This window comes from Alexandromys fortis, unplaced genomic scaffold (genome assembly GCF_014885135.2).
Source record: "Alexandromys fortis isolate MF-2015 unplaced genomic scaffold, M_Fortis_MF-2015_v1.1 scaffold_0, whole genome shotgun sequence".
Classification (NCBI taxonomy): domain Eukaryota; kingdom Metazoa; phylum Chordata; class Mammalia; order Rodentia; family Cricetidae; genus Alexandromys; species Alexandromys fortis.
Window position 1 is genome coordinate 31595610 of NW_026067949.1, and position 144179 is coordinate 31739788.

Here is a 144179-nt window from a genome sequence, read left to right on the forward strand (position 1 = left end):
ACCGTGTGACTCTCCCTATAGTGTGCAGCCAAGGCGAAACTCTGTGGTGTTATATGACAAAGGAAGCATCAGCTTAGCTCTCCTATGTTTGCTCACCATGGTGACCAAATACCTGGCAAGTGAGGGAGGATTCTTGGCTCACAAGTTGAAAGGAGATAGTCTGTCGTGATGAGGAAGACAATGTTTTGTGTGGTCCTGTGATGGCAGAAACACTCTGTGGCAAATACTTGCTCACCACTTAGCAGGCCAGGGAACATAGGGAAGACAGGAATTGAGCCTGACAACCTCAAAGCCTGCCCCAATTATCTACTTCTTCCTGTAAGGCTCCATCACTTAAAGGTTCTACAGTCTCCCAAGACAGCAGCCGCTGAGGATCAAGTGTTTAAATACACGAGCCTCCAGGGGACAATGCACATGGAAACCATAACGCACCCCAAGTCACCTTCTTACAGGAAAGAAATGGACTCGGTACACTGTCCAGGGAGGAGCCTTACGAGTTGTGTGAGTTCCCAGCTCCCTCCCTGAGGGACATTAATAGGACCAGTCTTGTCAACTGCTCTGATGTAGGACAGCAATGATAATGTCCAGCCTGGAGGAAACAGCTACATAACAACATAGGCCTGCAAGCAATGCAGCCAGCTAACCGTGGACCGAACGTTTGGACAGTGTGAGCAGAGCTGCGTATCCTTTCTTCTTTACATTAGTCTGCTCAGGTGTCTGGTCACAGTGACAAAACTGACTCTCATCTACCAAGAAAGCTGGATGGATGCGCATTTAATAGAGACCGTAAATATTTGCCTGATACCAGGTACCTTGAGACACTCCAGAGCAATGTATGTCAAAATGGATTGCTCTTTTAATGAAGTCCTTAACACCATGTCCTTAAATGTAAATTTAATTTAAAAAGATTAAATGTGGTTTAATACCGATATGTACAAAGTAGTCATTCTTTGGGTATGTAGACGGCTAACGATACTGGAATCATTCTGAGAAGGGAGTACACAACCCAGGCCGAAGAAGTGGTTAGGAGCCAATAATCCTATCATCCTGCTCACATGTTTTACCAGGTTACTCTCAATTCATGAGAGATTGAGAGAAATGTCTCCAAAATGTTATCATTTGAATCTGTTTGGCGAAGTGAATAGCCACTGGTCTTCAACTTGAAGACTGTTAATGCTAGTATCTGTTCCCGTATAAACTGAACCAAAACAGGTCAGTGCTTTGAGGGTTCCTGTCTCCTGACCTCGAGACCTGATGCCCAGTGACCTGCTCAAATGACTCTAATCATGACTCTTTGGCTTAGTAGACTGTATAAGATATTTGAGGCTTGAAAGCAACCCACACTGAAGAAATCATGGAACCCAGTAGGTGGGTAGGAACGCAGCTTGTAGCTGGGGTGACGAGGACATAGTTGTGAGTGCAACTCTAGCCCACAATCCCAGGTAAAGGACGGTAAAGATTGGGTTCTGTTTCATCAGGATTAGCGGCTCTTCCAGCTCTCCTTCCTACCTACTTGTTGCGGACAAATTTTACCTCCAGTTCATCTTTCTCCTTTTCACCTTAAATTGTGTACAGCAGGGGTTCTCAACCTTCCCAGGGCTATGACCCTTTAACACTGTTCCTCACGTTGTGGTGACCCCCAACCACAAAATTATTTTTGTTGTTGTAGTTTTGCTACTGTTGTGAATTATAATGTAAATATCTGTGTTTTCGTCGACTCCTCTGAAAGGGTCGGTCACTTGACTCCCAGAGGGGTTGCGACCCACAGGTTGAGAACTGCTAGTCTGTAGGGTTTCCTTATGTGGTTTTGCTTTCAAGATTAGGAAGCGTGGCCAAAAGATGGCTCAGAGGGTAAAGGTTCTTGCTACCAAGCCTGATGACCTGAGACCCACATGGTCCTCTGGCCTCCATGTAATGTGTGTCCAACATGTGCTCGAATGTTATCAATAAATTAATAAATTATCTTAAAAAGAAGACATGCAGGGAACTTAGAGCACAAAGGAATTGTGAGGAAGAGGCAGCAGGATGGGAATGGATTGTCTTTTCCCTCGCTCTAAGAGATGCAATTCTGGGGTAAAATCAGAGAACAACTTCTTAGTTAGGGCTTCTGTTGCTGTAAAGGGGCACCATGACCATGGCAGCTCTTATAAAGGAAAACGTTTATTTGGGGGTGACTTATAGTTCAGAAGTTTAGTCCATCATTATCATGGCAGGACGCACGGTGGAGTGCAGGCAGACATGGTGCTGGAGAGGTAACTGAGAGTTCTACATCAAGACTGGCAGGCAGCAGGAAAAGACAGTGACCCTGGACCTGGCTTGAGCATTTGAAGCCTCAAAGTGACACACTTCCTCCAACAAGGCCATACCTACCTCAACAAAGTCATACCTCCAATAATGCCACTGCCTGTGAACCTATGGGACCTATTTTCACTCCAACTACCACACATTCTGCTGGACATGTCCTGGGAGATCATGCTAAAAAAAACTGTGCAGCTGGAGGAAATCTAAGATGTTTTCCTAAATAATTCATTTATCTGCTGTACCGTTTCCAAAGTCCCTGTGAGCACTGTGTGTGTGATGTTGGCAGCATCTCTGGTGAGCCTGTTCTCTCAAGTTCATCGCTCAGCGTTGCCCTTCAGAGTTTCCCCTTTTATCCTCCGGGCGGGCGCGTTCTCTTAGTGTCCTAGAATTACAAAGCACATTGAACAAGACAGCGCTCCCTGGGCCCGCAGTTAGGGTTTACCGTGGCTTAGTGTTTTTCCCTACTCAGAACAACATCAGATTGTCAAGTTGTGTTTCTGTTTTGTTCAAGGAGAACATAAGATTTAAATCAATTTTATTCTATTCCTTGGATTGTGTTCCCTGTAACGTCTCTCCTAGGATGTGACCGTTTAAAAGCAGAAGTGTCTGAGGGTGTGTCAGAGGGAATATGTAACATTCTGCTGCTGTGCATACTCTTCCTCATTCAGAAAATACACAGAATTCTCACATTACGATCAGAATGACATTCAAAGGGCAGGGGAGATGGGTCAGTAGGCAAAGCACTTATAAGCTTGAGAATTTGAATCTGGAACCCCCAGAACCCACATCCAGCAGCATGGGGCAGGGTGTCTCTAGTCCCGGCACTCCTAATGACAAGAGGGAAGGGGGAGCTATGAGAATCCCAGAAGCACACTGGCCACCTCGCCTGGCACACCCACTGGCAGGCAAAGCACATCAAACAAGACAGAGTTTCTTCTATCCACGGTTAGGGTTTAATGTGGTTCAATATTTTCCCTACTCAGAATAGCTTCGGATTGTCAAGTGGGTAAGTTTTGTTTCTGTTCTGTTCAAGGAGATTTGAAAAAAAAAATAATTTCATTCCTCTTCATGAATTGCATCTCCTGCAATGTAACAAGGGACCGTATCAAAAGCAACGGTGAGGGCAACTGATACTCAAGGTTAGCCTGAGCTCCACGGGACATGTGGGCACCCTCTTTCTGTCTAACGCACACACACACACACACACACACACACACACACACACACACGCATGCATGCATACACACACATGCACACAAAAGGTGGAGAATTTTTTTAAGTATTTGGAGATATGGAGATCTTACTAGGTAACTCGGGCTCATGAGAACCTGTCTGTCTACAGAGGAAACACTCATGTAACCTGTCTTACAGTATCCAGGTCTATCTTCATGACTCCACAGTGTGTATTTTCTTAACCATACAATTCAAACAAGTAAAACAATTACAATCCTCAAAGCTACTTACTGCTGCTACTCGGCCAAGTGGGAACTCTCCAACCTGTCTACTCCAAAGCTAATCTTCGTGTTAGAAGCCTCACTCTGCCCTCAGCCCCTTCCCTTTGCACAGCAAATATTCGAATTGAATTTCCTAGTATTTCACAGGGTGCTCTAAAACAGCATTACGAAATCACTCGAGAAATTCTTGGTAAGGACCTAGAAAAACGGTTTATCAGTTAGGAGTGCTAACTGTTCTTCAGAGGACCTGGGCTCCAACCCTAGTCTCACCAGCATCCATAACTCCAGCTCCACAGGATCTGACACCTTCTTCTGGCTCTGTGGCATCAGAACACACATGGTGCACAAACATATATGAATGCATATGTACACACACAAATCAAAATTTAAAAAATGACTCTCAACGCACTCAAAATCTAAACAACATGACTTGATTTTTGAAAATGAGATAGCAGAGAAAAAGAACTTCAAGCAGATGAACAAATTTGCTTCCTATAGAGCTAGCACAGACGTATTGAATTATACCTGGTTTATTTATTTATTTATTGTCTGATGGTTGTTGTATAAACCGATTTATGACAGGAATTTATACTTACCCAAAGCTATTGGACAAGGCAACTGAACATATTTTATCTTCTCAGTTTTCAGTAAAATTACAGATTCCTAAGTGATGTAGTTTTTGTGTTGGTGCCTCTCCTGGGCCCGTTTTAGTCTTTCATTACTTCAACAACTCAGCCTGACTCAGACAACATGCAAGTGTGTGCAGTATTACAACAGAAGATTTCATACACGAGTCTCTAAAATTAGGGGAGACAATGACAACACATACAAGAAAGAGAAACCGTATTTGATGTCGATAAAGCCTGCTTGCAGATCCGTGACAAAACACCTCTGGCCTTGCCTACACTTCTCAGAGTGCTTCAAGGTCAACTCTGAAAGACGACTGAGAACTCTGTGGAAGTCACATTCCTCTGTGCAGTGAGACAGTGTGCACGCATGGCTGGTGATTACAGCTTGAAAAGGCCATGGGCTTTTTGAGGACCCCAGTTAATTATCTCCTCCTTCCTTCCACCAACTCTCTAAATCATTAGATAGCAGCAGAAGTTTGGCTTTTACAAAGGAAAGAATGTAGGAGGTGACGGAGAAAAGTGTTTTGTTTTTAAGATAGTTTTCCATTGGCAGAGTGGTTAGACATCAAAATTTAAACTAACAAAACCCAGATGGAACCAGGGCTCTCTCTTTGACTGCAGGCACAGAAAGCGTGTGGGACTTTGTGCCTTTGCTACAGAGCTTCTCATGGTGGTTGAGACCCCAGTTTTATGCAGGGTCTCAAGTTACAGGGTTTTCACTGTGAGCCTATCAGGGCCCAACCTGTTTGCTCAACTATGTAGGAAAAGATTGCCAACAGGCAGGATGCAAGTCAAATGCAACCAACAGACAGACCCTTCTTTGCAACAGTGTTTTTTAAATTTTGAGTTGGGGCTGTAGAGATCCACGGTTAAGGGTACTTACTGGCCTTGCAAAGGACCTGAATTTGGTTCCCAGCACATATTAGGCAGCTCACAACTACCTATATTGCTCCCTTTCTAGGGGAGTTGATGCCATCTTCTGGCTTCTGTGGGCACTGCATGCACATGGTGCACAGACACTCAGGCATACAGATACATACTTAAAACAATTAAAGAAATCTCTTTAAAAATCAACCAATAAAAAAATTTGGGCTATTGTGCTCTTGAATTTATGTATCAACATTTTTTTTAAAGCACTAATCTAGATTGCTCTTAAAATACCTTATAGATGTATGTACAGTCTTCAATGGATGGGTTCAAATGGATGGTTTCATCAAATAGGTTGAATGTCTTGAAAGCAAAACCTGAGGCCTTTTGGAAGAATGAATTCTGCTTTTATATAGAAAAGTCCTCTTTTAGTTTCCAGCCTTAAAGGTTCAGATTTGTTCTAGGTCTACTGTTGTGGAGAACCCGAACTGACACTTTTATTTTGACATAAACTATTAATTTCTGACCCCAGTGGGCTGACTCCCCTTAGTTTCTGTACTAAAAGCTCCTGATAGAAAGACTACATTTCCCAGCTTCCCTTGCAGCTATCGGTAGCCATATTTTAAAATCTGACCAATAAGACAGGAGCAGATGAAGATTATGGAAACTTCATCAAATGTACCTGATGGCTCCCTTGTGTCCCCGTTGTAACAGCCAGACACGCATCCTGCAGTCTGAGTTGTAGGAGCTAGAGTCTAGAGGACATACTGGGTCATGACCCTGAGAGCCACACCCCATGAATGACAGCACAAAGCTAGAAGGAACCTTGATCCTTGATCTCCATGGGTCTGCTGGACTGGATCTAAACCACTGCTACTGAAGGAAACCCTTCTAATCGATGCTAATGTAGACTATGTAGATATCGTTCTAGTTTGATACAATTGCCAGCTTTAAAAGAATGGAAATTTTACATAAGAATTTGAATCTCTGAATTCACCCCTGAACATGTAGCGTGTTTGATCAACTTGAGTTCATATCAACTGATATGATATATGATATCAATTGATATGACATATATTAATTGATATGAACTCAAGTTGAGGTCATATCAATTAATCAGCGCAGAATAATGAAGTCAGATGCATCAGATGGAGCTAAAGGGCCTCCCAAGTCTATTTCCTTCCTTTCAGTTCCTAGAGGTAAGACAAAAGTGTGTTCTAAAAATAGACACAGCAAGGTCAAAGGTCCTGAGGCAGAAGCAAGTTTGACTGGGCATGGTCCGCGTGGTGGAGAAAAGTGAAGATGAGCTCACACCAGGAGGCAGGAGTTACGCAATCCATCCTCCGGAGGCAGGCTCTTTGGTCTTTATCCTGAGTGTATTTAGATGTCATTAGAGAGCTTCTATTTCTTCATCTGTGGCTATGTCTATGTGTGAAGGTGTGAACTTGCCACGGTGTACACGCAGAGATCACAGGACATCCTCGGCTGTCAGCTCTCACCTTCCACCTTGGTAGAGACAGATTGTTTGTTGTTGCTTGCTACTGTGACTCCAGGCTGGATGGCCTGTGCGCTTCTGAGAGCCTCTCCTGCCTTTGCCTCCCATCTCGCTCAGGAGAGCTGAGAGTACACATACATGCCATGTCGATTCTGGGGATCCAAACTCAGGCTGTGGAACCATCACATTTACTAGCTGACCCACCTCCCTAGTTCTCGTTAGAGAATTCTAAGCAAGTGAATGAAATGACCTATTTCATTTTAAAAACTTCTTCTGGTTCCTGGTTAGACTGTAGACTTGTAAGAGTTGAGTGTAATCTCCCCCGCCTGGGAATTAAAGCAGAAGGATCAGGAGTTTGAAGCCAGCCTATCTCAAAATGAACATAAATAACCACACACACACACACACACACACACACACACACACGCACGCACACACACACACACCAGAAGCAAGGAGGTCAACCAACAAGATATTTAACAGTCCCCTGAGAAATGACACCTGCTTTGGAAAATGAAGAGACTTACTATCTGTTTTAGAGACAGCCAAAATTGCTAGCAGATCGGATGTGGGGTGTGAGGACATGACAGGTACTCAATGGCATGGAAGCTGGTCCCTGTCACTCATACGGAAGCCCTCTCGACTCCCACTCTGAAATTTCCGTGAACTATCCCAAGAAAGAGGAAGAGCAAACAGGTATGTAAGTGAGGGTGGGCATTATTTAGCATTCTTTCTGAACATTCAACCAGGTTTTTCAGGTAGAAAGCCAGGAAATTCTATAAATTACTTCTGAAATTGCATTTAATGCATGAAACCCTCCAAGTTATACCCAGCCTTGTGTGAGGTTTCCTTGGGCCAGCTAGACATACCTACCAGACTCGTGATCGCCATGTTTCCAGGGTCTTAGCGCTTAGCCTGCGTGCCAGCCTTTACTTCTCAGACTAGGTATGCATGGAAGAGCCGAGGCCAAGAATGTTGCAAGCTGCTCTTTGTCATCCACTTACGCTTCCATTTGTCATGTTCTCTTTTTAATTTCGGATGATCTTTAGCTGACTCAGTGCCATTTCCAGTTTCTCCCCCCCCCCCCCCCCGCCTTTATCACTTTTGTCTGTTGGAGTCTTCTCTAACTAGTCTTTATCCCATGAAGCCTTTCAAGAATAAAGCGAACAAAATGGCTTTTAAATTATTTGGGGGCTGCTTCTGGGTTGCTGGGGAAGTGCTCCTTTTCCTTCCAGAAACTTCAGAATGAAAGCAGAGAGCTAGACAGATAGGAGGCCTGTTTGGAGGGAATGCCTACTGTGTGTGTGTGTGTGTGTTGGCTTTCTCCTTTTACCATGTGAATTCTGGGGATTGAATTTAACTGGTCCATCTTGTTGCCACAGACCTGTACTATGATGGAGCCAGCTACACTTTTTCCCCCTTTATTCTTTTAGATGTGGTGGCCGGATGGGCTGGGCTAATACGAGCATCCAGATCCAAGAGCTTTATCATTCAATAGAAGATGGCCTTGGGCCTGACCCAGGTCCAGTAGAGCAGCAGAGACCATCTTTCTCTCCGCAGGCTGAGGGGAAAACTCCCATGAGGAGCAGCACAGTGGGAGGAGTCCAGTATGCCCAATTCTCTGGTCCCAATTTATTCTCCATCACCAGATATGCAGATTAGGAGGTGAGGAAATAGTTCTTCCTGTAAAACCCCGGGTGGAGAGAGGTCGTTCTCTTGGCAGGAAATGAAACATGTACTCTTGACCCGGTGACTGGTATGATGACTGAATAAACTCATAAACTCTGTCACTGGTTGGCAGTTGTAGGATAATTCCTTGTCATTTGTGAAGACATTAAAAGGGGGTTAGTACCCACCTTGTGAGATGATCCAGGACTGTCCTGCCTGGTTTAAAATAAACATTTGATAAAGATGTGCTACCAGCAGAGTGACAATAAGTGCCTATTTCCCTTCTTAGGTAAGATGTGTGTGTGTGTGGGGGGGGCTATGCAGATAGGGTTAATCTCAGCAGATGGAAGCCTCAAGGGCCTGTTAACAGCTATGCTATACCTTCAATCTTGAGTGTTGCCCAAAGGTCCATATGCCAAAGGCTTGGTCCCCAGCTGAGTGCTGTTGAGAAGCGCTAAGAACTTTAAGACCTGGGGCCTGCAGAAAAGTCTCTGGTGACCTGGAGCATGCGCTCAAAAGGGGTGGTACGAGAAGGGTCTTTCTGTCATCTAGAGAACTCCTTCATTGATCTCTTCAGCGCCTTAACACTTTCAATGAAGAAGTCTTTCATTTCCTTGGTTAGGCTTGCTCCGGGTGTGTAGGTGCGTGTGCTGTCAGTGGCATTGTTACCCTGATTTCCATTTCTGCATGTAATCGGTATATAAAAAGGCTAGTGATTTTTGTGCAGTTTGTATCCTGCCACTTTGTAGAATGTATTCATCGGCTCCTACAGGTTTTGATGGTGAAGGCTGTAAGATCTCTTATATATATAGAATCACCTCTCCAACCACCTCTCCAACACCCCGCCCCCGCCCCATGTGCCCTGTCATTTGTGTTCCTTTGGTTTCTTTCTCTTGCCTTATTGCCCTAAGACTTCAAGCACTATATTGACTAGGGGGTGGAGAGAGTGGACAATCTCGTCTTGTTCTGATTTTCATGGGAATGCCTTTTTTCTAATAGTGTGATGTTGGCTAGAGGTTTGTCATCTATATGTGGCTCCTGGGATGATCCCCAGGCCTCAGTGGATGGCTTCATATGTGCATCTAGGCGACACTAACTGGACCCAGTGGATTATTTTTAAGAAGCAAAAAAGAAAGAAAATGAAGTTCAGAGGTATATGTGTTAAAGGAACCTAGAGGGAGTGGAAGAGCAGAGGGAGAGATTGTTAAGATACATTGCACATGTTTCCAAAAATAAACAAAAATACTTTTAAAAAGAGGTAGAAGAGATTGAAGAGACCTGGCCTTCTGTTCCCCAGCCACGAGGTAAGCCACCTTCCTATACCACATGCCCCACCATCTTGTGTCGCTTCACCACAGGTCCCCAGACAACAGGATCAACTAACTGGTCATGGTCTGACATTTCCACAACCGTGAGCAGACATAGACCGTTCCTCTTTATAAACTGTCTCTAGTGTTTGTTACACTAATGAGAAATAAACACAAGACAGGAATAAAAACTATCTTACAGGCTGAGAGGAGCGGCCCAGTGCTAGTCTCTGCTTAGCTCCCATTTGGTCCTGGGTTTCATGCCCAGCTCACACACTGCACACGCTGCTGCCCATGCATCAATATTCCTCGCTGTAAATGCCTAGGATAATAGTTCTGAGTCTTCCAGGGGTTAAAGCTATGTCTTGGAGCAATGCATAGGCCCAGGAGGTACAGCTGTGTATGAAACACAAAGAACTATTCCCTTTGGAATCTAACACCTGGAGCTTACCTGGCAGAGCCCCAGTGAGGCCGGGGAGCTGGGCAACACCGAGGGACTGGGAAAACCCCACACTCCTCAGACCCTCCACTGTAACCATGTGATGCCAGCTCCCATCTGGGAGCAAAGCCCTGTGCCCCTTCCCTGACAGCCTTTGTTGAACATTCCCGTCTTACTCCAGAGCCACTGGAGCTTTGGAGCCAGCAGCTCAACACCCTGCAGTTTTAGCCCAGGGTCTTATTTGCTTTCTCTATGTGAGATAACTAGTATTTAGCCAGAAGCTCTTCCTCTGAGACAGTCATAGATTGGGGGCGGCTAACTCCAGAAAAATAAACCCAGCCCCTAGCAGGAAGAAAGAGCTTGCAGCACTTAGCCCTCTATGTACCGGGATGCTCCTTCCCTCCCACTTGACCCTTTTGAGCAAGGCAAATCTTTGCAGAAAAAGGAGGTGGCTGAAGGAGTCTGCATTTCTGATCTGTTACATTACCTTGTGAGGGCTCAGAACATTTGCACTCCCGGAATGAACCTGGAGGTACAACAGCTGCACCCCAAACTACGTGTAGGAGGGCATCCTGGTTACCTTAGCATACCAGGCGCATGCATAAGCTAGGGCTTTAAGGGCCGAGTGCTGTATTCTGTAAGGAGCAGTAGAAGGCTAAGGACAGGTTACAGGAATGGCTTGTGGAACTAGGAGTCGGACTTAAAATAAGACCTGGCAGGAGGTGTGTGTTCAGCTTTTCTTTTTAAAATTGAAGTTGTATTCTAGAGCCTAACTAGCCATTCCTTCCCGTCTTGTAGTCTTGCTTACCCCAGAGCCTCCATCCTACAAAAGTCCTTAAACAACACCCAACTTTTCAAAAGCCGAGCCTTTTCAGGACATCTCAAAGAGTAAGGCATTCTGGGCCAGGGTAGTTAAAGACCGTTTTGCCTGCTGCTATTCAACAAGGTCTTAAAACAAAGCTTGGACGTTTTCATCTTTTACTTCTGAAGCCCACTTCAGAGCGTTCAAAAACCAGCATGTGGACCCCCGAAAAATATTCTATGCAGGTGACACTGGGACTTAGTGAGGGTAGATGGAAGGGCCACTTTAAGGTGTGGCAGTTCCTGCCAGGGAAGTGCCACGTAAGTAGCGGTGCTGGGTGTCACTTGACATTCAACAGAAGTGGAAGTAGCTAGCGGTGGCTTTGGCTCTAATTGCTTAATGCTCTTGAGGAAGTGCTGGCAGGAGCCTTGCAGCCTGGTCACTGCCTGGCCAAGATCCCAAGGGGTCGCTGGTGGGACCCCGGAAAGATGCCGGGAGCGTCAATCATCCAAGGCCAGCTACCTGCCCGGCGCGCCGGGTCCAATGGGAGGAGCGCGCGAGCCGCACCTCAACCTGCCGGAAACGTCACGACGCCGAGGCTGACGTCGGGCCAATGGGAGGTTTTCCTGGCCAAGGGGCGGGGCCGGAGGAGTTGGGCCGCGGAGGCAGTTGGAGGAGTGTGTGGGTTCTCCTGCCCGGCAGCTGCGGAGCGCCCGCCGCTAGTCCGTCCCGGTCGCCGCGTCCCGCGTGGTGCAGGCTGCCCCGCTGAGCGGCGGCGGGAGCTGACGGACGCGCCTCCCGGCACGCCAGGCTCGACGCTTCCTTTCGCCCGCACTTCCTCCTGCCGCAGCGCCGTGCCGGCTGGGCGGGCGGGATGGCGGCCCGGGGGAGCTGCCGGGCGCCGACGCGACGGCTGCTCGTGCTCCTGCTGCTTCCGCTGCTCTGGGCCCCGGTCGGGGTCCGCGCCGGCCCCGACGAAGACCTGAGCCACCGAAATCAGGAGCCGCCGGCGCCCGCCCAGCAGCTGCAGCCGCAGCCCGCGGCAATGCAGGGCCTCGAGCCGGCCCGGGCCGAGGTGAGGGCCGCGGCTGGAGGGTACGGGGCGGGCGAGCCAGGAGCCGGCCGCCGGGTACCAGGCTCCGCCGCTGGCGGCGCCGCCCTCTTTCCGAGGCGACTGGGGGAGGGGAGCCGGCCCCTGCTGGCTTCACTGGGGGGGGAGGGTGTTCGACTGTTTTTCCCAGGCGCGGCCTGGCCTCGCTTGACTGCTTGGGGGAAGGGAAAGGGAGAGCCCAGCCAGGGGTCCCCAGTGGTCCCCAAGATCCCCGGGATCGACGTGCTTGCTCCGGAGTCAGCGTTCTGCTGATCAGATGTGCCGTACTGGAAAGACTGGAAATACTCATCCGGAGTAGGAAGTTTTTAGCACCGAGCAGCTGGGAGACTTTAGCTTGTCAAAGGGTCATCATCACACATGATCTTCCACATCATTGTGGAAGCAGTCCAGTCGGAGATGCTCACCCAAGCTCAGTTTGGTTCTTTGCCAAATATGGGTCTAGAGATCATGCATTGCTGGCCTCCCTTTTTAAAAACCGTGCTTTGGCTTGAGGGAAGTGGCCCTTAAAGAACGCAGAGACCTGTGTCTGATGGTAGAGTGGGGGATTCCCAAAACTACATTTACGTTCACCACATAGATATAGATTAACCTTTTAATCTATGTTCGTAGAATTTCTCCTTTCTAAGACACTCTTCTCTGTCTTGGGCTCTCTTATTTCTAGTTTTGACTCCTACATTCTGGAGTTTTTAGTCTGTCAGTAGGGTCCATTTTGGCATTCAGTTTCCCGCCCCAGTCTATGCCCCCTAATTCACTGAACTCAACTCTGTGAATGGCTCTGTTCTGACCTCAGTCATATGACAGGTTGGATATTCACGTTTCTTCATCACCTAGTTCCAGCCAACTTCTAGGTCTTTTACGGACCCACCACACCCTCCCTCTTTTCTGAAACCGCCGCTTCTAGATCTCTGAGACCTGGCATGTGCTCTCTTGCCAGTCCCTCTTAAACAAAGGCCTTACAACAGAATTCGAGCTTGAAGCCTGCGGGCCAGAACCCTTCCCATCTTCAAGAGCCAACAGAAACCTCTGGAGCCTTTCCCAAGCTGCTCTTCGGAAGAGATCATTCTCTGAGTAATGGGTGTTTTCATTTCCTCACGGTTCATATTACACTGGCCTTTCCCGGATTTTCTATGCAGTTACCGGGAGGTGGGAATGTCTGCGATTCTGAGTTTGCCTTTACACAGCAAGTACTTTCTAAGAATCACCTGCCCAGAGTGTAGTATTCGGTTTTGAGAAATAAGGAAAGATTCTTCTTACTGGAAGTGCTCAGGAAGAAGTTAAATCAATAGCCACCTGTTAGGCGATTTCATTGGTGTGACGTTAAGATTTGGGGAGCTGATTTCAGCCATATGTGGCTGTTAAGCAGGTAGAGCAGGTGACATTTCCTGGTTGTGGATGGGGCGGCCTAGGTTTGGGTGGTTTAATGTCCATTATCCCAGCCAGAGTTAGAAGCCAGATCCTGCTTCTCATCTCCCGGGTACTCTTAGCAGAGTTTGAAGCCAGATCCTGCTTCTCATCTTCCAGGTGCTCTTAGCAGTTCTTAGCCTTTTGTTTAATTCTAATGCATTTTAGTGGTTGCTGGATTGTATATTGCTGTAAGCCTTTGATCTTGATGACTTATACCCCCTTGCCTCCCTCCCTTTGAGGGACTTTACTATTTTATCTATTCTTAATACTTGTGGTTCTGACTTGGTTTTTTAAAACTTGTATACATGTTGTCTGCCCTTGCAGCATGTTAATGTCTAGAGAGTGTTGTTATCTTATTCCTCTTGGTCTCTTTCCTTGTATTTTTTATTTTTGTATTTTATTACTTGTTGGCTAAGTAATTTTCTAAGAGGAAGATCTAAGATTTTACATTTTAGTTCCTTTCGGGTTTTAAATACCTTTATGGAAGATGTGTAAAATGAACTCGAGCAGGAAAAACTAACCTAACAGTATACATTCCGGGGGAGTGAAATAACCAAATGCAAGAGTGCAATTTATGAATGTATAACTTTCTAGGCATTTCATGGTCGCTGTGGTCATTAACAATTTTTAAGGCAGAAATGGTGGCAGGCACAGTTATAGTTAGTTACTCAGTCCTTTGAGGATGCTGGAGATAATCTTACTGTGTTGTGGTCACAGTCTGTTGGCCTCACTTAAGTGGTCTTATGGATGTCTAACTTTACAGCTAATGGTTGGAGGGAAAGTGCAGACACTCTGGGTTTTGTCTTAATATTTTCATAAGTATTGGTGTTCTTTTCCATTAGGAATTGATGATTCACACTAGTAGCAGAACTGTCTCATTTTTATTATATTTTTGTATAACTTTTTGCTGTAGCTCAAATATTTCTTACAGTACTAGAATACTGTACTCTTTCATGTTTCTTAAACTGTTTAATAAAAGTATCACCTGCTTCTGTGTGACATAAATGACCAAAGTACAGTTTAACAACCATATAAGCCAGGATTCATATCTGTTGAGTATCTGGGTTTCAGCTGACTTTGCAACTATATGCAGTAGTAGTTTTAAAAGGATGAGATATATAAATTTAACCTTTGAGGCCACTGCCTCAAGTTGAGAGTGGACTGGGAAAATCTTGTCTTCATTGGCAGGTGTTTGGGTGGAAGAGACCGCACAAACAAGTGGCTGTATCTTACTGGGAGAGGTGAGCTGGCAGAACTTTCAGACTGGGCTCTTGTGTTGAGTGTTCTTTGTCTTTAGAACCTGGTTAGGAAGAAGCCAGGTGTGATGTACAGTTGTCCCAGCCCTCAGGAGGTCGAGGAGGAGCAGAGGGGTTCTCTTTGATCATACAGTCATGAACAAATCACAGTTTTTGTGCTCCAGATAGTGACCTAAGTTTGCTCTTATTTTTTTCTATTTCTTTCCTGGGCAGAGTATAGATGATAAATATTCTGAAGTTGAAGAAACTGTTCTGGCTGTGTAGCACTGTTGGTAGACCTACAAAAATCTTGTTACCCGTCCTGCCCAGGTTCGTGTTTTCACACCACTTCTTGCTGTCTGTTACATATTTGCTGTGAGAAAACCTCCACAGAATCGTTTGTTTCCCCATTTTCATTAAATGGCATTCTTCCTCCATAATGTCAGACGCCCAGATCAGCCTCTGCATGGCTGTGACTGACACTTTAGGCTGTGACGACTGTTTCCCATAGTGCCCTCTGCCTGAAATAGTGCTTTGGTACTCCATTTATTTGGTGTTATGTCAGCAAAAGAACTCTATTAAGAAAAATCAGTAATACTAAGTGTGTAATATGCTTCAAATTTATAAATACATAGTAGAATGGCAATGTCCATAAACAAGTTGCTAAATGTTAATAAAAAATAAATTTAAAATATATACTCTTAATAGGAGTCAAATGTAACATTAGTAAAAATAAAAGAATATTTAGATCATCTAATGAAATCATCCAGAAAGACTTAGACATTGCAATGAAAACTTGTAATAAAATGCCTTCATCTGGTCATGGTGGTACACACCTCTATAACCCCTGGATGGAGTTTGGCTCTGTTGGTACATATTGCTCTGTTACAGATCCAGCTGCATAGCAAGATGCTACTCCTACCCAAGCTCTAATTGGGATCTTTTAGTGCTGGCTTTGTCTGCAGGGCCATTGTTTTAGGTTACGTGCCTTTTGGCTTTTTGTCATTTGCATACAGTGATATTTCCTAGAAAAACCTGTTCTGACTCTGTCAGTAGTGTTGAGGCTGAGCTAGTCCTAAGTGTTGTCCCAGATTCCATTATCTCACGTGGTGTCACCTCTTATTTAATAACCTTTTATATATCTTTATTATACGCACACACAAAATCTGAAGGGGCGGAGTCAGTTTTTAGTAGCAAGTGATAGGTCTTGTTTCCATGCAAGCATCTTCCTGGCTTCATCATGAATAAAAGGAGAATCTAGTAAGTCATGTTTGTGCTCATTAAATTCTACAGTTAGAATTGGTTAGAATACAGTGCTCTCTCTCTCTGTTGTCATTTCCTCGTGAGGATAATGTTATGGTGATGCATACCCATAATCTCAGCACTGGGGAAGCTACAATAAGAGGTTTCAAGTTGAGTGCAGCCTAGCCTATATATAGAGAGACTGGTTCTCCAGTAACCAGTTTCTTTTCTTTCTTTCTTTCCTTCCTTCCTTCCTTCCTTCCTTCCTTCCTTCATTCCTTCCTTCCTTCTATTTTTATTTTTTGATTCTTCATCTAAGACAGCTAGAAAGATGGTTTATTGTACACGAGTTACACTTGGCCACAAGTGAGAACAGAACTAGTCCAGAATGCCACAGGTCCAGGGCAAAGGGCCAGTAGGAATGTTTTGGTTGTCATGAAGGCAGTCAGGTCTCTAGGTGGTCTCTGCGAGCAGATGGTGAGGTTCCAGGGCCACTGAGACTCATACTGACCATAGCACACAGTCCAACAACTAGTACCAGCGTCCCAGCCTTCAGCGTCCCTTCCTTGGGCTCCTTTAGCCTTCGTGGGTGAACAAGCTATAGTTTACTTGTGCCTCTGCCTCATCTGCCGTCTCTGGCTCTTCAGCCTGCACATTTGCTTCTTCCTCCACTTTGCTCTCATGGTGCAGGAGTTTCAAGGGAGATGGCCCCAAATGATCAGTTTCTTAAATGAGGTATTACATGCAGAGTTCTGTGCGTGTGTGTCATGTGAGGGTGTGAGCACAAGTGTGCCGTGGTATGTTTATGGAGGTAACAGGACCACTGGTGTTCATCCTGGAGTTCCACCCTGTTTGAGACAGCCAGGGGCTCTTGTTTTATGCTGTGTTTGGCATGCTAGATGTTCTGCAAACTTGTGGGATTCTCCTCTTTCTGCTTCCCATCTTGGAGGAACACTGAGGTTCTAGGCCTGTGCTGCAGCCCCTGGCTTTGAGTGGGTTCTGAGATCTAAACTCAAGTCCCCATAGTTTTTTGTGACGAGTATGAACTGATCCCTCTCCCCAGCTCTCAGCAAAGATTTTTGTTATGTTTAAGTGCAGGATGCTGGTCCTGTGCTTCAAGATGCAGTTTGTGTTTCACATATTAAAATACTGGTATAGAGCCCTGTGGCGGTGGCACACACCTTTAATCCCAGCATTTGGGAGGCAGAGTCTGGCGGATCTGTGAATTTGAGGCCAGCTTGGTCTACAGAACGAGTTCCCAGGACATGCTCCAAAGCTATACAGAGAAACCTGTATTAGAAAAAAAAAAAAAAAAAAAAACCAAAAACCCAAACCAAACCTGGCCTAATGGTGTATCAGGAATACTATGAGGAAACCCTCAGTATTTGGTGTCCTGTGGTGGGATGTGTGGCAGAGGAGTGGAGTGCCAGAATTGGAACTGCGCTGCCTTCCAGCTGTGCCTCCCAGCTGTGCCCCGTCATCCCCGTGTTGGTTTCTGCGCTCTTTCTGCCCTTTTCATGTTGCATCAAACTCATCCTTTCCGCAGTGTTGTGAATTGACCTCAGGGTCTTGTGTCTGTTGGGAACTGCTCCACCAGTCAGCCACATCCCAGCCCTGCCCACCTCTGCGCTCCTCTGACCTCTAGTGCCTTCTTCCTTGATTCTCTTATTCTCCTCCTTCCCATTGTTGTTCAGCCCCACTTCCATAGCCAGCTCCTCCTATTCTGAGGAAGGAAGAAGAAATAATGAGGGACCTTTACCAGCACTGCCTGGCCCCATTGGTTTCTGTTCTGCTGTTTAGAGACCACCTCTGCTGGACAGTTGGCTGTCAGCTAATCTTTGATCGTGGTGTCCGCCATGCCTTTATATCCTTTTGAGACTTACTTACATATAAAGAATATAATATGTAAGTAATATATAAAAAGTACTCAGAGCAGCTAGTGTACTTACCTGCCGAGCCTTCTTTCCAGCCTCCACCCCATCATTCTGAAGCCCACTTGTAACCTAGCGAATTAAGTCCAAAGATCTTTTCCTGCTCTCATTTGACATGGCGAGCTACTCTCTTTAAATTTTAAGTCTAACACCATCATGGCAATATGATTGTAGAAAAATGGGTTAAGTCTTTTGTGCCCATGTTAAATTGTGATTACCGCTTTTATGATTTTTTTGCTTATCAAATGAAATGATGTGAAAATAATCTGAGCTCTTCTTAGTTTTTGAGCACTCTGCAGCACCCCCTTTCTTCTTTTTTTTCCCCAGCATCTAAGTGTTAAAATGTAGCCAGTCTCATTGGATAGAACAGCACTCAGGAATAAAATGAAAAGGCAGCTGTGTCCATGGTACCAGTGTCACCGAAGGAGGCAGAGGGAAGGACAGTGCCATAGCTCTCACCTTGGTGTGTGTGGAGTGGAGTCAAGTTCAGGAGCATGAGGTTTGAAAGTCACAGGTAACCTGGGCATGCGGTGGTGGTTTAACTCCCCCCTGTGCTCTCTCCATATCTGGTGGACAAGACCCATGTATTTCCTAAGGTTCATTTTTGTGGTCTTTAGCCATTTGCCTTCTCCCCTGGGAATTTCATCCCCTTGCAAACAGCCCTGGCTAATTTAGGCTGCTGGCACCAGGTCTGTACCTTGTCTGGCCTAGCCTCATCTCACAGTCTGCTTCTGACAGTCTCTTGGAAACCTTCATGTGAAACTGCTTGTCACTCACATTGAACATGTCTGAATTACACCCCTTGTTTTGATTTTTCTTTTCCCCATAGCTTTTAGGAACATGAATATATCAGGCAGCCAGGCAAAAAAATAACTTACCACCATCCTTAATTGAATCTTACACTTCCTAAAACCTATTGTGTTTTTTTCTTTCATGTGCATCTTTTTTCCTTCTCTGAGTGATTTCACCATCCTTAGGCGGTTTACCTTTGATGTCCCAGTAGCAGGTGTTCCCTCACTGCCCTGATTATTAGCCACAGTGCCTCATTCATGTTTGTCTTACATTCAGAATCTTTTAGGAACTTTCCTCTTGGCTCTGAGTTGGATTATCATTATCATGGACACTTTTCTTTTGGGGTGCAGTTTTTTTCAGACTGCAGGCCTCATCCAGTGGGGTCCTAGAACTCGGGTCCTAGAACAAGCGTTATTCTTTCTCACCGTTGGGCAGGATCAGGCAGAATGCATACACTGCTGTACTTTCCAGTCAGCCATTCCAGGGGTCTAGTCCTAGATCCTGTGGGACTCGAGAAAGAACTCCGAACCCAGCTGCGAGCTCCCTGCCCTTTGGGTGAATAAGTGCAGAGTATGTCCTTTCTGGTGGGATCTGCACGAGGCCTGCCACAGCTCACAAGGAACTGATGCCCTGCTGGAGTAGCAGGTCAGGGGACAGTTCTTGGGAGGGGCTGGAGGCGGGACTCAGCTGTTGAGAGAAGGTACTGCCCTTGTGAGGACTCAGGTTTGGTTCCCAGCACCCGTGAAGGGTGCTTCAAAGCCGCTTGTGACTTCAGTTCCAAGGGATCCAGCTGCCTTGTCTAGATTCTGTGGGTGCCTGTCCTCACACGTGTGCATATGTGCGCACACACACGGATACACACACAGTTAAAAATACATTTTTCAAAGAGGTCTTTGAAGTGATGCAAACCTGGGTCATGATGGCAGAAACAGAGGTACGGAAGGCTGTGTGGGGCGAGGTGTCGCTTTGCCTTCTCATACTCTGTGGCTCCACAGACTGGATTCCCACTGACCGGCTGGTTTCTCTGAGTGAAGTTCTGTTGGAACAGCCCTGCTGTTTCATTTCTTAAAGTATTTTACAGCTGCTCTGGAGTTACAGCAGCAGAGTTGAGTAATTCCCACAAAACTATCCAGCCCACAAAGCTGTGAAATACTTGGCTCTTTAAGGAAAAGTGGCTCAGCCGTTCTGGTTCTGATTTCCGGCTCTGAAAATGCCCACTGTTTCTTGCGATCTGGGGTGCATTTACCATCATGTACATAACTCCCTTTCTCCCTGTATGTGTTACCTTCATATGTAATACAGATTTCATCTGAAGTATCTTAATAGTTTTTTCAATATTAGTTATTTATAGAACATTCTTGTTCATAATCTTGAATTTCTTAAATTACAGCTATCTGTGTTTGTTTATGTGAATGTATGTGGACCACATCACACTTGTGGCGGTCAAAGGACAACTTGTTGAAGTAGTTCTCCTTCCCATGAGGGTCGCAGGGATGGAACTCAGGTTGGTAGGTTTGGAAGTCAGTGCCCTTACTGCTGATCCATCTTGCCAGCGAGTATATTTTATGTAGCGCTCATAGGTTCCTGTTGATTGGACACTTAGTTACTTTGTCTCTTAGATTTCATTAGTAATATGTTTCCACTACAAAAATGTCAGCTTCACCTTTGTGGCTCTCACCCCTTCTGTGGTATATTGTCACTGTATGAATATGGCTAGATTTCAGGGGCCTGGGGTGCAAAGGGCTAGAGGCCTGATAAAGCTTGCTCAAGACATTTTCTTAGCTGGGTTTGAGGCGCCCGGACGAATGGGGCAAAATGAAGAGCACTGGGGAAGGAAGTCTGAGCGACTGAGGCTGTGGTCAGCAGAAGCCCGGAAAGTGCTCAGGCTACACTGCCCATGACCGATCCGTGAGGGAGAATCAGCATATGGATACCACTTTAAAAGTAGTATGAAAAAATGTTTGAATACTTCATGGCAATTTAAAAATATTGCTTTATAAGTTAATGGTGATTGGGTGCATTGAGTTAAATTGATCTCTCAAATAATTTTACCTGTTTTTACTTTGTATAATATATAATGGGTAATTTAAACCAGAAAATATAAAAGTACATTATGAAGCTAATTTTTTAGCTTGTGGTGCTTTGCACTTAGCACTGCTCTTCTGAGTTCTTGGGAGAAAGGTCTATATTGGGAACTGGTGTGGTTAGCTTAGGAGTATGAAATAGATACAGGTAGGGTTTACATTCTAGGCCTGAGACACTTTTGACAGTGATACTGATTTCTTTTAAGTTTATTTTAAAACTAAGAACAGAGCATAAGATAAAAAATGGAGGTGGGTCACAGCTACTGCAGAGAAACCCCTGCCACTGCCTCGTCCCTTCCCCTTCACTCTTTCTCTTCTCAGTTGCCCAAGACTCGGCCCATTCTGGCCAGCTGAATAGAAACACTACCTCTACCTCTTTTTAACTGAACAATGGACCAGCAACACAAACAGAAGCATAGCAACAGTGGCTGAGTAGTGAAGGGACGTGGAGTAGTTGGTCCTGAGAAGGTTGGTGAGCTGATCCTGTGGTGTGGTGTAAGACCTGAGGGCTTGTTGTGTGCCAGGCGCCATCCCTCCTGAGGACCTCCCTGAAACTACAGTTCTGAGCCATGGCTGCCTTAGTGGGCGGATGACTGAGTCAGGTAATGTTGGTAATGCTTTGGGTGTGAAGTCTGCTCTAGAGCTGTGGACCTAGACACTACTAACTCAGTGAAGGCCGGCCACACCAGGGAGCCAGTAGATGCTAATGCATCATTTTCTGATTCAATTAATAGTTCATGTTTTAAGAAATGGAGATTTTCACACAGGAGTCTATTGCATTTGCATAATTCTACCTCTCCCTCTTCCCTCTCTGACTGCTGAACCTACCGAGTCCACTTAGTGCTGTTGTCTGCAGTTCTAAATACTAACCTGCCATCCACAGGTCAGTGCAGCTTGACCCTCAGCAAAGAGCCCTTTCCGTAAGACAGAGACCATTGCAGTACTGAACTGGACAGAGAATACGTGACTGGGTGGCCCCGCGCCAAATGGGACATCTGCAATACTTGATTTTTAAAAATCTCGTTGTCTTCACAACATCCTGATCCTTCAGTTTTGGCCATCCAGGACTGACTTAATAAACTTTTGGTCTTCTTTAGTCTTCTGTGTAGAAAAGTTGTTTTTTTTGTAATATAATTTTTTATTGAAAAAAAAAATTTCCGCCTCCTCCCCGAAGAAAAGTTTTGAGAATATGGAGGATTGTGTTTGTTTTATTTTGTTTCATTTTAATTTTTTATTATTTTTATGCATCTATGTATGTGTGTACCTACGTATATCTGTGTGTGTGTGGACATTTACATATGCATAGAGGTCAGAAGGTAGCTTGGAGGAGTTGGTTCTCTCCTTCCACCCTGAGTCTTGGGTGTTAAACTTAGGTAGGCCACTAGGACCTTTACTCACTAAGCCATATGCCAGACTCGCCCTTAAAAGTATTTTGAGAGAGTGAATGTATGCCCCATTCATGCCTGTGGAAGCTGGAAGAGGGTGTCTGATCCCTTGATTTGATTTGAGATGCCTTGTGTAGATGTTGAGGACCAAACTTGAGTCGTCTCGCAGAGTATTGAGCCATCTCTCAAGCCAGCTCCCCCTTTAGTGTATTCTCTAGGCAAACTTGATTCTTTATTTCATAGGAGAACAGACTAAATAACCTGGCGAAGGACTTAAGTCTTAGAAAGCCATGAAAATATGAAGTGTTTATCTCTACTATGATTTGATTTAAAATGCAAAATTTTCTCTTTTTTGAGCTTTAGAGCCAATGATCTTAAGTGCTGTATATTACTCCTGAAATTTTTTTTGGACTTAAGATCCTGAAATTTTGTGAAGTCTTTTCTTATAAAAAAAATCTAGCTATGTGGTGGTTGGTGCTTGTAATTAACCCCAGGACTTAGGAGGATGATGACGCAACAAGATGGTGACTTCCAGACTCTGTCTCCTAAGGAGGGTAGTGTGGGGAAGAAGGGTGGGGTTCCAGCAGGAAGGTACGTGTTTGGGACGTCCTAGTTGAAGTGCCTATGTCTCCTGGAAAGCTTCATGCTCACAGACTATTTATTGGGCCAGGTATAAGCTTATTTTAAAGGAGTGTAACTAGAACTAAGGTGCTGAAGGAGAGAACCTGTACTGCAGTGCTTGCTGGCTGTGGGGACCACAGAGGGTTTCCTTGTTTTGGCTCAGAGGTCTCCCCTAGTCTGCGCCACTCTTACCGTCTAATGTTCCCTGTAGCAGCTAAAGTCAAGTTTATGTCATTCATTGAGGAATAGTGTACACAATAACAGTGGAAAATGTTACATATAGCATAGCTAGAGCCACGTGAAAACTTTCCCAGTTACTGAAACCGAGACACACTGTCCTTCCTGGTATTCATCTGATTACCTTAGCGTCTCAGTAGCGAGCCAGGAACTAACTGTATTAGATTTCACATCTCTGCTGGCTGTATAAAACCCCTGCTCTGTAACCATCCTTTACAGGTTCTCTCTTCACCCTCCCTTCCTTTTTTCCTTTTTTATGATCTCTTAAAACTGAGAACAGGGGCTGGAGAGATGGCTCAGAGGTTAAGAGCATTGCCTGCTCTTCCAAAGATCCTGAGTTCAATTCCCAACAACCACATGGTGGCTCACAACCATCTGTAATGAGGTGTGGTGCCCTCTTCTGGCCTGCAGGCATACACACAGACAGAATATTGTATACATAATAAATAAATAAATAAATAAATAAATAAATAAATAAATAAATAATAAAAGCAAGCAAACAAACAAACTGAACAGGCAGAGTTTGCCTCTACTTGCTTGCTAGGCCCTGGGTTTCGAATCTCTCCATTTCTGATGACCTTCAGACAGAGGTCAGTGCCTTCTTAAAGGGCAGGGCTTTGGAACTTTCTAGCCAACTTTGGGGAAGGCCAATGAAGTTTGTCATACTGTTATGTTGTTATCCACCAAGACTGCTTTGATTTTTTTTTTATCAGATAACCTCCCAGGATATTTTTAGAGTTCATCACAGGACCATCTACACATCCAGCTATATTAAACCTCGTCTTAGCTGCAGCCAGCTCTGACTGTAGCCTTTGAGAGCTTCCTGTATCCCGTGTAGGCCTTTACAGTGTTAGTGATAGGTCTTGTCAGCCTCATGTCAGAGAATGTTTGATAAACACCTGAGTCTTCACCTGAATTACTAGTGAGAACTTGAGTGAGACAGCAGTGAATTGACTCTAACTCATACTTAGAAAATAAGGTAATTATGGTGTCAAGACATAATGTACTCTTCTGTATTGATCTGTATAGAGAGCTGAATTATGGGCTACTGCTATTACTAATGATATTCAGAATTTTAAAGCAATAAATTAGTGGAATGGCTATGACAAAAAATAATTCTTCTCATTTAAGAGAATGACAGTTAAATGACTTAAACATTTTCTTGTTTGTTTTTTTTTTCTTTAATTTTCAGAAAGGACTTACACCAGCCGCCCCAGTTCATACCAACAGAGAAGATGCAGCTACCCAGACGAATCTGGGATTTATCCATGCATTTGTCGCTGCCATATCAGTCATCATAGTGTCTGAACTCGGCGACAAGACATTTTTCATAGCAGCCATCATGGCGATGCGTTATAACCGGCTGACTGTGCTGGCTGGTGCCATGCTTGCCTTGGCCTTGATGACATGCTTGTCGGGTAAGGGTGCTTTCCTAGGGAACATGATATGTGTCTTGAATCACCCGGTTACATTGAAATCTGTTTATCCCCAGACTTTAGTAAACAACAAATGAGCAAATGGTTTCAGGATATACATTATTAAAACCCAGATTTTACTTCTTAAATGGAAGTTTTAGCTATTCAGAGCCAAGATACATACTCCTGTCATTTATTCACTGGTGGCTTTTGCCCTTAATTTTTATGTATTCATTCATTTATTTTCGAAACAGGTTTTCTCTGTAACAGCTCTAACTGTCCTGGAGCTTGCTCTGTAGATCAGGTTGGCCTTGAGTTCAGAGAGATCCACCTGCCTCTGCCTCTCACGGGCTGGGATTAAAGGTGTGCCACCGCAGCCTGGCAATCTTTATTTATTTTTTAAATTGACTTATTCTGTGTGTATGAGTGTCTTGTCTGCATGTGTTTTGCAGCATGAGTGTGTCTGGTCCCTGCAGACTTTGAAAGAGGGTATCAGATGGTAGTGAGCCATTGTGTGGGTGTGAGGAGCCGAACCTGGGTCTGCAAGAGCAGCAAGCACTGTTAACCACTGAGCCATCTCTAGCCTTAATTCTTAATTTTTTAATTGTATTCAAGTTCAGTTTTTTTTCTTTTTTTTCTGTCCAGATAAGTTCATTTATACTTGTAGTTTTAGAAGTGGGGTTCAAGAGGCCACAGAAAACTGTGTGCTTACTTCCTGAGGCACACTGGGTGGTAGCACTGAGAAGCAGCCTTCATTTGTTTTTATTAATCTTTTTCTTACCCCGCTTATGGGAAATGAAGCATTCTTTAACCTTGCTTATGTTACGGTTCGGTTTATTGCTTTATAGGCTCTAAGATGTTAGACCACAAGAAAGTCAATTTATCACTCAACCGAGCTGTATTTATTTGCTATGTGAGAGCTACCTCAGGCCACCACAGTGTGTTAGACAACGGTATTTCCCTTTGAGCCACAGCTTGGTTTGAGACTGACTTCCATGGCATACCCTAGTGAATTAAGTTAACTGACCCCTGGATTTTAGCTTCTTCTCTGAGAAGTACAGATAATAGTTTCTACCCACCTGTGGTTTCTGTTCTATAGTGATAAGAGTTTATTTGGAGGACTTTGCCATTTGCCTCTTACTATTATGAAACTAATTTCTTAAAATGTAGAGCAAGGGCCGTCCTTGTGGATTCCTGGGAATTTCTCTAGAGCCAGGTTTCTTGCTAGCCCCATAATGGCTCCCTCAATCAAAATATCTCTTTCCTTGCCTCATCTCTGTCCTTCCTCCATCTCGACTATTCCATTCCCTCAAATTCTCCTTCCACTTCACCCCTTCTCCCTTTCTCTTCCCCTTCTGCCCTCCCTTCTCCCACCCCTGTGCTTCCAATTTTGTCAGGTGATCTTGTCTATTTCCTCTTTCCAGGTGGATCGACGCATGTTTTTCTTAGGGTTCACCTTGTACTTAGCTTCTCTAGGGTCATGGACTATAGGCTCAGTATTCTTTGCTTTACAGCTAGTATCCACTTACGAGTGAGTACATACCATGTTCCTCTTTCTGGGTCTGGGTTACTTCATTCAGGAAGATTTTTTCTAGTTCCATATATTTTTCTGCAAGTTTCAGTATTTCATTGTTTTTTACTGCTGAGTAGTAGTATTCCATTGTGTAAATGTACCATATTTTCTTTATCCATTCTTCAGTTGAGGGGCATCTAGGTTGTTTCCAGGTTCTGCTATTACAAGTAATACTGCTATGAATATAGTTGAACAAATGTCCTTACATTATGATTGAGCATCCTTTGGGTATATGCCCAAGAGTGGTGTTGCTGGGTCCTGAGGTAGGTTGATTTCTCAATTTTCTGAGAAACCGCCATACTTATTTCCATAGTGGTTGTACAAGTTTGCATTCCCACCAGCAATGGAGGCGTGTTCCTCTTACTCCACATCCTCTCCAGCATAAGCTATTATTGGTGTTTTTGATCTTAGCCATTCTGACAGATGTAAGATAGTATCTCAGAGTCATTTTATTTGCATTTCCATTATGGCAAAGAATGTTGAATATTTTTAAGTGTCTTCCAGCCATTTGAGATTCTTCTGTTAAGAATTCTCTGTTTAGTTCTATATCCCGTTTTTTAAATTGGATTATTTGGAATTTGATGTCTAATTTCTTAAGTTCTTTATATATTTTGGAGATCAGTCCTTTATCTGATGTGGGGTTGGTGAAGATCTTTTCCCATTCAGTATGCTGCCTTTTTATCTTACTGACTGTGTCCTTTGCTTTACAGAAACTTCTCAGTTTCCTGAGGTCCTATTTATTTATTGTTGCTCCCAGTGTCTGTGCTACTGGTGTTATATTTAGGGCGTGGTCTCCTGTGCCCATGCATTGAGCTAAGACCCTGAGCAGTAGAGAAGAGGGTGCCTGAACTGGCCTTGCACTGTAATCATATTGATGAATATCTTTTTTTTTAATATTTATTTATTATGTATACAATATTCTGTCTGTGTGTATGCCCGCAGGCCAGAAGAGGGCACTAGACCCCATTACAGATGGTTGTGAGCCACCATGTGGTTGCTGGGAATTGAACTCAGGACCTTTGGAAGAGGAGGCAATGCTCTTAACCTCTGAGCCATCTCTCCAGCCCATTGATGAATATCTTAAATGTCACCATAGAACCTTCATCCAGCAACAGATGGAAATAGAGACAGAGACCCGCAGCGGAGTCCAGTTGAAGAGTGAGAGAAGTGAGAATATGAGTAAAGAGGTTAAGACCATAATGGTGACACCCACTGAAACAGTCTACCTAAGCTAATGGGAGCTCACCAACTCCAGCTGGACAGGGAAGGAACCAGCATAGGATCAAAGTAGACCCTCTTAATGTGGTTGACAGTTGTATGGCTGGGGCAGACTGTGTGGCCACTGACAGTGGCACCGGGATTTATCCTTACTGCTTGTACTGGCTTTTTGGGAACCCATTCTCTTTGGAAGAACAAATTGTTCAGCCTAGATATAATGGGGAGGGTCTTGGACCTGCCCCAAAGCAATGTGCCTTAGTCTCTCTGAGGAGTGGATGGGAACTGGGGTGGGACATAAGGTGGAGGGAATGGGTGGAGGGGAGGAAAAGGGAACTGGGATTGGTACATAAAATGAAAAAGAATAGTTTGTTTTCTTTTTTAAAAAAAATAATACTTAGGCCGGGCGGTGGTGGCGCACCGTCTTTAATCCCAGCACTCAGGAGGCAGAGGCAGGTGGATCTCGAAAAACTAAAAAAAAAATAATAATAATAATAATAATAATACTTAAGAAAAAATGTAGAGCAAGGTTAATTTCTGATTCTCTGATGCCTTGATTTTTAATTAAAACTTGTGTTTTTATAAACACGAGTATTTTAGATATTTAGAATAATTTGAATACTATTTACAATTTGAAAATTAGTATAGGTATTAGTATTTTATAGCAGCAATAGGTTTTTTTCTTCAGAAGTAATGTTTCACAGAAGAGGGGTTGGGGGTTAAAGGATGTAAGAGCCTGAGGTCAGGGAAGACTAGAGTGGACATGATGGATCACTGCACTCTGGACATGACGGAGCACTGCACACATGAACATGATGGAGCACTGCACACATGGACATGACGGAGCACTGCACACATGGACATGACGGAGCACTGCACACATAGACATGATGGAGCACTGCACACATGGACAGGACGGAGCACTGCACGCATGAACAGGACGGAGCACTGCACACATGGACAGGATGCAGCACTGCACACACTGACATGACGGAGCACTGCACACATGGACATGATGGAGCACTGCACACACGGACAGGACGGAGCACTGCACACTGGACATGATGGAGCACTGCACACAGGACATGATGGAGCACTGCACACAGGACATGACGGAGCACTGCACACACAGACATGATGGAGCACTGCACACACGGACAGGACGGAGCACTGCACGCACGGACATGATGGAGCACTGCACACTGGACATGATGGAGCACTGCACACTGGACATGATGGAGCACTGCACACTGGACATGATGGAGCACTGCACACTGGACATGACGGAGCACTGCACACTGGACATGACGGAGCACTGCACACTGGACATGACAGAGCACTGCACACTGGACATGACGGAGCACTGCACACTGGACATGACGGAGCATTGCACACTGGACATGACGGAGCACTGTACGCATGGACATGACAGGGCACTGCACACTGGACATGACGGAGCACTGTACACATGGACTCATAGCAGCTGTCACTCTTGGCACAAGAGCAGGCCTGTCTGCACTGTAGCATGAGTAAACCGGGAAGGAGTTCAGGAGCCCCACCCTAGACTCTGGAACTATGGACAGCTGATGGCTTCTTAGGGAGGCAGAGACAGTTTTCTTTTTGATTGTGGTCATGGTAGGTCAACCATTCTCCAGTGGAGGGCTTCATACCCAGGAGTATATGATCTTGATTAGTTCTTTAACTTAAAAAAACAAAAAAGAAAAAGAAAGAGGACACGAAGTCGGGGGTATAGAGAGGGTGGGAGTGGACCTGGGAGTAGTTAGTGGTGAATATGATCTCATATATTCTATATGAAGTAATATTAATTGTAGGAAGTAGAGTTGAACTTGGTGGCCACACTTGGGATGTTCTGTCTGAGTGCCGTCAGTTGTATATTGACAATGCTAGCAGCGTCATTTCTGTGTCTTTATGCACCGTTCTATGCTGCAGAATGCAGTTCCATCCGTTCTCCAGCGCTTATGTGTGCGTAATCCTTTCCCTCTGCTGGGTATCTTCCCTAAGCCTCTCCTACCTCCTGCTGCCTATGGGGGCTGCCTGATGGCTCTGATCTCTCTATAAGGTTCTTCTCTCTATGGGGCTGCCCGATGGCTCTGCTGTCTCTATCGGGTCCTCCTGTCTGTGGGGCTGCCTGGTGGCTCTGCTCCCTATGAGGACCTAAGCATTTTTTTTTTTGTACTTCATCTGATGTTACCTAAAATACATTAATTTTTCCAAACTTAAATTTCAGGAGTTGCAAAGCTGTTATTTCTGGTATATTGTATACAGCAAAGCAATTACGGTATTGTAAAATATGCGCAGTGCAGTCCTGGAGAGATGGCTCAGTGGATGAGAGCACTTGCTGTGTAAGCATGAGGACCTAAGTTTAATTCCTAACATAAAAAGCCAGGTACGTCTGCCTGCCTATGCCTGTAACCCAAGCTTTGTTGAGTAGAGACAGTGCAACTCACTGGACAGCTAAAACTGTTGAGCCTCAGGGTCAGTGAGAGAGCCCCCATGTCTTCCTGTGGCCTCTCTGTGCACATACCTTCATACTCATATATATACACACACACACACACACACACACACCAAAAATAATAACCATATAAAAAATTAAAGTAATAAAACCTGAGGCTGGAGAAAAAGTTGAGCAGCTGAGAGCTCTGGCCGCCCTTGCAGAGACCCAGGCCTGGCTCCCAGCACCTAGAGCCTCCTCACTGCCACCCTGACTACAGTTCCAGGGTGTCGTCAGTACCCTCTGCTGACCACCTCGGGTGCCAGCCGTGCATGCAGCTAAACACTCATCAAACAGATACATACACAAATAACCAAAGAGATCTACCCAGTGGCATCTTAAATGCTATTTGTTTCCTGTGTGCTGTGGAGGAGACATGTAAAGAGTTGGAAGTCTGTGGGAAGTGTCTTCCTGTGGCACTTCCTCATCGGACTCTCCTCTCATAACTGAAAGCCTTCATCTTCAGACCTCTGGTGTGGTAACACAGTTGTTCTGGAACTGCTGTTAACTTGACTACAGGGCGGGAGCTAAAGCACCCCATAGTGCTGTGTATGTGCTTCTCAGTTCCGGGCCTCCAGAAGACAGTTATAGGCCTTGGATGGATGTGGGTCTCTAGGCCCACACTGGAGTTGAGAATGTTGTATCTGGGGAGAAAAGAAGAATTAAGTTTGGAAGATTTCAAAGGGTCTTCTACATTTTATTTCAGCACTTAATATTTTTTATGGATGTAGTTTTATTTTCCTATTCTGTCTTGTATGCTTGTGCTTGTTGAGTGTGGATATCTGCACAGTACATGTATGGAGGTAAGGGAGCAGTCTAGAGTGATTTTGGTCCTCGCCTTCTGCCTGGAGACAGGTCTCATGTTCACAGCTGTGTATACGAGTTTAGCTGGCCCATGAGCTCCTGGAGCCTCTCCTGCTTCTGACTCCCATTTCCCATTGCCCCATGTGAGCACTGAGATGACAGATGTATGCTGCTGTGTCTGGTTCTATGTGGGTTCTGGGGATTTGAACTCAGGTCGTCATGCTTGCACAGTAAATGCTTTACCCATTATATGTAAAGCTGCACAGATGAGAGGGTGCAGTGAACACTGGTGTACTGCTCTTGCTCAGGTGCACTGACTATTAGCATCTTACCCTGTTGCTTTAGCATTTGTGGCCAATCTGTGTAAATAACCTGGGCATGTTTATATACTTTCTGTATCTTTAGGCAAATAGAATGTACTTAGACACACTATACATAGTACTTTTTATTGATTTTTTTTTTTTGTGGACTTAACATCATGCATTCCTATCCCACTTATCTTCCTGTCCTGTTGCATCCACTCTCTGCCCTTGCAATCTCCCCCCAAAATAAAACCAAATTTGAAAGGAAAAAAAAAAAAAAAGAAGGCCGGCTGAGTCCCGCAGTTTACCCTTTAGTTCACTCATCTTTATTCGCAAGTGTTCATTGCCGCAGTCATTGGTCTGGCTCCTCTATACTGCCGGGCTCTCACTGGGGCTCCTCTTGGACATTCTGTTGTCCTGTGTCATGGAGATCCTGCTGTTTCGGGTCTGTAGGTTCGCCCCCTCCATATGTTCCAATGGTTCACAGATGAGGTGGATGTTGGGGTGAGCCAACACATAGCCCTGGTTCTGGATCTGTGTTGAGAGCTGGGTTGGTCAGCCTGGCCAGTCTGCCAGCTTTCCCTCATGGTCACTGTCCGTACGATCTGGACTGTCGTGGCTAGCTCACCAGTGCAGCCTGCAGCAAGGAGCAGGGCCAGTGCTGTCCTCAGATTCAGGTCCTCTTCACACATATCGCCAGGGCCAACTCTACTGTTTTGCATAGGCAAGGTGCAGGCCCCTCTCTCCCAATTGCTGTTGGGGACACAGGGTGTGTGGTGGGGGAAGCCCACACCCTGTGGTTTTTCCTCTTTCATGGGGGATGTTTGCACATGGTTAAACTCAAGTTCATCTTCTTAGCCAGAAGCCCGTGAGTGTCCCTGTGTCCTCAGAAGAGTATCTCATGGAAGCACATGGCATCCATTTTTTTCCTCAGTGACATTGTAGTTTGACTTGTCCAGTTCAGGATTTTTTTTCATAGTGTTCTCTTGGAGCTAATATCCAGCCTGTGGGGACACACTGTAACACAATTTATAACTTGTTCTTTACCGACATTTCCCCAGAGATGTAGTATAATTCTCACATCTTTTCCCTTAATGCTTTCAAGAATGGTAGCTTAACTCTGGCTTCTTTCTCCACGAGTGAGCTCTGGCCTTGCACTCCTTCCTCCCGCTCTTATGCTCATGCACCTTCTCCAGGTGTTCATTGACCACATTGTCCCAGGCTGGCCTGTGGGAGCCTATCTAGCTGCTGTGTTTGTCCTGGGGCAGCTTCTTGCCCTTCCTTACCTTGTAGGAATACCAGGTGCATCCTGTGCTTGGTCAGCCTCTTCTTGGACATTCCCCAAGAATGCTTTGTTACCAAAACATCTGTTCTTTGCCCTTTCAGTAGGCAAAGGATAGAAAATATATGTCATATTGGTATGTCTACACATACCTATAAGGAATTTTTAGTATTTCATAAGATACGCTAAATTTACATAGTTAAAAAGGAACAGTGTGAATTGTGTTATAAGAGAATTGTCATGATTCTTGATCTTTTAAAGATCTGTGACAAAGAGGCACCTATTTATAGAGTGGTATGTGGCTTCCAGTTTATAAAATCTTGAACTTGTTAGAGGACATCAGTCCATCTGGCTCAAGTCCTGTGCCCAGCACAAATGTAAGTGGAAGCCAGCCTCTAGCTGAGCATGGCTGGAGAGGAGGTCAGCATCTTAAAGGTCCCTGTGGCAGATGTGGGCGTCATGGAAAGCCAGTGAGCTTTGACATTCTTAAAACTCAGTTCTGGAAAGAAAGAAGCAGAAGTATTACATAGCGGATGTGTCTAATGTGAACCAGCTCTCCTTCAACAAAGTACGTTACAGTATCTTTGAGTTTACCTGCTGTGGAAGACACCTAACACTGTTGGCATTTCCTTACAGTTTTGTTCGGCTATGCCACGACAGTCATCCCCAGGGTGTATACCTACTATGTTTCAACTGCACTCTTTGCCATTTTTGGCATTAGAATGCTTCGGGAAGGTTTGAAGATGAGCCCAGATGAGGGTCAGGAGGAGCTGGAAGAAGTTCAGGCAGAGTTAAAGAAGAAGGATGAAGAAGTAAGTTGTCACTGGTACATGCCAAAGGCACTCGGGACACAGCCCTGCTTTATGTGTGGGTGAACTTGATTAGTTTCCACTCCTAGAACTTGGCTTTGATGTGCTTTTGGGTTACTGTGAATGTGGCAGGGAGGAAAATGTTTTAGGCTGATGGCCAGTGTCTGGGTTCTGGGAACTGTTAGTTCTAAGTATTTCTTATGCATCTGCATACTGTTTGGTTTTGTTGGAGTGGGAAAGCTGATACTATGTGAGGCTGGTGGCTAAGGGGCAGTCAGGATGCAGAGTATATATATTCTTTAGTGAATGTCTGTGCAATTAAATGCATTGAAGGGTTGAGTGACTTTGTTATTTGGATATACTTACTAGGGTTAATGGTAATTTTTATTTGTTTCAGTTTCAACGAACCAAACTCTTAAATGGACCAGATGTTGAAACTGGTACAAGCACAACAATACCTCAGAAGAAGTGGTTGCATTTTATTTCACCCATTTTTGTTCAAGCTCTCACTTTAACATTCTTGGCAGAATGGGGAGATCGCTCTCAACTCACTACCATTGTTCTGGCAGCTAGAGAGGTGAGTAGTGTTTGATTGCTTTTGTATCAAGACCACGGTTCACATTGTTCCACACCAGTGGGCAAGCAGGCCACAGGCTGACTATCCATGCTGAAAGTTGGACACATCTGTTCATTTTATGACCTGGAATTAGCCTTCCAAACTTTCTCCATGTCTGTACTTCTTGAACCCAAATATAATTGTTCTTTTCTTTTTATCTTGCTGGGTCCGTTCCCTGTGTTTTGCCAAAGTAAAGCTGTGGCAGTCGTCTTTGTTGCCTGGCTCTCCCTCCCTTCGTGTCTTCTCTAGATGCTCATTGGGAAAGAAGTTAGTAGATCACTTGCTTGTAATCCCAGCACTGGGGGAGTCTGGCAAAGATGATCTTGAATTCAGGTCAGCCTGGGCTACATACTGAGACTGTCTTAAAACAACAAAATTTTTAATAGCAAAAATTGATGTAACAGAGGGGAACTCGCTTACTTCTTCATACATTTTTGAGCAGCTCTTTGATTAATCATTTTTCAACATCACTTTAATGACTCAGAAGTTTTCTGAAGCACATTTGCCTGTGAGTTTACACTGACCCAAGGAGGGTTACTTCTGAAATAGAGAGGAACACATAGGTTCTAGGACATCAGAATGCTCGCAGTGCTCATCTTGGGACGCTGCAGACTGTCTGCAGAGCATTTCTGTCCCCTCAGCACTAGAAGCCGATGACTGCAATGCAGTTAGAAGACATCTTCCGACCCTTTCACTCGCGAGGTGGGGTGACTCGAGTCAGGACCAGAAGTCAGCCTGTCTTCTGCGGGTGCCCTTGGGCACACATATTTTAAAGACCTATCAGTTTGCTACTGGGAGGAGGGAGGGTGTTTGATGTCATCTTCTATGAGATGCCAGTTTCTGTTCACAGATGCTGATGTCCTGGGGAGCTGCATGCTCTTGATCTTAAGTTTGATCAGTTATATTATTTTACACTGAAACATTTAAATCCTGGGAATGTCTCTCTGAAAGATCACATTCCTAGGGGGCATACACCTTTAATCCTAGCACTCAGGAGGCAAAGGCAGGAATCTTGGTGGTTCAAGGCCAGCCGGTTCTACAAGAAAATTCCAGGACAGCCAGAGCTGTAACACAAACCTGTCTCAAAAAAAACAAAAATGTTCCTTACCATAGTCCTCCAGCTTAACATAGAAAGCATTTCCAGGCCAGGACTGAGATTACACGGAAAGAAGCCTAAGAATGCTTTATTCAGAGACGGAAAAAAGGATCTCTTATTATTTGATTCTCATAAACAACCTTTTAAAATGCTCCTTAATGGCCATGTCCTGTCTCCGCTTGGATGTCAGAATTGGGCCTTGAAAATAAGCTTGTGGTGGAAGCTCTGCAGGGTCAGCTGGTACCTGCAGTTACCACTGTGTGGGATACATAGGGTGGCTAGCAGCTCCCAACACAGCACTCCATGTCAGCGCTACTCTCCGTCTCTGTGTAAATCATGCCGTTTGGCTTTTAAAGGAGCATTTTTTTCAGTCTTTGTTAAAATGACTTTATTTAACCCACTGATCTTTTTTTTTTTTAAGTACCATTTTATTTTCACATGGAATGAGGCAGTTGTCTGGGGTAGCAGTTCGGTGGTAGTGCGTTCTCTGGTCCATGTCAGGCTGGCTGAGTCCTGACTATACATGCTGCCTTCTCACTCCCAGCAGCTGGCTGCTGACCTGTTGCTCAGCTTTCTTCACCCCCAGCAACCACAGTGCGGTCTTGGACGCCCACCTTCTCCCCTTTCTCCTAGCTGAGTTTTTGGAGCATTTTTGCATTACTCCCCCCACAGTCTTCAGGGTCCTTCTGTCGCATATCTCCTCTTTCTTTCCAGAGTTCGAGGAGCATGGTTCTGGTTGGTTAGGAGGACAACTCTACTACCACCCAACTGCTCACCTCACAGGGTGGGATGGTTAATCTGTTATCAACTTGAGATCTTAGAGTCACCTGAGAATTATGTTGACTAGATTAGGGTGAAAGATCCTACTTGGGGGTGGAGGCACCATTCCCTGGTTTAGGAATGAGAAAGTGAGTTGGACACAAGCATTCATCACTGCTTCTTAATTGTGGATGCTAGTGACCACTGCCTCAAGTTCTTGCTTTCTTACCCTCTACCATGATGAACTGTTCTCTTGAGCTGTGAACCCAAATAAATTCACCATCCTTACGTTGCCTTTCCCAGTTTATCGGACATCACAGATGTTCACCTGCTGAGGCCAACCACTGGGTAGCTTTCGTCCTGTTGACCAACTTGTCCTATGAGTTTTTCTGTGCTCTCTCAGGTGATGTTATTATCAAATTTGGCCTTTTTTATAAAGGACAATTGCTTTAGCTAACCAATGCTGACCTTGAACCTCAGGCAGTCCACTTACCGGAGCCTCCTGAGAGTTGAGATTACAAGTGTGCTGTGCCTAGCTTTCAGCTGAATACATCCTACTTTTCACTTGCCAGCTCCCATAATTCATTCCTCTGCTCCTTTAAAAACATATTTAATGTATTGTGAGCCTGTGTATGACAACGTGTATGTGGGTGCTTGTAGAAGCCACAAGAGGGCACTGAATTCCCTGAAAACGGAGTTACAGGCAGTAGTGTGCCTGCCACCCGACATGATGAAAAAGAATTCTCATCCTCAAGAAGAGCAACGAATATTACTAACTGCTGAACTGTCCTCCAGTCTTACCACACCAGTGTTACCATGTCTATTCAGTTACTAGTTTGTCACACCTGATGCCTTCATGGCATCCATGTGCGTTTCCACTCATCTGCTTTTCTCGTCTTCGTCTCCTGCCCCAGTCCAGGCATCACTGCTTTTCCTTTGAAAGCAGAAACCCACTTGTGTTAAAATCAGTCAGTATCTCAAGACAGGGAAGTGTTCATAGGGATCCCTTGTAGCTAGGGACTGAACCTTGGCCTCTGAAACAGAAGTCAAGTGCCAACCTACACTCCATCCCTGGCTTTCAGCCTTCCTGACATAACTCCTCAAGGCCTCCTCACTGTTTGCAGAAACTTTACTCCAGTGCTCTATTGTTCCTCTTCTCCGAGAGATACATGGGGTTCTTACCTATTCTCCTGGGCTGTCTTTCCTGGGGGCTTTCACTGCTCCCCCAATTTGATACCTTCTAGCTCATTCTGGTATTTATTCCTTACTTTGAGCTAAATCAGGTAGGATTTCTGCTCTCAGGAACACAGCAATATTGTACGATACAGGATTTCAGTATTCAGATCTAGCCTTGTATTGTCCACATTCATTGAAGCAGCTATTTTCTGTTTCATAAAGTTAGAGTATATCTGGACTTTTCTGTTTATGATGCTATGTGGTTCATGATCCATTTTCAGTTCTACTTAATACTGATGTTTCTCAAACAGCATCTCTAACTTAAATTAACACTAGCTCCATCTGCTTCCAGGATCCCTACGGTGTAGCAGTGGGTGGAACAGTGGGACACTGTTTATGCACTGGATTGGCAGTAATTGGAGGAAGGATGATAGCACAAAAAATATCTGTTAGAACAGGTAAGGTCTCTAATTAAAATGCAAACGTGTTCTAATGCTTGAAAATCAGACATAACAGAAATGGCATGCTAGCTTTGCTCATCTCTCTAGAGACCACCTGGTCTTCATGCTCATCACTTAGACCTGTGTGTACATTACCTGCTTCTGCAAACTGACTTTTCCCAAGTATACAAATTAAATTACAAATTGACCAAAACATAGCCAAACTCAGCTTCTAAGCCAGTGAAAAACCCACTGGCCTGAAGTATGTTTATGATAGGCAGGTCCTGTGTGAGACTTGACCATTTTCAATCTTTTGTTGTTGTTTTTCAAGATAGGGTTCCCCTCTAACAGCCCTAGCTGTCCTGGAACCAGCTCTTGTAGACCAGGCTGGCCTTGAACTCACAGAGGTCGGCCTACCTCTGCTCCCGAGTGCTAGGATTAAAAGCATGTGTCACCACCGCCCAGCTCCACCATTTTCAGCCTTTGAAGGCGGTTTGGGGTCTGAGGCTTGTGGGCATCATCTGTCAGGCTTGGCAACAGCACCTTTATATGCTAAGCCATCCTACTGCCCTGATTTATACAACTGCTGCTTGCCAAGACTTTCACTTAATTCTTGCTCTAAGTAGTGTGCAAAGAAAGTTCTGCTTGTCAGGTAAGAATGAGAATCAGGAATGCTGGGCCATTGACAGTTTGAGTCGTGTGAGAGTGGAAAACACAACGGTTTGTTAGCAGTGTTGCGGTGGAAGACATGCAGCCTCACTCATCGTCTCTCTCCTTTTTTCCAGTGACAATCATAGGAGGCATCGTTTTTCTGGCGTTTGCATTTTCTGCACTATTTATAAGTCCAGACTCTGGTTTTTAAAAAGCTCTTCATGTGTACTCAGCTTAAGATATGCAACTTTCTGTACATAGTGTATATTACAACTAAAAGTAATGGAAAACACTGTATTTTGTAGTATTAATTTGTAAGTTTGACCCATTTAATGAAGTATTATGTCCAAAAGAGATAATCATTGATTCTAGTTGTAAAAATTTAGAAGTCTGACTTCTAAGTGTGGGTTTTTCTCTAGCCTAATTATGTTGACACCTCAGCCCTTAGGTGGTCTGTTCTGCTACGTGTGTCCACTTGAGTTTTTTTGCAGCATGACGCTTTTATAAATACAATTTCTCCTTAGACACTGGGATGTTTATATATATATATATGTATATCTTAAAAATTTCCTTGGGGGAAAAATGAAATATTTCTACTTTTAAAACCATATTCCTGAGCCAGTATAGTAATCAGTAGTTTTGTCTTTTGGGAATTAGGATTAAAGAGAGAAATAAGGTTTACTGTTGTATTAATAACATGCCATAAGAGTTGTTGGCTAGGTCCATTCTCCTTCTTATTTTTTTTTAATTGGGTAAGATACCCAATATAAAAATAGTCAATATTTGACAACATGGACTTACCAAGTTAAAAGAGAATACTATGAATGTATTCCTATTTTTTCTATACTGAATAAACAATGTAACAGATACAATGTAAATAAAAGTGGTATGACTAGTACTTGGTTTTCCTTGTGTGTTATACAAAATACTTTATAACTTACCAAAGTAGTAGTATTTCCTATTTATTATATTTACATTCTGTTATTTCCAAGAACTACTATTCAGTTTATTTCAGAGTCTGAAGTCATCCCTTGATCACAGCAACCTCAGTAGTCACTCAAGAGTGTGTTCTGACGATACTGTGCTTCCAGTGTGTATTCTAGTGTAACGTGGGAGCACTGCCATTAATAGTATCTTTAAGTGTGAAGGCTGCTTCCTTTATGGAAATGTTCAGGTATCCCTGTGTGGAACATGATAGAACAATGTAGTTTAACTGAGCGATGACAGATGTCCACAATGTAATTTGAGGCTATTGTGAAGAACCAGCTAAGTCACCTAACACTCTAATGAAAATTGTTGAAAGTTACTTTGTAGTTGTTAGCTATTCTTCCAAATATTGTTAAACAGCAAATACTGATGAGTTCTTTTCTGCAAGCTTTTAAGGAGTTTTCTGATTCCATAAAAACTGTAGTACTAAAGGACAGAAAAACAGCTTCCATGAATCATAACAAAACACTTGAAAGAAATCCTCGTCCCTGTCCCCACACTGCACCTTCTGTATGAGTAGACCCGTGCAACTGTAGAAAGCAGCCAGCAGCGTAGCCCAGGACTGGGTGAGGGTGAACACTGAGCATAACTGCTGAGAAAGCAGTCTTGTACCAGCAGGACATTGTTTCTCTAAGTGGTAATTAAAATGTAAGCTATCAGGCAAACACTGCTAGCACAATTAGGCCCCACTGTTGAATAAAGAAAGGAAAATGTCACTGACAGATTTAAAAACATTTAATAGTCTTTCTGTAAATCAAATGTGACTCTTACATGTTATGTCCACAGAAAGCAGGTAATTCATACTGAGAAGCAGCACTGAGGTATTCTTTATTTTTAAAACTGAAGGAAACAAAGTTTGGATCTAATTATTTTGACATTAAAACAAAAACAGAAAATCCATTGCTACTGCTTGGCTCTTTTGCTGTAATTTTTGATTCTGAATACATTACAGGCGTCTATGGAAAAGAACGTTCTGATAGTACATGGAGATGTAGGTAGAGCCTGTGCTCATATAGCAAGAGGCCTGAGTGAAGGCATGCTGGCAACACAGTTTTACCTCTTAAGAAGTAACTTTGATAACCAAGGATAACCAATTGTATCAAACTCAACTAAAATGGCAATATTCACCTGGTAACAGCAGTCCATATTTTAGTCAATACTGTTTTCCAAATGTAGCTTATGAAAACCAGGGAACCTATTTAATAGCACCATTGAAACCATTCATTATCCATCGTTTGTGGAGTTTAGGGTTTTGGCAAAAGGGTAATACCTGAAAGAATGCCAGTCTTTTCTAATAACTGAACTTATCTCAATGAACTATTTACTTGGGGGGGGGTATTCTTATCTGGAGGTCAGCAGCCATGTGTATCTCTCCCTCGGGAGCCGGAAATGATGAGCTATGTCTACTGTTTTCATTTAAACCCAGAACCAAGCAGTAAGGACAGCAATGTCAAGAACAGCACAGCAAGAACCACAGAGAACAGCAAAGAATCTGGTGCATGTTTATACAACCACTAACTGATTTAACAAAGTTTACAAAGATAAAACATATATATATATATATTTATATTTTTTTGCACTAACTGGTTTTAATACAGCACTAATTGAGCTTGTCTTTGGGCTTCACTCCTTACACAGGGTGAATGTGAAAGTGCTATACTAGAGCTTTCCCCAACTGAAGCCACAATAAAATAGATTTCAAAATAACTTTAGAATGGTTTCAAAATTCCAGTTGTTTTGGCTGATACATCCAGTGTTTAATCAGGAACTTTTTGAGGGTAATGTTTTTGCTTGAAGGTGTCAACTTCAAGATAACAGCTTTTCCTATATTTTAGGTTTGTTGTATTCTTAAAACTGTTGTCAGCAATAAACTTGAACCAGTACTCAAACACAAACAATTTGAATGTCATTTCGTAAAGCAATGTTACAGTTTTCTCTGATTTAAAAGCATGTATCTAAAGATGGCATATTTTCAACTTACTCTCCTCAGAGTTAAACATCTTTTACAGAATTAAACTCAGTTTGTCTGATTGTATTTTAACTACTGTTCTCCAAGGGGTCCCTGTGAGTTCGACCCTACCTGTGGGACTCCAAAGCCGCAATGAGAGTACTATGGGAGGACTATATCCACAGGTCAGGTGAACAGGAAGGATCCTCACGGAGCGAGGCCTCCCATGTTCAAGTACCGCTTTACTAGTCAGTGCTGGCTATGGAAATTTAAAGATAATCAACTTTTTAAAGAGTTTTCAGTATGCATACATTGTGTAACTATTTGTATGGACTCAATATATGGAAATAATGATGCCAGCCATTAAAAGGTACTATTTTGCTAGCATTTACCCAGATGGGCAAAAGCAAAGGCAGCGTGTAACATGTGCCCTTGCTTCTGTCGTACTGGCCTTTGACTGTGTGGGAAGTACCCATATACAAAGCGCCCATGAAACACTGAAGGCAACAAGTGACACTAGAGAAAGGTTGGAGTAATGTAATAAAGCAGAGCAGGAGGAAGTGCAGGGATGTCCAGGTTGACCCACCACTGCCGTCCTGATGTACAAAGGGTTTCAATTATCTGTCAGTGGAGAGTCACTGGGGGCAGGGTAACAACTGCTGCCCCAAATAAGACCCAAGAACAAGATAATGATGCAAAACAAAACTGACCATAAATTAAATACAGGAGACCAAATGTAGATAAACAAATATAAATAAATACATAGCCATTTTATTTAAGAAACCCAGAGAACTGTGTTCGGAACAAGTTCCTTCCAACCACTTCTAAGACCTCCTATAACTACTTCCTATGGTGATTGTCGCTTAGTTCAGCACCTCAGTGTTTGCTGGTGGTGTTGATGGGGTCTCAATAGTCTCCACAAACTATATACAAATACAACCTATTTCTCTAGAACATTTTCCTGGGAAAACCCAGCAACTTAGAAAGTATTGTTAAATACTCATCTTTCAAAGTATTATTATTTCAGGAAAACAAGGAATGTAGTGTTATGACAACAGAAAAAATATGCAAACAGTCACGTGGAAAAAAGAATTTTAATTTTTAAATATATACTTTTGCGTAATTTCTGGTGAGCTGTTCAACACTGTTTGAAATATCCTGAATTAGTAAGTCTACCAACAAAATTTACCTCCGGTGTTTCCACAGGAGACATTAAAATAAGACCAAATTATAGTTTTCTTCAACCAAAGCAGTCATTCTCAGTCTTTTTTGTGCAAAAATATTACAAGAGCAACTCAAGTGGGAACGCTGAAATGACATGCCAACATTTCAGGGCACATTTAAAACACTCAATAATTCTTGAAATTACCGTATCCTAAAATATTACTACCAACCGTTGATAGATTAGTTCTGTGTATCTACTCAAGACAGATGCATATTTTCCTAGACCTCTGAAAACAAACAGGCTCATTGGTCTCTTTTGGTGTCCACACAATAGGCAAGATAGGTTTACAATAGTGTTTAAATGAACTATGCATCTACAATCTCCTGACTCCACCACATTCAAAACAAAAGTCAGAGTTTATTTGGCTACCTTGAAATCACTCCCATAAACCTGCTACGGTTCACTGGATCTAAACATTTCTCAGAAATGTGTCATTTATAATTTCACCTAAGTGATGATTAGGGGATCCTTTAAAAATGGTTAATGCCTAAGATACAAACTTTATCTAAATGTATAATTGCAATAAAGTGCTTTATTACCTTTCAAAATGATGCTTTTAGACTGTGGTATGTTGATCTAAGTGTGTGCTATTCCTCCCATAAAGGATCCCCAGGCATGAGAGTCTGGTCTCACCTGTCTCAGAAAGCAGCAGCACTATCTTTTGGTAGGTAGGCTGACAATAGGCACATTACCCATGCGGATGAGGCTGTACTAGGGCTATGGCAAAGGGGGGGATTAGAAAAGTGGAAGGCAGGTGGAGGGTTCCTACTATACTCATAGTTATATACAAATATATTAAATATGCTATAAAAATAGTCAACTCTTTTCCTTTGCATTTACTTCAGAAGCTCCTCTTAGAAGAGTGTTCACTCAATCCAGACAAACGTAAAAGGTTTCTTTCTCTAATCACTACGAAAATGGCAAGTGCCTTTGTGCTGTTTCTTCTCCACCACTGAAGAGTTCCAGTCAGCTTACTCCTGGCTATATGCCCTCAGCAATATTAATATCCAGTGTTTATACCTTCCATGTGGACTCTGTGGTACTAAGAACAGGACCACAGGTACTGGAAAGGTGATAAGCTTGAACGCGTTTTACACAAATGCTTACCAACAAACTAATCACCATACAGAAAAAATAATACTAAAAATGCTATCTGCGTTCCACTTAAAAAAAAAAATCCTTAATGTAGTGGAAACATTTTAAGCACACAGTAATATCCAAGTGAAAAGAATCTACCTCTGTAGACTACTACTTTAAGGGTCCCTTTCTAAGGCTTGAACAAGGGCTCATTCCCTCCACACGATGCCCTTTATACAGCTGGACTGCTTCAGTGCTCCCAACTAACTTCAAGAGACTGCTTTAAGGCAACGGCCAACTACAGCACACACAACTCAAACACACACTAGTTTGCACAGTTTTCTATCACTATTCAAAAGCACAGGCGTTCTTTTATTAGTACATTCCTAAGCCATGTCTATCGACAGCAGAGCTCAGCACTCCAGAGCTTGGGGAAGGGCCTGTGGTGCTCAGTTGTATGCAGCCCCTCCATAGTTACTACTCTAAGGAAGAAAAGAGGAGTACTTTCCAACGCCAGCCTCAAGAGCAGCTTTGTGCTGTACTGTCCTCATCCCTTACCGTCAGCAACACCCCATGCAGAAGCAGCCCAGAGCAAGGTACCTGCAGGGCAGCGAGAACCTATCTGACCCGCACCCGAACAATTTCTTAACTAAAAAGTGCTGCCCAGAATCCAAATTTTAAAGAAAAATGAATCCCCATGAAATAGAGTAGGGGACATTAAAGTTTATAAGAAGCTGAGAAGTGTTTCTATTTGGTATCTTTTCATAATTTAGATTTTTAGATTTAGGTTTCAGTCAACAACTTTGGCTATAGAAATGAAGAGCAGGCAACAGATCAACCTTCATCAGAATGCTGAAGTCTATGTAGGATACAGACAGGGACAGTTTGCCATCGGGGAAAGCAAGAATTAAGGAGCTGAGAGGCAGTTAGTTGGTGCTGACAAGTGTTGCCCAGCACCGCGCTCCACATGGACACCTAAGTTAGTGGCTTGGTGCTCCTTTATCAACTGCTTTGAAGCAGGAAGATAAACTGTGGAGAACAACAAGAATTACATAATTAGTATGTTGTATCTCCTGTTAGCTAAATCCTTATCACTAGGTATTGCCAAAAAGTAAATGAGGCACAACTCAGATGACATGGAAGGCAATTTGGAAGGGGAGAAAGCAGTGTGGGTGCTCTATTTCACATTAATTTCATCACGTGTGTATAAGCTTGCATATGCATACATGTGTTCTCCCCGCTCTCCGGGTGTCCATGTGAGCGTCAACTAGAGACTGATATGTCGGTTACTGACTGGTATCTAGCCACAATTCTTTGCAGAAGGGTAGGTACCAATTTTCTTTGGTTGTGTTCTTTTTCACCACTAACTTTCTAACTTAACTGCAGCCAGGTAAACAGGAAAACAAAGACATACTTAAGGATGACAACAAAGCTGAGGACAGATAACTGATTCCGTGTTCCCCAGAGCCCTTATCTAGGAATTCTGCGTTAGGTTATTTTCACTGCTGAGAACCTCTGCTTAGCAGCCTCATCCGGTACACACTTTCTTCTAAGGTCAATTCTAATTTGCCACACTTGTCTTCCCTTTTCCCAGTAATGTTTTATTTTCTATTTCTCTTTTGTTCTATAATTGAAAATTTCATTATTAGTACCATAAAATCTAAAAAAAAAAAATGCTCTTTAAAATCTATGTAACTTCGTTGGAGTTTATTACCTGTAGAGTATGATATTGCCAGATGAAATCTTAATTCATGTTTAGAAAGCATGTGAGTTACAGTCGTGGTTTGACAAAGGTTAAAGGCAATTCCTACCCTTCCTCTGAGCAAGTGTTTACCAGTAATTCTTAAAGGACTATTTAGCTTTAAAGGAAGAAACAATTTGGAAATAAATTTGGGATCACATTAACAACCGTGATCCTATTCAGGTGGCCCATGAGACACAGCAGTCTTCATGGGAACTTGAGAATGACACTGAGACCCACATGCTGCTAAAAATGTACTAAGGTTTCAAAACTGCTACTGAAACCAGACAATGAGTTCAAGACGGTGAGTTATCACCTGAATTAAAATCAAGGCACTATGGGTTTTTCCCCCCTCAAATAACCCTGAATCATTTTGACTAAAAGAAGCATTGAAATTTTTAAGGATAATAAAAAGATTCCAACAAATCCTAAAAGTTAAAATTCCCACCACTGAGAATGTTAAAAAGTGCCTAAAATGTTCTGTGTGCAAATTTGACTCTTATAACTGAAACATTCTTGAAATCACTTTCAGGCTTGTTGAAAACCATTTACATAAATATTCCAACTATGAAACATATCAAAATACATGATCAAACTCTCAACCAACCATCCAAAATAAAACAGTGCAATTCTATTTTCAAACATAATTAAAATAATGAAATAGGGATATTTCTGAATAAATGGAAATGTAGCAATAATTTAACCTGAAAAAAAATCCATTCCCAGCAGCACATTATATCTCACTGAACAAACTGTGACACCACAGCCAAAGCACGCACAAAAAGACTTGTGCCCTGGAAAAGTGACTAGAACACTATTATGTTGTAAACAAAATGAAAAGGAGGCTGCTATCAGTTTGTACATGGTGTCAAAATCTAATGAAATGTACTCATACCTGTAAGGGACAGATAATGCTTTCATGCTGCGCAAAGAAGGCTTGCTCTCCTCCATCCAGACACAGACACATCTATAGAGCGTCTATACAGAGAATTCAAACCTGCACAACATTCTGAAAGGAATCACTGATCCATCATTATCTGAGCAGGGAGGGGAGTTTGGGGTGGGGACTACTAACTACTGGACTATCTTCATGGATCTAAGCAAACCCCTGGCAGTGGTGTGTCCTCTGACATTTGATACCAGGCACAGAACCACTAAAGCTACCAACACTGTCAGTGCTTTTCTGATTCAGTAAAGGTCAGGATAGTTGAGCTTGTTAACATTTGGCAATATACTCTTTCTCCATCAAAAAAATATCTGGGCAAAGAAACTGTCCGATTGGCTGTGTCCCTACAATCCCCCACTGGCTGGTATTTAATGTACATCTGTAGCACTGGGCAGCATCTCCCTACCAACTAATCCAGGAACTGGAACACTCAAGACTACCCTCACAGAACTGCCAAACTTCTAACCGTATGTCATCTGAGTGACTTTCTGGCCATCCCCTTCCTCTCTAGTGTCAGAGAGGAAGTGTGTGTGCTACTGTGGCTGGACCTTGGGAGGGTCACTCAGACTGTCAGTCCTGTGCCGACTAAGCTGCTGCTGCTGCTGAGGCTGGTGTTGCTGGTGATGCGACGGAGGGAAGGTGCTCTGTTGTAGAGGAAAGGCAGCAGAGAGGATGAGCTGAGCGGAAGGGTTCCCATGGAGCAACCTAGGTGTCTACAAAACAAAAGGAGGATTATGCACATGATTTTATGTCTTCACACTGTCCATTCACATTGTCCACTGTCCACAGGGACAAGAGCTTTAAATTCTCATTTTGTTCACTAATCTGGTTTTGGAAAACTGGTTTTGGAAAACAGAAGCCTTACCTTCTTTCTAAAAGCATAATAAAATTTAATTCAAAGGAATTTGTGCTGAGAATTTAATAGTATAAAATACTGTCTTGAGACAAACTGCATATTTTTATTTTATTTCCTCCAGGCCCAAATTTAGGCAGAAAAACTGGAGCACAGCTATGTCTGTATAAGACACGGATACTCCCTGGTCAGACAGACAGTGCCATCTGCACATAGGTCTGCCTGTTGGTTAAGAACAAGACCAGAGTTAAAAAAAAAATATAGCTCTGCCCATAAGTGCTTGTAATCCCAGATTGGGTGAGGTGGAGACAGGACGATCCCTGAGGCTCACTGGTCAGCCAACCTAGCCTAGTAAGTGAGCCCCAGGTTCCTATAAGGCCATTTCAGAAAGACAAGGTAGACTAAGGAGCAAGACCTGAGGGCTGACTGCTGGCCTCCACACATTTGCACGCACACACTAGCGTCCCTCCCCCAACCGGAGTAGTCAGAAAAGCACAGGCCTTAAGTAGATTTGGTTAAATTGAGCTGGTCCACCTGCAGATGTGTGACACTATCAAGCGGTCTACTTCTCCCACCCTCAGTACAAGTATCTATGATGCTGAGTTTGTACAAACATTATAGAAAAAAGGAGGGCACTGCTGGAGGCTGAAGTCCTATGTGGCCTTATGAAGTAACAAAACAAAAATAACCCCTCCCCCAAACAGGGACTGATCTACCATCACTAATCCACATGTCAGACCTGAAAGCCTCAACTCTTGAGTGTTTCTTTAGTCATGTTTTGACTCCTGGCTCACAAAAAGGGACTAGCTGAGACAGTGGGAGAATTTTCAAGTGAACAACTTCTGGAAGACAGCACACACTGAGACATCCTTGAACTGAAACTAGTAACATTTGCAAATGTGTATGAAGAAAACCTATGTACTCAAGTCTAAGGACAGATTTAAACCGTGAGATGACGAAACTTGACAAGGACCTTACTTAAAATTTTTCTTCTTGATTTGCTACCATAAAAGTCTTGGTAAGTCAAATGGATTTATGGCATTTACTTCCCTGACTACAATCCAAGTACATTTTCAAACAGGTCCATTAGAAAAGCCAAATTATGTATTTATCAAAGTTCTTATGTTTTGGGGATGCATGTTTGCGGTGGGGGCAAGAAAGAAGAGGATGTTCATCTTATAAACATTTATTCTGTTTGTGTGTGCAACTATTAGGGTTCACATGTGGGAGTCATGGGACAGCTGTGGGAGTCAGTTCTCTCCTTTCACTATGTAGAAATCTGAGACTGAACATCAGGCTCAGAAGATAGTACCCTCACTCACTGAGCTGTCTCCCTGTTCCCAAACACTCCTTCTTTTTAAAGGCCTGTCTTCTTTGATAGATTCAAAATACTAGACCTTAAGGCAAATCACATTTTTTAAAGCTTTTGTTTAAATCTCACTGGAGCTTTTATATATAACATGTATATTATATATGTGTTTGTGTATTTATATATTATCATCTAAATAATAGCCTAAGACTTGTTTTATTATTTATAACAATAGCTAACCTAGTTATTAATTTTAGTAGTTCAGACTTAAGTCCTGTGGGTGTGACTCAAATATTTAAGCAGTAAGGCTGTTTCAGTATTCCATGTTACCAAAATAAGAATTCCACCTAGCCCAGATGGCCTCTTGTAGAAAAAACACCAGATTCCCCAACACTAGAGTCTAGAAACTAGTTCTGTTGGTTCTTGGCAGAGGATCCTAGCCGACGGGGACTTTCTTCTGGACCTATGGATAGGTTTATCCACATGGCATCTGGGTGGGTTTTGTCATTAATATGAATGTCTTACCACATTTGCCAGTATCATGGTCATCAATGACAGCTAGCTATATACCTTAAAGTGTTATGAAGTATAAACTATTACATCCAATACATCAAGAGGTTTGACAAGTTTAAGTGCTATCGCAAAGGTCATGTGTATGTGGTATCACAATTACTCAATTTGAGGGCATCCTGACTTTAGAGCCTAAGTTCTAGTGACAAACTATACTGCACCTACAAGAAAATTTCAATAATCTGGCATGGTAGTGCATACCTGTAATCCCAGAATGCAGAAGCAGGAAGATCTGCATGAGTTCCAGGCCAGGCACAACAAACACAACAAAATCACAATCTAATAAAATTTTATCTGATGATTAAGGTAACTCCTAGGCTAAAAAAGGGATTCTTCTTGATGTACCTGCTCAGTGAAGAGTAGTTTGAAGGTATTAAAGAAAGAAAATGGGGCTTTTTTATTAAATTCTTGAAATACTAGCCTGAGAGAGAAAATGGGCTTAATAAGTGATTTGATATGGTCAGGAAGTAGGCCACTTACTCTGGCCAGAAATTCAGATAACTACAAGTTTGGCTTGACAAGGTTTTAAAAGCCTTCCAAGACTGAAGAAGAAAAATAAAATAGCCGATTAGGACAAGCTTTCTATTTCTATAGATATTTAAATCCTACAAAAAGCCTTTACAGATTTTCCAGGTCTTTTACAACCTTGTTCATTTATCATCTTGTTTGGTTATAAAATAGGCAATCAGCTCTAGGCGACTTCCCCATGGTGAGACTTACCTGTAAAAACTGCTGTGGTGGCTGGGTCAGCTGGGCCTGAGATGGTTGCTGAACTGCAGGAAGCTGCTGCTCTTGGGAGCTCTGCTGCTGTTGCTGCTGCTGCTGTTGTTGTTGCTGCTGCTGCTGTTGCTGTTGTGTGGCAAAGGTCGGATAGGCAGTCACCACCTGGCCCATAAGCATGGTACTTGGTACCATGACAGCCCCACAAGCTACAGGAGCAGTCACTAATTTGGTCACAAGTTGCTGACCTTGAGAAAATCTGTGAGAGAAAACAAAGAAATGGCATCAAAAGGACCAAGCATAACTCAAGTCAGCTAAATATTTATCTTAGATAATACCCAATGAAATGGTTCATTTATTTTATAAAAGCATATGTTCCTAGTTTCTGTTTTCAGAGATTCTCCTTGGAGGCTAGGGATATAGTTTAGTGGCAGAATGCTTGCTTGTATAGCATGTTGGGGTCAATCTCCAGCACCAAAAACAATTTTAAAGAGCTCTTTCTTGGTGTGTGTGGGGATATCAATCAAACAAACAATACATACACACACACAGTTTGTAATATAAAACATATTATAACAACAAAACAACTTTAAAAAATACTCATATTCAAGATAATGAAGGGCCTGCCATGCCATATATAAAAATGAATAAAAGATCTAAACATAAGATATAAACTACAAAACTCTTAGGAAAAAAGGCACACAAATTTCATGATGTTGGGCTTGGCAACAATATCACTATCAATGCCAAAAGCACAGGTAGGTAACATTAAATAAAAAATTAACTGGATGAGATCAAGCTTAGCCAGACATATAAAGAACTCTTGCAATCAAACAACACTCAATACATTTAAAAACTGGACAAAAGTTAAACGTTTTTTCCAAAAAATACGAATAGCCAAGAGACACATAAAAAAAGTCCTCACTAGACCTAATCATTAGAGAAATGAAAATAAAATAGCAATGGAAAGCCACTGTGTGCCAATCAGTTCACTATTACAGAAAAATTAACAGACTAGGAAAACTGTTGTCTTAATTTGCTTTCTATTGCTATGATAAAACACCAGGACCAAAAAGCAACATGAGGAGGAAAGGGTTTATCTAGCTTACAAAATCCCAAGTCACAGGCCACTGAGGGAAGCCAAGGCAGGAACAATGGAGGGAGGAACTGAAGTTGAGAGAACAGAGAAGCACCCTTTACTGGCTTTCTCATACAGCCCAGAACCATTTGCAGGGAACTGCACTGCCCCATAGGCAGGGCCCCTCCACATTAATCATTCTTCAAGAAATTGCCTACAGACAACAGGATAGAGCTTTTCTGTTTTCTCAATTGAGATTCTTCTTCCTACTAACGCTAGCTTGTGTCACGTTGACAAAAACAAAACCAACCAACTAACCCTAACCAGGACAATCCTGTAACAGTTCTTCAAAGAATTAAAAGAAGTCCATTTCTGAGCACTAAGTCAGAGAATGCAAAAGGCAGGAAGCTCACACGAGGATGCTTTGTGCACAGCTGTATTTACTGACAGCAGCTGAGGTATGGAAACAACCCAAGGATCCACTGGCAGAACGGTAAGGAAAATGCTACCTATGTACAACATACAGAAGAACACTTGTCCTTAAAATAAATTTGATATCTGAAAACACAGATAAGCCCTGAGAATATTCTGTTAGGTGAAATACAAGTTACAAAAAGATAAATTGCTGGGTAATTAATTTACACAAAGTATCTCTAGGCAGTCAAATTTATATAATCAGAAAACAGAATGGTGGTTGCCAAAATCAACAGGCAGAAAGGCTAAGGAGTTGTTTAATGAGTTTCAATTTGGAAAGATAAAAAATGCTCTGAAGATGGTTGAGGGTGATAGCTGGAACCACGTGTGGATATACTCAAGGCCACAGGACAGCACACTCTAAAATGGTTAACACATAGCCAGGTAGCAGTGCTGCATGCCTGTAATCACAGCACCTGGGAGGCAGAGGCAGGCAGATCTCAGGGTGAGCCTAGTCTACAAAGGGAGATCCAGGACAGTCAGAGCTACACAGAGAAATCCTGTCTCAAAACAACAACAACAAACCCAAAATGAATGTGAATGGATGGTGAGGTAATCCAGACCTAAAAAGATGGATATGGTATGTACTCACTCCTAAGTGGATACTAGCTATAAACAAAGGATGTTGTGCCTATAGTTCACGATCCTAGAGAAGCTAAGTAACAAAGTGAACCCTAAGAAAAACATACATAGAACCACCAGGAAAGTTGAAATAGGCAAGATCGCCTGATGAAACTGGGAGCATGGGGGTGGGGGTGGGGGAAAAGGAGGGTGGAAGGAGAGGGGGAGAGAAGAACTTGAGGGACCAGGATAGTTGAGATGAAGGAAGGACAAAGATGAGAGCAAGGAAAGAGATATCTTGATTGAGGGAGCCATTATGGGGCTACCTTGCTCTAGAGAAATTCCCAGGAGTCCACAAGAATGACCCCAGCTAATACTCTAAGAAACAGAGGAGAAGGTGCCCAAACAGGCCTTGCCCTGTAGTCAGATTGATGACTATCTTAAATATTACCATAGAACCTTCATCCAGCAACTGATGGAAACAGAAGCAGAGACCCACATCAGAGCACTGGACTGAGCTCCCAAAGTCCAGTTTAAGAGTGGGAGGAGTGAGAATATGAGCAAAGAGGTCAAGACTGTGATGGGGACACCCACTGAGACAGCTTACCTGAGCTAATGGGAGCTCATCAACTCCAGTCAGACAGGGAAGGAACCAGCATAGATCAAACTACTTCCTCTGAATGTAAGTGACAGTTACATGGCTGGGGCTGACTGCGGGGACACTGGCAGTGGCACCAGGATTTATCCCTACTGCATGTACTGGCTTTTTGGAAACCTATTCTCTTTGGATGGATACCTTGCTCAGCCTAGCTATAGCAGGAAGGGCCTTGACCTATCCCAAAGCAATGTGCTTTACCCTCTCTGTGAAGTGGATGGGGGGCGGTGGGGTGAGGGTAAGTGGACGGAATGGGAGGAGAGAAGGGAGTAGGAACTTGGATTGGTATGTATAAGGAAAAAAAAGATAGTTTTTTTTTAATAAACTCCAAAATAAATAAATGTTTATACAGAAGTTTTGTTGTCTATATTTTTATCAATTAAAACTTTTAAATCTGTAAAAGTTCACTTTTTATAAAATGGCAAGATAGTTAGGAGTTAAATATATGTTAAGCAGAGTGCATTGACTACAATGGCAAACAGTTCATGAGAAAATTACAACTACTATAAAATCACTTTTAAAAAATTTTACATTTATAGGAAAATTATACTCAAGGTTTTTATTTTATAAATGTAAGGAAAAGTGACATTTTAAAGGATAAATGAAAGTGAAATTTATCAATACAGAATATTACTCGTGGTCAGAATTGACTAGTTTCTCTTCTCTTCCATTCTCTGGTGACAGTATTCCTTCTGTTGGCCTTTCCCGTTTGCTGAAGTTCACTGCTAGCACTGACGACAAGGGAGTAGCCGACTAGGGCAGACATGAGAGAGCCACAGCACAAAAGCAGGAAGTCTACAGATGTGTGCTTTAATGCTAATACCATCCACACGACCAAAAAAGTATTATTTCTGCAGTGCCAATGATCGAACCCCAGTCCTTTAAAGCCATGTTTCTTTATGACAAAGGCCAACAAGTTCTGACCACACTTTTCATTTGTTTACTTCAACCATAAATTTCATCTGTTCCGCTATAAAGTCTGCCAAATATTTATCACACCAAGTATATGCGAGCTGGTTATTCTCTTATTTTCATTAATGTTTCATTTCCTGTGGAAAGGAAATATCTATTGAAATATGTTCCCTCTTCCCGGGCTCCCCAAAATACATGCCAGCTCATCCAGCTTGGGACCCCAGTGCTGCTCTCTTAATGCTTCACTACGACCCCAGTGGCATGGGGACAGAGCCCACTGAAGCTTTGTGTGACAGTGCCTACAAAATGGGCTTCTGTATCTGACAGCCCAGCTCAGGATGAAAAATAAATTTTGATGTTATTCTGTTAAATCTTTAATATAAGTGATACAGTATTTACTTCAAATCTTAAAAAATGGGTATAGTAAGCAATAAACTAAAATTTCATGGTAAAAAATGAAATTAATGGTTTTGGAGAAAAGTGAAATACTGAGGATTGAACTGAGGGTCCTGTTCACACACAGGCAACTTCTCTACTCCTGACTTGTATCACTAGCCCATGTAGATATTTTTATATTCTTGTTTCTATGGTTTTCTTTTCCTGTGTCTGCCGCATGCATGAAGGCATGCAGAAGGCCAGAAGAGGTCATGAGAACCCTGCAGCTGGAGTTAAGGAGCTGTGGCTGCAGAAGGGGAGTGCTGGGAACTGAACTTGTCTTTCTGGAAGAGAAGCAAGTGTTCTTAAGCACTGAGCACACAAGTTGTTTTTATTCAATAAATTTACAACTCTGAAAATAATAACTGAAGTATGACAACCACCTTATCTGTCTGTCCTGAGTGAACGTGGTTACCGTAGCACTCTGCGTACTGTTCTGGGGCATACTGGATGGGATCTGGACCATGCTCCCGGCCGCAGGCTGGGAGATCACCATTGTATTGTACAGTGGGGCTGTGAGAGTGCTGGGCGTCTGGCTTGGAAGAGACGTCTGCTGACTATGTCCACTCATTACACTCTGTTGACTCTGTTGGAAATGAAGATTTTACAGAGATTATCTAACAGTTATAGGACGGCATGCTTTTACTATTCACCATTTGACAATGGCTGACAGAACAGAAATGGACTAGCAAAATATATTATTCTGAGAGAAATACAAAAAAGGCGGATTTGGAAAGTTGACTTAGTCTGGATTCTTTGATGGGAAGTAAGCTAATACTTTAAAAGAAGTATGATCTTAACAGGGAAGTAAAAAACATGCACGGGAGACGTCTGTTAAAGGCTCAAAGCAAGTCAGTGATGGTCACATAGTATGTTTTTCAAATATAGTAACAGATGAACACTAATTAATTACCAGAATTCTACAGAATGATTAAACTATTCCTACTTCCACAACATTCTATTCAGTATGCTTGCTATTCAAGAAGCTCTTGCAAATCAAAGACTTTTACATACAGGAAGTTTGCATGTTTTAAGAATCTGGTAGAATTATTAAACTAGGTCCACAAAACATAAAATTCTTAAATATCAAAATATTTAATAGTAACATATTTTCTACAAAATACTTTAGTGATCGTTGTCAATATCGTATGTTCTAATTTTTATTAAAATTTAGCAGCTGATGCAGCACAGAGCTTTAGGCAGACATTCTGGTCCATTACCTGAGCTGATGTACTGTGTAGATTCTGTTGTATCACATGCTGGTTTGTGGTCATATGTCCAGTATTCATTCCACTTGGAATCTGGCTACCAGAAACGACTTGGCTTTGCATATTTATAGGTGTAAGTTGCTGGATATTAGAATTTCCAGAGGCAAGTTGAACGGAACCAAAATTCAATCCAGAGTTTGATTGTTGCAAAAACATCTTTGAAAATAAAGATTACATTTCAGTGAACTTTCTTTGGCAGGAAGGCTCAGCTTGCTGCACAAGCCTGGTAGTCTGAGTTTGGTGTTTGGATCCCATGGTGGAAGGAAAAAATAGAGTCCCCAAAGTTATCTTCTGACCTCCACATATATTCTGTAGTACATACATACTCACATTCATATTCTCTCTCTCTCTCTCTCTCTCTCTCTCTCTCTCTCTCTCTCTCTCTCTCTCTCTCACACACACACACACACACCCAATTTTTAATTACATTTTTTTGTGAGGGTGCTGGGAATCAAACCAGGGTCTCAAGAATTTTAGGTAAACACTCTACCAATAAGCTATATTCCCAGACTAAATAAGCATTACAGTTTTTAAATAAAAAAACAAACAAAAAGACCAAGGAGAACACTGAAAGAAGCCAAGCAAAATGAAGTTTAACAGTCAAGTAACAAGTAATTAGCACATTTTGCAAGACCAATTAGCAATAATAACAATAAACTATGAAGATACACATTCATTCTTTCTCAGCCACAAGATCAACCGTGTTATTCAGTGCTTGTCAAAGGGCTGCTGCTGGCAGCTTTGTACCATCCATCACTCAAAGTTCGTGACAGTACACAGAAGAGTGTTCACCTAGTTTCCCTTCAGCAAAGCCCTAGTTCTCTACACATCCCTGTTAGTCAAGTAGTAAGCATAATGTCTTAGTCAAGTAATAGGAATCATATCTATTGGCATTTTACTAAAACATATAAACGCTCTACCTCAAAGGTTCTACAAAGTAAAACTTTTTTAATTATGGATTTGAACTTACTAAAATTGAAGTTTGTTAGTGTAAAAAGCAATGATGCTGATAGCAATGCCCTCAGAATGAGTATCTTTGGAGGTTCTAGAATTGAGCAGATAGCTAATGTGTGGTGTGCGAAGTCCTTCTATATATGTGCTGCTTTTATTGATTAATGAATAAAGAGGCTGCTTTCGGCCAATGGCTTAACAGAACATAAGGCTGAAAGATATATATTATATATTAGGTGGAGTCAGAGTGAGGAGACACCATGTAGCTACTGGGAACAGTCGAGCCAGAACCTTGCTGGTAAGCCATAGCCATGAGTCAATACACAGATGAATAGAGATGGGTTAATTCTAAATGCTAGCTAGCAATACACTTAAGCTATTGGGCAAACAATGTTGTAAATAATATCGCTTCTGGGTGATTATTTTGGGTCTAAGCAGCCCCCTACTACAAATGTGTACTGAACTGGGAAAAACCCACCTCTTGCATCCGACTTTTCATTTAAGTGGGAGGAGGCAATTTTTAGGAACCCAAACTGTGAATGAGATTCTCTGTGCTCAGAATAATTTACCTGAAGCCCTTGTCCATGGACCATTTGAAGCTGTTCTTGGATTTTCCTTAGCTCTTCTTGTTGCCGATGAATATTTGCCTCTATCATCCGTGTCCGCTGCTCCAGCTGGTCTTTTAAATGCTGCATGGCTCCTAACTGGGCTGAAAACTGAAACTGCAGCAGTACATGGAAAGAAAGCATAACACATCTTAGAAGTCCCTGGTCCTAATACCTGTGCGCTGTGAAAAGCAAGCAGTGCCACGAGACCAGAATGTCAGTTCCCAAACCGCGATCTTTATTCTCCTTGTGACACTAAAGCTAGACTTCAAAATCAGTGTCTGCCTCCAGACCCCTAAGAAGCTGCTGCAGAAGTGCTTATTTTCCTGGTGCTGGTGGGGGCCCTTCTCTTCTGTCACCATGTGCCAGTGGTAGCTGCTCCTCCCCCATGTGAAGCCCCTGGCTCACCCAGAAAGCCTCACTTTCCCAGCAGATGGCCTCCTTCCATGACAGCTCAGTGCACTTCTCTACTCAGTGGCCCCAGCCACAAGAAACCCATCTAGTACAGAATAAGAGCTGCTCAGGAGGCTGCCTCAGTACGTCCGTCCTTGGCTGTGCTCCCCTTGATTTATGAGAGTGGTGGTTCTCACATCATTTTTTTAAAGTTACACTTACTACATGGGGAGGGGCCCATGTCACAAAATGTGTGTGTAGGTCAGAGGACAACCTAGAGGAGTTGTTCTCTCCTCTACCACGCAGGTCTGGGGGCAGAACTCAGGCTGTTGGGCTTATCTGGCTTACCTTCCTATTCTTAGCATTTTTTAGAGATTCTTCTCCCATCTTTATATTACTTCTGCTTGAATTCTGGTGGTATGCTTTTGACTTCTGACTCGACCATGACTAATTACAGAACAATCTGCAGCTAGAAGATGTGAGTGCTTCTAGGTGTGCTGGCATATACCTTTAATCTTAGCACTTGGGAGGCAGAGGCAGGTGGATCTCTGTGAGGTTGAGGCCAGCCTGTTCTACACAGAATGGTTTAGATCAGTCAGGGCTAAAAAGTGAGCCCGACTCTTAAAAAAAAGCGAAAAGACAACCTCAACTTATCTGTGCCTCAACAACTTAGCAAAACAAGTTTTTTAGCTACTCCCTTCATGTCTACATTTTACCAGAGGAGAATGAACCCAAAGCAAACTGTCATCTCTAGAGGGCCCTCTGCGTGTACATTGGCAGAATTACCCAAAGCTAGGCAGGAGGATCACAAATGGGATGCAGAGTGAGTTCAAGTTTAGCCTGGGCAACATTTTAAGGCTGGGTCTCAAAATAAAAAGTAAAAAGAAAGGGCTTGAGGGCTCAAATAAATACAGAGCATTTCCCTAGGATGTTCAAGACCCTGAGTTCAGTTCCCAGTATCTTCCCTCCTCTCCACATATACAAAAATCACTTATTTACATCTGACAAATAACCAATAATTTCATTCTCATACTGTTTTGAAAAAAACTACTTTTCAGTGATACTATCCTTAGACCAGTTTAAAACACAGTTTTTTAAAAGACTAACGAATTCTAAGAAATTATGAATGAATGTACACATGAATGAAGAAAGTCATTCTGCATTCAGGGGTTTTATATCCAATTAATAAGCTGTTCCTACAATTTAGGCACATGCGATGACTCATTACTCATTTATTTCCATGAACAGCTTTGTACTATGTAATAATAGAGCATTTTACTTTGTGGGAAATCTAGCTTCATAGTTTCCTGCAGTGAACTGCACCTAAAAGCAGGAAATGCCCACCCTACCCTTCCATATTCTATCTTCAAAAAGGTTGTCCTTGCGGGGCAATGGTGGCGCCCGCCTTTAATCCCAGCACTCGGGAGGCAGAGGCAGGCGGATCTCTGTGAGTTCGAGACCAGCCTGGTCTACAGAGCTAGTTCCAGGACAGGCTCCAAAGCCACAGAGAAACCCTGTCTCGAGAAACCAAAAANNNNAAAAAAAAAAAAAAAAAAAAAAAAAAAAAAAAAAAAACGTTGTCCTAAATTAATGAGTTCTTTTTAAGCTTGTGCTAAAGATGTTGAATATTACTTTTTTTTTTTTATTTTCTTGAAATGGCCTCACTATGTAGCTCTGGCTGGATTGGAACTCTTTCCATACATCAGGTTCGCTTCAAACTTTTGGTAATCCTCCTGCGTCTGCCTACCAGGTATTGCACCATCATACTTGACTTCTGAATAATAGCTTTTAAAGAATGAAACTTTGACCTTTGAGGATGACAACAACAAACTGATATCATGTATTAGATTCTACTAGGCTTGAGAAAAATTACAAATTTAGTACCTCAACTTTCTCATGCCTTTTAAAAATGTTAGTTAAATATTTTATATTTATTTTTATGTCATACACATGTATTTTATTGTAACTAAAATTACTTTTTCCTACAGGTAAATGTCATGTTGTCACAATTTAAAGCATTTCTACCATACACAAACTAAAAAACAGAAACAAGCACAGAATATAAGTACTGAGCTTTACTTAGTCAATGAAAACAGGAGGACTGAATGCTTAGCACCATTTTTGATATAGTATATATTACTTATATATTCATAAAAACACCTCCATAAAGATGTTGATAATATTTTACTCATAATTAAATTAAACAACAAATAATATTGAAACTATGTCTTCATATTACATAAAAGTTCTGTCAATACTTCAAAATAAATAAAATTTGAAGATTCAATTTGATATTTAATAATACAGTACTGTTATAGAGCTCTTACAGGGTAGTGCTGCTAGCTTTTAGTGTCAAATAAACTGAAGATTTTCTACTATATTTATCACTGTAAGTCAGTAGTATTTCTGGAACTGTAAAGGAGCTCTAACTCCAGTTCAGAAGGCAGCAGTGCGCTGGGAACTCCTCTCTTGCTGACTTCAGTACTCACTTCTCCTTGGACTCAGGCCATCTCACACTTCTGAACAGCTCTCCTTCACTTGTGTTGTTATTTTGGTTTTGCTTTTGGCGGCTGGTTGTGAACTCACTATATAGCAATGGAAAACCCTGAACACCTGATTTTCTGGCTCCCACCTCCCACATTGTTAGGAAAGGCATGTACCACCACCCTTGGCATCTCACACTTGATTATGCTGTATTAAGGATCCAAGTCTTGTATGTAGACTTCATAACATGTTATTTTAGTTATATGTCATATATTCTAGATCAAGAGGCTTATTAATATAGATATTACAAATACTGTCAGCATCCCTGATATATGTAACTCAATACATACATAGAACTCAATGCCCCATGTGCAAACAAATAAATTAATATGTAAATTACTCAAATCTTCCAAAAGCCATAGGAAGAACAAAATGAACTAGTATATCTCATGTTTAAAATGATACCTATAAGCTGTTGTTATATGTAAGATGGTATAACACAGCAAGCAAGGAAACTCTTTGTTGTATAAGACCATCAAGAATCTTAAAAGATATATGCACCGTTGATTCTGTCTAGTAAGGGTCCAGGGGTACCCAAATCATTGTAGGTAACTAAATGTCACTACATATTCTAAATATTTCCAATTAAGATTTACTGCCTTTATAAGTATATGTATTTATATATACATATGAATAAAATTATATTTGCTTAAATGCAATTATCATTTGTAAATGCTCAACTAAAACAAACAAAAATACCTGTGACATGCCTTGTGGAATTGGTAAATTTGCAGCTTGAGACATCACTGGCTGTGTTAATGATGGACCAACAGACTGGGAGTTTATGGACTAGAAGCAAAATAAAAAATGACAATGAAGTGATGCTCATACTCATCTAGGAGGACTTCCACCATAAACACCAACACAATGTGTTTATCATTCACAACCTTGTATTTTGTTGAGTACAAAGTACGTCGCCCTTTCTACTCTTTTTATCTTTTCTTTCCCATGGTACCCAGCACAGGCCCTTGGATGTACACTCAATTGGAAGTTGGGTGGACTGAACTGAAGGCAACTGAAACTTCATAGCTCTCAATTAGCACTTTTCACAATTAAAAAAATAATTATCTAGCATTTTATCTGTAAAATGGGAAAGATTTTGAATGTCATAGGTCTGCAGAAAATTGTGATTCTTACAGAAAGGGTATCTTAGTTATCTGTTACTGCAACAGGGAACTGCTGAAGGCTGTGATGCTGGCTAACACGCATACCTGACTGCTGAAGGCTGCGATGCCGGCTAACAGGCATACCCGACTGCTGAAGGCTGTTAGGGCTGACTAACACGCATACCTGACTGCTGAAGGACGGCCTCCGCTGTGTCGTCTTTTCGTGAGCTGGCAAATGCTGTCTGGGAGGAGTGCTAGTATCAGTGGGGATCTTTGTCGGTGTTGCTGAAGTTAGTTAAAAAAGAAGAGAATTGGTGCTTACAAACAGATCTGAATGGTTAATCTCAAAATATGCTTCATGAATAGAAATGACTAAGTTAGCTTTCTGATATTAGATAGATAAATCCATGTTTATAAGAGTAATTTTAATTACTTCTTTTTTAAGGACAAAGAAAACGTGTGACAAAAAACTTTGAAAACAGTTCCTCCCGTTCTCCTCAATTCCCTCAAAGGCTTCAGGGCTCCCTGCAGGTATAAAAATCCACGCACACTAAGGTGTCTTCTAGCAGATAGCATAGTATTTATCAGCGAGGCACATTCTTCTGTATAATTCAAATCAACTTCGGATTACTAATACCTACTACAATGCATACTTGATAAAACAGCTGTAATAGGACTAGAGAATAATGGCAAAGAAAGAAGCCTGCACATGCTCATACAGAAAATGGAGAAGGCATTTCCTATTACCAGCTGTAGATACAGAGGATCAACTACAATTTAAAGGCAATTACCCAAGTCTCCATAAATTAAAGAACACTCAATGGTTAACAGTCCTTATTATTGCAGAGGACCAGGGTTCTGTTTCCACCATTCACATGCGGCTGATAAGCACCTGGTTTACAATGAAAGGTAGTATTTTTTCTTATAAGGGAATCATTTAAAAGGTAAGCAGAACATTACCATCTATATATCATCTTCTGATGACCTTAAATCTTTTCTAAAGATAAATAATTTGCTTCTTACTAGAAAGGTAATTATACTTCAAAACTGAAAAAAAACTAGAATTCGAAAAACTCCGGACAAAAGTGCTGATATCAGCAACACAAGTAATTTAGAAGAGCTCTTTGAAACACATGCTTGTCCCCAGGTCAAGGCACTTACAGGAAGGGTCCGAGACTGCTGTGTGAGATGACTTTCGTGAGCTTCTGGAAGAGGCAGACGGAGTTGGGCTGTGATCAAACCTTTCCAGTGCTTCCTTGAGACTGACTGTATTGATACGGTTGTCAGACCCTGAATCTTGGCTCTAAGGAGACGAGAAAAAAATAAATGTTTTCACATCGCTCAGTGCAGAGGTCTCAGCACAGCTGGACAAGAGGCTGGAGAGACTGTGTGTGCAAGCACAAGGAACGAAAGCCTTGCTTTACAAGGTTGAAAAACTGTGTGTATGTATGCGTATCAGGAAAAAAGTCTTATTTTAATATTGTAAAATTTGATTTCATTCTCTATTTAGAAAAAAAATAACAAGACTCAGGTTTTACTCTTGTTTTATGTTAAAAAAAATTAGCTCAAAATTCATCAAAAACATAAACATTACAAACTAAACATAAAACACTTGAATAAAGCATAAAGAAATGGTCACAAAATTAAAAACACTTCTGCATCAGAAAACAGCGGTGACAACAGAATTAAAATAATCTACAAGAGTAAGGAGATATTTATATATCATTATCTGATCAGGACTAAATATCTAGAATAGAACTCGGCTATAAAAATGGACACAAAACACATCATTTGTGACAAGATGCACTCCTGTTTGTTGTTGAGAAAAGTCTCACACTACTGGCCAGGAACCTGTAGCAATCCTCCTGCCTCAGTTTCCCAAAAACTAAGATTACAGGAGTGAGCGACTATACCTGCGAGTATGTACCTTTCAACACAGTATTTGCAAAGGCTGGTAAGAGGATCATTTGAGCTCAGCCTGGACAACACGGCAAGATGTCCTGTCAAGAAACAAACAAAACCCCAAAACAAAAAGAGGACAAGTTGGACACAGGTGGTACAAACCTATATCAAAACACTTGGGATGCAGAGGCAGAATCATCAGGAATTCAAGGTCATCCCTGGCTGCATAGCCAGCCCAAGGCTATCCTGGGCTGTATGAAACCCTACCTCAAAAACAAAACAAAACAAAAATCCAAAATAGATAAATGAATGAATAGATAAATAAGAAAACAAAAAAGAGAGAATGAAAATAAATACTTTTCCAAGGAGGAAACAATCACCTGATGAACTGCTCAAACTTACTAACCAGGGGAATCCAAATCAAAACCGGTCATGCTAGCTCATGCTCTATTAGAATAGCTAGGACCAGAAGACCCAAGTCAGACACTTGGGTGACAGACCTGGTTTATATAGAGTTCTTGGCTGTCAATGTTACAAAGTTTTTTGTGTTGTAAATAAAACAACAAAAAAATAACAACAAACCCCCACCAAACACAAAAGCTTCTCAGAAATCAATCAATATGATAAAGATGAAAAGAATCTTGAACTCTTATAGCTTGGTAAAGGGACCGGAAAAATGGCATGGCCTCTATAGAAAATAGTATGGCAGGTTCTCTCAAATTCTAACGGAGAGTTACCTACCATATAATCCAGTATACTACTTGGTATACACCCAATAAGTAGGGACTATAGTAGCTGTCTGTACGCCTACCTATGTTCACATATTATTACAAATAAAAGGCGAAGGCAACCCAGGATTCCAGTGATTAATAAGAGGACACACACACACACATAATAGAATATTACCCATCCTGCAAAACAAAGGGGAATCTGATATAATGAACCCTGAGAACATTCCACCAAGTAAAATTAGCCAGTCATAATGGAACAAACACCGCATGATTCTACTTACATGAGGTACTCAGAGTAGTCAAATTTAAAAAAGAAAGCCACAGATGAAAAGAGCTGGAGGGAAGGGGTGAAAAGCTGTTTAACAAACACAGCTAATGTTTAAGAGGATGAAAAGGTTCTAGATATGGATGCTGATGACAGCTGTACAGCTGCAGGAATGTTACAATGCTGAAGTGTGGCCTTAAAGTCAATAAAATTGCCATTTTACCACATTTTAAAAGGAACTATCAAAAATAACTAACTTCAAGTGTATGCTCAATTCTAGTCAGCAGAACTGCCAAGTGTACTAAAGGGCTCATTTTTCTATTCTTGAGTTATCCCAATCCTTTCCCACTGTTCCTTATTCTTTGTCTCCCCTCTCAACTGACAGCCTTGCCTTAGGCGGGCTTACCCACCACCAAAAGCAGAACCTTCTATGACAGAACAACATACACTGGTGCTTTCTCCCCATCCCATACTCAGAATAGAATCATGCCATCATTGAACAAGAAACAAGTGTACATCCTATTTCAAGGCTACATATAATTGCAAAATATTTGCTCTCCAAGTTATTCATTCTGGGGTGGAGGCCATGTCACTCAATGCCTTGTCTCCTCCTTCGTTAACTTGCAGCTCTTCCCAGCCTGTATCTGAGTCCATTTCTCACTGCTTCCTAGCCTCTGAAACCTTCCACCCACTTTCACAGTGCATAATAACAAACAGCTCTGCATTTTCCACCTCAGTTCTGATTATTTATTTCACACATTAGTTCTAAAAATCAGACCTCACCAATGTCTGTGTCATTCCCATCAAAAATGGGAGTTTCTATTTTAGGACTCTCAGATCTTAACTACACAGGATGAAGAAACGCCCTCCTTAAGCTCACACGCTATGCCACACGGTTTCTTGAGGCCATGCATCGTTCCCGTGCTGACTTCACACACACACCTGAACGGCATTCTAACCTCTGGCTCAACGCTCCCCAGAACTAGTAATCCCAAATCACTTCTACTCAAACCCAACACCACAAGCTCTTGTCCTTGGTGTCACCCCTTCAAAATCTCCATGAGTCTTCAAGTCACTAATTCTTGGTCATACCTCAAAGCCTCAATTCGAGCATCCTCATTTTTGACCAAAACTTGCCACATTACCTACTCATCCCTAAGTATCCTAATTCCAATAATCCTCTGGTTTAAGCCAAAACTACATTGACTCTACACTTCTATATATCACTTTCATTTTGTCCTCTTTCCCTTAAGAATCTTAAATTTATGTTTGATATTCTAACAACCGTGTACATATGCTCAATACCCTAGCTCCTATTTCCTCATATCATCATTTCCTTGGCAAAATCCCAATAGTTAAACCACTTTTGCTTATCCTACACAGCACAATATTGCCAAAGAAACAAAGCACACTGACTGTTCTTACTTCAAGTTAATAATCAAGAAACTTGCGAGGGTTCTTATCTGCCTGCAATCCAGATGGTAAACCTCCATACAACAACATTCCCTTTCCTACGTCCCTTTCCAACCTTGTGACATCCCAAACGCCTCTCCTTAAGCTAATTCTTATTTCACTGAGACCCTTGCCATAAGCTCCCCACTATTCTAACAACCACTAATCATGAGCAGAACGTGATGAGGAAATGTGATCCTCAAGTAATTTACCACGCCTCATTGTGCTACTATAAACCAGGAAGCAGACATCTCTCTCCGTAACACTGACTGTCCCAGAGAGTGAATCTCTCAGCTTCTCGCAGCCATACAGTCTCTGTCACCACTACTCAATTACTGCAGCACAAATATATTGACAGACAAAATATAAGCAACTGGGTGTCGTTCTGTTCTTTATAAACACTGCAATTTGAATTTGATACTTGTTTCATTGAGCCTTATTATTAAAATATTATTATTATTTGGATTTTTTCAAGTATTTATATATAAAATGCATTTATAGTTTACAGATGTTGTGAAATCAGTCAGAAGGCCAGATGTAACCTGCAAGTCATAGCTGTCAGTTTGATAGAGTTGAAAACCTATCTGTCCCTGATCAAACCCTCTCTGCACTTACGTAAGAGAGCTATATTCCCACACAAATTCCAGAATACTACTCTTGGATCTCTACTTCCCTCTCCATCAAATCAGACAGGTGATATGCTTGGTTTCCACATGGTATACAAAAAGAAACCAGAGTTCCAATTCTAACTATAATTTCCCAGTCACGTGTCTTTAGGGAAGGTTCCATCTTAAAACTACTCAGTATTCTCACAGTGTATGTTATCACCTCAGAAAAGGCCATCTAAGGAGTAAATCATAGTCTATAATTATAAAAGGAATACAGTCAAGCATATCAAAGTCAATTATAATGATAGTTTTAATATTATTTTGGGTATGTCTCTCACCTAATTAAGTTTTAAATGGCAAGATCTTCAATTCCTTTTTAGAAGCAAATGGTATTTTTTAAAAGGTGAAAAATAAATATTATAAAGATAACCAAATCTCTCACAAATTATTAGGAAATGAAATATTTAAAAAAGAGGCTGTAAGAAACATACTTTGTCAGCAGCTGTCTCAGGAAGAGACTCTTCAATGCCAAGTTCTCGTCGTCTTTCAGCCCTGACTTCTGCATAACTATAAATGGAAAGAATCAAATTTTAATGTTTGGCCTTTTATTTAAAATACTGCAGAGATGCAAATAATTGGTGCTAGTTATATCTCTCTCTGGATCACAGTACTTTTGTATGAGTTCCTATGTGCTAAGCAAACCTAACACATATGTAGTGTACATATGCCTTAGGTATGCTACCAAGGACCTATAGGAACTAAGCATGTAAATTGAGAGGAACTAAATGAAAGAAGGACATTACTCTGGTTTATGCTTTTCACGACATGCACTGCAGCTTGAATGTTGGTACAGCTTCTGCTACAGCACAATACTCAAGTCAGCTCTTACATACTTATGCACTGCCAGTATTAGACTTCTAACTATTAAATAGTTTACTATTAAAAAATATTAAGTATTAAAACTGGGGAAAGATCACTATCATTCATTAACAAACTACACATAAAATTATATTTGGCTATCAGCACACCTTACACATGTTTTAGAGAATTATTACCTTACTACAGTGTGAGTACACACAATGAACTCTGGCCTTGAGTTCCACTGATGGTAAGTGATATAATAATGAGTCTGAAGCCAAATCCACTGCTGTCCTTTGGTCAGGAATCTATAATAACAGGATTTGCCTTTCCCATACTGCATTACTGAAAAAGAAAAGAAACACATATTTTTTTCTTTGATATATACTTAGCTATAAGAATCTAAATTTCTTAAACAAAGGCTTTTATTTACATTTTAACTCTATACAGATAGAATTATTTTCTGGATAACTTTCAGAAAAATGTATCAACTATAAGGATGTTTTTTAAAAACTAGCTTAAGGTCTCCCAAATAACCAGATCCCCCCGTTTCCAACTTTATAGTCAATCATTGCTGATCTTATACATTTCTTCATTCATAACAAATCCCATATACTGAAAGACTCATACTATTAACTTGTTCATGCCCAGATATACAACACGTAGGGAAACAACAGCTCATAATCATACTGACTGTACTTTCTCACAGACACTAACACGTATGATACCTGAGGCATCTAATTATAAAGCTCTTATTAACCAAAACTCAGAATAATGCCAATGTCTGCAATCATTGTTAAGTGGAACTTCTCAAATTAGTTCAAATGTTAGGTTCTAAAGTACTTTAATTGAAGTTAGGCAAAAACTGGGTTTTGTGGTTAAACTGATTTGGGAAACTATGTACTTCTCTAATGTTCTATAAGATTTTCCTTTATATATGTTTAGAAAAAAAAACAGTTCTAAATTTTTTCTCAGGTCATTAATAGAACAGAGTATCTATTTCTGTGCTTTAAAATAGTTCTTAACAGAGAAACATTAAGATTTACTTACAGTGCTCATGACATTTTGCCAGATTTTCTAGGTCATCCACATGATAGTAATCATAGCCTGATGTTCCCAAAACTTCAAATGGCAAATAGCCTATTATTGGTGGTGCCCTAAATTATTTAATGACAATAAAAAAAATCAGTATTGCCAGGTGGTGGTGGTGTACACCTTTTAATCCCAGCACTTGGGAGGTAGAGGCAGGTGGATCTCTGTGAGTTCAAGGCCAGCCTCGTCTACTGAGCAAATTCCAAGACTCACTCCATAGCTGCTGGGAAACCGTGCCTCGAAAAACTCAAACAAACAAACAACAAATAAATAATAAGTATTACTTTTCTACAAGAGACATCACAGCCAGAAATTAATTTGAGAAGTGCATTTACATTTTTCCAGAATGAATAATGAATTTCAAAATTCTGTTTAGAACATTTGTCCCTGTAGTCCATTAATAAGCAGAATTACATAATTACGGTCTTTTCTTTTTCTTTTGTGACATTTAAAGGTGACATTACCTGTGATCCAGAAATAGAAACTTCCATTCTAAACTGTGTCTAGATGTAAACTCTTCATTGGGCTCTTCAACAGTACACATTTCCTATAAACGAATTAACAAGTATAATTTAAAAGAAATTGTCTGTATCCTTAGAAATATTAAATATTGTTAGACATGAATCATTAAATAAGTTTCATCTAAACAAACTTTAACACATTTAGTTTTTAGTACTAAACACAGGCTGGAGATACAGAGTGCCTGTCTAGGGTTTGCAAAGTCCCAAGTTTGATCCCCAAAGATTCTTACAGCCATCTCAAGCAACAACAATATAAACAGCAGCAACTGCCAGCCTCAGGTCAGCAGTTACAGTCCAGTTCATTCTCGCTCACATACCTAAGAGTCTACTACTAAATCCAGACCTTTATTTTGAATTACCCTTCCCATTTCTCAGTGTCTGGACATGCCTTACTCTCATATATACCTACACAATTCCCCTCTCATTGATGGTCTTATTTCTGTACAACAGAGTCTAGATTTTCATGATATAAATAGCCATTATTAAATGTTTCTGAAAAAGCCTGGGTTAAAACAGGTCTCACTGAACATAGCGGACAATGAGGGCTACTGAGACCTCAAGAACAATGGCAATGGGTTTTTGAGCCATGCACGTATTGGCTTTGTGGGAGCCTAGGCAGTTTGGATGCTCGCCTTAGGAGACCTGGATGGAGGAGGGTAGTCCTTGGACTTCCCACAGGGCAGAGAACCCTNCAGTTCTGAAATTCAGTTTTTGCAGACTTCTGTCACACACAGAGTTTAGCCCTGAGCTGTGACTCATCTTTAATCCTCATGCAATTCCAGGGGATGACAATCTCACATTTTGCTACTAGGAGGCAGTGGTCCTTCTATATTTGCTGTAAAGCAGTTAATAATCATTCCAGGCTTTTGTGAGTTGTGTTAATCCACCAGTGTGCCCCAGAATCAGCTATTAAATTACATATAAGAACTACTCGATAACCCACCCCAAATACCAGAGGTCCACTAGTGAATTTTTGTCTACTGCTATCATATCAGAGTTCTTCTGCATCAATAAAAGTCAGTGTATCAGTTTGGATGCTTGCCTTAGGAGACCTGGATGGAGGAGGGTGGTCCTTGGACTTCCCACAGGGCAGAGAACCCTGATTGCTCTTTGGGCTGACAAGTGAGGGGGAGTTGATTGGGGGAGGGGGAGGGAAAGGGGAGGCGGCGGTGGGGAAGAGACAGAAATCTTTAATAAATTAAAAATAAATAAATAAAAGATTTGTTTTTATTTATGTGTATAGATATGTGTCTCTGTGTGGGTCAACATGTGCCTGGGGAGACCAGATGAGGGCGTGGTCGCCAGCTGGAGTTAGCATGCATGGCTGCTGAGAACCAAATGGCCGTTTTTTGTAAGAGCAGTAAGTGTTTAACCACTAAGCCATCTCTCCAGCTCTAAATACTTCTAATCTCACCTAGGAATTTTAAAATCCATTCCACATCACTTACGAAGTGACTAAGTTTAGATCCTTACCCTCCCTCCCTAATGGTCAGCCATTATCATTACCTTAGCAATTCTCAAACATGATTATATAACTTCCCACTTAAAACTCTTCTATGGTTTCTCATGCTTGAATCTCTCCAAGGAGAAAAACCACAGAGAAAACAAATTTCAGGCCTGGCCTCTGATTACTTTTCTAAAATAAGTTCTGACTGTTCTCCCCTCATATCCATGAAACCTAGATTTTGTTGTACAAAGCAATGTTCTACAGTCTTTCCATCCTTACACAATCTTCTCTAACCGTTAGGAGATGGGGCTTTGAAAGAAAAATAATTCCAATCAAGTTCCACTTACTAGATATTTGGCAAGCAACTTTTTTAAGCCTTAGTTTCCTTAAATATAAACTATGACAGCATCTATCACACAGTGTAAAACTGAGATGAGACAAAGCATGCAACTGCCCTCCAGTTTCCTAACACAAAACGGGTACAGCAAGACGAGCTTAAAATCTATCAGCTAACTGCTCTTTCTTACACTATGATGTCACCCAACTGTAATGTCACCTGTCTTCTTTCCAGTCTCTAAGGGCTAAAGAAATCCACTTTTCTCCTTCTCTACTAATCATCTGCTTATGGGATGCAAGAAATAAAAGCACACAATTTAAAATTCAAAGAGCAGGGGCTGGAGAGATGGCTCAGCGTTAAGAACTCTCCAGTTCTCCCAAAGGGTTTGGTTCAATTTTCAGCACGCATATGGTAACTCACAACTGTATGTAACTCCAGTTCTAGGGCATCCTTTTTCTGGCCTTCTTCTGGCCTCCCTGGGTACCAAGCATGCACATGGTACACAAACATACGTGTAAACAAAACACCCATACACATTTTTTAAAAAATTAATGAAAATTCAAATATCAAATTATGTCTAGTAAAGCCATATCTTTTTTTCTATTTCTTTTTCTTCTTCTTCTTCTTCTTCTTTTTTTCAGAGAGAAGGTTTTCCTGTTAACAGCCCTAGTTTCTTAGAACTCACTCTATAGACCAGGCTGGCCTCAATCTCAGAGATCTGCCTACTTCTGCCTCTCAAGTGCTGGGATAAAAAGCATGTGCCTCCATCGCCCAGTGCCACATTCTTTTAAAAACTAGATTTTTTATTTTATTTTTATTTTTCAACTTTTTTCTTTAAGGTGATAGTGAACTATACACACTAAATTCTGCACAAAAGCAGGGCAATAATAATATACTGCCATGGGATGCTTGCAAAGAATACACTAAATAAGGTTACATATTGAATGAGTACTTATGTCTTTCACTGTGTTAAAAGAAGTTCACGCATATTTAATAACTCACCAGCCATTACTACTTCGATGCTGGCCTAAGTTTCAACCTTCTGAAGACAAAAAAAAAAAAAAATCTCCTAAGAACAATTCTCATACCATGAACTAGCACTAGAGCAATTAAAATTAGAAGCATACCTTGATGAACTGAGGTGTAGCTAATCTGACAGTAGCTACGAAACAAACTCTGTCTTCATAAGAAGGCCTATGTGTGCGTTGTATAGTTCCTTCAAAACCATTGTGTGCTGAAGTTGATACTAAAAAAGCAAGGAGACATGTATCATGGGTTAATCCAGTAAAATATACTTGTTACTGACACTTAAGCATCTAAGAGCTTAGAAAAATAAAGTCAGTTAAAATCATTGTAAGAGAAGCATTTTAACTTACCACTGTTTAGAGACTTAAAATTTCCTATAAATCTCACATATTCATAGGTGGATGGCTCCTTTGGATCTATTGTTCCTCGAAGCATATGACAACAGAATTCTAACTGATTTTTTGCTGAAACAAATGATTAAAAAGTTGGGTAAGTTCACACTCATTTTTTTTCAACAGAAGCAGCGCTACACGTTGTCTTCAGTGCATCACAGTAAAGTGCAGTGCATCACAGTAAAGTGCAGTGCATCACAGTAAAGTGCCTGCAGGAGAGGACTGCAGTGCGCATGCCATCCGCTTTCCCATCCCACCCCTACTTCTAATTTCACAAAAATATTTTGTTCTCCATTTAAAGCTAATGCTCCCCCTTTATTTAAATCCAATACCTTCTTTTCTGCTGCTGTTGCTTTTTGGCAGGGTTTCACCCACTAATCCAGTCTGGCCTAGAATTTGTCCCTTGCTTCAGGCTCCCAAGTGTTAAAATTACAGGCTTACTGTTCCCATCTCTACCTTCAAGAGTCTTTCTTGCCTCCTTTAGGACCAGAGCCTTGCCATTTGATATTCATCCCTTTAGCAACTGCAAATTTTTCTTTGGCTCCTTACTTCCTACAATTTTAAATCTGATCAGGTCTTCAATCTTTTCAACAAAGTATTTTTCATGCTAATCTACTTATAGCACCAGAGAACTCATTAAAATGTACTCTGGTTTTTCATGTATCCATTTCTCCAACTTCCTTACGCCTCTAGAGTGATGGCTCTCCCAAACAATACTGACGTTTTTATTGTCAACCTCAAGTGGTTTTTCTCATTCTTTCCAGCTAATCTGACAACTTGTTCTTCCTCATCCCCACAGCATGGACTCCCCTCCCTATACTACTGTATTTGCTAACTGTCTGACACCAGACACTTTCACAAAGAAATGTTGAGCTTGACCTTTAATAACCTTTCTATAGTCTCCAATTGATCTTGGGAGGCTCCTTACCCTCCTGTATCTTTTTGATCAACTCTACCCTTTATGTAAGACAGTCTCGTATCATGAATATGTAATACCCCATTCCTTCGCTCACTGTATCACACTTAAGACTCTTCTGCATCTGGCTTTATCACCTAACTCAACAGGTGCAAATTCCAATTATCTTTTCAAAATTTTTCCCAGATGTAGTTATACTGGGATCTGCCAACTTATCAATCATGTTTTTTCTCCATCCATACTTCTATTGCTAATTATACACTTCCCCTTTTTGACCCTAGAATGGTTCTTTGCAGAAGTCTCTATCTTAATCCCCCCCCCCTGCAACTACAAACCACCCAAAAGGCCTTCACTAGTTCCTTATTGTATAAAGAGTAAAAATTAAACTCCATAGGATGAAAATCCAGGTGTTTTATAATTCTGCTTCATCTTTACAAACATCATATTATCTGTACCAACTCATAGACATTATAGCAAAAGAGGCTACTACATTTTCTAAGCAGCATAGCTTGCGTTTTAACTCTTAATTAAGACTTCTCTGATCTCCAGAGCAGGAGGTCTATCTTGGCAGAGGCTTTCTATGTGTGCTTTTGAGCAGTCCTCTCCTCCAAGAGTCTCTGAAACTGGCTCCTTCTCCCTGTCCTTCTGCTGACAACTCAGAGAGCCAACTTTCTATCTCTCCCCCTTTTCTATGCATTTGCCTCAGTAATGTCTTTTGTTCTGTGACTTCAAATACTGTTTAAAGCCATATAGTTGATTTCTCTATTAAGTCCAGCTCAAATGTTTCTTTTAAGTACCCATATTAAAATGGTCTAATGACTAGTGTAATACAAATCTCTTTATAAACAATTACATATGGGCTCCAAGTAAATTTCTACTTCTATTTTTTATAACTCCTTCTGAAAGACAATCTATTCTTAACATGGATATAAGCATGTATGCAAGTATACACGGGTTAGTTCTTAATATTACAGAATCTAAAGATACAAATACAAAGAACTTTTTAAGTTGATTTAAGTCACTATTACCAGATGAGATACATTTTAAAACTAATAAAAAGGTTTTAAGGAAGGTCTAAAATAGCTAATGGCCACACAAATACAATAATGTACTAATTTACACACACACACACACACACACACACACACTGCAAACAAGCTCAGGGTCATGTGGTTTTACTCAGGGTAACTATTACAGGTTGTACACGAACTGTCAGCACAAAGGGCTCACAGCTGGCAATGCTACTGTGAGAGAATCTAGAGACTGCAGAGGAGGGAAGTCTGGAGGAGTAGGCTGTGGCAGGCATGTCCTTATGCCCTTCTTCCTTCCTGCTTCCCAGCTGTCATGCTGTGAACAGCTGTGCCCCATCACGTCCTCCCCAGAATCTTAGACACCTCTAAAGCATGAGCCCAGATAAACGTGCCCCATATCAGAGTCTACTACATGGGAACGCTGTGTGAAGGTAACCAGAACACCAAGAATGAAGACAGCAAAAGTTCCAGTCAACTGCTTCCCCAGGCAATCTACAGAAATGTCTCACTACACCAAAATATTTTGTGCTACTTGAAGACAGGGACTATTTTTTCACTATATTTGGCACTTTAAGAAATTATATTAAACACATCCAGCAAAGATTATTTAATAAATACTTTAAGATTTCATTTAAAAATTAAAAACATGTAACTAATTTCCATATTTTTATATATTACAGCTTGTTGCATAATTGTGATCAATTTTTATAACAAAAAAGATGAGACTTCAATATACAATGGAATAATAGATCTGGTATCTTAAAATGAACACAACTCTTTTAGTTGTGTATATTCACCAATATTTTAAAAGCATTTAATAGAGTTCAGAAATAGTGCTATTCTAATTTAGTTAAACAAATGGTGTTTTTCATAAACTTACAGAAATAAAGGATAATGGTGCCAAATATAAGCTTTGAGTCTCTGCTTAGGAGGGCCTACTTACATTTTAAGTATTCAGGGGTTAATGAATCACTTTCCAGCAGGTGAGTAGAGAGTATCTTATAAACCTCTGAATGTTCTCCCTCTGGGATAAAATTAAATATACTTTGATCCACAAGATCAGACTGAAAAATAAGAAAATTTAAAATTATATAGTGGTTCTTTGAGAGGCATTTATCTCTAACATGTATAATAGATATTAAATAACAGGGATACATATGATTAATATTCAATTATCCATGAAAACCAGTAATGTCAATCTACAAACTCTATATTAAAAACTGAGACTGAGAAGCCAGAGAAGGGTAACATAGCAGAGTCATCAGATCCACAACAGATGGGATTCAAAAAGTCAGAAACATTATTCGAAAACTTGAGTTTTACCAAATTTGATCATTGTAAAATACAATGGGGCAGAGAAAGTTAAGAAAATTATTGGCTCTAAGACACAGTCTTGTAATTTATTCAAACACCTGTTAAACAGCAGTGATGACAGTGACAAGCTGAATGAGGAGATCTGACACTACTATCATTGCAATAGTCCAACACGCCCTTTAATCTTATTTCATCTTTTCCAGGCATTTATTCTATATCACACTGCCAAAAGCCTTGCCTAAGATGAACAGCTAGCATGTAAAGCATTTTAATTCTTCTTGCATGCTAATACATGACTTTAATCATTATCCAGTAATCAGCAGGAGTCTCACAAATGTTAGGAAACCTGTGACAGGTGATGCTGTAGACTCAAAGATGAAGAACCAACGACAGTGACACCTCAGCGACTTTACCTTCTACTGAATCCAGCCCATCCTATTGGAGCCTCACTGTCCACCCTGCTCTAACTCTAGAATCGAGCAGTGAGAGCTCAGGCCCTGTGGGAGGCAAGGGAGGTAGAGGGAGCTGTGGGGGGAAGGCAGCTGCACTCCCATTGGTTTTTATTTTATATACCTTAAAGACTGTACCTGAACAGCTCCACTGCTTAAAAGAAAACAGTAAGAGAAACCAAATCATGGGAGGAAGGGAGGGATGGTTTACTACTCTCCACATACTCACACGATTTCGTCTGGCTTTTCTCTAGGGATCAAAGTCTTCTCTACAGCTTAGGTAAACTCCACATCTCTATCTTGCATTTTTCAAACACTAATTCAAATTACTTCCTTGGTACTAGAAACCTAGCCAAGTACTCCTAGCTAGTGAGGTCACAGATCTTACAGGAGAAGCTACTACTAGACTTACCGTAATTATTAACTGCATTCTTAAACTTATCCTTATACACACAGATAAGTATAGCTCTCAGCCTTCATCAAAAAAGTGTCTCTTTGCAGCAGAAGACAGAGACCATTGAAGAAAACAACTGGTCAAATGCTGAGATCAACTCATTGTGGTGTGCCCAATCTCAACGGACACATCTACAACACAACCCCTGCACCTATCAGAGAACACCTCAGAAGAAGGAACAGGAAACATTAAGAGCCAGGAGACTAGGAAGTCTGCTGTGAGACCATGTCTCTTAGAAATGACAAGAAAGCTGTATTTATGACACCTCAACAACTATGGCTGCCTAAACAAGATACGTACAATGACAACACCAGCAGATATGCTAATATGGATGGGAGAATCTCATGGAGTCTCTACATAAAGAACTCTAAGTGACTCATGACTACTGAGAGAGTGAAACTTAGTCTTTCACAGGAATGACCCTAATAATTGGTATTCAATACCCAACAGTCAACCCAAAATCATATATACATAAGCAACACCAAGATTCATCCATATGTTTATATGTATGTATATGCGCATGTGTGTAACAATAATAAAGAAAAATAAGTCATCAAGTTGAAATGGAGTAAGTGGGGACATGGAAGGGGTTAAAGGGAGGAAAAGGAAGGCAGAAATGATGTATCTGTATTTTAAATAAAAATTTTAAAATTTTAAAAGTCACTTCCTTCAAAAGAGCATACCCGAAACCTCAACAGCAAACAAATTCCATTAGAACTTATGGCTCATATTATACCCCAAAGGGGGTAGGTAGTTCTCTTAATGTCTATGTCTTGTTGCCCCATGATGAACAAAAAGGTCTTATCTTTTACACCTTTATCTTTTCCTTTGCCAATAAAGGTATATGTGCCTTACATACTAGTTATTAGTACAAAACAATAATTTGGCATCACTGAGCCATTTGATAATAGCTTAAGGGATAACCACACCAAAAACACACTTGTATTTTAATGAGGAATTCTTTTGGAGGACTAAAAAGCCATTAATGCTAAAAGAATGATGGAAACTTCAGGCATGAATAACAAACGCTAGGAAACAATCTTTCACTGACAAAGTAGAAATTTAAGCACTGATCAGAATGCACAAAGTAGTCTTGATAAAAAATAAATTTGAAATAAGAACTAAAATGTTAATTTTAAGAATAACATTTTCTGTTTATTCTTAACCAGCAACTCTCCTGACACCATTTCATTGCATCCCTTATTTTCTATCTACAAGCCTACAAAGGAAAAGCCAAGGACACAGCATGCTTCCCTACTGCTTCTCCTCCCTCTTCCTACACAGTGCCAAACTCTCCATTAACCACTATTCAGGTTTCAAACACAACACTTACAGTTGCCACATTTTGATATTTTAAAAAAAGCGACCCACACTGTATCCACTCAGTGGATACATATGTTATATCCACTTGGTTACCAAGTACAACTCATATGAAGAAAAGAAAATGCTAGTTCTCTGGATTCTTTCATCCCCTCAACTATTTTCAAGAGAAAGAAATTCCTGCTGTCTTTCTCTGTAAATCTAAAAATAGTTCTAAAATATCTAACTTTTAAGAAAAAATACAGGAGAGAGTGGCAAAGTGAGGTCTGTATTGAGGGGTTATTATAAAGATCAAATACTTTGTATCAACCAGATCTGTCAGGCTGTCCACTTAAAGTGTAATTAAACTATCCCACACCAAAGACCCACCAGCAGTGGATCAAACACCTCGGGGGTTAAGAGCCCTGGTTATTCTTTCAGAGAACCGAGGTTCAATTCCCAGGACCCACATGATAGCTCACAACTGTCTATAATCCTATTTCATGGAATCTGATGTCCTCTTCTCCATTAGGAAAGTATTTTTTAAAGTTTTATTTGTTATTTATTTAATGGGTATGTGTGATGTTTAAGTATACGTATGAGCACCACGTGTGTGCTCTGCCAGATCTACTAGAACTGTGAACTGTCTGATAAGAGTTTTTGGAACTAAACCCCGGGCCTCTGCAAGTACAGCAAGCGCTCTTAACTAACTGGCCATTTCTCGGGGATCTAGGAAACATTTTAGACGGAATCATTAATTCATTTTTATTTACTCAATAAGTAATTGCTGAGTGGCTCTGAAAAACCAGCCAGTATTCTTAGGAATAAAGAGATAAAAATTGCTGGCTTTAGCATCATACAACTACCCTAATTGTAAAATAAATAAACCATTTTTATTTATTTTATAAATAACAGCATAATAGCTAATTTTAAGTGGTAGGATGCACAGTTAACAAAAAGAGAAGGCCTTTAATTCTGCATGAAACCCAAAGATAGTGCCAAAAAGCAGATATGAAAAAGTGTGAACAAATGCAAATAATGCTTTGATTATAACTAAGAAAAAACATTTTTCCTGTAAACGCAAAACTGAAAAAAAATAAATCAATTATATATGGTTAAAAGCACATAACTATTCTCATTTTCAATTAATCCTATCTTAATCCTACAAAGGATTCATTCATTCCTTGTGCTTTGTGGTCTTCTGTTCTACTAGCTGCTGTTTTTGAAGAGCCAGGGAGGGAAACACAGGGCTATGTGCACACTAGGCAAGTGGATCTACCACTGAACCACATCGCAGGCTCCCAGCACTCTTTCCCCAGCCTGCCAAGCTTTCTTACTGAACAAATAAATCCCCACCCCCATAAAAGGAGAAAAATGGTAACTTATTCTGAAGCCAAATTTAAGTGACCATGGCCCTGGAATGTAGATTTATTTTATTCCAAATTCTGTTGTTCCAACATGGATCATTTCATGGAGCTTTATGGTAACAGAACAAAGAAATTTGTAAACCAAGACATTAAAAAAATACATCAGTAGATGTATTTTAATTTTAAAAACCTGGATGAAACATCAGACATGGGCTAGCCAGAGAAATCTCAATTATGGACTTCAGGTATTATCTGACAACATCCTTAGCCCATCTGCCGGTGGAGAGTAATGTTTTGTTAAGCTAGCAAATTCTAAACATTTTGGCTCAACATTTAAGAGCAAATAATTTTTTTAAAGGGGTCATTAAGAATATCCACTTGATCTGATCTTCTTTCTGTCCGTGCCAATTGACTTATATGTTTACTGTCCAATCACGTTTTAGATTTGGGCTTTATTTGCAGAAGAAGACCAGTGAAGTCAAGCCAAATATAGAAACTAGCAATAGGGACAGAGGGCTCAGCAGTTGAGAGCACTTACTGCTCACCCATAGTCCCGACCTGAGTTCAGTTCCCATCACCCACACCAGGCAGCTCACAACTACCTTCACTCCACACCTTCTGCCTCGCGGGGTATGCAAATGACATACACACACACAGACACAGATATGCTGCAATAAGAACTTAAAAAATGAGTACAATGCTTACTGCCTTTCAGTAGAAAGTTGCCCTTGTACAATCTGACATTTTTATGGATCGAGTCCTTTCTCTTTACAAGGTATTAAGTAGCAGAGAAACCAGAGGGAAGGAAATAGTTTTGTTTTGTTTTTTTAAAAAGTATTTTCCTTCCTTCCTTCCTTCCTTCCTTCCTTCCTTCCTTCCTTCCTTCCTTCCTTCCTTCTTTCTTTCTTTCTTTCTTTCTTTCTTTCTTTCTTTCTTTCTTTCTTTCTTTCTTATGTATACACTGTTCTGTCTGTCTGTATGCTTGCAGGCCAGAAGAGGGTACCAGATCTCCTTACAGATGGCTGTGAGCCACCATGTGGTTGCTGGGAATTGAACTCAGAACCTCTGGAAGAGCAGTCAGTGCCCTTAACCTCTGAGCCATCTCTCCAGCCCCTTAAAAAATATTTTTAAAAAGAAATATTTAAAGAATGGTTTATATTGCACTGATGTAAATTGTCCAACAATGGGCATTTCAAGGGTAATCTGAAAATATTAGAATTTTTATACCACAAACCAATCTTAAATATATATTATATAAAAATTTCAAATAAACTTCTAAAACCTTTAACTGTAGGAAGCACTTAACCTAGTGTTCAATAAAGATTGAATGTTCAGTAAATACAGGATGAGTAAAAGCAAACATACAAGGTTTTATGGAGCTGCATATCTAGCACAGTGCACCTTTTTGAGGACATATTTTAAAATGGAATATGTCCATTATTACATTACCAGTCCAACTCACATTGCATGCAAGTTTTGTACCTACTTGTATTTTGTTTGTTTGTTTTTTTGAGACAAGAGTTTCTCTGTGTAACAGTCCTAGCTGTCCTGGAACTAGCTCTTGTAGACCAGGCTGGCCTTGAACTCAAGGAGATCCACCTGCCTCTGCCTCCCAAGTGCTGGGACTAAAGCCAAGCGCCACCACTGCCCGGCTCTACTTCAGTTTTTATAAGTCACTTTTTTGAGAAAATTATTTATGAGTTCTCCTCACAGCAATAAGTGCAGTAGAAATTTGGTTGGAGGTTTTTGTTTGTTTTTGATTGATACAATATTTTCATCAGCTAAAAGAAAAACATTGCAAAATCAGCCTTAGAATGCAAAGGGAAGAACAACAAAGGCTAAAGTACTGTGGATGAGGGCCTTAGGACTGGTCTGAGAAAACACGGCAATGCTAATAACAAAGACATTAGCTCGGGCTTTAATCCCAACCCCTCAACCACTGTTCAAATATCACTCTCAAGGTCTACTTCCTAGTGCATTCTAATATTTTATGTAGACATTAAATAATAAAGAGATTATAGGGTTTTTATACTTACTGGTAAATGTTCAAGTAATGAAGTTACACTCTCAGATACATATATTATACTTCCATCTGTCATGATCGCTAAAAAAAAACCATCAAGAGCCTGAAATTAAACATAATGGTCAGTTAAGGGAAAAGAAAAAAAAAGCATTTTACTGAATAGAAACAAGAAAAATGACGAAGGAGTTATTGTAGAAATGTTTAGCGTACAGTCAAAATGACAGCTAATTTGCTTTCAGTACCTTAGGATATTGATTTTTGGGCATCTTTAGATCTTTCTGAGGGAAAATATCATTTTGGCTATCTATTGGAAGTTGGTTTCTAAAGATGAGATAACCCATGTTCTGCCTTTCCAGCTGCAGACATACATTGTATGATACACTGTTTAGTACAGTACAGCTTATCTGGAGATGGTCACATCTCATAAAGTACACACAGACAGGTGTGCACTTAAGTGAAGGACTATAACAGAAGGAACAGAATGAAGGGAAAAGAAATTAAGCCTCCCCAAACTAACCTGAGGCACAATCATCTAAAGCCCAAATTCTTGGTAAAGGTATCTTTACTCTATACATAAAGGAAGCCAACAGAAGGTTTTGTATGGGGGAAGGCGGTAGCTGTGTTTCAATTCTAGTAGTCTGAGTCAAGAAAACATGCCTTGGGATAATCAAGAAATTAACGACACTGAATGAAATCAGTAGCAATATGAAAAGAGAAAGACTAACCAAGGGCTAAGAAATACAAACATCTTCAGGAGAGATGTCAGAGAAAATACGAGACTCCGTGTGCTTTCATTTGACAACCACAGGAACAGTAGTGCTAAATGAAGTGGTGAGACCTTCAATAAAGAAATGGGCCAAAGACAAAGCTTGGAAGAATCACTGAAATATGAATATGGAGAGCAAAGAGCCAGACAAACAGTAAAGACAGAATACAGTACAGAGCTTGGAAAGAAAGAGGGATGGTGCAGTGATAGCAGATAGGCCAAGGAACAAGAAAAGGAACAAGTTTAGTTATTTTCAAAGAGCAACATCAACAGGAAGGCAAGTCACTTACAACAAACTTAGAACAAGCTGACAAGAGCTATTATAACTCACTCATAAAACTGGCAAGAAAATAAGGGAGGAAGAACAATTATTTTAAAGGGTTCATGTACCAAAAGAATAAAGCAAAGGGTAACCAGTACATTTGTACGTTAAAGAAGAGAAAGATCACTAGTGGAGAAGTTGCAAGTTATTTAGTTAAATAGTTCCCTCAAAGGGTCAGCAACTCTGGTAAAAACTGTGTGTGTTTCAGTCATCCTTATGTCTGGGCACAGATAAACACACTTGGTACAGTGAAAAGTAGGACAGCCCATAATGGATGGGATTAGGAGCAAAGGAAATCAGTACGAGTTGGGCTTTAATTTTTATTTTGGTTGGGAACAGGGTGTCTTGAGACAGCTTCCAATGCTCATACTGGCCTTGAACTCAAGTAAGCCACCATGCCTAATTATTATTGCTGTTTGCAGTGCTAGCAAATGGGTGCAGGGCCTCATGAATGCTGGGCACATGCCCTACCATGAAGCTATATTCCCAGTCGCTAACTGTTGAAGATACAAAAAAAGATACATATCTCCTACTAGGGCAGAGATATGGTCCAGAAAAAAGGCACTTTGAATCATTTCTTACTTTCCAGAATAACTCAAACAAATATATTTTTAGATAATGAGGGGTTTTGAAATCTTGAAATTAAAAAGCAAGTCTTGAAGTGTTACCCCATTACGATTTATCAGTAATTATTTGGTTGCACTGTGAATAGAGTCAAATTGGTGTAAAGAAAACAAACCTATGCTTTCTCATGTGAAAAGACTGTCAGTGTTGAAAGGAAGTTATCTTTCACTGTGATGATCTGTTCACGCTGGGAAGACACTGACTGCTAGGAACTTCAGGGCTTCTCTCTGAAGACAATGAACTGAAATGAAAATGCTCAATCATTTATTCCCACTCTGAGAGCTGAAACCTGCTCTTTCCACTTGCAAAGAAAAGTTTCAACAGTGCCAAGTCATGAAAATCTTCTGAGTAGAGGATAAAATTTCCTTGAGAAGGGTAATTGGAGAAATGTGGAAGAATAAGGCAAAGAGCATCCCCACATCATGACAGGCAGCTGTGATTTATCCCTGTCCTCTTACTGTATGAACGAAGGAGAACTATTCATTATTTAGAACATTATTTTCATCTAGATATCTTCTTGCTAACAGTGATTATTTAGTTTGTGGAAGATAAGAATGTCAGTCCTAGGGAAGGGTACAGAAGTTCCCTCTAGATCTTCAGCAAAGACAAGGCTGACACATACTGTGAGCCCTTGTTTTGTAAACTACAAGGAAGACTATGAGCTGCCAAGGGGAAAGCAGTATACAATCAGAGATGACTTTAACAAGATGACTTTGTCCTAAGATGCCTACTCCCAGGTCTTGCAGTAAATTACTCCTCAGGCAATAGATGGGGGGGGGGGCTTGGGGAGGCACAGTTGTATTCAAAGAATTAAGAGAGGCAACATAAGTAAGTATTAAGACCTAGGTTCTAGTTATGACATGAATTAGCTTTTGGAAGGTAAGCAAGCTTCAACTTCTCTGGGCATGGTCAATAATGAACAAGCTCAGCTAAATTATCTAAAACTTCTATACCCGCAACACTAATATGTTAAGTAGATGGTCTAACCTTCTGTACCAGTAATGCCAACATGGTAAGTAGATGGTCTAAAGTCCTATACCAGCAATGCCAACATGTTAAGTAGATGGTCTAAACTCCTGAACCAGTAATGCTAACATGTTAAATGGATAGTCTAAACTCTTGTACCAGCAGCGCCAACATATTAAGTAGATAGACTAAATAAGCTTCTGAACCACAATGCTAACATTTTAAGATAAAGCATAAATATGAAATTCAGCTGAAAACAGAAAGGGCCTACTCAGCTCTAATGTAATCAACATGATTACTTAGATGTAACACAACTACATCATAGTCTTGCCAGTCAGATAAACTTTATCCAAACCAGACTATTTCATCAACAAATCCAATTCTAAGTTATGATTAAAATTTTCATTTTCAATCAGAAAACTGCAGACTGGAAGCATGTAAAATCACATGTGTGCAAACACCTGGATTAAGGATATAAGATACACACCTATATACACACCCTTCACCTTAGTCTTTTACTTTTTAAAAATACACTTAATACATTAAAAAAAACTTGAAAATATTTGGGCTACTAAAATAGTTAAGTGGGTAAAAGTGCTTGCTACTAGGTCTGGCAACTTAAGTTTGATCTCCATAATCCACCTGGTGAAAAGAGAGAACCAACCCCCACAAGTTGTCCTCTGTCCTCCACATGTGTGCTGGGGCAAGAATGGAGCCACAGACAGACAGATAGACAGACAGATGGATAGGGATAGATATAATAAAAAATTGCAAGTATTTTTTTTACATATTCAAAGTAAATACAACGTTGTTCAGTTATGTGAATCTAAACTCTGAGGATATAAAGAATTAACTTACATTTTCAAGTTCTTGATATATTTTCTCTGTTTATATAATGTCATATCATCACTAGAATTTCTGGCTTATTATTTCCTTTGATAGGTATCTGGTATGTAGTACATGCACCTTAGTAACTAATATAAAAGCTTCCTATTATAAAGAAAAAAACCCTGAATGTATTTAGCCTGTTAGTAAAGCAGGTGCATTTAAGATTATTAACAAAATAAATAATTTTTGAATTATAGGAATTTTTTTTATTTGTTTATTATGTATACAATATTCTTTCTGTAGGCCAGAAGAGGGCACCAGGCCTCATTACAGATGGTTGTGAGCCACCATGTGGTTGCTGGGAATTGAACTCATGACCTTTGGAAGGCAATGCTCTTAACCACTGAGCCATCTCTCCAGCCCCATTATAGGAAATTTTTATGCCAATAAAAGTAAGCAGTTCATAACAAACAAAGAAAATCTTATTGAATGACAAGTTGCACTAGGATTATAAAAAGAGTCATTTTCTTTCTTGTTACAGACTAGCTTGTGTGTATCCTTCCACAAACATAGATAGATAGACACAGACAGACACTTTTGTACAATGTCAAACTTCTTTTAAGAGGAAAAAAACAAGTAAAAGTAAGACTGTTCCTTGAGCTGTACCTCAACTGTACACTAATTAATGAGTTTTAAAACTACTGCACATAATGGTGGCTGAAGGCACAGCATCCTTACACATCCCAGAAGCATTTGTCTACCTATGTGACATGAGCACATTTCCTGACAACTTTGCTTCTGAATTTCCTTATCTCAAACACTTTTTTTTAAATATTCACTTTTCCAGCCATAGCCTCCCCCACTCTCTTCCCCCCTCCCCCCAATCTTCTCCTCTTCCATCTCCATCCAGGAACGGGCAGGTCTCCTCTGAGTATCAATAAAACATGGCACAGCAAGTTGCAGGAAGACTGAGCACCTTCCTATGTATTAAGGCTGGGCAAGGAGACTCAGAATGAGAAGTAGTGTCTTAGGAGCCAGTAAAAGAGTTGGAGAGGCCCTATTCCCGCTTCAAACACCTTCTTAAAGCGGGTCTGGGAACTGGTGGAGTTATCAGGAGGAAAGTACTCTTCAGTTTTAAAGTATAAGTTTAAATGCTTATGTTATACTTTAACAAATTTTAATAATTTCTGGTAAGCACACAAATAGAGTTCACTAATTGTTACACCCTGAAGTATAATCAAAGAAACAAAAAGCCCCTTACTAAAAATGTTCTGCCTTACTTCAGACTCTAGTAGTACAAAAAACCATTTGTAACATAAGCATTATAAACGTACACATGATACATGAAATTACCTAATAATTTCATTTTGTACATCTATGATTTCTGTACATGCTGCCCAGGCTAGCCACAATACCCCTGACCCACTCCAATTATTCTGCCATACCCTCTTGAGTTTTCTTATCACTGTTAACTACAAAGCAAACCACCTATTTGCTATTTTAAGTTTTCATGAAACTTGGTAGTAAATTCTGACCAGCTTATTGTATAAATGATAATTTTATTACTCTATGTAGGAAAAGATAAAAGAGTAGAAAAGTAAAGCTTTTAGGTATGAATATTATAAAATTTATGTGCATTACATATCTGACAGGAGATGTTATGGTCTACATACAAGCAAAAGCTGTTTTAAATTATTTTTAAAAGCAATTCTGTAATAGAAGAACATCTGCTCACTTCCTTTTAAACATTTCTATTTATAGAATGATTACCTTTTAACATATTTTCATTTGAAAAATACATCATTTTTATTACAATTTGTGGTCATTTTACACAGATGTCTAGGACTAAATGCTGTGTCCTACAAAATTTATGTTGAAACCTAATTTCCCATTATGTTTCATTGGGAGGAGGCAGCTAGGAGGTGATTTGGTGATAAAGATGAAGCCTCCAAAATAAAATTAGTGTCCCCATAAGAGAGTCCTTCAGAGTTCCTATACAGCATATCTTCATGCCATGGCACAGCAAGAAGACCACCCACAAACTAGACTCAAGTGCTCTCACACACACCAAGCCCACTGGGTCTTCTCACTGGACTGCCTGCCTTCAGGACTACACAGTCCAAGCTGTGACAGCACAGCTGGAGTAAAATATACACAACTGGCAACAGTGTTTGATGTGATAACACACGCTACGCTTTGTTAGGATGGAATGGGCATCTCAGGCTGAAGACTCAGTAGCTACAGATTTCTGAACTGTATGAAAGCACCTCAAAATTTCAAATAATGAAAATAAGAAAATTTGGTATTATTCTACCACATGGCATTATCTACTTAAAATACTTGGTCAATACACTGATCAACTGTAATTATACACAAACAGAGCTTATTACATTTATACTGAATTAAAACTTTTCAATATTCATACTGCTAAAACTATACTAAAATTAATCACTGTTAAAAATTTAGAGAAATAAAACTTTCAAAAATTAAATCTGGACATACCTCTAACATTAATTGTGTAAACTCTTCATTACTAAGGAATGTAGGTTTCCAGTCCTGTCGAATTTCACTAGCATCTGACTGTGCAGTGATTTCTGTAAACAGATCGACACATTAGCAGCAAACTCTAACCACTGGGAGAGCACAAAAACCTACAAGTCGCCTTCTCTTCCTACTTAACGATAAGCACAGGAGGCTAGGGTTTGAAAACGTGAAATGTTATCTTCTAGAACTTGGTCTAGATGGACCATTTAGTATCAAGTTCTTTGGAGATTTTATTGGGTGGGCGAGGGTACAGTTTTGATATGCTCTGTGGGTGACAGGCCTAAATCTGTTTCCGACTTGACATAATTAGCAAATAGAAACAAGCAGATTACAAGATTATTCCAAACATTTTGGGGAAATTTTTTACCTTGGCTTCCTTGCCATTCAAATGGTAATATCTCAAGTAGAGATAAGGAGTCAGCTCAAAGCAAAGTTGCCAATGGGGTCAGCCAGTCTGTTTTCAACAAAAAGGACTTATTTTTGCCAGGCAAAAAGATTTTTTCTAATCTTAGGAGACTAAATGAGGATTTGAGGCCAGAATTTCACAGAAAGTAACAACACTTGCAGAGTGACTTGCTCAGTGTCATTTTAATGCTCCTAACTATGTGGAGTTTGTCCAAGTCACTGGGGCCTCTGGCACAGCACACATATTTACCACAGGATTCCTTCATTTTGCAAACAGATTCAGTCATAAAAATGTTATCATAAATAGTGAAGTCTGAACTATTTGCTGTTTAACAAGTATGTTTTCTTTTCTTTTTAAAACACAGTCTTACTATGTATTTCAGGCTGGCTTCAAACTTACAACCCTCCTGCTTGGCTTCCAAATGCTAGGATTATATAGGCAAACACCTCCATGCCTCAACATTTTTTTTTTCCATTTTAGATATAGATATACTACAATAATCACACAAATTAAAGATCAATGTGGTAGGCTGTACTCTACCTTACTTTACAGTGAAAAGTATGGATTATATTGTTTTAATGTTTTGTTACCGGGTATTTAAATATATCATACTTATATAACAAATTTGGTGATTACAAATGACTATACTGAACTATGACAGGGAACTAAAAGTACAGCTACTAATTCTGTGAAATACAGTCAAGCACTTTAAATTGTGGTCAATTATATACATAACGATATACACTAATTTATTAAGGGTTAGTTAATACAGGTCTATGTTAGATAAATACTTTGAAAATGTCCCTGCAATTTACCAAAATTTCATTTTTGTGAGAATTATTCATTCAATTTTGGGGGCAAAACCTAGATAATGCCAAAATTAATGTTCTATTTTTAGAGGGTGGAAATGTATGCATTTCAGTTTATTTCATTCAACAATCATTTACTGAGCTCTACAATGTTTAAGGCACTGGTTTCTGAGTGTGCCATTATACAAAGGGAGATGAAGTCAGCAAGGACACCATTTACAAGGTTCAATCTAAGTGACTGACACATTTACAAAGATCAGTAGAGAATATGGCACATGTGATATGATGCTAAGACAAATGAAAACATTCCCAAAGTATTTTCATGTTTGAGCCCTGGGAACCTAATCAAATGGTATAAAAATGGAAAAAGCCAGTTTAGGAGAAAGTGACTTGACAAAATGAAAACGAATTCCATTTTAGAGGAACTGAGTTTAGACACATGGAAAGTGGTATCTATAAGTTAACTAGAAATACAAGGATGAAAATTCTGCATCTGAAAACAAAGATTCGTTAGTGCTTACAGATGCACAGCAGCTACAGTTATACAATGAGTCATCCCAGGAAAGAGGGTTGAGAAAATAAGATCACAAGGATAAGCCTTGAGAAACATCCCATTTAGAGAGCAGAGAAGGGAAGAGGAGAGAGGGCCAGACAGGAAGGGGAAGCAGCAGCAGAGTATGGAAGCCATGAAGTCAGTAGCGGGCAGATCAAGATCACCAGTTCTAATTTTATGGAGAGTAAAGAAGAAAAAACTTTTGCTGTACTGGGGATGGGTGGGCAATGTCAGTAAATGAAAATATTCCAGAGAGTAGTGGCGCACAAACGAGCCTAGCCATGAATTACAGAGGTGGTAAAGAAAATGAAAAAGGCAGCAGTTAGCATCTCTCTTCCTGAGAAGTTCTGCAGTTTTCCTTCATCTAAAAAAGCAAATATCTGTCTCTAGCTTCAGTTTCATATCTCCACTACCTAAATATCAAATACTTTAAAGTTTCTTTTTCCATGACTGATTTGGTAAAGATGATTTTCTTCTAGTAACAAATACTTTTAGGTGTAATGTTTGCTTTCTAGACATACACTGAAATGACCTTTAAAAATGGCCTGCAATGACCTGATGTGACCTGACTCTGATACATCTCCAGCCTTCCAACACAAACACACTCAGTTACAATCAAACCTCTCTGCTCTTCCACTTTTGTACACAGTACTTCCTTTGTGTAAAGCACTTTCACTTGCCTAACCTAAAAGATTTAGCTAAAAAAAAATACTTATTTGTATACCTTAAAACATTCTTTATTTAAAAAAACATGACAATCATGTGCTTCTCAAGCTTATAGTTCATAATAATTACTCATCTGCATTTTAGTTAGTGTTTACACATTTGTCTCCTCTTGCTTAAGTTGAGAGCCAAGAAAGTCATCCTAACTTCATAAGGACCTAGAATAAAAAAACAACTAAATGCTTGTTGAATGAAAGAACATACTAGGAATCTTTTCTTCTTTACCTTAAGCATCATATAACTCATATTTTCTAAGAGAGTTTATTATAGAAACCATACCCAATTTACAGTATTTTACCTTTATGTTTGCGTAAAAAGTCAATGCTCTTCTGCAAAACAGTGGACTTGTCCATCTTTCTAGCATTACCAGGAAGCATAGATCCAAGCTCTTTAATGAGAACATTGAATTGATCTCTACGTTTCTTTTCAGATTTGTTTCTAGATACTCTATGAAAAAAGAAATTAAATATGTAGTTTTTAAAATAATCTATTTAATTACACAAATAGTTTAATGCAGTGTCCAATTTGGACATGACATAATATATTCAAACTTACTTTTCAAAAAGTCAGGATATAGTTCAATTTCTAAACTGCATACTGATAGTTTAAGCTTTTTTACTTTGTTAATATATCTAACACATGTAAGTATTATATATTATTTACTACTTTCTATTTCACAGCTAACTACCTTTTTGCTTTGTCCTTGTCATCTTCTTCCACCAATCCATCAAAAATACTACTGTCATCTCTACAAGAGAAAACAAAATGAAAAGACTTAGTAAGAGGGAGAGGTAAATCCACTCAGACTGACCTGATTCCTAGGTGAAGAGATCAAATAAATACAAGCTCAGGAACCACAAAATTATTTTTTAATAAAAGTTTAATTACATTTAATTATACTTTTAGTTTTCTGCATGTGAATTTTAAAAAGTTATGCTCAGCTATGTGTATATATCAGGCTAAATAAGAACTTAGCTAGTTTAAATATCATATTTCAAAATTTTAATATCTACTGGAAACCTATCAAATGCCAGTATGAAATGTCTTTGTATTAAACTACCCATCTGGAATATATTAACTATAATACCATAACTTAAAAACCTCTTCAGATAGTCACTTTTAAAAACACCACTACTCATAAACATCCTAATAACTATTAGCTCATGAACTTAGCATATTTGACCCACTGAACAGATACTGATTAGCACGCAGGTACCAGGTTGTGTACTAGAATAGTAAACAGTACACAGAACAGTAAATAGTAAACTGTAACAGAACAGCAAACAGGACTAACAGCTACTCTCCTCTTTTTCATCTTCTGTTACAAAGAAACACATGGAAACAACAGGCCTTATTTCTAAAGGAGGGTGGTTTTGAATGAGACTGATCCCCAAAAGCTTATGTACTTGAATGCTTGGTCCTCATTTGGTAAAGATTAGGAGGTGTGGCCTTTTTGGAGGATGTATATCCCTGGCAGGGTGGGCTCTGGAGTTTCAAAAGCCCATGCTATTCCTCCTTAGCTCACTTTCATTCTTTCTCTCTTCCTTTTGCTCCCCCTCCCATGGACATTATTTCAACTGGCAAGCCTCAGCTACTGCTCCAGTCATATGCGTGCTCACCCACTGTCATGTTTCCTACTACGACAATCATGGTCTAGACCACCCTCTGCAGTCCCAAATTAAATGTTTATAAGCTGCTTTTGTCACAGTGTTTTGTTGTGGCAATAGAAAATCAACTAAGCAACCCTGGGTGGTTGCTTTAGTCTGAGTGGTTAGGAAGGACTTGTATAACTGGGAACATTAAGTGAAGAATTAAGTGACAAGATGAGGACAGCTGAGACCTGGAGGAAAGTCTAACAAATTACATCAAGAGCACTAGAAGCTGCCTCTTAAAACTAAGGAGTGATATCCAAGTTTCTGATGACTGTGAGCTTCTACATGAACTCACCAGTCACACCATTCAGTCAAATCCCACTGTGACTTCTGAAGACGCCTTTGAGGCGTCTACTAGCTTCATTTTGAGATTAGTTGTAAATTGTGTTTTATGGTGGTTCATGAATAGACCTGAAGTAGTCCATTTATGCCTGGGAACTTATTTAAAAAACCCTACATGGATATTGTTTTTCTGACAAGGGAGTCTATAAATATTATAATATTCAGATATAAGGAATCCATATTAATAATCACTGCGTTATCTCTGAACACAGAGGTGTCATCCCAAACATCATCAAGTATAGAAAAGGAATTGACCACCTAGTCATTTCCAGTCCTTTTAGATGACTGGTGTGTCTTTTCAAGAAGGAGACAAGGCCTTAATCCAAAACTAGGGCCACAGTGAAAGCAAACGTCTTAAGGACATTCCTTGCCTTTAATTCTTATGCTCTAATACAAGATATATCTTTGTTTAGTCAGAAAAGAAGAAAAGCTGCCTTCAGATATCAACAACTACTCTACGTACAAATCTATTTGCAAAATCCTTAAACAACTGGAATCGTCATATAGTGAATTTGTAACCATAATTTAAAAAGCTGGCTAATCCCTGACCTATATCTTAAGAACCTTGAGGATCTAAGCAATTCAATGAAATAATATAAAAGATTCTAGACATTTTTAAGATTCATCTTTATGTGGAAAGAAGGGAAGAAGTGAGGGAGGGATGGTGGGAGGGAAAGAAAGGGAAATGAAAAAGGGGGAAGGAGAAAGAAGGGGATGTAGGGGAAAGGAAAGAAAGAAGAAAGAAAAGAAACTACCAAATGAAGTCTGAGAAGTGAATTTTAAGACGCATCAAATGTTAGCGGTGTTAGAATGAAAACAACATAACAAAGAGTCTTAGAAACAAGGCTGGAGAGGTAGCTCAGTGGTAAAGCTCCTTGACTAGTACACATTAGGCCTTGGCTGACATTTCCAGTACCAAAAACAAAAAACACAAACAAACAAATAAACAAAAACAACCAAAAAAACTAACCAGCAGTTTTACAGTTAAAGAAATAAACAAGTTTATCTTTTCCCAAAGACTTATATATAAAGATTAAAAACGAACTAATAAACTAATAATCCTAGTAACAATTATGTCTTACCAGTCACAAGTGCTAAGATGCTTGCAGGGATAGACTCAATCCTAGAGTCTAAAAGGGGCTAGGGAATCATCTATAAGCATTATTGTTTCTTTCAGTTGACCAAAATTCCCAAAATTAAGAATAAGGACTCATTTGTAACATAAGTCCTAAGCAATCCACTTTGGCTTTTAAAACTACTAACATACCTTTCTTACTATTTCTTATTTGTTCTATGTAGAAATTGAATATAATGGCAATTATGTTTAAGCACTAACACTTAAGAACATTACTCTAGTAGTGAATTTAAAAAACATACCTGTCAACAATTGAGCTCATCTTACTACAGCTTACGGTAAACAACATAACACATTGCGTTTTCGTCTTGCGGTAGACATTTGTATTTCTCCTTGGGAGAAAAAAGAAATGGTTATGAATTTTCTAAAGCACTTCTAAAAGAAATCTTGAGACTACTGTAAGTTACTGTGCAGACTTCAAAATGAAGCTAGTGCATTATTTTTGAGCAAATTATCTTTGGATGGAGAATATTTGAGACTTTTTTTCTTCTAAAAGGAATATGGAAAAGATCCAAACTCATATTTAATGTATTTCTCTAAAATAATAGAAATGTCATTTTTAATATTCAATATATACTTTGTATAACTATAAACTGGCTGCAATAATACTATCTAATAAATATTTGTTGAGATTCTATTTTCTGTTAAACAGCATGGTAGGCCTTGTACCAATAAGGATGAGAGGCTAAGCTCTAAAGGCAAAAATCTGTAATGAGCAAGGAGACAGATAGCTAAGCAACTATAATAAAATGCACTGTGAAGCCTTTATTGTCCAGTGGAATCACCCAGACAAGAACCAATCAAGAGTATCTGTGAGAATTACAGAGGGAAGCCCGAGATAACGAGTCTTGTCATGTGTCAAGACTTGTTACTGAAAATATGGTGCCGAGGCAGGAAGCATTCTCATCATTTGAGAACCCACATTTCCAGCAGGATCCTCACTGACTGCTGTGACTGCTCAAGTCTGAGAAGCAACAGACCACAGGACACAAAGATGTGACGGCTGAGAGGGCTCTAAAGAGCAGTGATGGTCTGACACCACACAGGCATGAGCTACAACACCACACAGGGAAAATCTCGAGCTTATTTTCTTCACAGGCATGTTACAGTTTAGAGTCTTAATCACTAGCACCTAAAGGGGCTGCAGAAAAGTTGAGGAGAAGGCAAATCCAGCAGAGAAAATAAGTATCTTAAAGTGTTTCATACCTTTAAGTAATTAAATCTTAAAATGCACTGCTTTCAAACTGAGTCACACCCTAAAATTCCTTTATAAAGCAGTTTTATCTCAAGACGTGAGTTAAATATTGATTAACAAATGATCTGATTTATTAACATCCTAAGTTTTGAGGTTTAAGAAATTTATATTGTTGTTTCCTTTATTTAGAATTTATAAAATAATATAAATTAACATGTAATTCTATCTAAATCAGAGGTATTTAAAGGTATGTTAGTTAACAGGAGAGTCTAAAACATTGTTGAAATAAGAGCAGCGGCGGGGTTCTTTATTGCTCAATGACCTTCCTCCATCAAAACATTCTATCATTGTTTTCAGATGTCGCTCCGAAAGAGGAGAGACAGCCCTTGAAAATGACACTGCACTGTCTATGTGGTCAGGTAACAAAATGAGACTGAGAGGACTGAATTCCTACAGGATAATAACCAGAGGTGATCAACTGTGACTCCAAGTTACTAACTCCAGTTAGCACCACAAAAGGGAACACAGCTACACAATATTCAGGTTTACCTACGTCCACCTTCTAGATCCCAAGAAAGGGCAACGGTAATAACAGATGCTGGTTCTATTACTAAAATAAAAAGGACAGCGGAAAACACATATAAAATGTAGTTTCAAAACTAAGGGGCCAAATCTCTGCCTTATATGTCATTCATTTAGTAAGCCATTATCATGCTTAACTGTTAAAAAGGAGAATACGGGACAAACAACGGGGTGGGGGTTTATGACAAACCTATCAGGAATGACACTGCTGACTATGTACAAAATGAATGAAGCAAAATGGCTTAGAAGACCAACCTACTATTACGCTATTCTCTGTTACCATCAACAATAATTTTCAAAAGATTTGCTCAGCTTATGCTTACTCACAGCTACGCACTCAAGACTATACTCACTCTCAGGGCAGCTCACATCTTTATTCTACTTTTCCAGTCAACTGACAGATATATTTTATTTATGAGAAAAATGAGGGGAAAAAAATAAGTAGGACTAAATTACCTCCAGAACACATCTTTTTGAAGAGTGTCAAAGCAACAGAATACTGTGGTAATAAAGAAACACACACACAAACACAAAACCCACCCAATAACCCAGGCTTTTAATGACAAGCTAGAGTCACACTTGCTCATCAGAAAGGTTGCATTTTAGACATCATATTATTTCCCTACACAAGCTCAAGAGAAATTCCAAGTACACAGTCTACTCATATAAAATAACGTTTATTTATTTTTATAAAGTATTGACATTAATAGCCCAGAATGATAGGCAATGTGTCTTTAAAAGGATCAGTTGCAATTACTTAAATGCACAGTTCACCAAAATGCAAAAAGATCAAGTTAAGCTAGGAATTAAATGTTCCTTTCCATAAGCTCCTTGAACTCTAAATCACAGATTTAGCAGGTGAGCATGTATCATGTTACTATTTCGTGATGACAGGGTACTGAGAGCACAAGTACTGGTGTGTAAATGCTACTTTAAAACCAGCTTTAAATGCAAGCTTACCAGGGAATGGGCAGGCAGCATTAAACAAAAAAAAAAAAAAACTATAACAATTTAAATGGGGTAAACACAGAAGCAACTCCTACTTCAGCAGAGAGCAGTGCACAGAATTAGAGACGATCTCAGTGTCTGGCAGTCCATCTTTGGGATAGAATCCTTCACATAAAAAGGGTTCTGTTTTGAAAATAAACTGTGCAGTGTATTATTACTGCATTACACTACTGTCTTTCTGAATCCCATCTGCTGTCCCCACCACAGGCTTTCCTTTCCAACTGCTGCCATTGATCAATATTAGCACCGTACTTCTGAGCTTGAGGAGACAATAAGATAAAACCTCACCCCTCTTGATGCACCGACCTTCTTCAGCTATTGCCACTTATTTTTCCCCCAGGAAAACAACTGTGATCTCAATGTCTGGTTCATTCTTTTATTTTACAATTTAGTTTTTTTTTCCCCACATGCACACACGGGGATGAACTTTATACAGTTGAGTAGTTGTAAGAAACTTACTATAAAATCAGAAGCCCTTTGTTCTGACCCAGTTTCCACTTTCTTTCAGTAATAAACCTGCTACTGCGAACATCTTTTGTTAATTTTGATTCTTTCATTTTCAGATAGAGTGCCTAGATAGTCATAATTGTCCCAATGTATTTAAATTAGCTTCTTTGGCTCTCAAAAGTGTCTAGATTTTTAGACATCTTCTACTTAATTCTACTGAAAAGCATTGCTTTTAGGGAGCAAGAGTATTTTTTTAAATTTTAATTCATTTACTTTTCTGTGTATGGGTGTTTTGCCTGCTTGTATATATGCACATAAGTGCACCACACTAGTGAAGTGCCCTCAGAGGCTAAAACAGGGCATAAACTCCCCTAGGTCTATAGTTGCAGGTGGTTGTAAGCAACCCATCAAACTTAGGTACTGAATAAACCTGAATCCTCTGGAAGATCAGGAAGATCTTAATCACTTTTTTGGCTGGTTTTAGCTTTTTCCTCTTCTTCTCTTCTTCTTCTTCTTCTTCTTCTTCTTCTTCTTCTTCTTTTTTTTTTTTTTTTTGTCAACTACACAGAAGCTACAGAAAGGAACTATAATTGAGAAAATGCCACTGGCCTTATGTAAGCCTATGGGGGTATTTTCTTAATTAGAGACTGCTGTGGGATAGCTAGATACAGGTGTGAAAAAGCAGTCTGAGAAAGCCACGAGGAACAAGCCAGGAAACACCACTCCTCTATTGCCTCTGCTTCAGTTAACTCCAGGTTCCTACCTTGACTTCCCTCAGTAACGGAGTGTGATACTGAAATAAATCCTTTTCTCTCCAAGTTTCTATAGGTCACGATTTTAATTCTATCAATGGATAACCCAACTGAGACAATTGCTGAGCAATCCTTTTCACTTTTTTTTCTTTTTGACATTAAAAACATACACCCCTCCCAACTGCTAAGTTCACATTTTTACAACTGTAAATGCGGTTCACAGCTAAGCCTCGGCCTTCCAGTACACATTAAGTTCCCCTCTGAGTAGTTTTCCCTGTAGTTAGTTGCTCCAGAGGTCTGAAAGAGATTGTTTACCACTGGCTCATGTATTTGAATACTTGGTCCCCAGTTGGTACAACTATTTGGGAAGGATGTGGCCTTGGGGGTTATCATAGAGTCAGGCTTTGTGTCTTAAAAGCTTCCTGCCATTCCCTACTCCCGTTTGTGGTTTGAGATGTGAGTTCTAAGCTATTCCTGAAGCCACCATGAACTCTTAACACTTTGGAACTGTAAACCCAATAAAATGCTTTCTTTCACAAGTTGCCTTGGTCACAGTGTTTTATCACAGCAGGAGGAAAGTGTGTAATGGCTTTTTCCCTTTACCGCTTATCTGGTTTTACACATACTTGTTGCTGATTTACTACAAACTCATGACTATCTAAATATACTTCTCGCCATTTTCCAACTGTTTCCCCCAGAACTTGCTAATCTATTCTTACAATGTCTGCTATCGTACACCAAGAACAGTGCTGTCATCTTGGGATCAGTATTCAGTATCACTCTGATGATTCCCTAGGTCTCTAGTGAAGCTCTTTTCTCACCCTAGGTGACATGGTTTGATCTCAAATGACATGTGATGAACGCTTAGTTCCTAGCTATGTCAGAAGGTAAAATGTTGAAGGAATGAGGTTATCAGCACCCTAGTATCTTTTCTGGGTACCACAAAGTGAGCAGCTTTTACCACATGATGTCCAGGCTCACCACAAGCAATGACATCAAGTGGCTGGAGACTGAACCCCCTGAAACAATGAGCCAAGCTAACCCTTCCTCCTTTTAAAAATGTGTTTATTTTGGGTGTTTTGTCAAGGTGACCGAACGCTGACCAACACATGATGTCACCATTTTTTATTTACTTAATTTATTTAACTTTTGCTTGTTAAAAGAGAAATGATTTCACAAGTCCAATGCTGCTCTGATTATTAATCCTTTCTTATGTGACTGACTTCTTTCACCCTGAAAACAACCCTCTGTTCTAAAAGTTAATGGTAATGTACCCCATTTTCTACTTATTTTTCTAGCTGTAACAGTTATTCGGTAGGCTATAATTTATGTCATTCAAGCAAGGTTTCTTACATCATTCCCTATTTACTTTTTCTGTTTCCTTGATTTTTTTGAAATCTTATTTGAATATGAAGGATAAGACAGCTTAATCAGTTTATTCAATTTTTAACTTTTCTCTCTACTCTTCACACATTGCTTTTATTTATCAACCCTTCCATTTAGCTCTTACTTATTTTACACTTACTAAAGAATAATCAGACTTCTGGGAATATCAGGAGCAACTACACACATTTCAGAGTCAGAAGAAAGAAATCTCTCCAGTATATGTGCAATTAATTACTCTGTTTAATACCACCATCACTTTCATTTCCAGAAATAAAAGAGGGCTTTGAAATTCATGGCAATTTCAGAGGCTCTCTGGTGACAAGAAGTTCCTCAGACCTCCATTGCTAGTTTAAGAAACTTACCACACTTCCTTTAGCTTCTCGAGGTCCATTTTTTTTTCTCTCCCATTCTCTCTGTCCCTGTGAATGTGTATCAATTGCAAAACTATTTTTCTGTATTTAGCTGTGACTGGTTAATCTTGGTCAACTTTACTGGATTAAGAAACATCTAAGACAGTGGATCTTAACCTTCCTAATTCTGCAACTTGTAGTATAGTTCCGCATGGTGACTCCTAACAATAAAATTATTTGTTTTGCTACTTCGTAACTATAATTTTGCTAGTTATAAAACATAATGTAAATATCGGCATTTTTCGATGGTCTTAGGTACCCTGTCAGAGTCATTAGACCACCAAAAGGGTTGTGATCACAGGTTTAGAGCCACTAATCTAAGAGATTAATGAAGTAAATCTCTGGGTAATGGTGTGTCTCCAGGGTAGTTCTAGAATCAAATATATCCTAAGGCTTCTAACATAATGAGCAGATTGATGCTCTGACTGACTCATGCTACAAAGGTATTATTGACCTTTGTAAAAGGTAAAAGGTAGGAGGTGAGGCCTTGTGAGCAGAAGTAGGTCAATGGCAGCCAGATCCTAGGCTGTCTTGCCCTGTCCTCCTCCTGTGTCCTGCCTTCTCTTCTGCTTCATGTTCCTGCAGCCTTAATGGTCAACTTCACAATGAGCCCAGAAACCCAAAAGCAAATAACCATGGTCTACTGAACCCAGAATCCAAAATAATAATCAAGAAGTCTGTTTTACAGTAGCTTACGCTGGGCAGTGCACCACAGGGACAAGGGAGCTAACACACTGGCTTTAAGGAGATTTCAAGGCGTGAAATACAGCTGAGCTGTTTGCCATTGCAGTCTCTATGTCCTCACTCTTTCTCGTCACTCTTACTGATGGACTCCTAGAGCATCCACTGGATCGCTTATCTGTATTTACAAACACTGTATTGCTAAATGCAGAGGCTGCTTCCTTGATTCTCTAGACAATCCCTTGGTGGATGTGATGTAGCCATCATTTCTGTACTGACTTAATCATTTCTTCTTCTCTACTGCAGAACATTTTCAGCTTTTGTATTCATTTTAATGACATCGCTTCTCCTATGATAATTATCAGCGTGTACTAGGGCTGAATACACTTCCTATGATAACTATCAGTGTGAACTAGGGCTGAATGATAACTATCAGTGTGAACTAGAGCTGAATACACTTCCTATGATAACTATCAGTGTGAACTAGGGCTGAATACACTTCCTATGATAACTATCAGTGCGTACCATGGCTGAATACATTTCATAGGAAACTGAATGCAAAACACTCAAGCACTTCTTTATGCCAATAATTCCTAAATACATTTTCTTACTCTATTATTTCCAACTTTGAAGCCTTAAATATAGACGCTCCCACCCCCCTACCCCACCCCCAGCCCTGCTGCCCCATGGCAAATTATCACAGACCCAGGCTGGCCTCAAATTTTGGATCCTTTCCCAGCCTCCAAAACAGGCATGTGCTACCACATCTGGTATCACAATGTCTTTTTGACATAGCTATAGTTTGTGTGGGTGTATACTATGTAGTGTATGTTATGTATATGCACATGTAAGTGCAAGGCATGTACATGTGTAAACCAGAGTTTGACACCATGTTTTCTTCTATTGTTCTCTAGCTAACATTTTGAAACAGAGACTGACTGAACCTGAAGCTCACCAATTTAGCTAATCTGGCCAGGGAGTTCTGAAGAATCACCTGACTCCACCTACAAGTGCTGGGCTTACAGGTATACAATGCCACAACAGTTTTTTGTTTGTTTGTTTGTCTGTTTTTATGTGAGAGCTAGGGTTGTGAGCTCAGGCTAGCCCACATGCTTGCACAGCCAGCACTCTGCCCAGTGAGCCATCTCCCCAGCACCACACTCTTCTATAGGTTTCCGGGGTGTCCAGAAAAGAAGAGTTCAATCGGAACACCTGACTGCTTTCTCCCCATCTGCTTTACTCCTCATTTCCTTTTTTGCAGGCTGATCTTCATGTCTGCTCTGCAGTACCTAGGGCACACTCCAGCCACATTTACACTGTTCTTTAAACTCCTGCCAATGTAATTTCTTTTTTTCTTTCAGAGCCACACATGGCTCAGCACCTGCCATTTTCAACACATTTTCAACACAGCTGTCTCTGGCTAACGCTACTAAAGCCACTCCAGTCTACTGTCCATTTTAATTCTTTTGGTACCACTAATGGTTTGTTTACTGCTTGTCTTCCTTTAAAATGCAATCTTCATGAGACAGAGATAGCTGCAGTCTTATTAACCATCACATAATCATTAATTAAATAATACATAAACAGTAACTACCGTCTGCCAAATGAGTTGGACTTAACACAAAAGCAAATTTTTTTAAATAATGCTTTCCTCAAATGAGCATGCCAAGTAATTTCTAAGTCCTTTTACACATTTTTTTTCAAGGAAAAATCAATACAATAGAACACTATAAGATGCCTTTACCTTTTGCACTTTTTACACTTTTAGAATGGATTCTCCAAAATCCACGTGCTCAAGGCCTTCCTCTGTATGAGTGACTATCAGAACCCTATTTAAACAAGAAAGAAATGTTAACTCTATTCAACTTATATACAGTTTTAACACAAAAACATTTTAACTAATTCTTAAACATAGAAGATTTATAGCTTTATTATAAAAATGAACAATAAAAATGAAATTTTATAAACTGATTCCATAAAAAATAGTTTTAAAACTACAAATAAAGCCAGGTGCCTAGGAGAAAACCAAATACTATTCTTTTTCTAAAGGAATATATCCACAAATGACTTTTATCAATGTTCTACTCATATACACTCATATACTCATAGATCAGTTCCTTGCTTAGCCATCATCAGAGAAGTTTCCTGCTGCAGCAGATGAAAAGAAATAGAGAGACCCATAGGCAGACAATGTGAAGAGAAAACAAAAGACTTTGGAATTCTCAGTCCTAAACAAAATGTCTCCGTGAAACCCCTCCCCTCAGGGCTCAGGGAACCCTGAGGAAGAGGGGGAAAGAGTGTCCGAGGCAGAGTGGATGAAGAACACCAAGGAAACAAGGCCTTTTAAACACAGTGGCCGATGGACATATAACCTCACGGAGGCCATGGAAACAGGCACAGGGTCTGCACAAGTCTTCAACAGATGGGGTGCCAGAGCGGAGAAGTGTACAGAAGCCCCCACCCCAAACCCAGAAGCTATGGTTCAGTTGATAACCATTCGAAAATGACAGTTCTCTCCAATGGAGTCTGGGGACATAAGGCCAAGTCCCATGCCTAGCAGGAGATGGCCAATACAGAATGAACTCAATAGCATTTAAGGGTCTCTGTCCCATAAGGTTTTGACAAGGCTTTATGTGTGTGCGTGTTCTGGCTTCTGGTTTTGTGTTTTTAGGGAATTCTTGTGTGAACAAAAATGTGTCTCTGCATCTTCAAGTGTATGCTGTACTTTTTTCCCTTGGGCTATTAATTTCTTCTGTTTGTCCTGTTCTGTTTGTTTTTGCTATTATTATTGTTGTTGTTATTATTATTATTTAGATGCCTGCTAGCAGAAAGGGTGTGGATTCCAATAGGAAGGTATGGGGAATCTAAGAGGAGGAAAATCAGATTCAAATTATATACGAAATAAATCTCTTTTTAATAAAATAAAAAAGAGAAGACAGAAAAAAATCTATAAGTAAGATAAATCACTTTTAATTCTCTACAGAAATTGAACTATAGATATTTTTAAAAACTACACAAAAATCCTAATGGGCATAGAATATAAATAAATAAATGTAAGATGTGGGATCAGTAACGTAAAACAAGAGGAAGAGTAAATGACTTGAATTTCTGCGCCTAATTCAAGTTTTCAGTTTAAAGAGACTGTCACATTTTATTTACTATCCATGACAGTAACAGATATTTCTATGGATACACAGAAAGAAATGTGAAAACAGTGCAAGCACAATAACATAAAGAGAACAAAATAAATACAGATGAAACCGGCAAGAAGAGCACTAGCGAACTGGAAAACAAGGGATTACACTAACCTAAGAGTGTATGAGTAACTGTCCTAGAGTGAGACACAGAGAATAGCTGAATGAATTCAAAATAGCTAAGATCCAACCATGTAATATCTTAAGCCTCACTTTAGATTTAAAAGTATATATGGGTTAGAACTGAAAGGACAGAAATATTCCACATAGGGAAGTGACAAACAAAAACAGGCACACGGGCATACTTACAAAGATAAATACTATACATGACAGGAAAGTGTCACTTCACTCAAAAGCTACAGCAATTACGACGTACACTCCCACCAAGAAAGCATCCAAATAAAAAAAGCAGCGTGAAGAGAAACAAAACTAAAGGTTTCGATGATGGACAGTTCATCCTGATGAAAAATAAAAGCAAACTTACATTACAGACCAAACACACAAAAAATATTTCAAATTCACAGTCACAGAATGTACACTCTTCTCAAATACACTGAAAAGTCTATAGAACAAGTCACATGTTAGATCATAAAACAAGCTTTAACAAATTTAAGTCTGAAGTATGCTTTCCAACCACAATAGAATAAAAACAGAATTTTGCTAATGTGCAAATTTAACAATACATTACTAGATAACCAAAGAGCTGAAGACCAAATCAAGAAGGAAATGATCAAGTATTTTGAGAGAAACAAAAGCACATCAAAATGTAAAGGAATTTTTACATTTTAGAGCAGTACTTAAATACCCACAATAAAAACTACCACACCCAGAGTGCAGCTCTCTGAAGGGCACGTGCCTGATGCACTCACAGTCTTGGGTCCCACATCAAGCTCTGAAAAAGGAAAATTAAGAAACCTCAAAGAACCAGAAAGAAAAATAACCAAGTCTGTAGTCTGCTGAAGGAAGGAAATAAACATCAACCAGAAATAAGACCCACCTCCAGAATCAACAAAGCTAAGCCTTAAAAAAAAAAATCAAATGAATTTATGTCCAATTCTATGAAGTAGATTCAGATAGAGCAAATCAGAAATAGGAGACAATTTAACTGAAGCCACAGACACAGTACTGTAAGACATTACCACAACCACTACAAACCAGACAAAAAACTGGATAAACTCCTACACACATACTGCCTATCAAGATTTAAAGATGAAAGGAATATAAACGATAAATATACTGACCCGATAACCAAAAACTACTCACAAAGAAAAACCAAACTGGCTTCACTGGTTCTATCAAACCATGACTGAGTTAACCTTTTCTCCTCAAACTCTTCCAAAGAACTTCAGTGATATTACAAAGTGATTCCACAAAGACAGCACGACCTTCTTATCAAAAATCCAAAGGAGAAACAGAAGTACAGAGAAAGTCCTTTGCCCATGATGGATAGCGCAAATTGTTTTCTTCACAGGATATAGACTCACCCAGGAAGTCCGGATGTTCCTGTGAGGGATTCTCGAGATTTGGGTGACTGAGGTGCCAAGACCCACTATGATGTGAGCAGCATCATCCCCTGGGCTGGGGTCCTGGACTGCATGCAAAAGAAACAGGTAGTTGAGCAAAGAGCTTTCAATGGGACCAGCTGCCTCAAGTTCTGGCTGCCACACTTACTTGCTTACTCACTAAGCTCTCTAGTAACTGAGTTACAGCCTCAGCCAGGAATTTGCTCTTCTTAAAGGAAAACCCGTGGCTCAGTTGCTAGCACTTGCCTATGAAGCATGGAGCCCTAGTTTGACAACACACCAAATAAGCCAAGCCTGTTTGTAATTCTAACACTCACTCAGGAAGTGAAGGCAGGAGGGCTAAAAGTAATAAAAGGCATCCTCCCTCAGCTACATACTAAGTTCAAGGCTAGCCTGGGTTACACCAGACCCTGACTTTTAAAGGGGGAGGAGGGACCCAGACACATAAATAATCTGAGAATATACAGATCCTTTGACTCGATAATTTCACTTTGGGAAATAGACAACCAGAAGCACCATAAGTTTTATAATCACCAAAATATTACTTAAACTAAAGTGCTGTGGGAGGTCTTTCTATGTGTTGTTTTTATTGGTTAATGAATAAAGAAGCTGCTTTGGGCCTATAGCGGGGCAGAACAGAGGTAGGTGAGGAAAACTGAATGCTGGGAGGAAGAAGGCTGAGTAGGGAGATCCCATGAAACCACCAGAGGAGAAAGACACAAGCTGTAAGGTGGAACCTTGCCGTTAGGCCATGGACCTCTGGGTAAAATATAAAATAATAGAAATGGGTTAATTTAAGAAGTAAGAGTGAGCTAGAAATATGCATAAGCTAATAGGCCAAGCAGTGATTTAATTAATATAGTTCTGTGCGATTATTTTGGTTCTGGTCAGCCAAGAACAAACAAGCGGCTTTCATACAACAGTAAAGCTAGAAAAAATTGTATGTCCAATTATACTTAGACTGGGAACAAAACAAAATCAAAGCTACAGCATATGATGGCTTCTGAGATGCTTTATGGACAATGGTTTTTCACATTTTCTTTTGTATATTCTAAAATATCCTTCATGAAAACACATTCTTTTTCTAATTAGAAAGCTGAAGTATTCTTTTTATCTTTTTATGAATTTGGTGTCTAATACTATAGCTCAACCTACATATAAGAAGGAAGATAAAATACATGTTATTTATTCCAAAAAACAAACACATGAGCAAAAAATTACTTTCCTATGTATTTACATCACTCAAAGGAGGGAAATTCTTTTAACTTGATTTAATTATTGCTAATTATCATTATCAAAGGACAACTCAAAACCTTAAGGTAAAAACTAAAATTATAAATTTTCTATAATTTACAAATTAAAACTATAACTTGTTTATAATCTAAAAACGTGTTGATTCATGACCTACTTTAGAATTTTGTTTGTTGATACCACAAATTTTGTTTCCTGATACAAACATTAATCAAAAGTAGAGCTAAAGTTTAGCTGGTATGATACAAAACTCAAGTAATATTCTTTAAAACCGCATCCCAAACCAGGTTTATGAATCAAGCCTTGTGGCGGTACCACAGATATTTCCTGTAGTAAGTTCTCTTAATAAAACATATGGCCATTTCAACAATTAAACAAATACATCTCTACAAATATTACCTAAGTCTCCTGTTTGTATAGTGTCCAAATAAATATGAGAACCTATTTTTCTCTTCTAAAAAAACTACTTCATTGTTATATCATATTTTTTAAAAACTAACATTAATTTCTAAATGCACATTAAAAAGATATGATGTGATTTAAGTGTGAAACAGATACCCAAATTTAACTAATCCACAAATTTTGTAAGAGTTCATTAACTTAAAAAGCCAAATGTTTGTGGATTTCTTAAATGGGTCACCAAAGATGAAAGAGAAAAAACTATACCAACCTAAAAGAAGGCCAGTCTTTCATCAGTGCACAAATCTTCGGGAGGTCTGCTAGGAAATCTGATCTGCGCAGCTCTACTACTAAAGCACAAGGCTTAGACACACAGGCACACACACACTTGTTCAAGGTACATTACACACTTGCATGAACATGCTCTTATGGAACTCTGATAAGAAACACACACATATACAACTCCATGTCGCCAGTGAAAACAACACACCATCTATCCTCCTCCCACAGCAGTTAACTCCAACATATCCATTATGTTTATATCCATCCCATCAATGAGGCTATACTTAAAACATCACCCACAGTAAATAAACCCTTTTTCAAGGCTTGAAAAGTCCTCTGAATATTTTTCAGCATAATCACTTCACTAAAATGACAGATATCCGGATTTATTAAAACTTGTGTTAAGTGCCAAATCACTTTTGTACAACCAAGTAGGCCAAGCAAATTCACAGCCATCTGACTAGTTTAAGTAAACATTCTGAACCACAGATTATTTAGAAAATAAGAGCCATAATATTTTCTATTCACTCCAATAATTACTCTACATATTTGTCTTTAGTCTTTTTAATGGCAAGTAATGGCTTCCTCTGAACCTGTGGAGTGACAAGGCTCAAACTGCACAGAGATCTCTGCAGCCGCTAAGGAGCAATTACGTGAGGAGCACGCAGATGTGTCCACAGCACACTACTCCAGGAGCAGAGAGCACAACATGAACCTACATGGAGAAGATACAGCCTGCAGATCTCTACTATGCATCTCAAGTTCTCACTTTCCAGTCATTCTCCATTGAGCTGAGCCCACACAGTGAATTTATACTTCACATATAACATTTTTCAATTCTGAAATTTGACTTGATTCATGTTCTGATTTTCAGGAAAAATTTTCAAAATATCAAAAGCAAATCCTAAACCCTATTTTTCCATTCACATCAAGTGCTTAGTTTTAACTCAAGGCTTGTTTAAGGACTTTCTTATAATTCTATTTTCTGGCTCCTCTCATGGTTTCCTTAAGAAGAGTCATAATTTCCTTTTTTTCTTTTTTACAGCAAGAATTTGCAGTGCATTGTAGATACTCCAAATATTGGCCATGGGACTGTAGGCGCTAATAAGGCTCTCTTGGGAACATGACTTTAAGTTTAGACCACAGGTTCTAAGTAGCATTACACGGGGTAGCGGTCCCCATGAAAGTTCAATCCTCAAAGCTTTTGGCTTAACTGCCAGGGGTCACTATCTGTATGCAGAACCCGAGCTGTGGTTTATCTTATAGGGCATTTCTCTGGGCTCTGATTTTTAGATTCTGTTCTGAACTCAAGTAGCTTGAATGTGGTTGGGGCCCTTGTGGATTTAGACACATACACACAGAGTTGTCTTTTCTTAGGATTTCCAAATCATGGTCCAGCTTCCAAGGAGCTTTCCTACTTCTTCAGGCCAGAGACACTTTCCTTCACCTTTATGATGAATGTATATGCTACCATGGCAATGAAACCATAACCCTGTTTCAGGGTAGGAGGGGAAAGAAAATGAGGAGAGCGCCTTTCCCACAGTCCTCACTACCGATTTGTAGCGTATTCCCTCCACTCATCCGTACACAGCTGTTCAGTGCCGACTTCCTTCCCAGCCCAACTCGTACTATTTACTTGTCAGGGTTGACTTTTGTCTCCTAGCCAGAGTGCCTGACTCTCACCAGTTAAAAAGGTTTATGGATTCTGTTTTAGCCAATGCATTTTACAAGTTTCACAACCAGTTTTTCCGTAGTATCTTCAGAGTCCCTGATGATTAAATCCACGAGGCCTGTCATTCTGTAGCATTTCTAATAGCTGCGATTCCTCTAAAGATACAATTTCCCTCTTACAACTGTATAATCCTGGGACATAATCTGTATAGAAGGAGACGGAATAATGTTTGCTTTCTTTTTTACTTTCACTTACCAATCATTTTCAAAATCTGGAACAATTCTCTTTCATTAAAACTCCTGTACACTATCTTTACATGTTGTGAACTAAGACTCTGTAAGTTGAACTGTTGAAGAAACTGTGTAGACAAGTTCCATTATAAAATGAGATTTGTTGCAGAGTTAGGGGAAGTTCAGAAAACTTACATGAATTTTCCAAATGAGTGTGTTTGTCTGTGTGTGCACGCACACATGCACGCGCACTAAGGCTTTACAATGAATTAGTTCCTCTGTTTCTTAGAGGCTATTAATTCTTAAAATAGCAGTTCACCTTGCCATTTAAAGCATTCATAAAATGTTATGTAATTAAGTATACCAATAAATCTAGTCAATGAATTGATAGCATTCTATAAATAACAGATCTGAAGAAAATTTCTATTTCCATCAAAATGCTACTCTAGTTAACAAAAACTCGTCAAATCCCCAAAAGCAAACCTTTGAAGAAGCTGGCATTACTGTGATCGTGCCTATCTGAGAGACATGGAACCTCAACCAGTCTTTTTTCTTCCACTCAACTAATACTTAAATAGTTAACCATGTGCCAAGTTATTGCTAGCTGTGGGAGATCAATCAATGGAAAGCAAAACTCGCACAATGAATAATTGTAGCAAACCCCCAAATACCTACAGCCAGAATTTTTTTTAAATGCCCCAAGGGTGTGTAGTAAAATGACTGGCTTTACAATTCTGTGATGAGTTATTTTCATTTAATAAAAGTTACGATTGGAGATTGAAAAAAAAAAAGGAACTGGATTCAGAGAGATGGATATGCCCAGATGCTATCAAGTGTTCCAGAGGAACAACAGAGGTAAATACTAAAATTCTGGTCTTTCTTCTAGCAGTACAGGACTGCCTGTATCTAACTTCAGTTAGTTCCTCAAAATCATTCTCTTAAGTCATCCACGGGGCAGTGCACCTTCATCTTTAATGTACTAGTTTTAATAACTGTCATTAAGTGGTTTCCAAATGATATCAATTATTTTACTTAATAAATAAAATGAATAAGCTATCACCACACATTATGGAAAATTAGAAAATGTGTAAATGACACATACAGGCATTTACATGTAAAATAGAGACAACTTTAAAATATGGTAAAAACTTAAAATTTCTATATTAATTATATATATATCCACTCATTAATGAATATATTCTCTTAATTTATTCCATACTTTAAAAAAGAAACACAAGTTAGTCTACCTAATATGGGTTACTCAATAAAAACAGAAAAAAGAAGCAAGGCAGAGAGTTAGAGCCAAGGAAGATACCCAGTGCCAGCCTTTGGTTTCAGCGTGGGCACACATGAGCACGTGCACCTTCAACACACACACACACACACACACACACACACACACACACGCGAGGAGAGGGAGAGAAGAAAAAAACTAACAAAACCATACAAAAGGCCAACTGGTATAGGAAAAAATGCTTAGCATCACTGCTCACTAGGAAATGTAAAACAAAACCACAATGAAGTATTTCCTCATTCTATTAAGAATGACTAATACCAAAAAGGACTAAAGATAACAAGTGCTGACAGGGACACAGAGGAAAAATGAACTCTTACATACTCCTGGTAGGAATGTAAATGAGTGTGGCCTGGTATAGAAAACAGTATGGACACTCCTCAATTACATTAACAACAATCCACCAATTCCACAGCTGTATATAAAAGGATTGCAGTCAGGCCGGGTGATGATGGCACACGCCTTTAATCCCAGCATTTGAGAGGCAGAGGCAGACAGACCTCTCTGAGTTTGAGGCCAGCCTGGTCTACAGGGTGAGTTCCAGGAAAGCCAGGGCTACACAGAGAAACCCTGCCTCAAAAACAAAACAAAACAAAAAGAACTGCAGCAATATGTTGAAGAGAAACCTATGTTTCTATGCTCACTAAATATATGACTGTGTCCACCAACAGACACACAGATTTTTAAAAGGAGGAGGTATACATATATTTTTTTCTCCATATCTTTCTTTTAAAGGCAACCAAGCTCAGTTAAAATATGAATGTGGCTAATGAGAGAGAAAAACTGAGTGCTAAATTTTACTTTAAATTTAAGCACACATGACTAATAACTACTCCATTAACATGGACAGCTGCATGTTACTACTACTTTTAGAATACACTCAAGTTTTATTATCTAATATGATGGTCTATTTTTATATTTTCCCATAAATATAATACTTATTTTTAGAACATTTGTGGGAAAACAATCTCTATTTTTAAAGCAGAATTAAGATTACCCATCCAATTACAATTATAATTGATATATTCAGCTACTATATACAGACTTGGTTTTTGTTCATCTGATACAGTATTATCTGATAGAAGTCCATGAAATCCTCTACTAAGGTTCCTAAAAAACTCTCCTTTAGCTGGGCAGGGGTAGTGCACACATTTATAGAGGCAAAGCAGATGTCTGTGAGTTCGAGGCTAGCCTGGTCTACACAGTGAGCTCCAGGACAGCCAGGGCTGTTACACAGAGAAAGCTTGTCTTGAAAAACCAAAAAAGAAAAAAAAAAGTCAATTCAATTAAAACAAAAACAAAAAACTCTCCTTTGCTTTTTGAGCATTAATGCTTTATTATTTTCAGAGAAATACTATTAACTATAATTCTGAAGTACAATCATAGTAACAACTGTGTATTTACGTGGAAAGTTATTTTTAATATCAATCTTTTCCTCATACTATATATAAAAATCAATTTGAATCAGACAGACTTAAATATAAAAGCAAACCTTTAAAACTTCTGTGATAAAACATGAGACAAAAAAAAATACTAGTTCTCAGCTAAGATGCCAAAAACCATAAAGCATAAAATAAAAGAAATTGCCAGGCATTGTAGTGCACTTTCAATACTAGCACGGGGCAGGAAGAGGAAAGCAGATGTCAGTGAGTCTGATGCCAGCCTGGCCTACCTAGCAAGTTCTAGGCCAGGTAGGGCTACACAGGCACACCCTGTCTCAGAAAGATCTACAAAAAAAGAAGAGAAGGGGAAGAGGGGAAGCGAAAGAGAGACAAAATGAATGATCAGGTATCATCACAGACTCTCTTCAAAAATGCCAATAACATAAAAAGGGGAGTGAGTCACTGGTTGGGAGATAATTTCTACAATTTGACTATCTAATATCTGACGAAACAAAATATACTCTAATAGACTATATTAAGGCAAAGTAGATCTTTCTATCTCAATAATAAGCAAATAACCCAATCATCTAAGTAGAGAAAGATTTGGGCATACACTCCACAAAAGAAAATACACCAACGACATACAACTGAAAGTATTTAATATCATTTATTGTAAAAATGCAAATGAAAGCCAGAACAAGATACCTAATCATACACACATATTAAAATGGCCAAAATGCAAACCAACCGACATTACTGAGAGTAGGTTGCCAAAAAAAAAAAAAAACTGCCAATGATTGGTTCAAGGATAGTAAAGCTGCACACCCACTTTAGGAAACAATTCAGTATCTTAGAAAGTGAGGCATATAATTATTACGAATCCTGGTAATACCATTCTCAGGTGTTTACCCAAGCGAAATGAGAATATATGTGCTCCAATGTTTGCCAGTTCTTACAGTAGTAGCCCCATATGTCTATCAACTCATAACTGGAAAAACAATTTATATGCATACCCTACATTACAGACAATACCCAGCACAAAAAGAGGCAAACTAGTTGACATGCGAGCGTGCTATGAAAGGTAGGCCCAGAAGACAGACTGCATAGCTCCACTTCTATATCACAGGAAAGGGAAACATGCAAACAGAAACAGACCAGGGGCTGCCAGAGAACAGGGAACTTTCGAGGGTGAAAAGAATTTTGTTTCTTGGTACTGGTAGTAGCTACATTTATTTGTGTACATTTATTACAATTCAACCTGCATACTTACATATACAGTTTTAAATCAGTAAACTTTAAGACATAAATTACACTTCTAAAAACAATGATTTTTAAAAGTATTAAAATTAAAATCTAATAACATTAATATATAAACAGTAAGATAAAATGATTTTCCCAAATCAAGCTTTCTAGGCTTTTTTAAACTAACAGGAAAATGTTTGTGTCTAGGTACAAAAGAGAACTTGCAGTAGACCACCGTTCTTTTTGAGAACTAGAAAAAACAATGGAATTACAAAGACCATTTTCAAAAGTAGCTTGAGGACAAGAGGCGGGGTGGAGGCTTTTAAAGGTTTCCGTTCTGACTTACACTGATCTAGAGCATTTTCTAATTTGGACTCAGAGAAGAGGCTAAGTTTCAACTTGGTCTGTGCAGAATACTGTTGATGAAGAACAGAGAAGCTAGGATAGCACTTGGATGCTCGTGAAGGGCTAGAGTAACAGAACAGCCAGCACGCAGGAGAATTCAGAGTTCTTCGCTTCTATCTCCTCTAGGATACTCGACTACACAGGGCACATATGTTGGGCCTGCAATCCATCTTCTCAGGAAGCAAGGTGGAAGGATCATGAATCCAAGGGCAACTTAACAAGATCTTGTCTCTTAGCTTCCTCTTAGTTTAAGGTGCTTTCCTTCCGGCCTAGATGAAAAGGTTAGCATTCTGTTATGGTCCAGATAAGATGCGCCTACCAAAAGGCAGGAAGGTGAAGGCATAGTCCCAAGTTGGTGAATCTGACTACAAAAAGGAGAACTGTTGTGGAATATTAGTGATAAGATGCGTTGCATTCGTTTATGCTGTGAAATGCTTGCTTAATGATGCAAAGATGTGTTGCATTCTTTTATGTTGCATTTGTTTAACTCTGTGAAGCTGTGTTACTCTGCCTGTCTAAAACACCTGATTGGTCTAATAAAGAGCTGAATGGCCAATAACTAGGCAGGAGAGAGAAACAAGCAGAACTGCCAGGCAGAGAGAACAAATAGGAGAAATCTAGGCTTGAGAGAAGAGGAGGAGCAACAAAAGGAGGAGAGGGGGTGCCAAAGGCCAGCCACCCAATCACACACCAGCCATGGAGTAAGAAGGGAAGAAACTCATATAAGAAAGGTAAAAAGCCCAGAAGCAAAACAAAGAAGGGAAACAGGCTAATTTAAGTTACAGAAGCTGGCTAGAAACAAGCCAAGCTAAGGCCAGACATTCATAACTAAGAATAAGTCTCCATGTATTTAAGTAGAAGCTGGGTGATGGGCCCTGAAAGAGTAAAAAACAAAACAAAACAAACAAAACAAAAAACACCCCCCCCAAAAAAAAAAAACCCTACAGAGAACAGGTCAGTAGAGATCTGGCCTAATCAATGGATCAATCCACTGACAGACTCCTAATTTGATGGCATTACTGAAAATGAGAAACTTCCAAGTCACTAGAGCTCCACTCAGAGCTCCACGCCTCTGCTGGCCTGGCTGAGGAACCCGTGCTATCACACCCTCTCCTGTCAAGCTCTGTCTCACCTCAGAACCTCAATCATGGGACCAGTCAGCCTGTGGAACTGAAGAAAACGCCCTTCCTTAAGTCGTTTCATTGAGATATTTTATCACAGCAATGAAAAAAGGAATGTGCATGTGTGCTCTGGCAGAAAAGAGCAGGTCTGGACATTCATTCAAAAGTAGTAAGGTATAAATAAAACAATAAACCAACATGACATAACTGGTATTTATAGAACATTGTACCCAACAACCTTCTTTTCAAATACATGTAAGACATTTACCAAGCTCACATTTGGAGCTATAAAACAAATTTCAATGAATTTAAAACAATCACATCTCACTGAAATTAACAGAAATCTCTGGAAGATCCTAAAACTTGTAAACAAACTTCTCAATAATCCCAGATCAAAGAGATACCAGAAGCCACACACAGCTGTGTTTGCCTTCAGCTCCAGATACTCCTAAGAGTGACTAAAAGGATCCCCTCAGCCCAGAGGTTAGAGGCTAACCTGGGAAACAACAGAATCCCAAGGTCCCCAAAATAGAAAAATGTGGAAGTAACCAATTTAAGCAGTCAGAATTTCTAGTATGGTTATAATGAAATCAAATGATCTCAGCTTCTAGCTTCAGAGATTAGAGAAAACGAAGTACACCCAAAGAAAACAATGAGCAGCAGAGAAGAAACAAGGCCTTTAAAAGCAGAAAACGCAGAGGAAATCAGTTAAACTAGAGGCTGCTAATGAGATTCATCCTCAGTAATAAAAAGAAAACCAAATCCCCAACTGATTTTTGCTCATGAAATGCAATGTGAAATACATTTCAAAGCAAAACATAAATTTAGAAAGAAAATACTACAAAAATCTTTGATTCACTTCACTATTGATCATGATTATTAATTGACTATATAGACTGACATATTTTTCCAACAAAATCTGTTGAATTCGGTTACCAACACAAATTCAGTATCATTTTACTTGTATTCTAATTCTGAAGCCTATGAAAATTTCCAAGCTGTAATTCTCCTTATTAACTTAAAAATTAAAAACTTGCATATCCAATAGTAAAAGTAGTTAAGTAAATTATATGGAAAACACGGATGAGAATCAACATATTAAACCAGTAACACTGCAGAAAACAATGGCAAGAAAGCAAGCTGACGAACTGCTGTTAAAGACGCACAGCCGTTTACACTGGAGTAGGCGGTGCCCTCTATACAGCCATGGGTCTGTGAGTGTGCATAATAAACTCATGCAAGGCTTAAGCACAGTGGAGGAAAAGGTAACAGAAAAATAATAATGGCTCCTCTGGGTGATAGGATTTTCAGCAGTATTTTAAATTCTTAAAACTATGCTTTTTGTTGTGGTTTCTATGTTTTCCAAATTTCCATACAGGGATGTGCTGCATTTATAATCAAAGGCTGAAAATTAAGAAAGTAAGTCAACTACTGAACAGTAAGTTATATTTCAATACAAATAATAAACTCTTAGCTAGGCACGTGGCTTAGGTTACAATTACAACTTTATTTGTGCCTCGTTTCCTAAATACAAAAACCTTTTAAGTTAAGTATGGCATATCCCAGTACTAAAGAAGTCAGAGCAGAAGGATTGATTCAGAGGACAAGACAAGCCTGGATTACATAGCAAGACTCTGTCTCAAATCCGAACACAAACAAAAACAAAAAGGGAATCAATTTGAGGTCTTGTTTTCTACTACTTATAATGAAAATTAAAAATAAAAGATATTCAATTAAACATGAGCTCTTTTAAGAAGCAGAGTATTTGTTGAACTCAGGGGTCCACTTTTGATTCTAGCACTCACCATATAAATAAAAGAGATCTTACCAAAAAAAATAAATATTTAAAATACAGAGCATTTAAAAAAAATTTAAATCCACTAGGGTATGGAAAGATGGGCCACTGGTTAAGAGCACTGGCTGCTCTTCCAGAGGAGCGGGGGTCAATTCCCAGCACCCACATGGCAGTTCACAAGCATCTCTAACTCCAGTTCTCAGGGGACCTGACACTCTTCTAGCTCCCAAGAGAGCCACACTGACATGGTGCACAGACATACATGTAGACAAAACATCCAAACACATAAAATAAAATTTTAAAATAAATAGTCCTTTTCAAAAAATCAAAACAATAAAAATGTACGCTCTATAAATGATTTCTTTTTGTAGAATGACAGGACAGACTTAAAATAATAAGACAAAGTATTTCTTCGTGAATTATACAACTAACATGATAACTCAGAATTAAAACTGTGAGGATAAATTGTTTAGGTAATTTAATATTTGCAGAGTAAAGCATGGAGAAAACAGAACTTCTTTATCCACTTAATTTATGGGAATTACATATATCAGGGATATTAAAAATGGTTTTAAAGAAATCTATAAATGCCATTATGTAATTAAGCCAATTAGTAAGGATTAAATTGTTCTTACACTTAACGGTGTTGAGTTGATAATTCGTTCAACTCTACCAACAATTTAATGGTCAGAAAGGGAGAAAATACAGTTGATGTACTGTCTACAAGGGATCTACATCAAAAAAGATGCTGCAACGTCTGCAGATATTCTAAAGGAACAGTCACAAAGATAGTTGTGCTATGAAATGTGAAACGTAAAGATAATGTGTTCCCTACAATGTTTTATTAAAAAATTCAGAACAAATAAATAGTTTACCTGACACAGAAGTATAAGTAAAATAAGGAGCGGAAGCATTTAATGCTGTGCTCTAGGGAAAGGGTAAGAAAGGAAAAAACTTTCTTTTATTATTAGCAAAACCTGCCCGACGTGTTTGATAATGGACAGCAGTTCACTGACAAATATAGTTCTTAGTTTCATATTTCTAACAACCTTGAAATCAATATATAATTAGTTTATAATGATCAAATAAAACAGCAAAAGGCTCTCTCCAGAGGGAAAGCTAAACTAAGTCATGTACACAGATAAACAGCACCACCGCAGAGACACCTGCTGTATGGTTGCAGCTGACTCCTTCGCGTGAAGAAGTCTGAGCTTTCTGGTTTGCTTTTCTCTCCTTTCTTAACTAGATAGAGGCTGAGATACCTATTCACCCTCGAGGACCCAAACTTGAGATCCTATAATTGGGCCCCTAAGAGTGCTATAGCAAATGTTAAAACTTAAGTCTCTGTGCCAAATTCACACCAGTCTGAACTCCCTTCAAACATTGGGGAGTGGGGAGTGTAGGGGGTTATATCCTAAGGTTTATATCAGATGTTGAAACTCTATGACATATTCTAATCATTTCTATCCTGGGGAGTGGGGTACAGTTGAGACAAACTGGCAGAACAATCGTTCAAGAACTCAATAACTGGCCAAGCATAACCCCAACGTTAAGGCTCAGTAAGGCAGGAGATTCTGTACCTCCAGACAAATCTGGACTTCATACTAAGACTCCCCAACATCCCCACAAAAAGCTACCTAAAACTCAATAATTCAGCTTTGAAGGCTAAAATGAACATACTTATAATTCACAGAAGAAGATGGAGAAAGCTACACATCCAATTGTTAATTCTGGAGAAAGTTAGGAGGTAAAAGTAGAAAGGTATACTCAGTGTGGGCACACACCTGTAATCCTAGTACTCAGGAAGCTGAAGCAGGAGGATTATCATTAGTTCAAGGCCAGTTGAGAGTACAGGGAAAGTTCCAGGACAGCTTGAGAGCCTGTCTCAACAACAACCACGGCAGACAGCCTCACTTCCGTGATTCACTGGCTTACAAGACTGGAAAGAGGGGGACACCCGTGAAGTGCAAATGAATCATGTGCACTAGAGTGACGACCAGCAACAAACAGAAGCAACACAGATATCCTAGCCTACAAAATAAAAATACTACTACTATTAACGAAAATCTTTATAGCAACTAGCTTCTACCCAGTACTATTGTACTATAGACAACACATAAAACATTTCATCTGAGTATTCCCCTCCTAAAACTGTACCCACTCTCACAAGACCCTTTCCACCTTAACCCTGTTGAAAAGGGTACAATGCATATTTACACAACCTATAATCATAAAAATGCTTACTTTCTTATATGTGCTTCTGAATTTTATTTTCCATACGAAATAATCCTCCCCCCACTTCACTGGGGTTCATGTCTGACCTCCTTAAAGGAAATAATGGCTGCCCATCAGAAGAGCACATTAAGCTAAACAATCTAGTCTATTAGCATTGAAAATACAGTGTTCAAACTTCCGAGGTAGGGATCGACAAAAGGAAAAAAAATATATGAACTACAGTTCCTGAAAAAATAAAAGGGAGCCACTACCCTATCAAAGGAGCATGATCCAACTGTGATGCCAGATATAGTTACCACTAAGTGACACCAAAGGAAAAAGAACAACCTTTGTGGTTTAAGTCGTGTGACTTCACCTTCTTAAAGTGGAAAGACCCAGCAAATTCATCCTAATCTTTTCTTCAGGTTATTCTTTCAAATATTAAGAAAAATATTGAAAATAATCAAAATTCCCTACAAAACAGGAAGGCAACAGCATATAAAGTATTTAAGTAATTTTTGTTGTTTATGAATCCATAAAACAAAAAATACTATAGACAACACATAAAACATTTCATCTTCCACCCTTTCCTCTTTAGATTTCTTCTCCCTTTCCCAAAATTATTGGTTTTCTAGTATTATTTTAGGACTTCCTTATACAGAAGAGCAATACAAACCTTATAGTTATTGCATGCTCCCTTAACACAGAAAACAACACACAGTTCACACCATTCTACTTGCTTTTTTAACTTTATGCCTAAGTTTTGCTTCGTTCTTTTTTCATAGGTGATCATGGCTAGTCCTGCAAACTAACCAATGTCACTCTAGTCAGTAAACTCTTGGCACATAAGGTTTCTTTCCCCTAAGATTTTAAAACAAACCAGATTTGAACTGTTCCGGGACACATGACTTATAGACAGCACTCATTAAGTTATAGCCTCTTAAGAATTTCTTTTCAATCAGCTATGAAAATGGATGTTCTACAACTTTTCTTCCCTCATCTCTTTTAAAGCTGTAACAACGCAATCGAGCGAAATTACCTTTCCTGTGATTTCGGGGATCGGTGCCGTAGTCAAATCAACAATGCCTTTAAAAGTTTCTTCTTGCGCTGTTCTTTCACTGAAAAAGAAAACACCGGGGTTTGTTGTTGTCTTCTTAAACGCGTCAAGAAAGCCTTTCAGGTGGTGGGGGTACGGCATTCTAATAGCAAAAGCCACCACCCGATCTGTCATCTGCCAGGTCGGAGGCCAAAGCTCTTCATCTTTCAGGATTCTACTGACTACCCGGGACTTGGACGGCGGCTGAGAACACCCACGGGAATATAAACTTCGTGGCGCTCCGTAGGATCCGAGCCAGGACCACGGCCGGGATGGTCAGCTCCGCCAGCGGAGAGCGGCGGAGCGGACGCCCGGGGCCCCGCGCAGCCCGCCGACCAAGCCCCGGAACAACGACCACTAACGGAACCAGCCCCGGGCGGCAGCGGCGGCCGCTCGGACCGCGGAGCGCGGCGCTCGCCGGCCGCCGCGAGGGCGGGGGCTCGGCGGAGGAGCTGGCCGTCCCATCGCCCCATTGGGCGCCGCTCCAAACGTGCCCGAGTGGTGACAGGAATAAAGTGGGTCACAAGGCCTAGCGGGTCCCGGGCGCGAGCCCTCTGGGCGGCCGAGTCGGCCTGTCACCGCGCCCAGCCTCCAGCGCGCGGCCGCCCCGGCGTCCCCCCACACACACCCCCGGGTCGCAGGACCCGCCGCGCCCCGCTGCCCCGCAGGTAACCCCGGCAGCCCGCGGACACTTCCCGCAGGCCCAGCTGAGCGCGACTCCGGGGAGCTCCGCGCTCGGCTAGCACCCAGATCCCGGCCGCAGCTCCCGTCTCCCGGCCTGGTTGCCGCCGCCGCCCCCCTCGCCCCCGGCCCCACACGCCGACCCCCGCGCCCGCCCGCGTCCTCACCGTGCGGCCGCCTGAGGCTCCGGCTTCCTCCCTCTCCCCCGAACCGGGACTCTGACCGCGGGGACTGGCGTCTGCCAGGCCGCAACGACCGGGAGCCGCCGCGGCCCCGGCAGCCAGCAGCACCTGGGGCGGCCGGTGCGCGCCCCCAGCCCACCCCTCCAAATTCACCGCTACTGTCGCGCTCCTCCCCCTCCCGGCCTTCCCCTCCTCCACCGGCTCCGGAAGCACGCATGCGCCGCCGAGGCCGGCCGCCCGCCCGCCCGCCGCGCGTCCGACCCGGGGCCCACCCTGTGGGGCGCACCTACCGGGAGCGCGCGCGGCGGCGGCGGCCAGATTTCCTTCGCGCTCTCGCCGTCCGGGCTTTCCTCTCCCCAGCCGGTAGCTGCCAGCCGAGTCCGTGATTGCGCTCCCTCCCGGCGCATGCGTCGTGGACGAGGGACTCCGCGGCCGGCCGGGCTCTGCACTCGCCCCTCCCCTCGCGGCCGCCTTCCCCAGCGCGCGCGGGCACGCGTGCGATTTTCCCCGTTAGGCTGCCCCGAGCCGTGCGGCGTCGCGCTGCTCCCGAGGATCCCGGGCGCCCGAGGAAAACCCCACTCCGGCGGGCCGGCGTCTGCTCGCTCTGCGGCCGCAGAGGGAAGCGGGGATGCCCCGGGGTCCCCTGTCCCGCGCGGGCCGGGAGGCGGGGCCTGGCGGAGGGTGCGGCCGCCGGCAGCGGTTTCGGTGGCTCTCGGTTTCCCGGGAGCAGCGCTCCCTGCCTCTGGGAGCCGCTGGCCCAACAGGGACCTCTGTCCCTGGAAAAGCAAAGAGCTTAGCTGATGCCAAGTGAAACTTCTCCAACCCGACTTGTAAGAGGTCGGCTTCCTCTCCTGGAGGTGCGTGGGCTGCGGGGACTCGGTTTCCAGCTGCTCCCCGGACGTGGACTTGGGCGACACAATTGACCTCGGCTGCAAAAGGTCGGAATGTGTTTGCTCATTTTATAAAATGGCAAGAGAACACTATAAAATCTGAGGATGGCTCCAGAGATGAACCAGGACCCCAACTTACACTTATTTCGTGGCCACTGCACCCGAATTATTGGGAAAGAGGCCTTTAGAGCCCTGATTCTTACTAATTTCTTTTTTAAAAATCATTTTGGACATGAAACAGACGGCAATAAATAAATCTGTACTCTTTAGTTTCCAAACCTCTCTTCAAGGTATGTCCACCTCAGTAAGAATTAAATTCTTGGTGTATGCTCAGAATAAAAGAACTTCAAACCGGGAGAATTTAGTTGCCAATTCTTCCAGCATTGTGAACGCTGAGGTAGGAGAATCCTCAAATTTCTGGCTAATCTGGGCTGCATAGCCAGAGCCTGTCCTGAGAATTTTCCCTTGATGGATGCTTTGTTCCTTTCGCCATCGAAAAAACCCTTATTGCACATTTCTGCTGTTCTGAAGGCAATGTGCTGCTCTGGTTCGTTTCCTCTAAACAACTTACCCATTCTCCACTCAGTCCCTGTGGGCCAGGCAGAACGCTGCGGAGGAGGAAACCTTTCTCTTTCAGCCTGACAGTTACTAACCAGAAGACTGGTTTCCAGTGGATTTGGATCTGGAAGAATAAAGCCTTTTCTTGTGTGACTAATGAAAAGGGAAGGAAAAAACAAAAAGGCAGAGTCAAAGATGGAGATGTAGCCTAGATGCTTGATGCCCGTCAGTGGGGGCTAGATTCCTCTGGAAATTTCAGTGAAGTAATAAATTCCCGAATGCGTGTGTTTTATTGCTGAAACCAATGAGATTTTATGCCACATGCAAGTTAGTGTCTTGACCACTCGTCGGTAGTGAAAGGAAGTAAGGTCAGAGTGCTGTTGAAGTAGGCTGCAGCCAGACCAGAGTCCGAGGGCTTTCCTAGGCTCAATGCTTCCGTTTTAGTCCAGAGACAGTCCCATTTTATATTCCATATTCTCTAGTACATATATCTTCACATCACCTTTGCCCTTGAAATGATTTCATTGTCCTCCTAGTCACCTCTGGCTCCTCCCTCTCACATTTTGGGTTTAATTATTTACCAAGACCTGTTGATAATCCCTTGATTTTCTCCTCAGTCCTCTGCCACTGTTTGAATATTTCCATGGTTCACTTTACAACTTTCCTTCCATATTCTCTTCAAGGGAGGGAGAAAAGCTTTGTCTCCCCAGGTTGAACATTCTGTGTTTCCATCAAACAAAAATTTTGCCTCATAGTTTTCATAAATACTAAATCAAGGCTCCCAATTTTAACCACATGTGTTAGTTAGGTATTCTGTAAACTCCCCTGTGCCTTGCTGCCATTTAAAATGATTTTTCTTGCTCAGGTCTTGTTTCGGAAGCTATACTGTTGAGACTTCATAGATATAGCTTCTCTGACATTTCTAGGAAATACAATCTCACGACAAACTTCCTGTTCCTCTGTCTCTCATAATCTTTCTGCCTCCTCTTCCACTGTGACCCCCGAGCCCTAGGTACAGAACTGTGTTGTAGATGTGTAAGTTGGGGATAAGTACCATACAGTTACTCATTCTTGCATTTTGATCTGTTGTGGTTTTCTGTAATAGTCTCCATTTGTTGCATAAAAAAGTTTGATAAAGGGTGAAACCTATACTTATCTGTGGGTATAATGATTAATATTTAGTATGTAGTTAGGACTCTTGCTGGATTGGTAATGTGGACCTTGTAGGTTCTCCATCAAGTTTCACAATGTCACTAGCACCAAGTCTCTGGCTAGGTTTCTAATACCAGGCATTATTTTCTTCTTGCTAAATGGGCCTTAAGTCCAGTGAAGGAGCTGGGTTTCAGCCAATGGATGTATGCTACTATGAAACTCGAAGGGATATTATTTGGCTATTTTAAAAATTAGTTTCCTTCCATGATTTCAGAGTCAACAATATAGACTTAAAATGTTATTAATTCTCCTTAAGCTGAAGGGACACAGAGTCAAGTAATTCCCCCGAGCTTCCGAGTATTACCCATAAAATACAAGGATAGGAATTCTGGAGATTGTGGCTTTAGGTGGTGAGAATGGTTGCTGTCCATCTTTACAGTCTGCCACTAGAGCCCAAGAAATGGTTCCATTGACTCAAGCATTTTGACTGCAGCTTCCAGTTCATCAGTTTTCATACACATGTCCAGTTACCTACTTGATGTCTTTTCTTGGGTGTCTCAAGTATGCCCCACAAACAGAAATATTCTTTTGAAATTGTGAGTGGTTAATAGTGGTACATACTTGTAATCCTAGCACCAGGGACACCAAGACAGAAGAATGGTGAGTTGAAGGTTAACCTAGGCTACCTAGCAGGACCCTGTCTTAAAAAAAAAGTGTGAGAGAAATTACATTGTATTCCTTCTAAAACATCTATTTGCAGTCCATCCGAATGCTTAACCATGGCCACGATCCCCTATTTGATCTGCCCCATGCCTGCCCTCCAACGTCATGGCCTACCATTTGCTCTCATGACATTCCAGAAACATCTTTTCAATTCCTTGCTAATTACCACCCACTTTCAGGCTTTGACTTGCCTGCTTTCTGCTGTGCCTATTCTTAAGCCTGCCTCCTCCACTTTGACGTGTCAAAGGAGCTTGGTATTTTAAAGGATCCCTACTCTTCTTCCACCTGCACAGTGCCCACCACTTCTCGGCTTATTCTTTCCCATAACACTTCCTAGTAGCATATGTATTTGTTTAATGTTCAATGTCTTACTAACCATCTCCCCTACCAGATGATACACTTCAAGAGGAAAGGGACCACATGCTTTATCTGTATCATTTATTTCAATATCTGAAGTGAATTGAGTGAGTGAGATTAGAGATGCTAGATTTTTATACCCCCATAGACTATGACTGGAGGCAGGTTGTCAAGAAGTAGCTCTAGATATGGATATAGAAGTGCAAAGCAGGGATAAACTGGAATTCACTGGGGAAGATCATGTGACTAGTACTGTTGTCCTGGTATTTGAGGATCCTGAAGAATGTGGAACACTTAGAATTATCTGTATAAGAACATGAGACTATAATAAAGTTACCACCTGTGTAAGAATGTGTGGCACTGTAAATAGGCAAGGCTGTCACCTGTGTAGGAGCATTCAACACAGGATTAGATGAGTTACTGTCTGTAAGAAGACGTGACAGTGACAAGAAAGCTACCACCTGTGTGTCAGGTGTCACACAGTAACAGGATGCTGCCACCAGTTTATGATGCTAAGTGAAGTCCAAAGGAGGGAACAGAGCGTCTAGTATCTCATTCCCTAAATAACTACCAGTATCTGATGCTCGAAACCTGCCCCTTCAGCTATGGTCAAAAGTAGTGGAAAGTGGATCTTTCATGGCCATCTCTAACTTCACACTCACGCACAGCACTTAAAAAAAGAGAAGTACCCGCCAGGCAGTGGTGGTGCACGCCTTTAATCTCAGCACTCAGAAGGCAGACAGATCTCTGTGAGTTTGAGGCCAGCCTAGTCTACAAGAGCGAGTTCCAGGACAGGCTCCAGAGAAACCCTGCCTCAACCCGAGAGCATCATTCACTGAAGCCACGTTGCTGCAGTGGTTGCCTCCTCTTCCTTCGTATGTGTGCGCGTGCGCGCGCGCGTGCATGTGTTTGCGCTAAGGCTCAAAGCGCTCTGCCCCTCAACTCCATCTCCAGCTATTGGCTCTTATTAAGAGAAGTCTCAATGTTTGTATGTAGCCCAGGCTGCCCTCAGACTTGTGTTCTTTACCTCTATATCTATGTCTACCCCTGAAGCCACATCTCCTTGAGTTCCTACTGAGTGCTGTCTTTTTCTTTACTCCCTTTTTCCTCCCATGTTAAGTGACTAAAGGCTTTAATAGTGTCAAATTGAAGGTGTCTCTAAATGTTGAGAGTTTAAAGGGAGATTTATCAATATTATCAATACTTACCAAACAGGAAGAAAGAGACTTGAAACCACTGACCAGAAATGGGCTGAACTAAATCAAAGCATATGTCCCCACCATTTGATAATGCCAGGGTGCCGTGCACCATGTCTGTCATCGTCGTCGCCCCCACCCCCCACCCGTCTGCGCTCCATGCGCTAGAATCCAGTTCGCAAGCTTCGGGCAAGGGGCTGGAGGTTGAGGAAACACACGCAGAGACAGACCAACACACTGCCTCCAATCAGTGGTACAAAAGCCCTTCTTTAATAGCACCATGGAGGCTTAAGTACCCTGCAGTCAATGGCCAACAGGTGAAAATCCCATCCTCTGATCCTCTAAGCAAAGCATAGCTTTTAGTAACTTCCATTAGAAGGCTCTAGCAGGTAAGAGCAGCTAAAGGCCAGGAATCAATTAGTCCCAACAAGATTTATCAATATCATCAATACTTACCAAACAGGAAGAAAGAAACTTAAAGAGAAACCACTGACCAGAGATGGGCTGAACTAAATCAAAGCATACATCACCACCATTTGATAAGGCCAGGGTATGATATTTCTCGTGATTTGACTGACTGGGCTTGAACCATTTTGACACCTACAGAAAAAGGAAGTTCTAACAGCAAGAAGCCTAGGAATACTTCTGGGGGGTGAGGGGGGAACAGTACTAAGAGATCAGCGGAATGGAGCTAACCCTGATCCGTGTCCACACTGAGCATGAGACCGTGCCATAAAAGGTTGACCCAGTTTTTAGAGGTCAACATTAAAGAACAAGTATTTCGGTGCAATGTGGATTTTAAGTTCTTGGAGATAGACAAAGGGAGAGAAGGAAAAAACAGGCTAAAACACAACCCCATTTGAGACCAGTCTTTGCTACATAGCTAGATCCTATCTTAAAGCAACCTCCTCCATCTTTAGGGTTCCTGAATTCAGTTCTGACTTGGAACTGAAGCTGGAGTTTCAGCTTGGGTGATCTAATAACACAGTGTGGGGAGAGGTTACCGCACTCAAGCTTTAAGGGGCTTGCTGCATAGTGCCCTGAAATTCCAATGCACATGCCAATCACCTAGGCATCTCATGAAAGTCAAAATTCAGCCCAGTTAGTTTGAATAGGGCCAGAGATCATGTACTTCTAACAAGTTTCTTGGAAATGCCCATAACAACAGGAGGAAAGTTGAATAAGACTCTCTAAGTAGAGGAGCAGATTTCAATAGCACACAGTTGTCAGGGATAGTTAAAAATAAAGTCACAATTATTGAGTATTGGGTAATTAAAAACTGTCAAGTTCCTGCCCTATCAAATCATTCAGTATAGTGAAGAATATGACATATCAGTTTTCTCACAGACTGAAAAATACCTATATGCTACTGAGAAGACAAAGGTGTTTATGACGTGGTAGAGGCTTGTAATATCATAAGCATAAGTCTCTGCTAGAAGAATGTGTGTGTACATCTTGTGGAAGGGAGAGTCTGGAATCACACACAATCATCCTGTTCTAGTATATTACAAATGTTAGTCTTCAGAACTGTGTCTGTGTAAAAATCCTTATTACTGGATGGATCAGAGTTAAGAAGGAAAATTTTTATCTTTTTATTATTTTATTTTATTAAAAAAGAAAACAAACTATCTTTTTTCATTTTACATATCAATCTCAGTTTCCACTCTTTCCCCTCCTTCCATCCCCTCCACCTTCCTCCCCCACCCCCATCCACTCCTCAGAGAGGGTAAGGCACATTGCTTTGGGGAAGATCCAAGGCCCTCCTTACTATATCTAGACTGAGCAAGGTATCCATGCAAAGAGAAAAGGTTCCCAAAAAGCCAGTACAAACAGTACGGATAAATCCTGGTGCCACTGCCAGTCTGCCCCAGCCATACACCTGTCACCCACATTCAGAGGGTCTAGTTTGGTCCTATGCTGGTTCCTTCCCTGTCTGGCTGGAGTTGGTGAGCTCCCATTAGCTTAGGTAGACTGTTTCAGTGGGTGTACCCATCATGGTCTTGACCTCTTTGCTCATATTCTCACTCCTCTCATATTTGACTGGACTTTGGGAGCTCAGCCCAGTGCTCTTCTGTGGGTCTCTGTCTCTGTTTCTATCAGTTGCTGGATGAAGGTTCTGTGGTGACATTTAAGGTAGTCATCAGTCTGACTACAGGACAAGGCCAGTTCGGGCACCTTCTCCACTACTGCTTAGGATCTTTGCTGGGGTCATCCTTGTGGATTCCTGGGAATTTCTCTAGAGCCAGGTTTCTTGCTAGTCCCATAATATCTCCCTCAATCAAAATATCTCTTTCCTTGCTCTCAACTCTGTCCTTCCCCCATCTCGACTATCCCATTCCTTCAAGTTCTCCTCCCCCCTTCTCCCTTCTTCCTCCCTTTCTGCCCCCCTTCTTCTCCCACCCCCATGCTCCCAATTTTGTCAGGAGATCTTGTCTATTTCCCCTTCCCAGACGGATCTATATATTTTTCTCTTAGGGTTCATCTTGTTACTTAGCTTCTCTAGAGTCATGGACTATAGGCTCAGAATCCTTTGCTTTTCAGCTAGTATCCACTTATGAATGAGTACACACCATGTTCATCTTTCTGGGTCTGGGTTACCTCACTTAGGATTTTTTTTTCTAGTTTCATCCATTTGCATGCAAATTTCTGGACCTGATAGAAGACAAAGTGGGAAGTAGCCAACAATGCACGGGCACAGGAGACCACTTCCGAAATATAACACCAATAGCACAGACACTCAGAGCAAAAATAAATAAATGAGACCTCCTGAAACTGAGAAGCTTCTGTAAAGCAAAGGACACAGTCATTAAGACAAAAAGGCAGCCTACTGAATGAGAAAAGATCTTCACCAACCCCACATCAGACAAAGGACTAATCTCCAAAATATATAAAGAACTCAAGGAATTAGACATCAAAATTCCAAATAATCCAATTTAAAAATGGGATACAGATCTAAACAGAGAATTCTCAACAGAAGAAGCTCAAATGGTTGAAAGACACTTAAGGAAATGTTCAACATCCTTAGCCATCAGGAATGCAAATCAAAATGACTCATACCAGTCAAAATGGCTAAGATCAAAAACACCAATAATAGCTTATGCTGGAGAGGATGTGTAGTAAGGGAACACTCCTTCATTGCTGGTGGGAATGCAAACTTGTATAACCACTATGAAAATCAGTATGGTGGTTTCTTAGAAAATTGGGAATCAACCTACCTCAGGACCCAGCAACACCACTCTTGGGTATATAGCCAAAAGATGCTCAATCATACTACAAGGAGATTTGTTCAACTATGTTCATAGCAACATTATTTGTAACAGCCAGAACCTGGAAACAACCTAGATGCCCCTCAACTGAAGAATGGATAAATAAAATGTGGTATATTTATGCAATGAAGTGGTAAATTCAGTGGTAAAAAAAAAAAAAAACTCAACGTGAACCTTAGGTTTTGCATGCAAAAAGTTTACCTTTTATTTTAGCTAATTTTAACTGTTAATTTCAACACTAAAAAAGAGATGAACAGCTACTATTTTTTATTAAAAAAAGAAAGAAAGAGGGATAGAGGAACAGTTAGTGGTTAAGATCACTGGCTGCTCTTTCAAAGGACCTGGGTTCAGTTTTCATCACCAACATGGCAGCTCACTGTAAGTCCAATTCCAGGGGATTGATGCCCTTTCTGGCCTCTCTGAGCACCAGGCATGGGTGATGTGCAGAGTAACATGCAGGCAAAACACCAACAGAGATAAAAACAAATAAAATTGAAAAGGAAAAGACGACATTGTGGAGATGCTTTAGACGTGATTCCATGGAAGGAGAACTGATGCTCATGCTTACGTGCATCGGCTAGCGCAAGAGATGCACTGGACTCTATGATAGTAAGGCTCTTCCTTTCATCCCAAGATTGAGGTATCCCGAACAAGAACTAATCCGTCCATTTCTTAAGGAGTTAGAGAATTAAATGGCTATAACTAGGCAGCCATTTCTTTGATAAGATTTTCCTAGAAAATAGACTCTAAAATGTACCAACTTAGGAGTCTGTAGAGGTGGCTCTCAGGTAAACTTCAAACGTGAACCTTGTCCAGGTCCTCAGTACCCACGTTAAAGCAATGCAGTATTGGGAAGCAGAATGCAAGGACCCAAGGATGAGGACAAGGGAGTGCGCTCCTTGCTCAGCCAGTCCTGCTTTGCTATGAGGGCTCCTATCACAGAAATTAAGAAGGAGAACCATTAAGGAAGATACCCAAATCAATCTCTGACCTCCACATGCACATTCGTAGGCATGTACATCTATACATACATGGAAGCATACATACAAAATGTATTAATTTTATTTATAAAGTTAAATTTATTTTCTTCCATGGGTATTTTTGGAAGTGATTATGCAACACAAAAGACTTAAGGTATTTGCTGGTTTTCTTCAACAGGCATCAGAAAAAAGTAAGTCACAGAAAAATACTAAGGAGTAAAAGTTCATATTTTCAAGAGACAATATTCTTAAACACCTGAAAATTTTTCAATTGACATGTAGGCTCTAATTCTTACATAAAAATAAGTTCTATACATTTTTATCTGAATATAAAGTCAATAGAAAATAAAGCATTCAATACATATACGTTGAAGCTATTTATTAACTTGTTCTACTTGGCATCATTATCACTGTTGGAGCTGTCACTGTCATAAATGGAAATGTTTCTAATTGAAGACACCATCATATCTGCAATGCCTTTTTTGGGGTTTTCTTCCAAGTCAGTCTGTATTGCACCAACTTCTGATAGTTTCCATTCAAGTTCTACAATAGATTAAAAACCCACCATTAAATTGAATAAAAATCTCGGGGAAATGGAGATAAATTTCTCATCTACATGAAACAGAAGTTGACCTTAATAAAATTAGCATGGAAATTGATGATGGTGAGAGGGCTCACCAGATAAAGGAGCTTGTCACCAAGTCTGACAGACAACCTGAGATTGATCCCTGAGACCCACATGATGAATCTTCTAATGTTATCCTCTGACCATGTGCACATATTGCATGCTGTTACACACACACACCATGCACACTATGGCATGCCAGTACACATATATAGACACTAATCACACTATGCTATGCCAGTATACATACACAACCTGCACACTATGGCATGCCAGTACACACACACACAAATCACACTATGTCATGACAGTATTCACATACATACACACAACATATACACTGTGGCATACCATTACACACACACACACACACACACACACACACACACACATGACCAAATGTAAAAATTAATAGTGTGGAAGTGAAGATCATTTAAACCTGAATGATAAAATGTTACACTATCAGAATTACATTGGGTAAAGTTATTCTTAAAAGGGGAAATAGGTAAATGTTCATCTTAAAATGAGTAAAATAAGGTCAAAAGTGTATACCAAGAAGCTAATATGCCAGGTGTGGTGGTTTGTGCTGTAATCCCAGCATCTGGGAAGCTGAAGCAGGAGAACTGTCACAAATTCCACCCAAAGAAGGGATATAATAAAAGATCTTGGTAAAAATAGGAAGACAAAAGTGATGGAGATGACCAGGAAAATCAAAATTGGACCTTTGGAGCATGTCGTGGCCCACAAAGGGAATGGCACTATTAGGAGGGACAGCCTTGTTGGAGGAAGTGCATGACTGTGGGGGTGGGCTTTGCTGTCTCCTTTGCTCAAGCTTCCCTCAGTGTGATGACACTCAGTTCATTTCCTGTTGCCTGCTGATCAAAATGTGGGAGTCTCAACTCTAGCACCATATCTGCCTTCACACCGCCATATCCTACTATTTTGATAATGCAACTGTAAACCCAGCCCATTAAATGTTTTTCTTTATAGAGCTGCAGTAGTCATGTGTCTCTTCACAGCAACAGAAACCCTAACTAAGAACAGTCAGTAGCTGAGGGCTGGGAAGAAACACTTACAAGATAAGGAAGAAGTCAAGTAACAAGGAATATATATGGGTCATAACCAAACTGACAAGATACCGTCATTTCCTGGGCATTAGATGGGCATGCACAAAGTAAAGTCCCTAACTAAACAAAGCTCTGGTACAGGGCGAAAAACTAAGTAGTTCATAAAGATTAAAACTCAATATTTAAGAAATAATGGACTATTGGGAAGAGACACACACCAATATACCTGAAAATAATTTAGACAGTTACTAGAATTTTTTAAAAAAAATATAAATTACCAAAACACAACACTAACTTCAGTGTTCTATTAATATAGGGATTGAAAAAAATACAGCAGAGACCTCAGAAATAAATTGGTGCATGTAAAAATTACAGCAGAAACAGAAAACACCTCATCCCCTGCACCAGGATGGTTATTTTCAAAAACAAAAACTAACCAGTGCTGAAAGGGTCAGAGAGAACGTGGGAGCCTTGAACGCTGTTGGGTAGAGTGTGATGTGGTATAACAGCTATAGAAAACTGTATGGCAATTCCTAAAATAACTTATGAATTACTGTATGCAATCTGGCAATTGCAGTTCTGGGTATTGGCAGATGGATGGAGACAGGAACTGCAGCAGGTGTCTGCACACTGGCTTTCTTGGTAGCAGCATTTATTACAGATCAAAACAGAAGGACCCTGACTGTCCATCTAGCCTCAAAAAGAACGGAAGTTGCAAGGCAGGACGCACCTATCTATGCTTCTGTGGCCAGGAGTGCTGAAGCAGGAGGACTACAAGTTCAGGGCCAACTGGGACCATCCCACCTCAAAAAGAGATGTGTAGAATAGGATAAGGAGAACAACTAAGATTGTAAAAGTTCATATTTTACACACTTTGTAGTTTAAAAGTAAGTTTAAAAACAGTGGGAAATGAAATTTCAGTAAATGGCATTAGGGCAACAGAAAAAACTTAGATCCATTCTTTGTAATACTTCATTATAATGTTATTTAAGACCTAACCAAAAATAAAAATAATACTAAGAGAAAATATAGGGCGATATTTTTTCTTTTTCATCCTAAAAATATATATGATGGCTTTTAAAGGGAAGCATGATAAGTATAATTTAAAAAGGTTAGTAAATTTAAAAAAAGATTAGTAAGTTTGACTCTACCAATACAACTTTTGCCTGACAATAAAGTGAAACTAGACCCAGGTATGCATATCTAGAGCCTCGGCTACTTGAGATGCGAAAGGAAGATTGTTTGAGCCAGACTCTGTATCAAGAGAAAAGAAAGAAGCAGTGTTGGCCTGGAAGTGTAGCTCAGTGGTGGAGGTTGGGCTCAATCACAGATAATACATGTACTCAGAGAAAGGAAATTTGAAGTGGAGAGCTGCCAGGAACCTGTGTGCGACACCATAGAAGCAGTGGACAGAACTGCACAGACTTCTGCAATCCACTGAAAGAACACACTGAAAAATGAGCAAAGCAAAGGGAAGACACCAAATGACCAACATCTATGAAAGAACGCTAATCCCACTAGTATTCCAAATTTAAAGAGTGACAGGCTATTCTGTAGTGACATTATAGCGAGGGTAGAGCACTCACCTAGTGTGCATAAGGCCCTGCCCTGGGGTCAATTCCCAATATTGCCACACCCAAAACGATAACATTGTCTATTTGTCAGCTTGACAAAATCACAGCAGCAAAACAATTCTAAGGCCTGATAAGGATGTGGGTAATGAGAACTCTCTTACAGGGCTGATAAGAGGGAAGTCAACAGCATCGTTGGTAGAGCCTCAGTTTCTTTTCCTGCTGCTGCGATAAAAACACTCTGGCAAAAGAAACTTAAGGGAGAAAGGGTCTATTAGTGCACAGTTCCAAGTTATAGTCCATTCTGCCTGCAGTCAGGGGAGAGCAGTGGATACATGCATACATGCTCAGCGGGCTTTCTCCACTCCTACTGCAGCACCCTCTGCCTAGGGAGGGGTACCACCCACAGTAGATGGGGCTCTCCACCTTACTTAACATGATAAAGGCAATTCCCACTTAGACAGCCCAAAGTCCACCTCTCAGGTGATTCTAACTTATCAAGTTGACAACACCATCACAGGTACCTTCCTAGTGGAGTTAAAAAGTGGAAAAGACAAAGAGATTTTTCACAAACGGCACAAGGATGACAGAAAAAATTCATTAGAAAATAGCAATCAGCTCACTTTCCCTCAGAAAGGAAGTGACAAGCACATAAATTAAGGGGTATTTAATGAGAGAATGATAATATTTAAAGTTATTAAATCAGGTATAAAAGGAGGATGTTTGAAAAATTATTGTTAAGCTTAAAAACAAGGTTGAGGATCCTATACTGCAATTTACCGAACAGTTTCAATTTTAAATACAACCATTCCTTACATTTCTCTCTGTGTGCACACGCTAAAATACATATATATATTCTCACATGCACATTATGGCTAAAGTACAAGTAAATACTCAAAGCATAAATACAGAATAGTCATATGACCTAGCAATATAATTCTGGGTTTATTTCCAAAATTATTGAAGAGATGATTTGTACATCCATGTTTTCACAGCATTATTCATGACAATCAAAAGGCAAAAGCAATGCAAGTGTCGACTGAAGAAGGAAGTATGCCTGCAATGTAGCTGTTAGACACGGGGCACTGTGCAGACTTCAGGAAGGAAACCAAGGGATGAATGTTGATAATGTAATGCTGAGTGATCTCAGACACAAAAGAAAAAAGGAAAACGTATTATCCCACTTCATGATGTGTCTAAAACCATCAACTTCATAAAGACAGACAGCATATTAGTGGCCTCCAGGGGTGGGAGAGAGGGTAATGGAAGGCTGCTGTCTAATGGGCCCAGAGTTTCAGCACACGAGACGGTAAGAGCTGTGGATAAGGATGCAGGTTCCAGCAACACAGCAATGTGAATATCAGTGTCACTGAAGGACATAATCTAGCGCGATGATGCTAAACAATTTCAGCTTCACAAAACAGAAAGACATTTAATCAGTCCGGGGACACATGGTAGGATAAATGGAAATGAGGAGAACCTTAGGAACAGGGTTTGGAATGGAAGGTGGGGAATTTAGGTAAAGGTAGAGACTATAGGAGAAAGTGTGAGCACAAAGCTCACTGGGATCTTCAGTGACTAAGCCCAGCCCAACTAAGGCAGGCACTACCCAGGACTGAGAAACAGGTGAGGAGGTGGACTGGATTCTAAACGAGATGGTTTGCATTTTAAAAGTTATTTTAGTCAGGCACATTAAGAATTTTAGGCAAAAAGTATTACGATATTCTAAGCATGCAGACAGGAAACCTGATCTGGAGGTATTTTAAAAGGGAACTGAATGGGGGCTGGAGAGAGACCGATCCCAGCCCCACGTGGCAGACCATAAATGCCTGTAACTCCGGTTCCAGGGAATGCAACACCTGTTTCTGGCTTCCATGTGCAACAGACATGTACATTGGCACAGGGACACACACACACACACACACACACACACACACACACACAGAGGTAAACACATACATGCTAAAATAATTTTTAAAAACTTTAAAAGAGAAGAAAATTAAGGTAGAAATTTTGTTTCAAAGAAATAAACTTTCATACTTGTTCCTCTGGAGAGCTTTTTAGTTGTTACTTTATAAACATTAAAAAATAACATCATTACCTTCTAGCTTGAGATTTATCCCTCCACATTCTATAATTCCGATGAATTTGCCTTCTATCTGACCATTTTTATAAACAAAAATTGTTGGTAAACAGTTGTCATGGTAGTGTTCAATGCAGCTATTCACGATGGCTTTAAGAAATTTAGTTTCTGGGAACTTTCTTGCTAGGAGGCTAAGATGCTGGTTAACCAATGAGCACATGGGGACGCTGAAAAAGAGAGTGTATAAAAGAATGTATTCAGAGTATTTCAAATGCAGATTGCTCCCCTTAGTCTAGTAAAGTAAGGGAATATCTATGGCAAAAATAGAAATTTACCTCTTATATAAATGCATATTTGTACCCTAGGAATGATGCTGGTGCCCTGGGAATTGGCATCCTAATGTAAGTGAACTACATTCTACTTAGCATTTCTTTAATCGCTTAGCATCCTGGGTGGAAGAAATAGGAACACAAAGAACAGGCATGTCTAGGGACTCTGGGGCAGTCCTGAGCTGAAGTAAAGAGATCCAATTGCACAGGTGCTCACATCCAGAGTGTGTTATCTCAGACTTCTTTGGCTTTCGGAGAAACTTCACCCACAGTCTTCCACATCCTGGATGCCGGTGTCCGGAATTATTTTTCATCTAAGATTTAAAGCTTATTGAAATCAGAATCCCAAACTTCCCATTCTTCCGGCTCCATTCATCGCAGAAGTCCCGCCCCACACACTCTCCCCCCCCTCCATCCCTTCCTCCTAGTCTCCCACTCTGAGCTCAGCACGTGAGCTCAGCACTGACTTCCTGCCACCCTGCGCCCACACACCTCCACTTTCTTCCACACTCCTTAATTTTATTCCGTTTCTCTCTCCTATGTTCTCACTTTCCCTTCTCCAAAGAATTTCTCCACTTTACATAAACATATTAAGGCTCAAAATCTTGTTTTTTTTTTTTTTAAAGAAAACCTCATAACTTCACATCCCTTTCTAATAACCATGTTCTTTCCTTGTAGTCATAACCAAGACGAAAAGGGGTGTGTGTGTGTGTGTGTGTGTGTGTGTGTGTGAAAAACTAAACAAAATCTGCCCTCTTGTGCTTCTGTCACTCTGTTCTTGGGATGCTCTCTATTGGTTTCTGTGATGCCATGTTCTGTTAACTTCCTTTTGACCTCTGACTTCCCTCTTCTGTCTCCATGTTAAATTCAAATATTTTTCCAGGCAGCTAGTAGATGTCATTTCTCTTCTTTATCCAACTCCATGCTCAAAAGGTAGAAAAACAAACTGATATTTTTTTTGATATTTCTTAAATTGGCTTAGACCAAAAATCTCTCTACAATGTCTATTCAGTATCAAGTCATATCAACTATACCTCCTTTTTAAATTGCTATCTCTTCTCTTTGGCCATCACTTCACTGGCTCCTTATCTGAGCTACATTAAGCTACCATAAATCTGTTTCCAGATTTGTTACTCATATCTATCCTTGGCCCTACTTACAAAGAGGACACAACATGGAAGTGTCATCATGGAACCTTCATGGAACCGTCATCATAGAACCCTCATGGAACTGTCATCATATAACCTTCATGGAACCTTCATGGAACCGTCATCATAGAACCTTCATGGAACCGTCATCATAGAACCTTCATGGAACCTTCATGGAACCATCATCATATAACCTTCATGGAACCTTCATGGAACCATCATCATAGAACCTTCATGGAACCTTCATGGAACCGTCATCATGGAACCTTCATGGAACCATCATCATAGAACCTTCATGGAACCATCATCATAGAACCTTCATGGAACCGTCATCATAGAACCCTCAGGAAGTGTTGTGATATACCCCTCATGGAAGGGTCATCATAAAACCCTCATGGAAATAAGTCAGATTGCCCACATTGCCCAAGCTCAGGAAACTCCAGTGGCTCCTCCTCACTGGCATAGAATCTGAACTCCTTCATGTCCCTTCAGAAGGTCTTCATAATGCAGACACTGCTTTCCTGTCCAGCAGGTAGTCTGCCTGACACTGCATCACCCTGTATGACTGGGGCAGATCTAATACTCCAAACTCTGGAAGTACTGTGATACTTTGGACTTCTGAACTTCTGTTTATGTTGTACAGTTCATCTAAAATACCTCACTCGAGTCTGTCTACTTTCCCAACCTAAGAAACTTCTTTTCTTTTCTGATGCCAACATCAGGATGAGAACTTGCTGTGTAGTTATTTCCTCAGGGTTGAAACATTTCCCCCTGGAAGAAGGGAAGCTGGAGAATGACAAAACTCAGGAAGCTATGGAAATTTGGGGGGGCCAGGAAACCATCAAGATTTACAGATTTAGAAAGCCCACAATTGCAAGACTCCTAAGCCTACAAGACCCTGGGAATGGAGCTCCGCTGGTGCATGTCAAACACGCAGGAAGTCCTGGGCTGGGTCCCCACTCATTTCAGAATGTTGGGGGGTGGGAGGAGGATCAGTAGTTCAAAGCCATTTTTGAGGTCAGTTTAGTGGGGTGTTGGGGGGGTATATAGGAGGTTTAGTTACCAAACACTCACCTCTTTTCTAACAAATGTGGCATTCTTCAGATTGGAAATGAAAATATTTTAGTATACTTAATTTAATCCCTAAAGATAAAAGTTCTATAATGTATTCATACATAATACATGTTCCTTTCTCTTTAATACTCCTCATCGTAGGCATCACAGACCCTAAAGCTAGGAGCGTTTTTAAAGCATCATGGCACCAACAGTCTGAAATACTATGGTAATAATTACCTTGATCTGTACAGATGAATTACAACCCACAAATCCTTTTCTGCATTTGTAACTTCATTCACATACTGATTTCCAGAAATTTCTCTCAATTCCCCAAATTTTTGTTTCTTCTTAAGTGCTTTCCATTCCTGTAACCGTTTTTCTCTAGTTAAAACAAAAATGTTAGATAAGTATCATATTCTTTTATTATGTATTTATTTATTATTTATCTCTTCTATGAGTTTATTTGTTCCAGGTGCTTGCATGTGCCTAAGGAGACCAAAAGGCTTTGGATTCCCTGTCAGTGGAGTTACAGGCAGTTGTGAGCCATCTGATGGGGGTTCTGGGGACTGAACACTTTAGCATATGCACATATGCATGTGTGTGCCTGTGTGCATATGAACACGGGTATATGTGCATACCTGTGCATGCTATTGCACATGCGTGGAGAACAGAGAACATCTTGTAGTTGATTCTTTCCTTCCAGCAGGTGGGTTCCAGGGGACAAATTCAGGTCATGGGGCTTGGCAGAAGGCACCTCTGCCCACTGAGTCATCTCAGTGTTCCTCATTTCCTGCGTTCTTGAATCTAGAACTTCACTAATCCTTTAAGGAACACTCATTTCAGAACTGGCTGGTTCTGAGAAGGAACAAACACTTGCCAAACAGCACATTCTTCAAATGCAAGCCAGCCAACTCCGAAAGCACATCCTTGGTCATTTTTTATTTTCTCTTAGTTTTTGAAGCAGGATTGGCTATGTCCCTGAGTCTGGTCTCACACTCCTGGGCTCCTCCCAACTCAGCTCCCAAGTGTCTGGGGCTTTGGGCATACACCACCATGCCTGGTTTCAATCATCTTTTTTTCTGTGGCTGTTTTTTTTTTTTTTTTTTTTTTTTTCTTACAAGGCTCCCTGCCCTAGTCATCCCAGAACCTGGTACCAGATAACTAACAACAAACCTAACTCAGAGCCCACCAAAATGATTCAAACTAGCCAATCATAAGCCTCTTTACCCCGCATTGCATGTTCTTTCCCACAGAAACCACAACGAAGGCTGTGTCAGAGATTTTTCCCTTGCTGCTTTTGATCCTGACCTATTCAGGTGCTTCCTTTTGTGGGACCACATGCCAGGGTACGCCCCCTTGTCCCCGAGAAAGGTAACTTTTCAGTGGCACCCGCCTCCTGATTATACTTGTAGCAAAGTCAACAAAAACTCCTGCGCACACTTTGGAACACATTGGCCTCGTTTCATACGTGAAGCATGCCAGATGACGACTCACTTTACGTAACAATGAAGTCAAACACAATGAAATCCAAAGAGAATGATGATGCAGAGCTAGGTCTACCACTAGGCACCTTCTTAGAGGCACAACTATCAGCTTCTCTCTTCTCACTCATTCTCCCTCCCTAGTTCACTGGAAAGGTTAACACGGGTTAATCCTGCCACCAGGAAGACACTGTTGAGTGGCCTGCAGCTTTCTCTTAGCAATCAAATCAACTGTGACTCGTGTACATAGACAGAAAACCCTCCAGCTATTTTAAGCAGAAAGGAAATTAAGTGCTTTGCAGACTTTCTGAAAAGGCGGAAAGAGCAGGCTCTAGGCTGATCAACCAGGAATGACTCCCAGGACAACACTGCAAAACTGGTCTGCCAAGGCGTCTTTGCCGCAATCCAGAAACTGGGGAATCTGGATTCCAGTTGTTGGCCCACATATTACATTACTCTGAGACTCAGAGAGGCACAATAACAACCGCTGGCACTAGGAACCAGTCTCCCTAGCAACAATCTGAGGATGAGAAAGTGCTGCCAGAACAATGGCTCCAGAATTATGACGCAAATTCTAGGTTCAGACCACTTAAGTGAATGCTACAGGCTTTTCCCCCCACTGCTTTCTCCATGAATTTAGCTTTGGACCCAAATATCCTGTGAGTGTGTTAGCAGAACCTGAAACCCATTTGCTATCCTTGTTGCAATGGAGTTTGGGAAGAAAGTAGCTTTAGCTCCTAGCTTCTGTGCTACCATGACATGCATAGCTCCTAGCTTCTGTGCTACCATGACACGCATCCAGAGAAAGGAACGCATGTCAAGGAAGACAGTCTAGTGTATCTGCCACAAAAATAGACTGCAGATACATTCACAGTGATGTTTAGGCTTTCTTCTCCCTTTTAGCTACAGGAGCCTCTGGGTTCAATTCACTTGCTATTTCATAGCTGGTTACCTACCAGATGGCATTTTTGTCTCTAATTTCATGAATAAGATATTTTTCACTTCTTTATCTTAACCCAAGGCTTTGCTAGAACCTAATTATCATTGTAGATTTCTCTTCGGTGGCTTGCAGGAAAATTGCATTTGCCAGCTTCCATGTGAGAGTAGATGGTAACAGAGAGGTGAGAGTGGTGTATCCATCTCTGGCTCTCAGTCCTAAAGTGTCCTGTGCTGTCTTCCACACAGATCCCTGACTCACATGGGAGGAGGTTCAGGATCCTAAGGTGATCTGGTCCTAAAGTACCCAGGCCACAGTCACTGCCTGAGAAAGAGCAGCTTGGGGGAGTATAGGAGATGGATCAAAACGTTAAGGGTCCATTACCATGATACAATTCAAAATACTTTCAAAATTTATTTTTATTTTATTTATGTGTATGGGTCTTCTGCCTGCATGTATATCCATGTGCCACTTGCATTCCTGGTACTCATGAAAGACCATGGAATACAAAAGAAGGTGTCAGATCCCCTGAAACTGGAGAGGGTTGTGGGCCTTCGTGTGCATGCTGGGAAACCAGATCCTCTGGAAGATCAGTGTTCTTAACCACTGAGCCACCTCTCCAGCTGCAATAAACTTTTGATTGGCACAAATAAATCTTGTATCTATTTGCAGTTACCTCCTACTTGTTCATTCCAAGATCTGGCATCTAGCAATCTGTTCTACTTATATAGCCTTTTCTGACTTATTTCTTTCTCTGATGGTATTTTCAAAGCTCATATATTTGGTATTCATAGTAGCTACAATGCCCAAGGCAACTTATGGAAGGAAGAGTTTAGATAATCTCCAAATGGCTTATGGTTCCAGAGGGACAAGAGTCCATCATGGTACATAAGTGTGGTGGCACACAGGCATGGCAGCCAGAGCAAGAAGTTGAGAGACCACACCCTCAACTGCAAGCATAAAGGCAGAGAGAGAAAACTGGAAGCAGGGCAAGGCTATGAACTCTCAAAGCCACCCCACGTGAGTGATGTAGTCCTCCCTACGGTGATGTAGTTCTCCCCACAGTGATGTAGTCCTCCCTGTGGTAAGTGACATAGTCCTCTCCATGGTGAGTGATGTAGTCCTCCCCACGGTGATGTAGTCCTCCCTACGGTGATGTAGTCCTCCCTACGGTGATGTAGTCCTCTCCACGGTGATGTAGTCCTCTCCACGGTGATGTAGTCCTCCCCACGGTGATGTAGTCCTCCCTGTGGTAAGTGACATAGTCCTCCCCATGGTGAGTGATGTAGTCCTCCCCACGGTGATGTAGTCCTTCCTGTGGTAAGAGATGTAGTCCTCCCCATGGTGAGTGATGTAGTCTTCCCACTAAGGCTGCACTACTTCTCCAAACATTATTGCCAAATGGAGACCAAATGTTCAAATATTCAAGCCCATGAGAAAAAAAAATCCTACACCTTTCATATTACAAGTGCAACACTCCAGGAGAATTGAAAAGAAACTGGACTAAAATGAAGACCATACCGGAGGGTTTCACAAATCCAAACAACCAAAAGAACGAATCAGAAATTTGAACAGTAGGACTATTGCTACTATTAACCCAGAAGCACAGATTAAAAACAACAACAACAACAAAAAAAAAATGAAGAAAGTATACAAGGACTAAAAGCCTACAGGCCACTGTCCAGAAGCTCAACATAATATTTTGGGAGCCCAAAAGCAGCAGATACAAGGAAAGAGAATATTTTCAGAATTAATGCCCAATATAATTAAAGACACAAGTCTAAAATCCAATATATTAGATACACTTCAAATAGGACAAATCCAAAGATAACCACATAGCAACACAGCACAGTCAAATTGTCAAAAGACAAAGGCAGAATCTTGAAAGAGCAAGAGAAAATCAAGTTATGGCCTAAAACCGGTTCTTAGTGTGATTTAACAAGCCAGTTTCTCAAGTAGCAATCCCACAGTAGCACAATACTTTACCTATATATTTCAATAGCTTTTATGTCTTCTTCATCAAATTCATCCTCAGCTTCTTTCAACTGTGCAAGGGTCATCTTCTCATATGGTTTAACTAAAACAAAAATTCAGGTCATCTAATGGTCTGAACATTATTTCTACTTTATAATCAACTTCTAGAAAGCAAAACAAACAAATGAAAAATCGATAACCCTAACAGCTTAGGTAACAGAAATCAATAATATCTTTAAAAAACTTGTAGCAACCAGCTAAAGCATGGTCACATGTTACAAAAATTGTAATATCAGCATTTTTGATCTCCTTAAAGTTCATAGAACTGACAGGATACTTGCGAGCAAAGATGAAGAATTAAATAGTACCCATAAATTTAGGTTTCCTCCAAGTACATGGAAATATTAATGAATAAGATCCTATATTGAATGAACAAAAAAGAAGGTAATTTCAAAGTAGAGGCATATGATAGAAGAAATCTCACTGTGTCTTATACACATATTTCAGCACTTTTTATTAACTGGCATGTGCTTTTCAACACACAAATCAGACATTTTAGGTGGCACTCTCCTAATTTTGAGAGGACAGGCAGAGTTTATATTAAACGATATCTAGTCCCCTCTCCCGGGTCACAAAGTGCATTTTTACTGCCTTCACTGCATTATCCCTCCATGCAGCCCACCAAATGCACACTGTACCCATTGCCTCCTTCTGTAAGCGTAGCACCATCTCTTCAATTTCATCTTTTGGTTCTTCTTTTGGAGGAAGAATGCCAAAATTTCTTAATATTTCATTCCATTCTGTATCTTCATTTGGATCCTACACACAAAAAAAGACAATCTATTAGCACAGTTTCACTGTACAATGTGCTGGCTGAGGGGTGGCACATCCAAATACAAAGCTGCCCATGGACTTCACAGCTAAGGTTTAGAGAACTACTTCTCCCACCAAGAGTGGGACTGCATACTTTGATTAACAGGACACATCTATCCTCAGTATTACAGAGAAGTTTATAAGAAGATCACGCATATCAGGAGGCTCACAACCACGTGTGGCTCCAGTTTCAGGGAATCTGATGACTCTGCGCCTGTGAGCACTGCATGCAAATGCTGCACATAGATTCACAAGGCACATACACACAAAATAAAAAAAAATCGATATTGAAGCCAAAGGTAAAATGACTTTAGCACACTTTGCGTGGGTCCACAAGCTCGACTCAGTTTGTGTCCTCTGGATTGAAACTTGGGTGCCACCAAGATGCTGGCCTCTCATTCTTCCGTTATGGACCCCAACACCAGACTCTTTGAAAGCATTGCCCATCAGAGTTTAGTTCAAAAATGATCATGAGAGGCAAAAGATATGCATATTATGGGTAAAAAAAATTTTCTTCAAACACTATGAAATTGATAAAAACTAATAGGACCTCCTGATATGCATTCTGGGAACCAAACTCAGGTTCTGTGAAAGAGCTGTAGGTGTTCTTAACCACTGAGCCATCTCTCCAGCCCCTTACGTTTTATTTTTAATTGGAAGTATTGTTTCTTTTATACAATATATTATGGCTATGGTTTCCTCTCCCTCAAATCCTTCCAGGCTCCTCCAACCCATCAACGTCACATCTTTAGAAAACAAATAGGCAAGCAACAAAACCAGAATAAAAAGAAAAGTATGAGAAACAGAAACAAATACACAAGAATAAGACCCATAAACCCCACAAAATCAGGAATCATAATATATAAGCAAAAGACCAGTAAGGTTTTCTAAAAAAGGCCTAAACAAAGCAATATGAGGCAAAATCATCTCCAAAATTCCACTGAGTTTGTTTTGTGTTGATTACCCACTACTGGGAACGGGGCTGCCTTTCAGTGTGTCTCATATACCCACGGAGACATCAGTGGAGTAGTTAGGGATGGGAGCTCCTGTCCACCTCCTCTTCTCAGCACTGGGACCCCTTCTGGCTTGGACCCATGCAGACTGTGTGCACGCTGCCACGGATTCTGTGAGTTCATATGTCCATCGGTCCAGTTGTGTTTGGAAGACACTATTTCCTTGGTATCTTCCATTACCTCTGGCTTTTATAATCTCTCCGTCTCCTCTTCCCAGAACCACAAAGGGATGGTTTGATGAAGACATTCTATTTAGGATTGAGTATTTCAAGGTCTCCCACTCTCTGCACATTCTCCAGTTTTGGGTCTCTGCATTTGTTCCCTCTAGGCAAGAGGAAGCTTCTCTGATAATGGCTGAGCAAGACACTGATCTATGAGTCTAGCAGAACGTTGTCAGAAGTCATTCTGCTGCTGTGCTCCTTTAGCAGAACAACAGCTCTGGTTTTCCCCTAAGGCCATGCTGTCTATTCAGGTTTTTGACCACCATCTATCTATCTATCTATCTATCTATCTATCTATCTATCTATCTATCTATCTATCCATCCATCCATCTATCTACCACCTAAGCTGGCCTACCAGTCACCATGCCTGAATATCAAGCATTTTTTACTTGGAAAAAATACATAATATGAAGATGACCATTTGGGGCATTTACAGACACAGAGCAGAACCTGACGAAGCTCAGCCATGCTGATGCACACCCAGCCTTATCATCCTTTCAGGGCTCTCCAATGCTCTTGCTCTTTTTGAGGCTATCTTGGGGACCCTTGAGATTCCACGTACATTCTAAGGAGTATTTTTCTATTCCTGCAAAAATGATGCTAGAATTTGACAAAACAAATTGAATCTATAGATTGCTGGAAGTAGTATTGATCTTTTGACATCTGTGATCTAACAAGGATCCTTGTGATTGGATTCCTGAGGAAGACAACATGATAGGAACCAAAGGGGGGAACCCAGGAAACCCAAGGGCCAGAAGAAGACATCTCCCAGAGAACAACAATTGTGAGCCAGACACACAACTGAATCTACATGCAGATATTTATTTATTAGCTTTTATATCATTTTGTAACATGGTGACAGGTGGGGCAGAGACAGATTGTGAATATATATTATTTCTGTTTTATTCCAAGTCATTACTCCTCCTCCTCCTCCTCCTCCTCCTCCTCCTCCTCCTCCTCCTCCTCTTCTTCTTCTTCTTCTTCTTCTTCTTCTTCTTCTTTTTGATTTTCGAGACAGGGTTTCTCCGTAGCTTTTGGTTCCTGTCCTGGAACTAGCTCTTCTAGACCAGGCTGGCCTCGAACTCACAGAGATCCGCCTGCCTCTGCTTCCGAGTGCTGGGATTAAAGGCGCGCGCCACCACCGCCCGGCTCATTACTCTTCTTTAACTAATTGTATACCTTTCCCTCTTAATGAAGGCAAGCATTTATTTCCAAGCTTTAAACCCAGGTAACAGTCCATGTTTCCAAGCAGAAACATGGGATATTTGGATACTTCCACTTTCCGTCTTAAACACTTCCCGGCAGCGTTTTATTTTTTTTATTTTTATTTTTGTTTTTATTTTCGAGACAGGGTTTCTCTGTGGCTTTGGAGCCTGTCCTGGAACTAGCTCGGTAGACCAGGCTGGTCTCGAACTCACAGAGATCCGCCTGGCTCTGCCTCCCGAGTGCTGGGATTAAAGGTGTGCGCCACCGTCACCCGGCTCGGCAGCGTTTTATACTTCTGTTCATGTACGTCTTCGGCCTCATTGGTTTATCCTTTGTGTTATGATAAACGGAAGTTTTTTATTGTTAGTACATAGACACGTCTTTATAAAAATTTTATGGTCTTCAACTACTTCCTGTAGACATTTTCAGAATACAATAAGCGCAATTGTTTCATAACTGGCTTCTGTCCATCCTAACACTGGAACTCTCTGCAGCGTCTTCCACTGGTTCAGGATTGCGCTGCCCTTGTTCTTTGTGAGTTCTACACTGTTGCTTGGCTTCTGCTTGCTCTCTTGGAAATTTCATTAGTGACAATTTGTTAAGACCAAACACAATAAAGGAAGGTTGGATTCCTGACCACTAAGCATCGAGGTGGCCTTCCCTGAATTTCCCTAGGCAGTGGTCCTACTCACCCTCCTGGTTGTCTCCCACCCTTGGGCATACCATACTCTTCAGTTCTTAGTCACTGTGCAATTGTACCCAAGAACAAAATGCAAATTTTATCCCTTTCATGCTAAAACTGGCTTTGGAGATTGCAAAAACAGGATGGGTGTGGATTTACTGCTCCAACACACACACACGTGTCTGAGTTCACAGCACGGAGGAACTTCTGGAGTAGTATAGACAAACACACAGTTGTTAATATGTATACTGCAATAGGGAATGAGTAAATACCAAGCAGTGGTCTGAAACGCAAGTTTGCTTACTATCTTTAGCTGAAACAGAGAAAGATGACAGGGAGGCGAGTTCTAGGGGAGGCTACAAAGCAGGGGGACTTGGTTCACCCCTGTCTATGCCGGGATCCTCTTTACAGGTAACATCCCGTTGTGAATTAGAATCAGCTTTCTGCTACACACAGAGACTGAGACCGCAAGTTGGAGATTTCTTTTTGGATGTCAATTTCTCTTTCAAAAGAATGATTTCTCTGTTTTCAGAGCTTCTCTTGTATTTGCTCAAAATACTTCTCATGCCTGAGAGGTTTGGGGTGAAAGCCTCTGGTCTCCTACCATCATGTAAGACCTCCTATTCTAGGTCCTAGGCACCTTGAAATTCTCCTGGTTTCCATCTTCCTCGCACGTCACCTCTCCGACACTCTCAGGGTTCCCTTGATTCTCTTAGAAGACGCTCTAGAAGTTTCGTCTGCAGTTCCCACTCCAGACGTTTCTATTTTTATTCAGTAGGAGAACTGGACTGGGTACTGTAGCCAGATGTTACTACCAGTTCTAGTCATTATATTTTTCTTGAAATTTTGTTCTCTGTCTCTGTCTGTCTGTCTGTCAGCTGTGTGGATCACATGTCCCATGACATACATGTGGAGTACATTATCTTTCCGTGGGTCTTAGGATCTCACTCAGGTCATGAGACCTGCATCATTGAGGTTGGGCAGCAAAGCGCTTTTTATCCATGGAGCCATATCATGTTTATAGAACACTTTCTGTACCTCACAGTCCCTTGGTGTTTTCTTTCCTTTAGCATTGCAAAACTTCTTAAAATAGATGACTGGAAAGAAGAGGAACCGTAGCCAATTCTTGGCTGTTGCATTGGGTATTTCTTTGGCTTTCTCTGCTTGAGTTACCTACAAGCTGTGTGTTGTTGATTTC

General features: G+C 40.6%; 3 protein-coding genes across 12 annotated transcripts; 1 reads left to right on the plus strand and 2 right to left on the minus strand.

Moving 5' to 3' along the window:
* Window positions 1–11593: 11593 nt before the first annotated feature.
* On the plus strand, window positions 11594–38555 carry Tmem165 (transmembrane protein 165). 3 transcript variants are annotated; one of them, XM_050150298.1, is made up of 7 exons: window positions 11596–12037; window positions 24197–24422; window positions 26935–27159; window positions 32747–32922; window positions 33317–33496; window positions 36919–37024; window positions 37792–38555. In XM_050150298.1, the coding sequence occupies exons 1-7, from the start codon at window positions 11837–11839 to the stop codon at window positions 37866–37868; spliced, it is 1191 nt and encodes a 396-aa protein (XP_050006255.1). In that variant the 5' UTR covers window positions 11596–11836; the 3' UTR covers window positions 37869–38555. The 3 variants fall into 3 exon arrangements, with proteins under 3 accessions (XP_050006256.1, XP_050006255.1, XP_050006258.1); XM_050150299.1 differs by lacking the exon at window positions 36919–37024 and having other exon boundaries at window positions 11594–12037; XM_050150301.1 differs by lacking the exon at window positions 26935–27159 and having other exon boundaries at window positions 11598–12037.
* Window positions 38556–39364: 809 nt separating this feature from the next.
* Clock (clock circadian regulator) lies at window positions 39365–118042 on the minus strand. 8 transcript variants are annotated; one of them, XM_050150294.1, is made up of 24 exons: window positions 117884–118041; window positions 116674–116752; window positions 102309–102415; window positions 99375–99459; window positions 91412–91498; window positions 88729–88788; window positions 88339–88487; window positions 85508–85599; window positions 79513–79602; window positions 73537–73657; window positions 70605–70718; window positions 70356–70474; window positions 67388–67470; window positions 66882–66988; window positions 66029–66176; window positions 65465–65540; window positions 61177–61318; window positions 60200–60300; window positions 59609–59698; window positions 55937–56089; window positions 54369–54572; window positions 53532–53734; window positions 49034–49292; window positions 39365–46294 (listed from the first exon to the last, which is right to left on the minus strand). In XM_050150294.1, the coding sequence occupies exons 5-24, from the start codon at window positions 91456–91458 to the stop codon at window positions 46115–46117; spliced, it is 2538 nt and encodes an 845-aa protein (XP_050006251.1). In that variant the 5' UTR covers window positions 91459–91498; window positions 99375–99459; window positions 102309–102415; window positions 116674–116752; window positions 117884–118041; the 3' UTR covers window positions 39365–46114. The 8 variants fall into 8 exon arrangements, with proteins under 8 accessions (XP_050006251.1, XP_050006247.1, XP_050006248.1 ...); XM_050150290.1 differs by having other exon boundaries at window positions 91412–91501; XM_050150291.1 differs by lacking the exon at window positions 117884–118041 and adding an exon at window positions 117579–117738 and having other exon boundaries at window positions 91412–91501.
* A 3658-nt stretch (window positions 118043–121700) lies between these two features.
* Pdcl2 (phosducin like 2) lies at window positions 121701–139087 on the minus strand. The gene is made up of 4 exons (XM_050150035.1): window positions 138999–139087; window positions 134832–134975; window positions 132080–132288; window positions 121701–127258 (listed from the first exon to the last, which is right to left on the minus strand). Exons 1-4 carry the CDS (start codon window positions 139070–139072, stop codon window positions 127107–127109), a joined length of 579 nt encoding a protein of 192 aa, XP_050005992.1. The 5' UTR covers window positions 139073–139087; the 3' UTR covers window positions 121701–127106.
* Between the last annotated feature and the right edge of the window lie 5092 nt (window positions 139088–144179).

Bases quoted from the DNA above. Each gene is read 5' to 3' on its own strand.
- Tmem165 (XM_050150298.1), top strand. From the start codon at position 11,837: ATGGCGGCCCGGGGGAGCTGCCGGGCGCCGACGCGACGGCTGCTCGTG. The intron at 12,038-24,196 runs GTGAGGGCCGCG...TTTAATTTTCAG, and splicing joins TCGAGCCGGCCCGGGCCGAG to AAAGGACTTACACCAGCCGC. The intron at 27,160-32,746 runs GTGAGAATATGA...ATTTCCTTACAG, and splicing joins CCAGTTGAAGAGTGAGAGAA to TTTTGTTCGGCTATGCCACG.
- Clock (XM_050150295.1), bottom strand. From the start codon at position 91,458: ATGTTGTTTACCGTAAGCTGTAGTAAGATGAGCTCAATTGTTGACAG. The intron at 70,475-70,604 runs GTAAGTTAAAAT...TTGCTTTTTTAG, and splicing joins TTTTAAGTCTCTAAACAGTG to TATCAACTTCAGCACACAAT. The intron at 49,293-53,531 runs GTGGTTGTCATA...TTTCTCTCACAG, and splicing joins ACTCAGGACAGACAGATAAG to ATTTTCTCAAGGTCAGCAAC.
- Pdcl2 (XM_050150035.1), bottom strand. From the start codon at position 139,072: ATGACCCTTGCACAGTTGAAAGAAGCTGAGGATGAATTTGATGAAGAA. The intron at 134,976-138,998 runs GTAAAGTATTGT...TGTTTTAACTAG, and splicing joins AAAGCTATTGAAATATATAG to AGAAAAACGGTTACAGGAAT. The intron at 127,259-132,079 runs GTAATGATGTTA...AATCTATTGTAG, and splicing joins GATAAATCTCAAGCTAGAAG to AACTTGAATGGAAACTATCA.